Genomic DNA, 122,143 nt, shown 5'->3' on the forward strand with positions numbered 1-122,143 from the left:
CAACCAAATGATAGTATCTTATAAACCATAAAATTATTCCTTTAATTATAATTCTTAATTCTGACCAAGAATTACTTGTTTGGGAGGCAGTACAGCCTGCTGGTCAAGACTGTAGTCTTTGCAGTAGGCAGTGCCATTTAATTAACGGTGCAATCTTTGGCACTCTTAATTTCTGAGAGTTTGTTTCTTTATATGTAAAGCGACACTAATAATAGTACTTTACCTGATGAGGATGCTGTGAAGACCCAATGCGATGGTACATGAAAAACACCCAGAAGAGTGGCATATGGAAAGTGTTCAAGCAATTTGTGCTGTTATCGTAATGGACTCCCCCAAATCTATAAGATACGAACATCAACATCAATTAAAAACATAATAGAAGAATAATAAGGTCTAGCATTATCCTAAGGTGGTTGTCCTTGGAATGCATCTCACTGATGTAGGCAAACTGTTTTGAGGTATTTGTAAAAAAATCGTTGCGATTATATTGATGAACACTCTCTTCTTGACCAAACATTACACAGTCTTCTCAGAGCCCCAGTTTTGACAAGTCATCTTCCTTGGGCTCTTCCACCTGCCTAGCCCCGTTTAAGCAAGAATTCCCCCACCCTTTTTATCTGATCATCGTGGCCTGCTTTTGACGAGAATCCCATTACCCTTGATGTCTCCCTTTACTGATATTCTACCCATTAACCCCCTCGGTCTGTTCCTTTGCTATAAATCCCAAGCTGTCTTTGACATCTTCAGAGTTGAGCCCCATAGGTCTCCCATGGGGATAATCTTGATACATAATACAAAAGTCCTGAAGAAAAGTCTTTCTTACCCTTTTAACAAGTGTTAGGATAATTTTTTTCTTGGACAATATCAACACCTGTCAAGTATTTCTTCGTCTAATTGTTTAAATTCACATTCAATTCCAAGCAGTTCAGTGTTCTAACAAGTGGAAACTTACTTTGGCACTTGGTTCCTTGAGGCGGCATGTAAGTAGTGGAGATTAAGGGAAGTCTGATCTGTGAATTCACCTCAAGAAATGCAGAAAATCCAGTGGTTCAGTCTCCAAAGTTCTGTCTAAGGGTCCTTGCCACAGCAGTTGCATCCTCCTGGAGTGGCTCAATGCGTAGTTGGAAGTACAAGATTTTTATACACAAGTTTCTCTGGAATAATTCCAAATCCTCTTTTACTTTTCTCAAGGACAGAAACTGTAGCAACACTTTTGGAATTAACAAATTCTTTTAGAAACTGGGCATCCCAAAATGTTAGTTTTAAACCTGGGTACCATGATCAATTGTCATTAAAGTTAACAGACAAAAGTTTAAAGTATACAGTTTTTAATACATTCAATTCAATTTGTTAAGCCCTTTTACCCTTGTTTTGATATGAAATATTTTAAATTTATCTTTCCTGACCAATTAGCTTTTTAGAGAACATTTCCTTACTAACTTTAATATGCAATTACATACACACATATGCATCAAACATACATATAATTTACAATATTTAAAGTATGTCTTTAAATCCTTAACTTTGAAAAATATACAATCTTCAGGGATTCCTGAGTGGCTCAGTTGGTTAAGCATCCAACTCTTGATTTCGGCTCAGGTGAAATCATGATTTCAGGGTTGTGAGATCAAGCCCCTTGTAGAGCTCTGTGCTAGGAGGGGAGCCTGCTTAAGATCCTCTCCCTCTCTCTTTGCCCCTCCCCCACTCATGCTCTCTAAAAAACAAACAATTCAGTGGAAACATACCTCCTTGCTAATACTTGAATAGTATAGATTGGATAATGAATTCTTTTAGAAGTATTATACTTTATGTACTGTTACTTTATGTCTCAGTTTTAATTGAACACTAAGGGAATGTGGTACTTAGAGAGCGACAGAGAGAGTGTGAATGGGGGAGAGGGGGAGAGAGACACACAGAATCCGAAGCAGGCTCCAGGCTCTGAGCTGTCAGCACAGAGCCCAACGCGGGGCTCGAGCTCACAAACCACGAGATCATGACGTGAGCCCAAGTTGACTGTTCAACCGACTGGGCCACCCAGGTGCCCCAGGAATGCAGTATTTTAATTATAACTCTGTCAGTATCTTTATCTAGAGGACTGTTGCCATTTTTGTCCTTCATTTTTTGTCACCAAGCAGGATTACATTTTTTTTCCTTTCAGATGGAGTTGGTGTAGTGTGTTCTTGGTTATCAATATACTCATGGTTTGGGGACTTTGAAATGGTAAATATTCATGGTGTGTGAAAAAGCATGATACATAACTGTACAATCTTAATTACATGAAAATGTTTAGTTGTGTAGATACACACGGGACCTAGGAGTCAAACTGTGATTATGGATGACTTTGTTCTTTATTCCTTGTGTTTTTCAGTTTTCTTTCATGCACCTCTTAACTTTAAATAATTTTTTAACCACCCCCCCAAAAAAAACCCAGGAAATCATACTAATTTGAGATTGGTTGTTTCATCATTTCATTCTGAACTGAGGAAAAAGATCACACAAAACTCATGTAAAGGTTAGATAGTGGTGTTAAGTATCTATGTTTTGGGATTTTGTTTCAGTATCTTGGAATTACATTTACAGCGTATAGATCTAAATAATAATTCTGCCTGTTAGGATTAGCTAACTGTACTACCAGCTACTTTTTTTCATAGACCCTCAAGGAAACACCAAGCAGGACACCTGGTATTTAAATATGATTGTATGTGACTAGTAAAAAGAGACAAATAGAAGTTTTTTAAGTTAGGTCTAAAATTTTCTTGTAACTTTTTAACTTTGTAGCAAAAGCATACCTATTTTATTTACTTACTAGTGACAGTTTTTATCTTTTTAAAAGTAGTTTTGTGTTGAATTCCCAAGTCAATACAAGCAATGTTTCTGAATTTTAAATACATACTCAAACTTCTGCCTTTGCATTGATCAAATACCTTTTAGACACCTGGAATATAAAGGAATAGTTGGGCGCCTGCCTTCAAGATTCTGTTTAAACTGCTTAAACTGTTTAATTTTTTTAAAACTTTTTAATGTTTACTTATTTTTGAGAGAGAGAGAGGGAGACAGAATATGAGTGGGGAGGGGCAAAGAGAGAGGGAGACACAGAATCCGAAGCAGGCTCTAGGCTCTGAGCCATCAGCACAGAGCCTGACACAGGGCTTGAACTCACGAACCGTGAGATCATGACCTGAGCTGAAGTCAGATGCTCAACCGACTGAGCCACCCAGGCACCCCTTCTTAAACTGTTTAAAACTCTCATTTGGACTTAGGGATTTTGCAGGGAGCGTACTCCTCTGCTAAGATTTCTGTTAAGTGCTGTGTTGTTTCCTCATATCAATTCAGTAAGAACTTTCACTATTCCCCGAGCTTCAACTATACCTCTAAGATGTACTATCTTGTCTAGGATAAAAGTCCTCATTAGACAGAATGGTTTATCTAAAATATTGCTGGTATTTCAATTCTATTCTAAAGAATTTAGGAACTTTCTAACCAGCCTTAATATATGTGCATCAAAAATGCTAATATTCTCTCTTAAGCATTTCCCTAAAAACTATAGTACTTAAGTGCATGAGAGAAAAATACTCGTAGTCTTAGTTTTACCTGGGGGAATTTGATAACCTCAATTAACATGTGAGTGCTTTAGGCTCACAGAAGAGTTATTAACTTTAATAAAAGCAAGAGAATACATTCTCAGTCCTTAGGTTAAACCAGCCAGTCCTTAAGTTAAAACCATAAACAGAACCGTCACTCAGGTCTTTATAATAAAGGTCCAGGTCTGAGAGACACAGCCAAAGCTGGGTGAAAGATGCCCCTCTAGAATTCAAGTATTTTACTTCAGCTACTACATAGTTCTGGCTGTTGCTTCAGATGCTTTACACAGTCACAAATGGCATTCTTCAAATGATGTGGTTAGACAGAGTTAGATGTTGCATTCACCCAAGAGTAAATCTACTAATTTTAGCAACAAGAGAAAGTGGCACGGTCCTTGGCCTAAGACAGTCTGTCCCACTGTCCCTTTGTCAAATACAATCAATCCCAGCCATGGCAACAGTATAGTGAAAGAAGTTGGATTGCCCATCATTTCATTTTTTCCTGTGAGGGTCTTTACTGGTCCATACTATTACAATTATTGCAATTGATTTCAGATAATGGAGTCATGTTCTAGCCATCACAGCATTTTGTACTACATGGACAGAATAAAAAACTGTATTGCCTTTTTAGCCACAGAGAAGAGAAAAATAAATACACAGCTGTGGCTTGGGGCATGGGGGTTGGGGGCACAGGGAACAATTTTAAAGACAGCTTGTGTTGTTTGACCGAAGCAACACATGCTTGAAATCAGGCAACTACATTCATTGTTCTTTAAAACCTTAGTCTTCTATCCAGTAGACCTCCTCTAAACTTAGCCATTTTATTCAACATGAGTAAAAGTTAATGCCTTCAGATTTCCATCGAGCAAAAATCTATGTTTATGTTTGTTTATATATACTATCCCATTTAGTTTTTCACTTAATTAATCAGTATTGTTGAGACACCAGGTAAAGAACACATTCAAAAAAATAAAAATAGGGGTGCCCGTGTAGCTCAGTTGGTTAAGCATCTGACTCTAGATTTTAGCTCAGGCCATGATCTCATGGTTAGTTAAGTTCGAGCCCTTCATCAGGCTCTGCACTGACGGTGCAGAGCCTGCTTGGGATTCTCTCTCTCTCCCTCTCTCTGCCACTCCCCCATTTGTGCTGTCTCTCTCTCTCTCTCTTTCTCTCTCTCTCTCTCTCTCTCTCAAATAAATTTTAAAAAATGTTTTAAATAAGAATAAATAAAAAATCCTTTAATTATGTTTTCAACCCATGGTCAGTTAACCAGCTTTCAGAGATGAGTTCAAATGCCATTCACCTTTTCTATAACATTTTTTCACACCATCGTGTAGAACTTATGATATTTTAATATAGTCAGTGTGTGTCTCCCACATTAGATTCTGAGTTCTATAAAGGCAACACGGTATCTTTCTCTGTTTCGATTCTCTCAGCTTCTGGTATTGTATTTGCCACAAGTTAAAGGCTCAACATAACACATTCATTCAAAAACCACAGAAACTACATTTGCTTTATTAAATGGAAAAGGGGTATTTATTTAGATATATTAATTGGGCTTCTCGCAACTTAGGTCCATAAAATCTTGAAAAGCTGAGGAAGTTATGGACTATGTATTCTTGGGAAACTACAATTCTGAGAACATATACCTCTCACTGGTTACTATAGTTCAGTTGGCACCATTCTTGAAACTGAAGAACTCATCAAAATTTTCACCTAGACAGCAAAGAAATACATTTCAATTCCCATTCCAGCTCCAGTCAATAGGTGATGGCTACAGTACATGGAAGTACATGGAAGTCAATGATAATGATAAAAACACAGCCCAAAACCTCTGGAATGCTGCAAAGGCGGTCATAAGAGAAAAGTATGTAGCAATCCAGGCCTTCCTAAAGAAGGAAGAAAGGTCTCAGATACACAACCTAACCTTACACCTTAAAGAGCTGGAAAAAGAACAGTCAATAAAATCCAAAACCTGCAGAAGACATGAAATAATAAAGTTTAGAGCAGAAATTAATGCTATCAAAACCAAAAATAAAAACCAGAACAGATCAATGAAACCATAAGCTGGTTCTTCGAAAGAATTAACAAAATTGATACACCACTAGCCAGTTTGATCACAAAGAAAAAGGAAAGGACCCAAATAAATAAAATCAAGAGTGAAAGAGGAGAGATCACAACCAACACAGCAGAAATAAATACAATGATAAGAGAATATTATGAGCAATTATATGCCAATAAAATGGGCAATCTGGAAGAAACGGACAAATTCCTATAAACATACACACACTACCAAAACTGAAACAGGAAGAAATAGAAAATTTGAACAAACCCCCATAACCAGTAAAGAAGTAGAATTAGTAATCAAAAATCTCCCAAAAAACAAGAGTCCAGGATCAGTTGGCTTTCCAGGGGAATTCCACCCAACATTTAAGGAAGAGTTAACACCTATTCTCTTGAAGCTGTTCCAAAAAATAGAAATGGAAGGAAAACTTCCAAACTCTTTCTATGAAGCCAGCATTGCCTTGATTCCAAAACCAGACAAAGACCCCACTAAAAAGGAGAACTATAGACCAATTTCCCTCATGAACATGGATGCAAAAATCCTCAACAAGACTTTAGCCAACCGGATCCAACAGCACATTAAAAAAATTATTCACCATGACCAAGTGGGATTTATACCTGGAATGCAGGGTTAGTTCAATATCCACAAAACAATCAATGTGATTCATCACATCAATAAAAGAAAGGACAAGAACCATATGATCCTCTCAATAGATGCAAAGAAAGCATTTGACAAAATACAGCATCCTTTCTTGATAAAAACCCTCAAGAAAGTAGGGATAGAACAATCATACCTCGAGATCATAAAAGCCATATATGAAAGACCCAACGCTAATATCATCCTGGGGAAAACTGAGATCTTTCCTCCTAAGGTCAGGAACAAGACAGGGATGTCCACTCTCGCCACTGTTATTCAACATAGTATTGGAAGTCTTAGCCTCTGCAATCAGACAACACAAAGAAATAAAAGGCATCCAAATCGGCCAGGAGGAGGTCAAACTTTCACTCTTCGCAGATGGCATGATAGTCTATATGGAAAACCCAAAAGATTCCACCAAAAAACTGCTAGAATTGATTCATGAATTCAGCAAAGTTGCAGGATATAAAATCAATGCACAGAAATCGGTTGCATTCCTATTCACCAACAATGAAGCAACAGAAAGAGAAATCAAGGAATCGATCCCATTTACAATTGCACCAAAACCTATAAAATACCTAGGAATAAATCTAACCAAAGAGGTGAAAAACCTATACACTGAAAACTATAGAAAGCATATGAAAGAAATTGAAGAAGACACAAAAAAATGGAAAAAGATTCCATGGTCCCGGATAGGAAGAACAAATATTGCTAAAATGTCGATACTACCCAAAGCAATCTACATATTCAATGCAATACCTAGCAAAATAACACCAGCATTCTTTACAGAGCTATAACAAATAATCCTAACATTTGTATGGGACCAGAGAAGACCCCAAATAGCCAAACCAATCTTGAAAAAGAAAACCAAAGCAGGAGGCATCACAATCCCAGACTACAAACTGTATTACAAAGCTGTAATCATCAAGACAGTATGGTACTGGCACAAGAACAGACACTCAGATCAATGGAACAGAATAGAGAACCCAAAAATGGACCCACAAACGTATGGCAAACTAATCTTTGACAAAGCAGGAAAGAATATCCAGTGGAATAAAGACAGTCTCTTCAGCAAGTGGTGCTGGGAAAACCGGACAGCGACATGCAGAAGAATGAACCTGGACCACTTTTTTACACCATACACAAAAATAAACTCAAAATGGATGAAAGACCTCAATGTAAGACAGGAAGCCATCAAAATCCTCGAGGAGAAAGCAGGCAAAAACCTCTGTGATCTTGGCTGCAGCAACTTCTTACTCAAAACGTCTCCAGAGGCAAGGGAAACAAAAGCAAAAATGAACTACTGGGACCTCATGAAAACAAAAAGCTTCTGCAGAGCAAAGGAAACAATCAGCAAAACTAACAGGCAACCAAGAGAATGGGAGAAGATATTTGCAAACGACATATCAATTAAAGGGTTAGCATCCAAAATCTATAAAGAATTTATCAAACTCAACACCTAAAAAACAAATAATCCAGTGAAGAAATGGGCAAAAGACATGAATAGACACTTCTCCAAAGAAGACATTCAGATGGCCAACCAACACATGAAAAGATGCTCAACACCATTCATAATCAGGGAAATACAAATCAAAACCACAATGAGATACCACATCACACCTGTCAGAATGGCTAACATTAACAACTCAGGCAACAACAGATGTTGGTGAGCATGTGAAGAAATGGCAACATTTTTACACTGCTGGTGGGAATGCAAATTGGTGCAGCCACTCTGGAATAGGTTCTTCAAAAAATTAAAAATAATACTAACCTATGACCCAGCAATTGCACTACTAGGTATTTATCCAAGGGATACAAGTATACTGTTTTGAAGGGACACACGCACCCCAATGTTTATAGCAGCACTATCAACAATAGCCAAACTATGGAAAGAGCCCAAATGTCCAGATGGATGAATGGATAAAGAAGAGGTAGTATATATATACAATGGAGTATTACTCAGCAGTCAAAAAGAATGAAACCTTGCCATTTGCAACTACGTGGCTAGAACTAGAGGGTATTATGCCAAGCGAAATTAGTCAGAGAAAAGACAGATATCATATCACTTCACTAATATGAGGACTTTAAGACACAGAACAGATGAACATAAGGGAAGGGAAGCAAAAAATAAAAATAAAAACAGGGAGGGGGACAAAACATAAAAGACTCTTAAACATGAAGAACAAACAGAGGGTTACTGGAGGGGTTGTGGGATGGGCTAAATGGGTAAGGGGCATTAAGGAATCTACTCCTGAAATCATTGTTGCACTATATGCTATGCTAACTTGGATGTAGATTTAAAAAATTAAACAAACTTTTAAAAAAAACAGGTGATGGCTACATGAAGCTCTGATTTTGATGGGGCTTCATAGAATTAGAAATATATACCATAAGCAAGAGGAAGAAACTTATGGGGAAAAGGGCATGTATGACATAGAGACTGTCACCCCTGCTCTAAAGAAAACGTGGCATGGGTTCGGGCACAATGAACACTTGCGGAGTTCTTTGATAAATTTTCTTCAAGGATCAGAAGTACAACTTTGAGTTTACAACTATTTTGTTGGCTCCTACTGAGTACTTTAGATGGTATGTCTTTCTAGAAAATGAGACTACTTATTTTTTTAATCTGATGACCTCTGAGAACACTTGCTGAAATCAGGTTTCAGTTTTTTCCTTTAGAAAACAAAAGTACATTGTGCAGAAGCATTCTTAGAGAACATAAAATACAAATTACCATTTCATTAAGTGGCATACAATGAAACGAGTCTGTACATCCTTAACACTATTTTAATAACAAATGAGATTTCTAGTAAAGAGGTTTTAACGTGCCTACCAAATGCTGTCACATCCATATGATGCACTGAATAATGTAACAAAAATAGAAACCAAATCAAAGTTCGGAACTAAAAATGGAACAGGAATATTTTAACCACATGACGCTTAATACTGGTGCTAATTTTTACAATAAAAATAACGATTTAGAATTTGTAAAATGACAGCAAACAAGCACTTAATAAACCTCCTTACTGTATCTAATCTCATTAAAGTATTCAAAGGTAATTATTAAGCTGCCAGAAATATATCTAGTGAATATTGTATTTCAAATATTACTATGACTAACTAACATCTGAAAATAAAATCCCATACTTACTGCCCTAGGTTATTTTAACTAGTTGTTTCATTGTAGAACTACAAGGATTTTTAGACTAATTTAAATAATATAGAGCTTTTAAAAAATTCACACTGAAAACACTTTATATTTAAAAAGGTTTTCCACTCGAAAAAATTATGTATAAAAAAGGGGGCTCCTGGGTGGCTCAGTCGGTTAAGCATCCAACTCTTGACTTCGGCTCAGGTCAGATTCTCACGGTTCTGAGCTCAAGCCCCACGTTGGTCTCTGCACTGACAGCTTGGGATTCCCTTTCTCTCTCCCCAAAAAAATTAAAAAAAAAAAACAAAACATAAGAAGATAGGTTTTCTGTTTAATATTATTTTCAAGTCATCTGCTTTAAAAGAGATATTTAGCCTTTAAAAAAAACCCTCCTCTCTGCCATGTTGCAACTGCTGGCTAAGAAAAAATTCCACTTTAATCAGTCCATAAACTCAATCCTTGGCAGTTAGCTTTTTATTGGTTCCTGGTGAGGAAAATTATGCCCAACTGGAAAAAGAGCTTTGTGCTGTTGACACAAAATTTCACAATTGTAACCGTTCTGTCCATCAATGGATATAAAAGCAACAAACCAAAGATCAAGGAAGTAGGTATTTCTTCATCAAGCTTGCCAAGAGGAGGAGAGACTAGCAATTCAAACAGGGAGAATGTTAAGCACAAATAATGACATTTGCCTCAGGCTAGAGTATCTAGAGTTAGGAGCTAGGAGCTGGATAGGAAAAGGAAGTAGGCATGAACCTCACCTGAGTTCTTGCACTGCTCCACATCAGCTCAAAAAGCAGCATGAAACAGTTTAATTTCCCTCCATTAGGCACATTCCAGCTGCAGTCTGTAACTGCGGAACCAATTCCCACCTGAGGGGAATTATAACTGAATCATACAAAGAGATCTTAAGAAGACTTCCAACAGCATCAGTAGCACTCTGCTACTAACTTGATCTCCTGAAAGTACTACAAGATTTTATAACTTAAAAGCAAGAGCTGGGAAAAGGAGACAATAAATACTAATGTATTAATGCACAATTTAAACCTCTTAAAATCTCTCATTAAACTTGTGTTTCCATAAGTAAAAACAAAATTTCTTTCCTGAATAGGACGAAAAACTTCACTTGTACTGAATTTTTCTAGGATATCAGAATAAGCTAATGACTCTAACAATTTCACTTAACTTCAAAATTTCAGTTTTAGGAGCTCCTGGGCGGCTCAGTTGGTTAAATATCCGACTTCAGCTCAGGTCATGATCTCAGTTTGTGGGTTTGAGTGTCGCATCAGGCTCTGTGCTGACAGCTCAGAGCCTGGAGCCTACCTTTCACATTTGAATTCCATGCATCATGATAAAGTACAGAACTGGATTTTAAAAAATATTTATTTTGAGAGAGAGAGTGGGGGAGGGGCAGAGAGAAGGAGACCCAGAATCCGTTAACAGGCTTAAGTTGTCACTGTATTTCATTCCCACTAGGTTGTAAACTTTGAGAGCAGACATGTAGTTGAATAATCTCTCTATATCTCAAAAGATTAGACACTATGCCAGTAGGTATTCATTAAATATTATCTAGAATACCCTTATCAATAGTTCATTCTAACTCCACTTTGTTGATGTGAATATAAGTAACCCCTCTGAAAACAACAAATGGAAAAAAAACAACAACAAATGGAAATCAAAGCAGGAACTTGCACAGGTATTTGTACACCCATGTTCATTAGCAGTATTGTTCACAATAGTCAAAATGTGGAAGCAATCCAAGTGTCCGTTGACAGACAAACTGATATACATAATGTGGCACATTCATATAATGGAATACTATTCAGCCTTACAAAGGAAGGAATTTAATTCTGACACGTGCTACATGGATGAACCTAGAGGACACAATGCTGAGTGAAATAAGCCGGTCACAAAAGGTCAAATATTTTTAATTCCACATATATGAGGTACCCAGAGAAGTCAAATTCACAGAGACAGAAAGTAGAACAGTGGTTGCCAGGGGCTGGAGGGATAGGGAGTTATTGTTTAATGGGTAGAGTTTCACTTGGAGAAGACGAAAAAGTTCTAAAGATTAATGGTGGTGATGGCTGCACAACAGTGTTAATGGTCAATGTACTTAATGCAAAGTACACTTAAAACTGGTAAATTTTTTATGTGCTTTTTACCTCCATAAAAAAACAAAACAAAAAAACTCCCTGGATTTAACATCTTTTTACAAGCCCACTCCAGTAGTGCTTTTAACTGAGATGTTGGTTTTTAACTTGCATAATGTCATAATTTCACTATAGTTTGACACGTTATGCAAAACATGGATTTGGTGATCATGGAGCTGCTACACAACCTATCAGTGTTTCAGGCATCATCATGTAGCGGTTAAGAAGCACAGGCTCACTGGGGCACCGGGGTGGCTCAGTTGGTTGAGCGACAGACTTCAGCTCAGGTCATGATCTCACAGCTCGTGAGTTTGAGCCCCGCATCAGGCTCTGCGCTGATAGCTCAAAGCCTGGAGCCTGCTTCAGATTCTGGGTCTCCCTCTCTCTCTGCCCCTCCCCCACTCAGGCTCTGCCCCCCTCTGTCAAAAATAAACATTAAAAAAAATAATAATAAATAAATAAAACACAGGGCTCAGAGCCAATCTGGGAGCTGGAGGTGAGTCCCAGCTTCACCATTTGACCCATTCAGGGGCACACAGAATTGACAGTGTCTTAGTTTCCTCATATGTAGAAGTGGAATGAATAATCAGAGTAAAGGACGTATGAAGTGCTTACAATAGTTCCGGATGCATATTAAGTACCATACATGTGAACGAACATTATAATAGACTACCATTTGCTTCGAAGGGCGTTGTTTCTCAAAGTACAATCTACGAATGACACGCATCAAACAAAATCACCTGTGTACCTTGCTTAAAACGCAGACTTCTGAACCAGCATCTTTGGATATAGGTTCCACTGTGTAAAATGTCCCACTGCAAAGGTGGAAAACTGGAGTGGGGATGGGAAGCACCTGGATTCAGATAAAGTGACCAGAGGGCCTTCTAGGAATGGAGAACCAGGGACAGTGGTCAGAGGACAACATTTCCCAAACTTTCTAGACGCTAAGAATCACAGAATAATCTTAGTAGATATGTGCCCTTTATGAAAATGTCCCAAGTGAGTCTTATCACGGAAGTTTGGCAAATGCTGCCCTAGAGATTCCCACAGATTTTTAGCATATCCCAATCCGCTTTAAATGCAATATGTGGTGAAGGCCTGTGCTCCGGAAGTTCAAAGTACCAAATGAATCCGTTCACTCCAAACCACTTCAGCATTACTGGGCAGTAGGTCACAAAAGAGGAGGTGATCTTGTTCTCTCCCCATAAGGAACTTACTATAGGATGAGCTGTAAAACCCTTACTTTATTATCGCATTACCTGGAATTACAAATTGGGAAGTAAGTCATGGACTTCAAAGTTAGTCTGGAGTACTGGTTGTCAAAAATGTGGTCCCTAAACTCAGTGGCATCAGCATCAAATTGTTAAAAATATAAACCAGCAGGCCTTATCCCAGAAGCTCAGGGAGTGGGGCCCAGCAATCTGTAGTTTAACCGCCCTCCGGGTGATTCTGATGTTCGCTCCAGTTTGGGAAGCACAGGCCATGCAAAAGGGATCTCCTTCAGCGGTTGCTCGGCCAGAAAGTCACGGAATACTTCCAATCCCTTGCTTCCTTCCCAGTCCATTAATCTCTCCCCTCCCACGTCACATTCAATCAATCAGATTCACAGAAATTATCTACACATTTCAAAAACAACATAAAACTTTATTAAGAACATCTTATATTGTCATCAGATACAGCCAAAGAAAAAGGGGTAAACAGGGAAACTTCATCTTCCCATGTGCTACCGCCACCTCGGAACAGACTCACGTGCGGATGGCTGGAAGTACAGATGGCAACAAATGCTGTGTATAAATAAATTCAGTGTGTAACACAATGCTCCCTTTCTATACAGAGAAGAAATGGGTTTACACTTTAAAAAGCTTCAATATAGTGCAACAACTATGAAACAAGACTACATCTTTAGGAGCTATTTCTTAATAGAATACAAAGCAGTTTTGTAGCTTTATGTTATTTCATATAATACAAATTTGTAGAATGTAAAATTCAGAAAGGGCATTCTAACTTTCCCAATTAATTTGTACTTTTAAGTTTTTTCTTTCTAAAGATTTCTCAGAACCAGTTCAATGACTACACTTTAATAGATGAGCTGCTCATCTACCGTGACAACTGACAACCTAGTTTTGTTCTTTTAATTTTGCAAATCAAGACAACCAGGTCATCCCAACGTTTGCTGATTCTGAAGGAATTCTTATAGAAAAACCCTGATTCAGAGTGCATGTGAGAAGAGGTACCAAAATAGCTGCATCTGGACTGGTTTTCCTAGAGGGGGAGGGTGGCCTTTGAGCACAGCTGATTTTTCTCAGACTCCCGGGTTCCCCCATGTGGTTCTTTTACTTACTGTAGTGATGGAAGGAGCGGAGGGAACTCCAGGGAATCTGTTCAAATGGCCACTCCAGACAGCTCTCTGCACTGTTTGTGGAGAAAAGAGTGATGGTATCCATTCAAACCACAGTACCCCTGCGGCAAGTGTGGGGACATGCTTCTCTCTTGAGGGGCCGGGCCAAACTGCACTCAAAGATGCATGATTTGCCTCATGTTCATACACAGTGGAGAAAACACTCATGATTTCGAATGTGGTATTATAGTACCCCCATCTAACCCCATTTGTTGAGAAAATGTAAGTCTACCTTTTAGAAAAGAAGACCATTCACTGCTAAGGCTTACCATGTTAACATAAGGCTGAAAAGACAACTTCTAAACCAGACCGTATCATTTGTGTTTACAGTTAGTGAGTTAACCAACAGCTTAAAGGTTTGTGGAGGACTGGTCAAAGGGTGCGACTGGGGGCAGGATTCAGGTTGAGTACTATCACTTATCACAAATCGCATCGAGCTCTTTAAAAAAATAATGCCTTTTTATCATAAATATTTAGAACAGATACTGGCATTAAAATCAGTATCTAAGTCAGAAGTCTGTCTTAAATGGTGAAAATATTCCAACAAACTTCGAATAATTCAAATCTTCCCAGGAGTACATAGTTTATAAATTAGTTTTAAATGGAAAAAAATATATTTTGAATGGATAAACCACCACTTTAACAGATCATAAATAAGGTGAAGACATTGAAAATAAATTAATATACAAGTTTTTGCTTTCACTTTAACAAGAAAAACTAACTTACATGGTATACTTTTAGAACAGGTATAACTAGGTTTTTATAATTGTGCATTTGTTACCCCACCACCCCCATGCTGAATCTTCTTTTTATATAATCTACACCTAGGGACAGAGGTACACAAAACAGACAGACACCACAATGTGTGAATCTGGCTGCTGCACACCATTTCCTTAGTTAGAGTGATGTTACAAATGCTGATCAGGATCTATTAGTAATTGTCAACCACATTACAAGTTAAGTACATTCATGGTTAAGTGGATTAGGTTCCCTGGTGACCTTTGTGTGGTAGTGTTTATAGGGAACCTAACTACTACTATTCTTTCTGTGAGAAAATGTGCCCAGAATCCCAAAAGTTGACTAAAAGACTTTGGAATATAAGCCATATATGGATGGGGACTACTAATATGTGTCTATGTTCTGGAGAGAGGCCAAACTGTTAAAAGCACTGTTTCCAGAACTTTTGGCTACCGAAAATAAATATTCGCCTTCTTCGCATAGAAATTCATTTTAACTATAATTTCTAATATTGAGAAAAAAAGAGTGAAGCCATTCAGACTAGAGAGACATAATTGGCTTGTGGGATTTAAAAGATGTTTTATTGACTATCTAATTTGAATCTGCTTACAAGGAAAAGCAAAATGTCTAATATGTAATGAATAAAAAAAAATGTTTATCCTAAGTCATTATTGAGTACAAATCCACAGCTTAACAATGTGATTTTAAAAAGAAAGCAGGAGAGCATGCAACTGCTCTAACACACAGGGTTAGAAATAAAAGGTAAAAGTACATTTGTTTTGGTAATTCTAAATATACAAATATAATATTTGCCAGATCTACCCTGTAGTGTAGCACTGCTTAATTTCCAAATATACAGTCATTCAAAAACCTTAAGGAAACATTAAAAATGTTCCAGGCTATTTTACTGAACTTTAAGGAATATTGTGTTGAGATATCAGAGCTAAAAATGCTATTGTTTTTAAAGTTAAATGGCTAAGCGAATAATAAAAGTATTTTACGGTTCTTTTAATCCCATAGACGGCTTTATGTTAAAGGGATCAATTATGTTAAAAGGAGACTGATTTGAAAATAGCAATCAGTTCCAGAATCAAAGTTGTCATCTTGGTATAAGGTCAAATTTTACAACATTTCCAAAGCATTTTCATATTAACCTACTCAAATAATTCTAAATAGTTTAATCAAGGGGGTCCCTACTTAATACTCCTTTTATTCTACACTGGCAGCTGGAATGGAACCCCTACAGTACTATTGTGGAAAAGTTCTCTAAGCTTTGATCTGACCCTCAGTTTAGTGTTCAATTCCTGACCTCTGAGGAATAAGGAATCAAGGCATTAAGAGGCACAGAACTGCTATTTTGGTCAGGGAGAAGGGTGGAGTTTAAGTTGGAACATTTAGTCCCTTCTACAATCAAGTCCTAACTATACCATAATAAAGTCTCTACCAACTCCTGATTAGTTCTCACCCTTAGGAATTACATACTATACAGTGATTAGATACTGAAGAAAAAAAAAGGAAAAACACTTGAAAATACATGAAGAAATAGAAACATGGAATTTCTCACAAGGCCCTGGATCAAAAAAATTTACAAAAAGATCTTCTGAAAATAATCACTATTTGTGAGCTTATTAATACACAGAGATCATCACTTTGTTTAAACTAAGTCATGTTAACTTACCAATAAAATAGTAAACAAACCAACATTTTAAACAATTTTATAAATTACTTGTCACTTCTTTTGTTAGTCATTCTGTCAACCATATACAAAAATAACGCTACAGGACTGTCCACCTAACCTGTCTCCATCTCTTGCAAAGTCCTGGGCCCTGGAAAGAGACTGGTCATCAGTCTTCACTGTAGATGTCCCCTGCAAAGGGCAGGTGCATGTGGCTTCCAGTCACGTTGGGTAATCGGGATAAGTCTGGCAGGCTCTGGATCCGGGACCTGAGTTCTTTGCGCACCAGGGAAACTCTGGCTAACTTGCGCTTGTATTCCTATAACATCAAACCACTTTCATTAGCATTCTGGGAGTTGAGAGAAGAGCTATCTAGCTAATGGTCTGCATAAAATCTGGTATTACACTCAGTTAATGCTAAAAAAAAAAAAAAAAAAAAAAAAAAAAGGATAATTACCAAGTTAGCATTAAGATCAAAGGAGGGGCTTTGGAAATATACTACTAGATAAACTCTATTATTATGAAAAACCATCATCTTAAACAGTTGTCACACACCTGTGAAAAGAAGATTACCATGTCAATATAGTTAACCTCAACATGTAAGATCTTCAGGTGTCCTTGAGCTTGGATAAGAAAAACCACATACCTGTTTTCACAAACCTAAACTGAAATTTAGCACTGTTTTCAATTGTGAATTCTAGCAACAAATCACAGTATTATCAGTAACTGTGAATTTGTCTTCAATGGAAACAAGCTGCTATGATATTACATTACAGTTTTTTAAAGCTATCTTGAGCTGCTGACATTTATCATGACTTTGAAATTATGGTAATTCTCAGACCAAACATTAAATGTTATTTAATGTGTCAATAAAGAAGCATATATTATTGTACAAATATTATGTCAATAACTGTACTTTAATATAACTTGTTTCCTTTGTAATGCTAAGCAATTTATTTTCTACATTAAAATACTGAACTTGAGGTGCACCTGCTCAATCAGTTGAGCATTCGACTTCGGCTGAGGTCATGATCTCATGGTGCATGGGTTTGAGCCCTGCATTGGGCTCTTTGCTGACAGCTCAGAGCCTGGAGCCTGCTTCGGATTCTGTGTCTCCTTCTCTCTCTGCCCCTCCCCAACTTGCGCTCTGTCTCTCTCAAAAATGAATAAATGTTAAAACAAAATTTTTTTAAATATTAAACTTGAGAAGGGCCCAAAGCTTCACCAGACCACTAAAAGTTCCAGTGGCCCCCTAAAAGGTTAGGAAACCTTGCAAACAGTGGCCTAAAGACTCAGAAACTGGAAACCAATCAAGATCATGTTTGGTTTTGAGGGAAACAGTCCACTGTCTCTACTGGGAATATTTCCTTTTAATGGAAGTTTCCAGACTTCCACATGGAGAAACAGGATCCTTCTATACTCCATTACCTAGTAGAGGTGGGACAGGAAGGAGGTAATCTAGAATATGGGTATTCTTCCTTCCAGAAAAAATTAGAACATCCTCCTTCTAACCAAGGCTGATCTCACAAACAAGACAGAACAGGTGAGTGATAAGCTTTCATTCTGGGAAGAAGGCTGATCCACAAAGAGCTCTTCTTTAGTGTTCCTCAGCTCTATACATCAGAATCAGCTAAGAAATTCTTGAAGAAACAAATTTTTCAGGAGAAGCTCAGTCCTCCTACATATCAATTAAATGAGGATAATTTCTAGAAGTGGGTCCAGAGTTCATGGATTTTACACAAGTTCCCCAAAGGATGCTAATACACAGAGTTATGAGCCACTTTGTTAGTTTTTCTGCCTAAAATGAAATCAACTAGTGGGGTTTCTTTGAATGATTGAACCTCCTCCTTTAAAGAATAACCACACGAGGGGCACCTGGGTGGCTCAGCTGGTTAAGTGTCTAACTTCAGCTCAGGTCATGATCTCATGGTTCATGGATTCACGCACCACATCAGGCTCTGTGCTGACAGCTCCGAGCCTGGAGCCTGGAGCCTGCTTCAGATTCTGTGTCTCCCTCTCTCTGTCCCTCCCCCACTCGTGCTCTGTTTCTCCCTGTCTCAAAAATAAATAAACATAAAAAAAAATTAAAAAAAAAAAAAGCGCATGTGGGGAAAGGGATTTGTCAGACTTACTGAAACTCCACTATTCTAAAGGAAGGAGGAAAAGAGACCTTGGAAGCATGGGGGACTGGGCACAGTGGCAGGCAAAGCAGGTAAAGTTGAAGGCTGGAAAAGTTCAAGCATAGCTTCGGGCACCTAAGAGAGGTATCAATTCTTGCCATGTCTACCTGTCCCTGCAATTCTAATTGATCATGAAGATCAAGATGGAGTAAAAGAGAGTTTAATAGAAATCTGTAATCTCAAGGTATGATTTTCTTCTTCCCCATCCCCTTCACCAGTGATACACGCTGGAACACCAAGTAAGTTTTAGCACAGCAGCTCAGAGTGGCATACGAAAGATTAGCACCAGGATATTTCACATTCCAGAGGCCTACTTCTCAGTAGGCTCTCATAACACACGTCCACATTTAGCACGTTTCTTCCTCAAAACACACCGGTATGGGGACAAACACTTGTCTCCATCTGTCTCACTGTTCTTAGCTGAATCACTCTTGAATACATAATACATAAAGCACTCTGGGGTCAGCATGACACATTTAGATGTTGTTCAAACATGCTCAAAAGCAATCATTCTCTGCTAGAGACTTGAGAAATGTCATATGTGCTGTTAGTGGTCATTACTGCTCAGCCTAATTTTTAGTTTCTAGCATCCAGATAGGTTGTTCTTCAACTAAGATTTCATTCAAATGATACTGGCAACTAAAAGCCTTCAGCTTTTTTGGTATATACTGCAAACAAAATATTGGTAAATATAAACAAAAGCTACCATTTATTGAATGTCCATTATATGCCAGGCATTAAAATATGAACTCATTTAATCCTCTCAATAATCCCATGAGAAAAGTTATTATCCTTCATCAGCATGTGAAGTCATACTTTCCCAAAGCTTTCTGCTACTGTCACAGGCAGGATCTCCTACCCAGAAGATTTAAGGAACTGTGGCAAGCTGTCTGATGTGAGTCTGAAGAAGAACCTGGATTTCACCTTGTAACTACTCGATTACATGAACCAGGCCATAGTCCTAAAAGTTTTAAATTGCTAGACTAGGTGGTCTAGAAAGAGGCTCTAAGATTTCACAGGTTGGTTTCATATGGCAACAATGCTTTCACCAGGATGTGTGTATTACTTTGATTCTGAGGTACAATAACGTCAGTACTTCTCTCAGATCAGAATCTTCACAGCACCATGAATGTACTCGCCTCTTTCATGGCACGGCAGTCCTGCCATTTGGCAAGTGTATATTTATTGAGTACTGGAGATACAGCATTAAGCAAAACAGATGAGGTGTCCTGCCTCCACAAAACTAACCTATCAGGAGGAAGGAGACATAAAACATAATCTCAAGTATAAATACAATGAAGAAAATAAAGTTGGGCAAAAGGAGAATATGATGGAGCAATATTGGGGAGGGTTAAGAGAGGATTAAAGATTGAAAGTGTTAGCTTTCAGAGCCACTGACCTAGAGGAGGCTGACTTCCAGCATGATACAGCCAGGAGCTCAAAGGCCCCACTCCTTGGTGAGAACTATTTTTTTTTTATCTTTAAATTTATTTTTAACATTTATTCATTATTGAGAGACAGAGCATGAGCATGGGAGGGGCAGAAAGAGGAGGAGACACAGAATCGGAAGCAGGCTCCAGGATCTGAGCTGTCAGCACAGAGTCTGACGTGGGGCTCGAACTCACGAACTGCAAGATCATGACCTGAGCCAAAGTTGGACGCTTAACCGACTGAGCCACCCAGGCACCCCAGGTGAGAACTATTTTCAAAAACCCTACTGGCCATTTCAAGCCTTTGGAAATTATCCTAAAGGCAAAGGACCTATGAAGAAACATCTATTCCAGAAAATCCATTAAGAAAGGCAAGCGTCTGTGGTATGTAAACCAAGATATTCCATCCCTCCCTACTCCCAGCTCAGTAAGGCAGAGTCCCCTGAGACTGCCGCAGCTGAGAACCCAAGGATCACTCCCCAACAGACAGACTTTCCTCCTGAGAAGGCTAGGCCGTTAGCATGTAATCCTCCGCAAGCTACCTGTTGCTTACACTGTCTGCCTCAGGATAGTTTGGAAGGCATGGGGCTCGGTTCTACTCAGCCCCCACTGGTGACAAAAAGGCTCTACCTTGGATGTGGCAAGCTGAGAATGCTGGGGCACTCACAACCCTTGCCCCCGACTCAGGAGGTAATGTTCTAACCCAAAGGGAAAAGCTAAGATGAACACAGGCTGCCACCCACCTCTCATTTTCACTAAGAGCTCAGCTCCTACAGCAGGGGTAACCCTAAAGAAAAGTTTACTATGGTCCCCACCCCTAGTTACAGACCCCTGACACAAAAGATTTTTGCCTGACAGAAGAAACAGGCAATAAAACAGAACCTAATCTCTTCACAAAGGAACTGATTTTAGTTACAACAAAGCAAGAAGTTGTTCAAGCCTAAGGGTATCGCCAAGAACAGTGGAAGCTACAGTGAAAGGCAATTAGGAGATTCATTCATAACAGGGGCTAAACTGAAGACCAACTAGTTTGCAGGACAGAAACGCAGTAAGACAGTTGGAAGGTGCCGTCCTGGTGTCAGATATCTAACACTGGCCTCAGAAAGAAAATCAGTTATCTCGAAGAGGTAAGTGAACCCCCATGTTCACTGCAGCATTATTTACAACAGCCAAAATATGGAAACAACAAAGTTTCTATCAACAGATGAAGGGATAAAGATGATGTGGTGAATACACACACAGACACTCACACAATGGAATACTATTCAGCCATAAGAAAAAAGATAATTCTGGTATTTGCAACATGGACAAACCTAGAAGACATTATGTTAAGTGAAATCAGCCAGACAGAGGAGCATCTGGGTGGCTTAGTCAGTTAAGCATCAACTTTGGCTCAGGTCATGATCTCGTGGTTCATGGATTCAAGCCCTGTGTTGGGCTCTGTGTTGACCACTCAGAGCCTGGAGCCTCCTTTGGATTCTGTGTCTCCCTCTCTCTCTGCCCTTCCCCCACTTGCACTCTGTCTCTCTCAAAAATAAACATTAAAATTTTTTTTTAAAAACTAGCCAGAGAAAGATACATATTGTATCATTTATATGTGGAATCTTAAAAACAAACAAACAAACAAACAAATAAACAAACAAAACAAAGGTGAACTCCTAGAAACTGAGTAGAATGGTGGTTACCAAGAGCTGGGATGGCAGGGGGAAATGTTGACTACAGTTAATAATAAGGCTGTGTACTTGAAATTTGCTGAGAGATCTTAAGTGTTCTCACCACATATACACAAAACTATGTGAGATGATGGATATTAATTACCCCAATTATGGTAATCAGTTCAACAAAGTACACATACATCAAGTCATCACATTGTACAGTTTAAATATATAAAATTTTATCTGTCTGTTTTATCTCAATAAAGCTGGGAAAAAAGAAAGCTCTTCTTATTACATTAGTAAACCACCCACACCCCCCCCCCCAAAAAAAAACTAAAAAAGACCCACAAAAACCCCTAAGCATTGAAAGAGAAAACATACCTGTGGGCCCAGCGGCATACCTGTACTGTATCAGGTAAAGACAGGCGTGTGGAAGCCTAACCTGACAAGTAAACCAATAGGTAAAGGCCAATACTGGTTTATCAGTTATTTTCAGAACCTTCTCATCCTTTTCTAACTAAACCTGCATTTTGCAAAAACAGCTTTCAAAAAATTTATTTTGTGTTGGGGTGCCTGGGTGACCTTTTGGTTCAGGTCATGATTTCACAGTTCGTGAGTTCGAGCCCCAAGGAGGGCTTTGTGCTGGCAGTGTGGAGCCTGCTTGGGATTCCCTCCCTCTCCCTCTCCCTCTCTCCCTCTCTCTCTCTCTCCCTCCCCTGCTCACATTCTCTCTCTCTCTCTCTCAAAATAAATAAACATTTAAAAAAAATCTGTTTTGTGTATAAACTTTTTTTTCCAGAAGAACTTAATTGTGTTCCAGCACCAAAGGGAGGAACCCGAATTTTAAGATTTAAGATAAAAAATTTCTGGCACAAAAACAGACACATAGACCAATGGAATAGAATAGAAACCCCAGAACTAGACCCACAAACGTATGGCCAACTCATCTTTGACAAAGCAGGAAAGAACATCCAATGGAAAAAAGACAGTCTCTTTAACAAATGGTGCTGGGAGAACTGGACAGCAACATGCAGAAGGTTGAAACTAGACCACTTTCTCACACCATTCACAAAAATAAGCTCAAAATGGATAAAGGACCTGAATGTGAGACAGGAAACCATCAAAACCCTAGAGGAGAATGCAGGAAAAGACCTCTCTGACCTCAGCCGTAGCAATCTCTTACTCGACACATCCCCAAAGGGAAGGGAATTAAAAGCAAAAATGAATTACTGGGACCTTATGAAGATAAAAAGCTTCTGCACAGCAAAGGAAACAACCAACAAAACTAAAAGGCAACCAATGGAATGGGAAAAGATATTTGCAAATGACATATTGGACAAAGGGCTAGTATCCAAAATCTATAAAGAGCTCACCAAACTCCACACCCGAAAAACAAATAACCCAGTGAAGAAATGGGCAGAAAACATGAATAGACACTTCTCTAAAGAAGACATCCAGATGGCCAACAGGCACACGAAAAGATGCTCAACGTCGCTCCTTATCAGGGAAATACAAATCAAAACCACACTCAGATATCACCTCACGCCAGTCAGAGTGGCCAAAATGAACAAATCAGGAGACTATAGATGCTGGCGAGGATGTGGAGAAACGGGAACCCTCTTGCACTGTTGGTGGGAATGCAAATTGGTGCAGCCACTCTGGAAAACAGTGTGGAAGTTCCTCAGAAAATTAAAAATAGACCTACCCTATGACCCAGCAATAGCACTGCTAGGAATTTACCCAAGGGATACAGGAGTACTGATGCATAGGGGCACTTGTACCCCAATGTTTATAGCAGCACTCTCAACAATAGCCAAATTATGGAAAGAGCCTAAATGTCCATCACCTGATGAATGGATAAAGAAATTGTGGTTTATATACACAATGGAGTACTACATGGCAATGAGAAAGAACAAAATATGGCCCTTTGTAGCAACGTGGATGGAACTGGAGAGTGTGATGCTAAGTGAAATAAGCCATACAGAGAAAGACAGATACCATATGGTTTCACTCTTATGTGGATCCTGAGAAACTTAACAGAAACCCATGGAGGAGGGGAAGGAAAAAAAAAAAAGAGGTTAGAGTGGGAGAGAGCCAAAGCATAAGAGACTCTTAAAAACTGAGAACAAACTGAGGGTTGATGGGGGGTGGGAGGGAGGGGAGGGTGGGTGATGGGTATTGAGGAGGGCACCTTTTGGGATGAGCACTGGGTGTTGTATGGAAACCAATTTGACAATAAATTTCATATATTGAAAAAAAAAAATTTCCCCAGAGCAAAACCATTAAGAAATTAAGTTCTCTCCCTTAGCAATAAATAATGAGCTGATATATATGGCTTTTACTGCAAATGTATAGTATTCTGGCTACTCTGTGGGTATGAAAAACTTGTGATGCAAATCAAAACCACAATGATACCACTTCACAACTACAATTATGGCAATAGTCAAAAAAGATTTGACAATAACAAGTGCTGATAAACATCTAGAAGAAATGGAACCCACACACAGTGCTGATGGAAATGTAAAATGGTCTGGTAGTTCCTAAAAAATCAGAGTTACCATATAACCCGGCAATTCTGCTCCTAGGAATATATAAGAAGAGAAATGAAAATGTATGCCCACACAAAAATTTTAACATGAATGTTCATAGTTCACAATAGCTAAAAAGTAGGGGGAAAAAATCCAAATATCCCTCAATTGATAAGAGAAACAAAATATGATATAGTCCTACCATGTAATATTTGGCCATAAAAAGAAACAAAGTACTGACATATGTTACAACATGAAAGACCCTTGAAAACATGCTAAATTAAAGAAGCCAGTTAAACAGATCATATACTGTATGGTTCTATTTATATGAAATCTCCAGAACAGCCCAATTTATAGAGACAGCAAACCCGAGTTTGCTTAGGTTTGGGGTGGGATGAAGTGAAAATGGATAAGAGGTTTCCTTTACGGTAGACAAAAATGATCTAAAATTATACATTGTAGTGATGGCTACGAAATCCTGCAAATATATTTAAAACCTGTACACTGTAGGGGCACATGGCTGGTGCAGTTGTAGAGCATGCGACCCTTCATCTCAGGGTTGTAATACCAAAAAAAAAAAAAAAAAAAAAAAAAAGCCCCACATTGGATATAGAGATTACTTAAAAATAAAATCTTAAAAAAAAAAAAACCACAACACCCTGTACATTGAAAACACCAAGTTACATGGTACGTGAGTTACATCTCAATAAAAATGTTAAAGAGAGGGGGAAAAAAACTCTTTGTGAATTAGTCTGAGGACCTCAGTGCCACAAACAGTATTGCTTTTAATGGCAAATGGATTCCAAGTTTTGCTACTTTACAAAAAAATCCCCTTAAAAAAAAAGCATTAAGGATAGGGACGTCTGGGTGGCTCAGTTGGTAAAGCATCCAACTTGGGCTCAGATCATGATCTCACGGTTCGTAGGTTTGAGTCCCATGTCAAGCTCTGTTGACAGCTCAGAGCCTGGAGCCTGCTTCAGATTCTGTGTTTCCCTTTTTCTCTGCCCCCACCCCCTCCTCGTGCCCTGTCTCTCTCTGTCTCTCAAAAATGAATAAAAGTTCAGGGGCGCCTGGGTGGCTGAGTCAGTTGGCTGTCCAACTTCAGCCCAGGTCATGATCTCAGCACTGGGGAGTTCAAGCCCCACATCAAGCGTCGCCCTCTCTCTCTCTGCCCCTCATCTGTTCATGCTCTCTCTCTCTAAAAAATAAACTTAAAAAAATGAATGTTAAAACAATTTAAAAAGCTGTTCAAGGATAAATTAAAGGTGAGCTGGTTATTCTAGGTGCAGTAAATGCCAAGCTCATACAATACACTCTCCACCAAATTCCAACCTGACTTCTTGGAAAGACCAATCTGTTAATGCAAATATTACATAAAACCCAGTGATGAACATGAGTGATGGTCCAAAGGGTCAAACAAAAGGAATTCCATACAAAATAAACAGATATTGTTTATAATAACTGTTTGTATTATACATCACCTGCAACTTCTAACACCTACTGATTTATATACCAACAATTGAGCTGTCAGTGTGACAGTTTTCTGAGTTGAGATTCTAGCTCTTACTACATATTATTTGCAATTTTCAAACAAACGCATCATTCTGCTGTTTGATACTGAATTCGAAGGTCTCAAGTGATCTACTCCCTACTTCAGTTCCACTAACATTTCTTGAGCATCTACTATAGAAGGTGCCAGTCACTATCCTGGGAACACAAAGATGAATCATAACCCTTACCGAGAACATACAATTTAATAAGCATGCAAACAAATGAGTAATTACAATAAAGTATAAGATGTTCCATCAGAGGTGAAAACCGCTATGACATACGAGAACTGGAGGACGGAGGACTTTACCACAGTTCAGGGAGGGTTTTCAGAATTAAGGATAGGTGAAGAGAATACAACAGGATTACGGGAACAGCAAGATAACAGGCTAGAGAGGATAAATAGCATGACAGGAGCACGACAAGTCACTATTAGACAGTGCATGGTGCAAAGTGAAGAAATTAGTTCCATTACCAAATACAGTCACATTTAAGTCATGAGAGAACTGGTCTGGATATAGTATAGAAGAGGATGAACCTGAGGAAGAATCCCAATCAGGACTTGACAGCAAATGTCTAAGGAAGAAAGACTAGGGCCTGGACCAAGCCTGTCGCAGTACAGCACTGCACAAATCACACCGTTCGTCAAGTAGCAATGCACTTCACACACTACATTGGATGCACATAATACCTTAATTAAAAAGACAAAAACAATGTGTAGTAAGAAAACTCAGGGAGCGCCTGGGTGGCTCAGTTGGTTGAGCGTCCAAGTTTGGCTCAGGTCATGATCTCACGGTCTGTGAGTTCGAGCCCCGTGTCAGGCTCTGTGCTGACAGCTCAGAGCCTGGAGCCTGCTTTGGATTCTGTGTCTCCCTCTCTCTCTGCCCCTCCTCCGCTCCTGCTCTGTTTCTCTCTCTGTCAATAATAAATAAACATTAAAAAAAAAAAAAAAAAGAAAAAAGAAAACTCAGCAGCACTGGTTGTAGTTCTGATGTGAGGAATGAAGAAGTCTCAGGCTTGATCAGTGGCTAGATGGAGTGTTGTTACCTAAAATAGCAAAAATAGGGAGACACTCCTTTGGGGAAGATAAACAGTACAGTTTTCATCATGTGAAGTGTGAGTTATCCTTGAGGACTTCTGGTAGTAGGTACTTGAAAATAGAAATGTGGTTTCTAGCATTCTGAACTGGAAGTAAGATTTCAGCTTGGGCAGCAGCAAATAAAAGTCTATGGCCCATTAAGCCTACATGGGTGTATACAGAAATGTTTCTGAGTCATTTTAAGCCATTTTGCCTCACCCTAACACAACTCTATCTTCTGCATATCCACCATCAGCCAAGATTCTGTCAAACTCTGGTTTTTGTGGTTTCAGAACAAACAAATCTCTACAAACCTGATTTCCTGAATTATCTACCATACCACACTAAATCCTATGATTCTAATGTGCACCAAGAATATGGCTTGTCCCCTCCCATCCTTGGCTGGGAATCAGACATACAAGAAGAAAGAGAAGTAGGCTAACGACGGAAGAAATGTTCCCAGTATTAAAAAGAAATGAAGGGGCGCCTGGGTGGCTCAGTCGGTTAAGCATCCGACTTCAGCTCAGGTCACGATCTTACGGTCCGTGAGTTCGAGCCCCGCGTCGGGCTCTGGGCTGATGGCTCAGAGCCTGGAGCCTGATTCCGATTCTGTGTCTCCCTCTCTCTCTGCCCCTCCCCCATTCATGCTCTGTCTCTCTCTGTCTCAAAAATAAATAAACGTTAAAAAAAAAAAAAAAAGAAATGAAAAAAGCAGTCAAAGTTAATCAGGAAAGTATATACATGGAAAGGTTTGAACTTTTTTTTCTCAGGGAAATACTAATTTTCCCAACACATGCTTCGTGTACTGTGACTAGGACTATCCAACCCTCAGAAGAACAATATACCATTTATGTTCATCATCTGAAGAACTCAGCAATCATACTTAACCAACTCAAAATATCTGCTCTCCAAGTTCTTACGAGAATTCAATTCAAATTGGTTGTAATTTGAGATTTCAAAAAGATCCATTTAAAGCATTTCAAACTTGAAAAGTTTAATGGATTGCCACTGCTCAAGTGTGGGCTGCACACGGTGACTTATTTCTCAAGAGTAGAGTATGAAAAGAGAAAAAATCAACTAAGTTTACAATGAAGAAGCCTGACAAATACTGCCTCAGCCAGGTGATCAAGGGCACATCAACACTGATCAGTCATTTGAGAGTAAGTATCCCTGATAAAATGTGATGCAATTGACAATTTATGTCTGTGCTCTTCCTTTCCAAGATGCATGAACTCCAGTCTAATTTTAAGAAAAACAGCAGACAAATCCCAACAGAGGGACATGCTAAAAATCCCTGAGCAATATTCCCCCAAACTATGAAGGTCATCAAACACAAGGAAGGTCTAAAAAAGTGTCACAGCCAAGAGACTAAAGAGACATGACAATTAAATGTAATGTGATAACCCAAATGGGATTCTGGAATAGAAAAAGCATTAGGTAAAATTTGAAGAAAGTATGGAATTTAGTTAATAAAATAGATCTATACTGGTTCACCAACTGTGGCAAATGTACCATACTAATATAAAATATTAACAATAAGGGAGGGGCAGTCGGTGGCTCAGTTGGTTGAGTGTCCGACTTTGGCTCAGATCATTATCTCACAGTTCATGAGTTCGAGCCCTGCGATGGGCTCTGTGCTGACAGCTCAGAACCTGGAGCCTGCTTCAGATTCTGTGTCTCCCTCTCTTTCTGCCCCTCCTTCGTTCACACTGTATCTCTCTCTCTCAAAAAATAAACATTAAAAAATAAGGGAAAATGGATATAGGCTATATGAGAACTCTGTACTATCTTCATAGCTTTTCTGTGAACTTAAAATTGCCTAAAATAGTTTATTTAAAAAGAAGTCTAATGGACAAATTAAATATTTTCACAGATTACCAAAGCCACTTTGCATACATTCTTATCTTAAACTTCACAAAAATCCTGCAAGAGGTATCACTATCCTTGTTTTATGGATGAAAAAACTAAGAATTAGAAGACTAAGCATAAATTGCTCGAGTTATAAATGCCAGAAGCCAGCCATACAACACATTTTGTTTAATAACATTCATCAAAATTAATGAATAACAAACTAATAGATTAGTTATTCTTGGTCAAATGCTACAACAATCAGCACGCAAAAAGATGATATAATCAAAAATTTTTCAAGATGTTTTGTAGAATACCATTTGTATTATTCACATTCTGATGCAGATTTGCTAAGAATATCGCAAAACCAATTGTAATTTCAGATTCTGAATAACATATTAGAGCAATATACTAAATTTATTAATAAAAATATGAGGAACTGGATAATATTAAGCCTGATCTGGATACAAAATTTTTGTGAAGTCAAAAATGGTACATCTTTAGAATCTTTTGTCCAAATTATTCCTCTTTTACCTGTCCAGGATCCTCATCCCATTCTTATCCTTCAAGTGCCAGCTTAAACCCCAAGCCTACCAAACGATTTGTTTGAAAGTTTCAAAGTAATTCCCTGATTACTTCTCCCACACTGAACTTTCACTACTATTTGACCACTCAACAACATCCTGCTTTGACATGCTGCTAACTATTCCCTATACTACACATAGGATACACTTAAAAAGTTGATGAATGAGAACACCAAAACAATAGAAAAAAATTTGAATCATCTGAATGGCTAAAGCCCTTTCACACAAATATATATACACGTTTCTGAAGAAATGCAATATTCATAAGAAAATACAGATCTTTTCTTCATATAATGGTTGAGTTACATCCTCTAAAAAAGTTTTGAGAAGAGGATATAAATAAAAAAATTTACCTGAATGTTTTTCTACTAGGAACAAATAACATACTTAAATTAACCAGAGGCAAACTTTACATCTTTTTCCTCTACAAATTCTGCCCTCTTTTCCATCGTAACCACCTTTGTTTAGCCAACAGCTATTTATAATATTTTATTTAATTTTAAGAGACAGAGAGAGAGAGAGAAGAGAGAGATGGAGAGTGAGCAGGGGAAGGACAGAGAGAGAAGGAGACAGAGAATCACAAGTAGGCTCTGCAATGTCAACATGGAGCCCAATGTGGGACTCAAACTCACTGTGAGATTATGACCTGAACAGAACAAAAGTCAGATGCTTAACTGACTGAGCCACCCAGATACCCCCTACAATATTTTCAATGAGACACAACTTAAACCCAGAACTAGTTTTTAAAAGTAGTCTCTATGACCAGTGTGGGGCTTGAACTCATGACCCCAGGATCAAGAGTCACACACTCCACTGACTGAGCTAGTTGGGTGTCCCCATAAGTGTATTAAGTACACACTATACTCTTGCTAGTGTATATGTTATGTATCCCAAACTCTACATCAAAAGATAGATTTTTTTCAGAACCCCAGGCTTCCTCATACCTTCTTCCAACTTTTAATCAGCTTTGTTGGGCTACTTTGGATTTAACTCACTCACTGAAATAAACACAACTACTAGAATAAATGTTCTCAGGCAGCAGCATGGCATGAGTATCACCTTGGGAATGAATGCTTTACAACTCACTCCTGTCAACTTTATTTAAGTCATTTACATCTCCTTCATTACTTCCTTCATTTTAACAAGGCCCATATTTCTGTCTTTAATTTACTGCAACTATCTCTGTTTTTTCATTTACACACACCTGTCTCCATCCCAAGGACTGAAAACTATAGCACCAAGTACTTCAACATTAATGAATCAGGAGGTCTGATTTGCCTTGTGTACACTCAAAGTGAGTTAATCTGAACCTTAAGAAAACGCTTTCTTTACAGCTGAGTGTATATTGAGTGTCCAATCTTCCCCATTTTAAAAGACCTACTTTAACGCCAGACACTGCCACAGGAACGTTTTCTACTTTAGTCTCACACTAACTTCCTATGTTCTGCTACTATTAGAGTTATTTCTGAACTTAAATACTACTATAGGGTTTACTAGTGGAAACACACTTTGCATCCAGCAGAGCACTGGGTATGAACAGGTCCCAGTCAATATTTCTGGGCATGAGGTCAGAAGATCTGGGTGCAAGTACTGCTTCCTGAATTTACTACCAAACGATTTGTTTGCAAGACTTTATGCAAGACTCCCTAGTATTACCTAAGCCTCAAATGCTTTCTTTATAAAATAGGGGTACATATTTTATAGAGTTGTGAGGATTAAATAAGTTAATGCACAAGTTTTTAAATTATGAAGTGCAAAGAAAACAAATGTCCCAAAATTTGTTCTTATTCATTTTAGGGCTGACCCACATACAGTTGTTCCAATTGCTTTCAATGTTTTAACTATTTTTTTAATTTAAATATTTATATGGCTGCCTTTTTCTTGCATATGCTACTAATAATTCCTCTCTTGTGTCTTGACTGTGACTTTTTAAAAAAAAGACTTGGGATGTATGTAAGTGATGAATCACGGGAATCTACTCCTGAAGCCAAAAACTACACTGTATACACTGTATGTTAGCTAACTTGTCAATAAATTATTTAAAAATAAAATAAAATTAAAAAAGACTTGGGAGAATTTCAACTGCTTCCACATGCGGTCATTAAAAACCATGGTCAACAACTACAAGCATCATGCCTACCAGGTCACAGCCCCCTGTTCCCTATACACTTCCTGAGAGCCGCTGTAGCAGGAAGAATGCATCAAGCAAGGAAACCAAATCCCGATTCTAGTCAGCAAGTTGTGCAGTGTTTGTAGGATGCAAGTTTGAGCAGAGTCCAGTTTTCAGAATGCTCTGAAAACAGGGCTTTGAGAAGTCATTCTCTCACTTTTCATTTGTAAAATCAATCTTTAAAAAAATTTTTTTAATATTTATTTTTGAGAGAGAGAGAGACAGGGTGAGAGCAGGGGAGAGGCAGAGAGAGAGGGGGACACAGAATCTGAAGCAGGTTCCAGGCTATGAGCTGTCAGCACAGTGCCTGACGCAGGGCTTGAACTCACAAACCAAGGTGAAATTGGACAGGTGAAATTGGACACTTAATCAACTGAGCCACCCACACACCCCTGAAAAATCAATCTTCAGGATCCCTTTCAAGTAGAACAGTATGATGGGACTGGAAAGCACCCAATAAAAATAAAAAAGATATACTAGGATATTTTTTCAGCAAAGAAAACAGGAACATCTGAGCATGATGGTTAAAGACCACCCCACCCCAAAAGTATTTCTTAAAGATAGAGATAGGGTTGTAGTATTCTCATAACTCCTTATTTCCAACATATTCCAGAAGGCAAATATCTAAGCAATTTAATTTCTCCCTGTATATCTCAATATATGTATCATTAGACTGAAATATGATTTAGTTCTATTTAAAATTTATCTATTTTATCATTATTATTAGTCCTTATTATAACTAAATATTTGAGAATTAAGTGAATTCTTGGGTCACAAAAGAACTAATGTTGAACATAAGGCTAGTTATCTTCACTCAAAATAAATATCGAGACATAATCTTTATATTACAGAACCTCACTTTCACAATCGTGGTTCCTTTTGTTCTCTTGCAAACCCCTAAATGGTTTTGTTCTTTGACATGTATTTATGTCCTTTGCCTCTCTTAAAAAGTTAACACAAACATTTTTCTTAAGCCTCTCTCTTCAATTAAACTATAAGCTTTGATTCTCATTTTTCAGGATCCACTATAATTTATTTCATTTTGGTTCTCAGATTGGATCTCTTTCCTAGGATACAAAAAGTTAATAAAAACCCACAAAAGGGCAGTTTTTTTCTTTTAAGGCAAAAAAAATTCCATGATGTTGGGGACTTTCTGGAGACTGATTAGTCAAGTCGGTTGCCATCTCTAGGAGAAAGAGGGAAGATCTCAGTGGTTTGCTCTAACTTATCTTCTAAAAACAAATACCCAGGGGTACCTGGGTGGCTCAGTTGGTTCAGTGTCCAACTTCAGCTCAGGTCATGATCTCACGGTTTGGGAGTTCAAGTCCCAAATCACGCTCTGTGCTGACAGCACGCAGCCTGGAATCTGCTTCGGATTCTGTGTTTCCCTCTCTCTCTGCCCCTCCTTCACTCGTACTCACTCTCTCTCTCTCTCCTCAAAATAAATAAACATTAAAAAAAATTTTTAATAAATAAAAATACCCAAATTTAGCTTGGAATCCAATCCTGCTTTTGATAATTTTTTTAAAATATAAAACACAGGTATCAAATCCTCTCTCATTTCTTCTCACATCCCAGTCCTCTCTGATGGAGTTATTTTTCCCTGACAGTGTGCAGCTTTACCATTTAATGGGAAATACTCAGGGTAATGAATAACCTCTACACACCCTCTGACATCCTTTGAAGGCTTACTATCATTCTCTTAAATAAGTTTTCTAAAGGCAGATTTTACTTTAAAAATATCCTTGAAATGAGCAATTTCCACCTGTTAAGTTTCAATTCTATTACTGCAAAGGTTCATTAGCCTTCTAAATTGTTAGCAAACAAGTGGAAAAGACAGTTTACTCAGGGACTAATTTTTCTGCAAGGAACCCAATGCCCACCTGGCTAGCAACTGAGGTTTGGAAAATCAATGCTAACTTGTAATGAGAATAGATACTGTTATAATTAAGTTTATGTATTTCTAGATGTAATTTAGTATACTGTGACCCTAACTAAAATTTTGATATACTTACTAAATGTCAATCATTGTTCTAAGTGATCCATTTAGTCTTCATAAGTAGAATTATTAACCATGCGTTACATATAATGAAACTAGAGCACAATCAACCACTGATTAAGAAACTTCCTCAAAGTCAACAGATTAAGGAGCAAAAAGGAATTCAAACCTAGACAGTCTGGGTTCAGAGTCTTCATGCTTAACCATTAAGCTACCCTGCCTTTCATATCTTAGAATTATTAATGGGATGGGTATTCTGAAGTAGGTTATCCAACTGAAAGCTACTTAATACCAAATACAGGACCACCACAATGACAGGGCTAATTCATATCCATAAAACAAAATCCTGTAACTAAACGAATTGCGACTTGTATTAGGTAGTCTAATTCTGCCATTAAAACATCTCTGGAGGGGGCGCCTGGTGGCTCAGTCAGTTAAGCATCTGACTTCGGCTCAGAGTTCGATCTGCTGGCTCAGGAGTTCGAGCCCTGCCATGGGCTCTGTGTCAACAGCTCAGATTCTGCATCTCCCTCCCCCCCTCTCTCTCTCTCTGCCCCTCCCTCTTTCACACTCTGTCTCTCTGTCAAAAATAGAAATTAAAAAAAAAAATCTCTGGAATTCCCAATAGTGGCGAGTTGTCCTTTTCTTATGAATTATAGCACATGGGCCTATTAATGTTTTTAAACACAAGAGACCAATAAAAAACAGCAACACAAAGACACAAGGGAAAAGACACAAGGGGCTAGTCCAATTAGGAATGATGACAAATATTCCAGGAAAGCAGAACCTGCTGATAATGTTTTGACTTTGGTGGGGAAGAGGCTGTCCAGAAGCTAATAGCATATAACTTAGGCTGATTCTGTTTATTAAACAACTTAAAAATCAAGTAAGGAGGGTTGCCTGTGTGGCAGTCAGTTAAGTGTCAAACTCTTGATTTTGGCTCAGGTCATGATCTCACAGTTCATGCCATCAAGCTCTGCACTGACAATGCGGAGTCTGCTTGGGATTCTCCTCTCTCTGCCCCTTCCCTGCTCATGCTCTCAAAATAAATTTTAAAAACCAAGTGGGGAGAAGAAATTTAAGCAAATGAGCTGTAACAATCAAGGTGATTTTTTCTATTTGTACTAAAGTTTAAATGAGGAGGTAGACTTAGTCATGCTATCTTTATTCTCGTTTTCCTGTCAAGTTTTTAGCCTCACTCCCTTAGTATGTATTATCCACTTACTAAAGAATGACTCTATCTCAGGGTCATAAAGATCAGCTAATCTGGGGCTTCCCAAACTGGGTGTCTCATGGAACACTGCTGCACAAGGTTTTAACAGGCAGACCATAACTTAGAGATTTTGGGCTGTTTTGAAGCAAAAAATAAGTTTCTTAGCTACATCCCTGCTCCAACCCTTAATATGCTCATGTCCAGAGCAAAGCTCCAAGAGCAGAATCTGCTTTGTAAAATTCCTCAAAATCACTGAAACACATTTTTGATGAATACATCCTACCATCTCGCAGGGCTAATAGTTTATATATAGAATACAAACAAGAGACCCAACATTTCTCTTGTCCTGGTCATTCAACCTCTTCTTGACAACTTCCAACAGCAAATGCACTACTTTATTTAACCTTCATTCTTGAAGAATAGTTTAATTGGATATAGAATTTTAGGTTGGTGATGTTTTCTTTCAGCACTTTTCATTCCTCTTCCCTTCTTTCTTGAGTGGTTCAGCTGAGAAACCCGCTCTAATTTTCATCCTATAGGTAAGAGGTCTCCCTTGCCCCAGTTCTTTCAAGGTTTTATCTTGGTTTTCTACAGTTTGAATAAGATATGTCTAAGTGTAGACTGTGGGGGTTTTTTTGTTTCGTTTTTTTGTAATCCTGCCTCGTATTTGTTCTTGGAATTTCCTAATCAGTGGCTTGATGTCAGTCATTAATTTTGAAAATTCTTGGTCATTACTTCTTCAAATACTTCTACTTCAATTGTTCTCCTGGTGTTCCAAGAATATGCATGACATCTTTCCAAAATGATCCCATAATTCTTGAATCTTCTGTGTTGGGCTTTTTTTTTCCTTTTTGCATTTCAGTTTGGAAATTTCTATTGACCTATTACATAGCTGATAGGTCATTTCCCCAGCAATGTCCAATCTACCAAGGTGACCACCAAAGGCACTCATTTGTCAGTGTTTTTCATTTCTAGTATGGTACCTACTTTTCCATTAGAGTTATTAACATATTAATCAGTTACTTTAAACGCCTGGTCTGACATCTCCAAAAGTTGTGTCCTACATTAGTCTGTTTTGTCTCTTCAGACCGTTTCGTGACTTCTGACATGCCCTGTAATTTTTTCAAAAGCTGAACTTGATTATCAGGAACTGGGGTAAGTAGGCCTTTATTGTGAGGTTTTATCTTAATCTGGCCAGGAGTTGGGCTGTGTTTGCTGTAGATACAGACAGCAGAGGCTGAAACTCATTACTTTAATAGTTCTTTCATATTAATGTCATTTCAAACTAGCAGAATGGTCTTGTCACCTGTAACATACCCACTGGTCCTAGTTTTGCGCTCTTGCCTAAACCCAACTCATCTCTTCTGATAGTTTTCAAAGCATGTGAAGATAGGTAGCACAAGTCTGATCTCTGATATCCCCATTTCCTTCAACTGTTCTCCAAGGTATTTTGTTTCTATTTCTTTGCCATCCTGGCCCCTACCTCTGGATACGCTGTAGTTAATTCCATTAGCCAATGTGCAATCCAGAGTTGAATACAGAAACCCAGCTGTGACTGAACCAGCTTTCAAAGAAACAGAACTTACTTGGCATATTCTGAAAACTTGGTGTAGCTTAACACTGTTTATACCAGCTACGTCACAATGCTAACTGCTACATGACCAGTGCTTTCTCTCATGAAGTGATGCCAAGCCATGTCCTAACTGTATTGATGCAGTGAGTTTAGGAGGAAATAACTGGAAGTTTTTAAGCAGAAAAAGTAATGCAAGATTCCCACAGATCCCCATTAATTTTGCACTGGTTACGAACAAAGGTCATTAAACTGTGAATCACTGTTCGTCTCAGAGGTGGCCCTAATTCAACTGAAGTTGTAAGCAAATTTATGTGCATATGTGGATTTTTCAAAGATGCTGGCAACTCAGAAAAGGTTAACAACGTCTATGTTCTTCTCGTATTCTATAATCTTCCTGATTTTCATGAACACTCATTTTTTTTTTTAAATAAAAAAACCCTAAACACACTTAACCATATTCCCAAAAGTCAAACAGTAACTAGAATTTTATGAAGAATTAGAATACAAAACATATTAACTGCAGCATAATGTTACGTCTAGCATCTAGTAAGTCATCAAATTGATCAAGTTTACTGATAATGAGCTGCCTTAATATCTATGCATTTTGTTGTATGTGCATTGTTTTAAAATGTATTGTTAAATGAATGTATTGCTTATTAATCCTAAAAACCTCCCAGGAATATTACTTTATATTAGAGTCAGATGACTGGATGGATCTTAGAAAGATTCCAAGAAGAACAGGCTTTGCTCTGAAGCAGTTACTTTCTCCAAAAACTGATCTAAACATGACCAGATTCAGGAGATGCTTAAAAAAGAATTCTCGGGGCGCCTGGGTGGCTCGGTCGGTTAAGCATCCGACTTCGGCTCAGGTCATGATCTCACGGTCCGTGGGTTCGTGCCCCGCGTCGGGCTCTGTGCTGACAGCTCAGAGCCTGGAGCCTGTTTCAGATTCTGTGTCTCCCTCTCTCTGTGACCCTCCCCCATTCATGCTCTGTCTCTCTCTGTCTCAAAAATAAATAAACGTTAAAAAAAAAAATTAAAAAAAATAAATAAATAAATAAAAAAGAATTCTCATGTTAGGAAGTTAAGTCTGACAGAGCTCTAGGAGACTGTTAGTATAAATGATGCACAGTTCTCCTTAAACTTTTCATTTACTGAACTACGTGAGAGGTTCACATTTTACTTGAACAAGTCTGATGTGTGCAATGGTATTAAAATTATCAAGACTTAAGTTCTAGTTCTAACACAAATCTTACTTCAAAAGCAAGAAGTGGATAAATTAAATGGCATAGTTACAAGTAATACCACTACTCCCCTAATTACAATGGTGTGAAGGAATTAGACATAAAGAGGCAATGATTTTATTAAAATTTAAATATTCTTGATAGTACACATTCCTCCACAATTTTGTCACAGAGATCTAGTTCTTTAAATAGGTCCAACAGGTATAACTTAAAATTTAACTTAATATGGATAAATGGTCTTTTTCCCCCTTAAAGCTCCACTCCTATTTGAAATAAAGGAAACAAAAAAAAAATAAATGCTGGCCAGCAGCTGTCAATGTTTAGAAAATCACTTACACAATTTAAAAAAATGAAACTGAATATACACAACTACTTAAAAACAAAAGAGTGGAACAAGTACATCAAAATATTAATTAACAAATGTTTTCACTGGTTCATGTAAACCAGTGAATGTTTTTTTGTTATTTCTTTTTCAGTATTTTCTGGATTTTTTCTTCTCCTTTTAAGTAGGCTCCATGCCCAATGTGGGACTTGAACTCACAACCCTGAGATGAAGAGTCACATGCTCTACCGACTGAGCCAGCCAGGTGCCCCTACTTTCTATAATAAACATGTATTGTTTTTATGCTGGGAGACTACTGTATGAAGAAAATGGCATATTGCTTTTATAAGCTGAATTAAGATAAAGTACTTAGAAATTCCCAAGTATAACATAAGGAATGGGGGGAAAAGTCAAGAGCACTGAACTTTAGAACGTTAATAGACCTTATAATACATCTACATCCTAAGGTTGAGAAAAGAACAGGTTTGATACTATACAATTTCTTCAAGTTCATATAGTAAATTCTAGAACCCATAACCCTTAAGTTCTAGGTTCATTAGTCTAAATCCATACTCTATTCATTGAAGACTAAGATATCCAAGTAGAATGTAAATTTGTACATACAGTATGGCTATTAACTGTTTTTCAAGATAAAATCTTTTTGTTTACTTATTTTGAGTGAGAGACGGTGCGGGGGGGGGGGGGGGGGGGGGTAGCGGCAGAGAGAGGGAGAGACAGAATCCCAAGCAAGCTCCACACTGTCAGTACAGAGTCTGACATGGGGCTCAATCTCATGAAACCATGAGATCATGACCTGAGCCGAGAGCAAGAGTTGGGATGCTTAACTGACTGAGCCACCCAGGCACTCCCCGCCCCCATTTTTTATTATAGTTTACAATGTTTCAAATCTATGATTTTCATAAGACAAATGTATGAAAATGTTCTCAGGAGCTAAGTAGTTTTAATGTATTCATTTAAATGGATTTTTCAAATTTCCTTGGAATATATTAGTATTTCTGAGCCTCAGTGTTCATTTGTAAAACATGTGTAACTATAGTTATCTACCTCATAGAGCTACAAATAAAAACTGGACCAATACTTAGAAAAATTTTGTTCTAAAATGTAATTTACTTTTATTCACATTTTTAGGAATGCATTACATGGAAGGATGGAGCACTGACTTACTATATTAAGTTTAAACTTCATCAGTAGCTTTACTTTTTCAGAATCCCACAAAGTAGCTCACTTGTCCCACTGTTTCAGTCTTATACTCCCATTTTACAGCCATTATGACTTTAATGCTATTGCTTATAGTTTGCTTGCTTACTTGCCTAGAATTCCCAACCATTCCTTTGTTGATAAGAATAAAAAAAGTAGAGAGCTTTCCCTAACAGGACTATGAGGACACTCTATCTGCTGATGGCTACTCATTAGGGGCGGGCCGGGACCTCCAGGTGTTTAGGCATTTTCAGCACATCACAATGCTGGGTTTTCTTTTTTCTAAAGTTTGTTTATTTATTTTGAGGGAGACCGTGGCTGAGGGGAGTGTCAGGGGGAGAGGGAGAGAAAATCCCAAGCAGGCCACATGGTCAGCACAGTGCCTGACACAGGGCCTAATCCCATGAACCATGAGATCAAGACCTGAGTTGAAATCAAGAGTCGGACATTTAACTGACCGAGCCACCAGGCACATCCTTTTTTCCCCTCAAGTTTACTTACTTTGAGAGGGAGAGTGAGAGAGAGAGAGAAAAGGAGACAGGTTTCTATCAACTATTTCCTAGGGGAAATTTCTTCCCTCTGATTCTACTTACATATTGTCTTTCTGAAAATGCTTGGTGGTTCTGGTGATATCATCTTATGTAACTACAGACTGTAAGTACAACCTGCCTGGGTTGTCAGTAAAGTGGGCAAGATCCAACATGGATTACAGCAGTGAGTGGTTTTCCAGATACAGATGATCACCATCACTCCTGGGCCTCACCACGCAGAAGGAACACTGCTTTTCCTCTGCTCCAAGATCCCATACAGACAGGTTCCTCACCACTGCAATCTGGTCCAAGAAAGGAGATGCACAGGAGCTGACCCTCCTGGTAGTTTCCACTGGAGCACTCTTAGTTCCAACCTCCTGCTTCCAGGTGTTCAATGTGGGGCAAAGAACATTTATGTAAACGCTCCCACCTGAAGAAGAGTAAATGCCAAGATGTGGTTCCTCTCTTCAATTCCTGTTCCGTATCTGCCTTCTAAGAATACTGCCATAAGGGGCACCAAACTGCATTTCTTCTATTAGAGCAGAGCTATTACATATTTTATATATAGTAAATAAAATTTCTTCATTTCCCATATATCTATCTCTCCATTTTATCTATACCTATCTTTTAAGCAAGGCGGATCAATCATTACAAACAGAACTTTCTGTGACAATGAAAATGTTTTGTATCTACACTATCCAACAAAGTAGCCAAAAGCCACACGAGGCTATTGTGCATCTGAAATCTGGATAGTGCTGAGGATTTAAACTTTGTTTTATTTAATTTTAATTATTATTATTTTTTAGTTTATTTATTTTGAGAGAGCGAGCAGAGAGAGAATCCCAAGCAGGCTCCAGAGCATCAGAGCAGAGCCTGATGCAGGGCTCAAACCCACAAACTGAAATCATGACCTGAATCGAAATCAAGAGTCAAATGCTTAGCTGACTGAGCCACTCAGGCCCCTAATTTTAACTAATTTAAATAGCACAAACAGCAAAGGGCCTACTGAATAGTGCATGCAGCTATCTCTCTATATTTCACCTCAATTCCTTCATCTTGTCTTTCCATTTTATTTCTCTCCCCTCACTTACCCTCTTTTCATTAGATCTTTTTATTTTGCGTTTATGCAAATAAGATACGTAACATAATATATAAGGTATCTTTATATACATCTTTATTAGTTACACTAAGTTTTATATATTTATTCTAACATCTTAAAATAGAAGTCATGGGTAGAATGTCTGAACAACTATCCTGCTTTTGTTTTTTCTATGGAATAGAATGAAAATCTAAATCATCAAGGAAATCATGTGACACTTTGACTGCAAGTCTCTTAACGTAATCAACTACACTCCAGAACACTGGGGTGAAATATAGAAAACATTTTAGACTAACTTAATTTCTGAGACAATTACCTTCAAGAAATCATGAAAAATTACCAAAAGGGTGAATTGTACCTAATTTTGCAAATTATTACAGTATTGCAAATACCGTACCTAATTTTATTTATTTATTTGGTACCTAATTTTAAAGAGGTAGATTCCATAAACAGACAAGTAGGCCTTGATACAGATAAATCAGAATTTCAAAAAATGATTAAACATATTGTTTAAGAGTTTAGGAATCCAGGCACAATCCCTGAGATGCTAAGAATATAACTAGCAATATAAACATCTCCTTTTTTGAGAGGAACTATAGATACAGTAAGACAAGACACAGGCTGGCTAGAAAACCTCCACGTTTTCTTGTTTGGGCCGAAACTTCTGAGGTAGTTACTATAAGCTGGGCAGTTTTAAGCACCCAATTCATGTAAATCACATAACAAACATATAAAGCAGGTATAAGTATTATCCCTATTTTACAGACGAGGAAATTGATGTACAAAGAGGTCAAATGCTTTGCTGAATGTCAGTGAGCTAATAAGCGGTGAAGCCAGAATTTAAACTCCTATAATCGAGAGTCTTCACTCGTCATCACAAAGCTAAAGTGCTTCCTGAAGTGTTCACTGCTCTAAGGCCAAAGTCACCTAAGAAAAACTTCTAACCACAGACCTATGTCCTGGCCTTATATCTTTAACACACAAAAACATTTTAATCTTTAATTCAGAATAAATATATTCTTAAGAAATCTAAAAAGCAAGCCAAAATAAGAAATGACAAGTCAAGTTTTTAAGAAATCCCATAGGATGAAACACTAAGATAAGAAAGATATATTAGGAGCGCCTGGGTGGCGCAGTCGGTTAAGCGTCCGACTTCAGCCAGGTCACAATCTCGCGGTCCGTGGGTTCGAGCCCCGCGTCAGGCTCTGGGCTGATGGCTCGGAGCCTGGAGCCTGTTTCCGATTCTGTGTCTCCCTCTCTCTCTGCCCCTCCCCCGTTCATGCTCTGTCTCTCTCTGTCCCAAAAATAAATAAAAAAACGTTGAAAAAAAAATTAAAAAAAAAAAAAGAAAGATATTATTTTAAAAATTAATTTTATAAGAATCTGATGAACAACTTCCAAGAATGGCTGATGTTAAAAAAATAAAGAGGTTTAGGGGTGCCTAGGTGGCTCAGTCGGTTAAGCATCCCCAAACTTTTGATTTCAGCTTGTGTCATGACCTCACGGTTTGTGGGATGGAACCCTGTGTTAGACTCCGCACCAACAGCACAGAGCCTGCTTAGGATTCTCTCTCTCTCTCTCTCTCTCTCTCTCTCTCTCTCACTGCCCCTCCCCCCTTTCAAAATTAACAAACTTAAAAAAATAAAGTGATGAAGTAGTACCAAAATTAACATGATCAAAAATGCTGATGCTACATTGTCAAAAATATTACACCTCATAAAAAAAAATACTTCAGAGCTTAGAAGTAAAGCTTATACACAGCAGAAATAAATACCATAAATTATTCATGCTGTAGTAAAAAACTGTATTTACTGGACCTTACTTAAATACTCTTTATTTTAAAAATAAGAAATATAAAGACACATTATAGGTCTTACTGTAGTTACATGTTGTTTACTGAAATGATGCTTAGATTCTTTCTCAGAGCCCATTGCTTTCATCAGACATACACTTTCACATATTTACTTGCATAATTCCTAAACCCATGGATTAGAAAAAGTAATGTAAAACTAGGGAGAGCAAAAGCTTTAAGCACTCATTGCAGAAAAAAAAAAAAAAAGATAAACAAAAAAAACCACATTAAGGTTTATAAAACTTAGTGTCTAATTAAACAGTATTTTACATTTACATTAAATAGGTCCAAACACTGCTGCAGATTGTATCAAGCTTTTCGAGGTGTAACTAACTTGTTAGGAACATTTATACTTGATTCTCCTATGGGTCACTTCAACAGGGAACCTGTGCCTGCTGGGACTCCCAATACCATGATGATCCAGGGACTGCAATAACCAAATCAGTACTGAATGCTGCGGTTGGTGTGCTGGCAAAACAGAGGTAAGGTTCCAGCCAGATCTGGGCTGACTTGTCAAACTCACAAAACTCTGGCACTACCATCTCCTCTGACTGATTTCCTTCTGACTTGTCCCAGAATGGGAGGATCTGTGAGTTGTCCAAGTAAAAGCTGTAATAAATCCCTTTGTTTCAACAGAGTCCCATAAAAAGGTGAGAAAACAATCTCCACTCCCAACATCAGACAAGCAGGCTGTAAGGAAGAATATAACAAAAACAACAAACTCAAGGGAAGAGGCACCTGGGTGGCTCAGTCAGTTGAGTACCCAGTTTTTACATTGGCTCAGGTTGTGATTCTGGGGTCATGGGATCAAGCCCCATGTGAGGCTCTGCACTGAGTGTGGAGCCTGCTTAGGATTCTCTCTCTCTTCCTGTGCCCCTCTCCCACATACTCTAGTCAAAAAAAAAAAAAAAAAAAAGTTTGGAGCATCTGAGGGGCACAGTTGGTTAAGTGTCAGACTTTAACTATTTGTCTATTTGTGAGCTCGAGTCCCGCACAAGGCTCTGGGCTCTCTGTGCAGAGGCAGCTTCAGATCCTTTGTCCCTCTCTCTCTCTGCCCCTCCCCAGTTTGCACGCATGCTCTCGCTCTCAAAAATGAACATTTAAAAAAAATACAAGGGATGGGGCACCTGCATCCAACTTCGGCTCAGGTCTGATCTCCCTGTTTGAGTTCGAGCCTGTGTCAGGCTGTGTGCTGACAGCTCAGAGCCTAGAGCCTGCTTCAGATTCTGTGTATCCCTCTCTCTCTGACCCTACCCCACTCTTAACTCTCTCTCTCAAAAATAAACCCTAAAACATATATTTTTTAAACACTCTAGGGAAACTAAAGGAAGATTACAGACATGAGGAAAAATGAAAAAAGATAAACATGAAGTCAAGATTCAGAATACTCAATATACACATAAGTTAAAGAGAGGGGTGCCTGGGTGGCTCAGTCTTTTTGGCGTCTGACTTTGGCTCAGGTCATGATCTCACAGTCCATGGGTTCAAGCCCTATATTGGGCTCTGTGCTGACAGCTCAGAGCCTGGAGCTTGCTTCAGATCCTGTGTCTCCCTCTCTCTCTGCCCATCCCCCATCCCCTCTCTCTCAAAAATAAACATTAAAATTTTTTTAACTTAAAAAAAAAGGAGAAACCATAAAAAATCAGAAGCAAAAATAAAAGGCAACTTAGATCTTTGCAATTAAAGGGAACATCAACATCAAACAAAATTACTTTTTTAAATGTTGATTTATTTTTTAAGAGGGGAGGCAGAGAGAGAGGGAGACAGAGAATCCGAAGCAAAAGCCTGATGTGGGGCTCCAACTCGTGAACTGTGAGATCATGACCTGAGCCAAAGCAGGACACCCAACCAACTGAGCCATCCAGGCACCCCTCAAACATCAGGCAAAATTAAAAGACCAATATCCTATGTATGTGTAGGCAAAGTGTTAAATGTGCAAGAGAAAGCAAAAATACATTAACTAGGCCAAAAGAAAAAAAGAAAAGACATGATCCAAGAATTCTACATTCAGTGAAGCAGTCAGTGATGGGTGAGCAAAAAAGGAAGCTGTTCTCAGACATGCAAGGACTTTTTGTTACTTTTCATGACTGCTATATCCTGTCCTTTATTTTGACATAGTTGACAGAAATAGCTATTCACATAAATTTTTTCATGACAAATAATACATGAATGGCAATAACACAAAAAAAATAGGATTCTTTACACACCAATAAAAGGATCTAAGATCCTATAAACAAAATTGGGTCTATAGAAAGGAAGGGAAGAGAGTAAGGGGCTATTATTTCAAATTATGCATTTTCAGTATCAATAGCAGATTTTGGTTTTTATCTTCCATTCTGGATTTTTGGTATTTTCCATTTTCCCCAATGCACAAATGTGTATGTATGTATACACACACACACACACACACACACACACACAAATATATATATATATATTTGAGCAAATACATTTGTGAAAATGTTAAGATAAAAAAGTATATATGTTCTAGCAGTTTTCCAGAAAATGAAAAAGACTGCTCTCAAAACAGTGTGTTCCCTTTACATCAGAAACATTCAAGTAGAGAATGTGTTTTGGGAAATGTTCTAGAATAATTTCCAGCACTGGTGCATTAAATTATCTCCAAACTCTTTTTAATAACAAGTATCAACTTTAGACTATATCTATCTATCTATCTATCTATCTATCTATCATCCCTTTATAACAACGATGAAACAAACAGCCCATTTAAAAAATAGACAAAGGACTTGAACAGACATTTCTCCAAGATGATAAACAAATAGCCAATCAATTAGGATGGCTACTATCAACAAAAACCCAAATAAAAAGTGCTGTCAAGGATGTGAGGAAATAAGAACCCTGTGCATTTTTGGTAGTAACATAAAATGGTGCAATTGTTATGAATGGTATGCTATGGTACATCAGTTTCTCAAAAAATTTGAAAATAGAATTGTCATATGATCCAGCAATACCATTTCTGGGTATAAACCCAAAAGACCTGAAAGTAAGGACTCAAAATAGATACATGCTAAGACCCCATGTTCATAGCAGCATTATTCACAACAGCAATAAAGTGGAACCAACCCAAGTATCCAAAGACACATGGGAAAACAAAATGTGGTATATACATACCATGGAGTATTTCAGCCTTAAAAGGGAAGAAAGTTCTGGCACACGTTACAACACCAATAAACCTAGAGTACATTATGCTGAGTGAAGTAAGCCAATCACAAAAAGTGCATGATTCTACTTATATTAGGTACCTAGTCAAATTCAGAGACAGAAAGAATGGTGGTTGTCAGGGCTGGGGACAGTAGGGAATGAAGAGCTGCATAATGGGTATGAGTTTCAGTTTGCAAGATGAAAGAATTCTGGAGATACGCTGCCCAACAACGAGAATGTATTTAACACTACTGAAGCATACACTTAAAAATGGTTAAGACAGTCACGGCACCTGGATGGCTCAGTGGGTTAAACATCCTTGACCCTTGATTTTAGCTCAGGTCATGATCTCACAATCACGAGATCAAGCTCCACCATCAAGCTCCCTGGTGGGCATGGTGGCCTGCTTAAGATCCTTTCTCTCCCTCCCTCTACACACTCTCTTTCAAAAAATAAAACTTTAAAAAATGTTTTTAAATAGTTAAGATGGTCAATTTTACGTGTATTTTACCACATGTTTTTTAAGTTTTTAAATTTATTTTGAGAGAGAGAGAAAGTGTAGGAGGGGCAGAGACACAGGGAGACATTGTTAGAGTGGAGCTCAAATTCAGGAACCATGAGGTCATGACCCGAGCCAAAGAGTTGGATGCTTACCGACTGAGCCACCCCGGTGCCCCAACTACGGTTTTTTAAAATACAAAAGCAAAAAATGTACCATCACTTTAATGGCTCCCAGAATTTGCCCTACCAACTAGCTACTCTGAGAGCATTATGCAATTTAAATGACCTGGTAAAAGGAAAAGAGCAGAAAAAATCATTATGTAAAAATAAGGGTTTCTGATACTTATTATCAACTGTCTTCACACACGTTGTGTCATTATGAATTTATTATCAATTAATATGCACTTGAGACGTCTCCACTTCCACCTCCCTTTGTCACCAGACAGAATATCATTTTGTTTTCTTAAATTCTAGAAGACTGAGCATTAAAATTACCTTTGCCTCACTGCTTTCATTTTTTCCCCCTACATCTAGGACTTTATGAAAAAATGATCACAGTGTCTGGGTAGCTCAGTCGGTTAAGCGTCCAACTTCAGCTCAGGTCATGATCTCACGGTTCGTGGGCTCAAGTCCCATGTCGGGCTCTGTGCTGACAGCTCAGAGCTGGAGCCTGCTTAGATTCTGTATCTCCCTCTCTCTCTGCCCCTCCCCAAGCCGTGCTCTGTCTCTCAAAAATAAACAAACATTAAAAAAAAGAAAAAATTATCAAAAATAAGCAAGGATTTACCTAAAGTGCAATTCAAAACCATGTTTTTCTAATAACAAGAAACTGGAAAAAACAAACGCTAAACAGTAAATAGCTGGTTAAGGAAATACTTCATTTTAGATAATGAGAATATAATCATGAGAAAATGTTTACTGTAAATGTGTAAAAAAGACTACATAAAATAGCATACACTGGGATTCCATCTCTCAAATCTTATCAATGGTTCTTTAGGAGGTAATGAGATTTTAGGTGGCATCTGTGTGTGCTTATGAATGGTTTCTAAACTACGAGGAACATGTACTACTTTTACAACTAGAAAAACTCTGGTGTCAACTATATTTCAATTTTTTAAGAAAGCCAAAAAAAAAAAAAAACCCCTTTAATTCACTCATATGCCAGTTATCTCAATAAAGCTGGGAAAAAAATAAAAATAATATACCTCACTGCACAAAAATGAAAGTGAAAAAGTTAAAAAAATTTGACCTGCCTAAAACCAAATCATCCTCCTCAGCAAAACTAGTCCCTTATTTTAGTATCCTTTTAGTCAATGCCAGTTTCATTTGCCCCATGGTTTCCAAAATTTCATTTATCACTGATTCCTTCTACTCTCTATGCTCAGATGCAGTTAAATTATGATTCAATTGTTCCCATCCCGCCCACTCCTTTATTTTCTCAGTGCTATCACCAAGTAAGGTTCAGGCCTACATTATCCACAATATAAAACTTTCTAATTAAGCTCTGTTTCCCTATTGAAATTTGTCCCCATTGTAATCCACTCAGCAACTTCAATCAGGCTGTCAAACACTGCCACTGCCACCATTCCTCTCCATCCTTTGGACTGTTACAACCAGCAGCTCAAGCTGCTACATGAAGGTAAACACCTCCAGCAATAAAATTTTAATTTAAAATTTTCAGTCCTATTTAAAACATTATTTCCTATAGTAAGAGAGTTAATATTAGAAATTTCTAATCATTAAATATCTTAGGGAAAGCGCAGCTGGGTGGCTCAGTTGGTTAAGTGTCCAACTCTTGATTTTGGCTCAGCTCACGATCTCACATGAGTCTGAGCCCCACATTGGGCTCTGTGCTGACAACGCAGAGTCCTCTTGGGATTCTCCCTCTCTCAGCCCTTCCACCCACTTGCGCTGTTGCTGTCTCTCACAATAAATAAATTAAAAACAAACAAACAATAAATGTCTCAGGTAAAACAAAATTTTTCTTAAGCATTTAAAAAATGAAAATTAGGTTAAGCATCGGGGGGCTCAATCCCCCAAACCTTGAGATAACGACCTGAGCTAAAATCAAGAGTTGGACAATTGATCAACTGAGCCACCCAGGTGCCCGAGAAAATAAAGTTTTATGAAATTAAATACTTTTGAAAATCCAGGAAAATACCATCTAGCAGATAGAGGGGAAGGATAACAAGAGTAAACAGTACATTCAGAAACAGGTGAAAGGCCAAGTAAATTAAGAAACATCTACTTAGCAAAATGGCATGAGAAATATCAAGTATGAAAGCTATTAAATATGTATAAAGTGGAAAGAAAGTAAAAATTCATGTATACAATAATCATTATTTAAATTATAGATACAAACAATACCAAAAATAATACAAACAAAAATCTGCATAAGTAAAGGTGGGTAAGACAAATTGGCCAATAGAATAGAAAAGGGACTAACTACATTCCCATGTGTACACACACACACACACACACACACACACACGAATTAAGTATAACAGAAATGGCACTTCACAACATAATAAGAGACAGACTGAGTCATTGATTAATCATTAATACATGACAAGGGACATTCACTATCACTTTCAATTAGATCTCTATGTCACATCATAAACAAAAAAAAATCCTAATGGATAAAAATATTAGGGGAAAAAACAAAGAAAAATAGCAAAGTATTTTTACAGTAATGAATTAAGAAGACCACCTTAACTATATCCAGAAAGCCCAAAATCTACAAAAACAAAGACAAATATTAACATACAAACTTAGAACCAAAGAGAAAAGTAGTTAAAGGATATAGGAAATTTGAAATGGAAAAAAATGGCTAGATTTTTTTTTTTTTTTTTTTTTTTTTTTAAGTAGGCTTCATGCCTGACACTGCTTCATGCCCATCACAGGACCCAAACTCACGACCCTGAAATCAAGAGTCAGATGCTCAAGCAACTGAGCCACCCAGGCGCCGGGCAAGAAATATTTTTAAAAGATGACCAATCTGAGTGAACAAAAAAATAATTTTTAAAGTATCAGATATGCAAAAATTTAAAAGATCACCGATAGTAAGTGCTAGGTTACACAGGAAAAGATGTACTCCTACGATACGGAGTTTAAAAAGGCAGAACCTGGGGCACCTGGATAACTCAGCTGGTTAAGTGTCCGACTTCAGCTCAGAGCCTGGAGCCTGCTCCGGATTCTGTGTCTCCCTCTCTCTCTCTCCCTCCCCCGCTCACACTCTTGTCTTTCTCTCAGAAATAAACATTAAAAAAAAAAAAAAAAAAGGCAGAGCCTTTACACCTGAAACTAATATAACACTGCATCAACTATATTCACACATACATACATACATAAATAGATGCAGCACAAAAAAATTTAAAAAATTAAAACGGCAGAACGCTTTGGTGGGCTTGAGTATACGGTCAACACTTAAACATACATTCCCTTGGACCCAGATTATTTTATTCTGCTTCTAAGAATCAATCCCACAGATATACCTGCACAACTATACAGGCCTGATCACCAGGATGGGATGTTCTCTGCAGCACTATATATAATGCACAAAACTAATAAAAGCAACTCAGTGGCTGCAATCTAACACCATGAGAAGAGGGACAGACTTAAATAAACAACATTCATACAACTAATATTATGCCTCATTTTTAAAAATGAGCTAAATAAGAATATACTGATGTAAGACTGCAAAAGATAAACACAGTCCTCTATGAAGTCCATCCTGACTTCCAAACTTTAGAACTACAATTTAAGAGCCATCAATCGAATTGTGATTTCCAATTTTCTATGTAAAACTACTCCATAAACTAGACAATTTTCTATGGAATCCTAGCACACTGTCAGTGTACAATGACATGATAGGGATTTGATAAAAGCATGTTTTCTTATACTGACTGCATCATGAAAAAGAATCCAAAATTGAGCATCAAAGACATTACCTTACTGAATGTGAAAGAATTTCTGATCTCTGTATTTTTCCCTCTCCAACAGTATCAAAATCAAAATGTCACTTTACGTTTCCTATCCATGAATGCCTTCCAAAATAAGCTAGGTGAACAAAAGTTAATGCAATAATTTTAACTTCTAAATGGTGAAATATGATTTCTACAACAATCTATGACATGTATTTTATAAATACAAATTAGATTAATAGTGCATTTAGACAGTAATCTGCTTAATAACCAGCTAAAGTTCCAAAAATGATTCATAATACCCAAAATTTTTAAAAACACTTCATCTTTTCATTCATTACAAATGCTTTAACAGCAACCTCCTTAAAAAACATGAAATAGACAGTCCCTGAACTGATACTTTAAATTTTTGTTCCATTTAAAGAAAAAAAAAAACCAAAAAACGAAAAACCAATGAGTCATCAATACCTGGTCAATGACAGGTGATGCTCAAAGATGCAGATAACTGAAAACTGTTTGATGACATCACAGCTTACATGGGAAGCATAAATCTTGACCTCTCTGTCTCAACTTCAAAGTGATGCCACCTACTTGACACAAAAAATGTCTAAATATCTAAAATCATTTCCATAATCTTCTGAGAAAGAAATCAGTTATAAATGATAATTTACAGAGGTTCTGTGGAATGACTTCCTGATTTATCAGAGATCTAAATTTTTTTTTACTTGTAAAAACATGTTTAGCATAATTTAGGTCGTCTCTTTTTACTATGATAATATCCACGCTGAAAAACAAAAACGTTCCTAGAATACTTTAAGACAGTGATTTCTCTGAAGAGTAGATTCCTCTGAAGAGAGAGGAAGCAGAAAGAACTGGATAGGGTTTCAGTTTTTGCTTTGATCTTACATTTCTTTAAGTAAAACCTGGAAGCAAATGTGTCTTTTGGAGGCGGAGTCCCTGGGTTCTTAACAATTTACAATCTCTTTGTGACCTTGGGCAAGTTATGTAATTTCCCTGTGCCTCAGTTTCTTTACCTGTAAAGTGGGGATAAATCTTCCTGCTATGTAGGATTACATGAGCTGACAGATGTGACATGCTTACAATAGCACCTGACACATGGTAAATGTTACTGTTACTGTTATCATCAACCTCATCACCAGAACTATCAACTACACAATCTAGCTTAAAGGAACTGGGAAAAGAGGTAACTGGAGGGTGACATCTGATCTATTCCTACACTTACATTTCAAACATAAATTCTATTTTTGTAACCAGTAATAAATAACCAACTTAAGTGAAAAAGCATACAGTAGAAAAGCAAAGTTTCAGTCTTAAATCTTCAAAAACATGAGACGATACAGGCTTTGGAGTTTGATATTTATTTTTAGCAGGAAGAATATGCTAATGATGATGACATCGTTAGAAGATACGCCCATGTCCAATACCTGCAACAGAAGCTCAATAGAAGTTAAAGAAACCATACCAAAAGACTAAAGACAAGAATTGCACATTACTTACCCTTAATCTGCTAACAGTAAAACAAGTACAGTAGGTTTAAGACAAGTTGCATCACAAGATCAAAACTGGCAAGTTACGTATCACATGTATCTTTTTAAAACTGTTTACCTTTTCCTTTTTATGTACAATTGGGAAACCTTTCTAAAGGTGGAGCATGGTGCTAACAACTTTGCTCCACACTGAAAAGGGGTAATGCTAAACGAAGAGCTGAGAATTTGGGGTGGGAAAGCTCTTGATCAAACAGCAGGTCTCACAAGTAGAAGGGACAATCCTCTTTGGCATAGAGACTGCTAAAACAAGACCACTACTAAAAGCAACTTAATAAAGGCAGTATCCTAACAGACCTACAAATTTACAGAGGACGGTTTAAATAAAGGGATCCAGACAAGTTAGAAATTCTATTACATCGAATTACAATAGGAAATTGCTACAGCAATAAACAATTTAAACAAGAACTGGTCAAAAAAGATTCTTAAAAAAAACAAAAACAAAAACAAATCTGGCCCATCTACCCAACAACAGCTACTCTGCTCAAAGAAAATATGAGAATGTTTCTTTTTTCACCCTGCACCTCCAGATTCATCAACTGTAGCAATCACCATTTAATTTAAAGGAGCGACTTTCTACCTAAGGGTGTGTATGAGCCAGGAGTGAGGTGGCAATATGTTAAGCATCAGAATCAGGGATGGAACAAAAGAGTAACTTGAAGACTGACTTTGTGAACAAAACTGATGAATTGTTCAGGGACTGGGAGAGGGGACTAGCATACCCACAACAAATTCTATGCCAGAAAAACTCTTTTTATTTCTTAACTGTATACCTAAAAGCCTGCATGTACTCTAAACAGGAATTCAATAAATCCAACCATAATTTACTATAGATGACACCAGACTTCATACTAACTGCTATTTTCCCACTAGTTTTGTTCTTGAAGAGTTTAAACTCTTATGATGAATTACTATTACTGGGATTTCACATCAATAATTTTAAAAAGCAGCCCGTTTCTGTAATTCCACATTTCTAAGTTTACTTAGGTTGACTTGGTTCAAGTAGAAAGAAGCCCTTTCCTGCAAGGAGAAGCTTACCTGGGCCACTGTCTAAAAATATGCAAAACGTACAGGAACAGAAATATTTTGAAATTCCTACCAAAAAATAAATTAAGCAAATAAGCACTAAAGAAGGAAAAGGTTACGCACTTCCAATTTATGCTCTTTCTCTGCAAGGGCTTCCTTTTGACAACGAAGAAAATCTGCTAACATTCGAGTGAGTTGCTTCCTATCATCTATTTCAGCCGCCAATCTGCCATTGTAATCTGCCAGCAACATACAAGCATCCTCTACCATTTTAGAAAGCCTTTCTCCAGATTCTTTATCTAAGAAAAGCACAGAATAATAGAATTATTACACAACAAAAACAATGCCATATGCCGTTCCCTCACCCTGACTTCCAAAAAGTTCCAGATCACATTTTCTTTTCTTACCTGTTATTTTATCTAGTAGGGATACTTCTTGGACTTCAACAGGCAAAGACGCTATCCTCTGATGAACTGCTGCATCACCTGAAGCTGCATTCTCTAGATCTTGTAATGCTCTAACAAGATCTAGAGTCTAAAAAGTTACACAACTTTAGAACCAAAATAAATGAAGCTTAAACAAACACAAAAGACCTCAATTTTATTTCATATTCCTTTATCCTTACGGGCTATATACTTGTTTAAAGTTTCAAGTATAAACTGCTTTTAAAGATAGTCCATTTCTTTTATATATTAAGAAAAAGAAACTATACTATGTTAGGCATTGGAAATATATAAATTGGAAACTAAAATAAGACATGGCCCTCAGCTTTGAAGAAGTCATACTCAAGCAATGGAGACAGTGTAAAAATAATTACTGGGCTCTGAAAGTGACATGGTTGATTTATATGCCAAATACATACAGTGGTAGAAGGGAAAGCAGGCTATAACTTCAACCTAGACGTTACACGTTTTACATATGACATATTCATTATATTATTATACATGAGAATTTTTAATACTATATTAGATATTGAGGGAAGGAGGATACAAATCATGTTCTACTACAACACAGAAGGGTCTCACAAAGTCTATTTCTAAATGATGTACTTAAAGCACAAAAGCAATGTAGTTTTGGAATATGTTCAAATATGGTTATCTTCAACTATCCTACAGTTTGCTAATAAGATCATTAAGAGATCACAAAATTCCATATATCTGACGGCTAATACTTATATAACACTTAACCAATGTAAAAATTATTTTATCATTAGAATATTTACTTATACTGTTTTCATATAAGATATAATTAGGAAGAAAGGGCAAGTCTTTGCTGATAATTTCACAATTCATAATATTTATAAATTTACTCCAAAGAAAAACGAATATTTTATTTTTACTGGTTTCCATCCCCATCCACCTCCTTTTTTTTTTTTTTTTTAATCTCTAAGACTAGTTCCTGGAACAGTAGGAAATTATACACACACTTGAAAAATATAGGATATAACCAATTCTGTGAATACATTGAGATGACACTGATAGATAGTTACTGATTTTTCTTTAAGCTATTCTCTGACCAAAAAAAAAAAAATGCTATCACTGGGGTCTAGCACACAGTAGATGATCCAGCATGATAACAATGAATGACGCCTAATAAATATACTATCCCATGTATGCTTTTAATTCATTACTATGTTTTTAAAATTCTAATATTTTACAAAATAATTTTGTTATAAGATACATCCCCCCTACAAATGAAAGTGAGCTTCCCCCTACAAATGAAAGTGAGCTTAAGAGCAATGACGATTATCATGAAGCTTTTTTTCTCATGGGCCCCAATTAACTTTTATATTGTCATTTCTTAATCAGTCCTAGAAAGTTCTAAAGCTTTCTGAAGTTCTGAAAAGTCATCTGGCTTTATGGTCCCGATACGCATGCTTTCATCTCACATTCACATTCCCACATGAGTTAATTCTAAGTTTCTAGTGCTGGGTCAAAGATCAGACAAAAAAGCACAGTTGTCTGAAAACAACACTAGCCTACAACTTTCTAATAGAGGAGAATGAAATGAGTTCAAGCGGATCCTACGAAGAGAAATTTTAGTCATTCTTATAAAGAATGACACAAAATGGTAACTACAAAGCTGAACCACTGAAAATTAAGCAGTACAACTAATCTGAAAATAGTCATCATAAAATGAAAAGCAACAGTGTTTTATTTAAGTACTAGATACTCCTAAGAAGTACAACTGGAGTTAGTCTGTCATCAGGGAGAATAAAAAAGGATCAGACTCTGTATCTAAAACTCAGATAAAATACTGTTCATGGAATCATAAAAGGGCTTGTTGCACAAAGTGCTTTGTCTTAAATTATTACCAAATAGAAAAAAATATACACCTTAAGGTTTGGTTGTTTAAAACATTATGTTCTTATTACTTTTTTATTCAAGCTCTTGTCCCTGGTGATCATATGGGCTTCAGTACCTCCTATCAATGAGTGAACAGGTAGTTTGGTTCAGGTCCCAGCTGAGCACCTTGGTCAGATTCTTTCTGCCTCCCCAGTACTACTATGAATATACACACAAAGTTCTAGGCAGTGATTGGTTCTATCTTTCTTTCTAGCTCCTTTCACTGGGGAAAGAGTTTCAACCAGCCTCTGGTTGCATGCAGTGAATTCAGGTCCAGTCCTCCAACTCCCATGGAGCACTGTGAGTTCTTATTACCCTACAGGATACTTATTTCTGGAAATCCATGTCTGTTTCCTGACCAAAGCTCAGAAAAACCAGGCTCTGGCCCACATATTGAATTGTGCTTCTGTACCATTTCTAGTCCACAAAGATATTTACCTTGTTTTATGAGTATGGCTATGTCTTCATTTTCTCCTTTTAAATTTTATCTGTCCCTCCTATATGTTTGAAACATAGAAGGAGGAAGCTTTAACACTCAATGCCCACATAATTAAAAGTTAAAAATGTTTTTCTGGAATCATTTGATGGCTAAGGAATGCTATACTGTACCAACCTGGGAGGACATGGGGTATTAAGATAATAACTCTAATCTGTCTTATTTTACCATGGAACTATATGGTTCTATATAGTTACATAGAACTGTATGAGTACATGCTTGCTGCTATAACACTCATTTTTACATGTTTAAAAGCAAAAATACAGTAAAGGGCAGTTGTATATCTCTAAGAATGGCATTCTCAGTGTACTTAAATCATACAACAAAGGGTCTTATCATACAATGTTTTATTTATTTAAAAGGAAACTATTTAAGTGACAGATATCTCACCAGACCTAATCATACTTAGCAATCAGATAACCTCTTTCTATGTAAAATATAACTGCCTAATATAAAACATACAACATACTATAATAAACATAAGCAATCTGTTAATCAGAAGAGATATTCACAAGGCTTCTTTCTTGCACTCAGAATTATAATAAAAGTCCATTTATATTAGTAAAACCTCAAAATTAATAAAGCTTAGTGGCCACATGAAGTAATAGTAACACAACTCCCTTAACAGAGAAAAACTTCTACCTGTGGTGGTTCACTTGGAGATCCCAGAGAGGAACAGTTTTCATTTTCATCCACCTTTATCTGTTCATAAGTTCGCTTCCTAGGCTTCTTATCGCCATCTGAATTGAAAGAACATCAAAAGTTTTAATGAAAGGAAACATTTTAATGGAGAGATCACGATAAAAGATTACACACTTACACAGAGCTTGCTTAAGTTGTTCTAACACATCATTCTCATAAACAGACCTTTCTTCCCAAATAGATAATACCCTTCCAAGGTGCTTCTTACAACTTTCATCAGTTTCACTAAAGAAAAAATAAAAATATTAACAATTAACAGTGTTACTGAAAAGGCAATGGTGATTTAAAATACAGTCAGACATTCATTCTCTGAGAAAAAGCAGTCCAAATTTTTACTGAGCACGACTATGCGATCAGAAGTTCAGTGAAGTGATCAAGACAGACATACTCCCAGCTTCCTTTAAAAGTTTACAGACATTTTTGTTTAAGATTTTATTTTTAGGTAATCTCTACACCCAACATAGGGCTCAAACTTACAACCCTGAGATCAATAGTCACACGCTCTGTCAACTAAGCCAGCCAGGTGCTCCCAGACATCTTAATAAACAAAAAATTACCAAAAAAAGTGCTTGTACAAGCTACAGGTGTTTATAGAGAAGATGCCCTTAACTTAATGGCGGCTGATTATGAGGCCAAGAAGATTTCAAATAGGTGATTTTTAAATTTATTTAACAAATATTTATTGATCAAGGCACTATCTTTGACACTGGAGACACAAATGGAGCTTTAATGGCAGCTGTTATTTACAAGTGCCACAAAAAAGAACCAAGTATTAAAGAGAAGCATCATGCAGAGATCTGGCCCAGTTCAAGAGAGATTAGAAAAGGTATCTGAGCAAGCGGTATTTGAGATCTGAGGACTGGAACATCAAGGAAGTGGCAAACAGACTACTCCCAACCACGTCCTACTGCCTTCATCACTACCACTGCAGACTGAACTGCTATTACCTCTTGTCTGGATTTTTAAAGTCTTCTCATTGGTGTCCTCAGCTCTTACTCTTCACTCTATGCTCTACTATTGTAAATCAAATCATAATGCTCTTGAATCTGCTAAGAGCTATCAATCATACCAAAAATAAAACCAAAAAGCCTTATCCCAGACCATAAGGTAGATATGTTCTGCTTTCTGGCTACTTCTCAGTCCACATTCCCTTAATACCTTCTGCCATACAATTCTCCCTGCTGATGCTCAAACATGCCCAGCACACAACTGTCTCATTGTTTCTGCCAAGTATTCCCTCTACCTAGAATCCTTGTCTTTTAGATGCTCAAGTGTCTCATTTTATCCTTTCCTTCAAATGCCACCTCTCCAAAATAGTCACTCTTTATCTCATGAGATAAAGTTCTCATGAGCACTGTCATACTCTCTAGTTCTTCCTTACTTTGCATCTTCACATTACTTATCTACTGGCATAATATATATTCATCTGTCCACCTAGTTACTACTTTGGTCATCAACTGAAATGTAAGCTCCACTAGGACAGAACTTTATCTTATTCACTACTGTATCGTCAGGGCTAGCACACAGTAGGCAGTCAAGAAATATTTTATTGAATTCCTTGGGAGAGGCAACATATATAAAAGCCTTAAGGGAGAAAGAATTTAAAGAGGTTCAGTTAGCTTCAACTGTGGACTATAAAGCGTGTGTGTGTGTGGAAGGAACGTGAGACATGTGTCTGAAGATGTAGACAGGGCCATGAAGAAGCATCATCACCTTAAGTCCTGCTCAGGACTTCAGCCTTGATCTCTGGGATCAAGTTTTGAGAACTCAAAGGCAAGGGAGTGTTATGATCAGCTCTGCAACTGTGGCTAGTTTCCTAAATGGATTAAACAACACTAGAGGTTCTTGCAAATTATATAGAAATGACATTATGGAAAAAATCTAAACTGTGGGAACTATATATACTACATGGATAAGGGGAGTGAAAGAGAAAGGAGAATGTGATACACTATAAATTACACTATCAAAGAAAGTTTAAGATGACACCTAGTTTCTCATATGGGCATCCAGATAGACAGAGTTGCCATTCACTGGGTGAAACCTGAAGGAGGAGCAAGTCTGACAGGGCGCAGTGACGTGAATTCAATATGAGACAGAGTCCATCGGAGATGTCTGGAAGCATACAACTAGAAATTCCTTAGGCAATTAGACACACAGGTCTAAAAACACATCCAGTGGCCCCTGGATGGCTCAGTCAGTTAAGCGTCCAACTTCGGCTCCGGTCTTGATCTCACAGTTAATTGAGTTATTAGGGTGTGTAATAACTAAATATATGCAGTGTATGAAATCACCCAAAGGTCAAGCGAAGAATATGACCATAGGAAGAGGGACTAGGACTGAACTCTTAAAAAATGGCAACATCTGAAAAGATGGTAAGATAGTATCTAAATTGAAAGATAAATAATATTCATTTAAGAAAGTAACATATGGTAGTATTTCATACACTGTAATTTTTAAAAAATGCATCCACTATGACTGAAGTTTTTGGGCATGTGGTGAGCATATTTTCATCCTTAAATCATTCAACACAGATCTTCACTTACCACTGAATTCTGTAATTTAGACTGATTTAACAGTCTACCCCAATAATGTTTACCCAGAAATCTACCAAATATTTGCGTATGTTTGGAAATAAGCATTTAAAAAGAGCATAAGCCAAAGCACCAACTTTTACCCTTAGAACTTTTCTGTAGCAAAATTTTTCAACAGGCTTATAATTATTCTAAATAAATTCCTGTACTTCCAAAACACTTTGAAGTATTATCATATATACCCAAACACTAAAAAAACTTTCAAATTATATGCAAGTAAAGGGTACAACGTTTATCCAGAAATAATACCTGGAAAACAGACAGCTTTATAAGCACACAAATTTTCAATTCAATACTCATTCAATCTTAATGAAGTCCATTCCAAAATGGCAGTTGCTTTTTTTGGTCTCTTAAAGGAAAATTGTTAATTCAAGTACTCCAAAAGCCTACCACTTTGTGACAGTTCAAAAATTTTCCTTTACAGAAAGTATTTAACACATTTACAAATGCCATTTATAGTTAAGTCTTTTCAAATGAAAATTTCAAAGAAATACATTCTCTGTTTTTTGTTTGAATGGCTTACAGTAAATTTTAACAAAAGGACATATTATGCATTTAAAACATTACCAAGTACCCAAAACAATTATCATACCTTGAAACATGTTTAAAAGCCTCCACTATAACTGGCGCAAAATCTTTTGTAAACTCCGGCCCCTTCCTTTTGCTGTTCTGAATGACATCATTGGCTAGGTAGAGAAAAGTAAGCTTCCTGTTTGGTTTGGCTGAAAAATAAAAAAATTTAAAAATCTACTTAAAATATCCTCATTTAAGTTAGACAAACATTCTCAATATCTGAATGAAGCAGTTTGAGAACTACAACATGGCTACTAACCTTTATGTAATATATTCAACTCTAGCTTCTCATTCTACTACCAAAGTCACAATTCTTTACCTCACTAGGTTTCTATAATTTCTGGAGATGGATCATGTGAGGAAAAAAGAGGACTCAAGAGGCAGAGAAAATCAATAATTAATCTGCTTCCTTGCACTTTTACCAAACTGCCCAAAATACTTACCCTTGATTCCTAGTCTTATCACAATTCCCAAATTAATAGTTTTATACACTGAATCCTCATGTCTGTAAAACTGCATCTCTGTAACTCTATCTGTACTAAATTTTGCTAAAACTATTAAACACTACCTGAAATAAAGCTTATTTAAAGTAAGATGGGACGCCTGGGTGGCTCATTGGTTAAGCATCTGACTTTGGCTCAGAAGTCATGATCTCATGATGTGTGGGTTCAAGCCCTCCATCAGGCTCTGTGCTGACAGTTTGGAGCCTGGGGCCTGCTTCAGATTCTGTGTGTCCCTCTCTCTGACCCTCCCCCGCTCATGCTCTGTCTCCCTCTCCCTCAAGAATAAATAAACATTTTTTAAAAAATAAAATAAAGTAAGATGGCAACTGGTACCATTAAAATGGTACCCTAAATCTTGAATTTGAATGTTTTAATACCCACGTTGACTTTACAGTCGATCATTAAGTTACTGTGAAACAAGAGTACAAAACGTAAAATAGGTTGAAAGAAACATCACTTCAATAATTATGGATTTTTTGTTCATGAAATAAATATTTCCCAAGCTAACAGACTAAATGTTAGAGAGACCAAATGGGCAGTTTAGATTTTCTCCTGCTTTGAATTACATGACCTTAAATAACCGAATTCATCTTGACAAAAATATGTCCCTACTCACTATATTCTGTGGGAGTAGTCATCCTTCTAAAAAGAACAGAAAAGATTTCAACAATTATGGGCCAGAATACATTTTTACTGGTTACAAGGTTAAGTGGCTTATTATTAAGTATGACTCAAATAAGAGTCTTACAAATGGGTAAAATTTAGTTAGTTGAACATAATCTTTTGTACTATTTTCATAACGTAATTTTATTAGAATTAAATCTAAATTATTCAAAGTTGTACCATCATATTCAGAAACACTGTACTTTGTGGCATCCACATTCAATGATGGAGGAAACTTCTGGTCAGGAATGATAATCCAGTGCACCATTAATGTGGCCACTTACTGGTTTTAAGACAAAAACAGGCAGGCTATATTTGGTCCTCTAGATTTGAGTATTCAGTTTAAGTGTTCAATGAATTAAAAGCCATTTCTGAGTTCACATCTTTCTTGAGGGGAAACTAGTAACACGATCTTACAAGAAACTAAAATACTGAGTTAGAGATGACCAGACTTTACAAACCTATGCTATCCGCTGCAGAATCTTGTTTGCCTATCTAAAGATGTGGCCCCACACTTTTCATGTTTTTCAAAGTCTTGGAATAGAATAGAGATATGAAAGAGATGGCAATAACAAAGACCAACTTCTGATTTGTTTTTGGCTTGTCTGGTTAGATAAACTATACAGTGTAACCGGTGAAGATACTAGGACCTTTTCCCATGAAGATGACAATAATGTCAACTTTCCCAATATTCAACCCTATTTTTTTTTTTTTTTTTTACCTAACTCTGCCCAAAGAAAATCTTACCCAAAGGAAAGGTTAATATTACTTAATCCAAGTATTTGCCTTCTCAGCATCAAAATGATTTTAAAAATTCAAATTTGTGTTATTACCCAATTGGGAGCATCTGCAGTACTTTGAATGGGTACCTGAACCAATGGGCTCCTTTTCCTAAATAACAGTAACATTCAGCAAACTTTTACTATGTGTTACACACTACGCTAGGCACTTTACGTATAATTTACATTTAATACCTAATTTAATCCAAGGAATGTGAGGTACCATTATTACCTTCATTTGGCAGTTTAACAAATTGGCATCAAAAGGGTTAATTGCCCACAGTGAAATATCCAGGAAGGGATCAGCCAGGATTTGAATCCAAAGTCCAACACCCAAGCTTCCCTCTTAATAACTGGACTATGCCTCTCATGACTATGTTATAAATGAAAGAGAATGTTACCTTTGGAAAAGATCAAGGAGCAACTCAATCAAAGTATTTTAAAATGTTAGCAGCATTATTCACAACAGCAAAAGGTAGAAACAACCCAAGTATCCACGGACAGATAAATGAACAAAATGTGGTACATCAATACAAATGGAATATTATTCAGCCTTAAAAAGAAAGGATCCTGGGGCGCCTGGGTGGCTCAGTCAGTTAAGCAGCCGACTTCAGGTCATGATCTCGCGGTTCACGAGTTCAAGCCCCGCGTTGGGCCCTGTGCTGATAGCTCAGAGCCTGGAGCCTGCTTCAGATTCTGTGTCTCCCTCTCTCTCTCTGTCCCTCCCCTGCTCAAGCTGTGTCTCTGTGTCAAAAACAAATAAACATTAAAAAAAAATTTTTAAGAAAGAAAGAAAGAGAAAGAAAAAAGAAAGAAAGAGAAAGAAAGAAAGAAAAGAAAAAGAAAGAAAGAAGAAAGGACATCCTGACACAGGCTACAACATGAATGAACCTAGAGGATATTACGTTAAGTGAAACAAGTCAGTCACAAAAAGACAAATACTGTATGGTCCCGCTATATGAAGTACCTAGAATAGTTAAATTCAGAGACAGAGAGTACAATGGTTATTGCCAGGGGCTGGGGGAAGAAAGGCATAGAGAGTTACTGTTTAATAGGTATAGAGTTCCAGCTTGGTAAGATGAGAAGTTCCAGTTTTGGAAATGGATCGTGATGATGGTTTCATAACAGTGTGAATGTACTTAATACCAATAAACCAAACACTTAGAAATGGTTAAAATGGTAACTTCTGTTATGGGTACTTTACTATGCAAATTAAAAAATGTGTATTTGACAGTATTTTTTAAATCCATGGGCTACCATCTCTTAAAATTAATGCAGAAAAGTTACTACAATATACATTAAAGCAAAAATTCACAAGATTTCAAACTGCAGTTCCCAGTGTATTCCAAAAACAAACCATACCAGGAGCGTGGATTTGGTATGGGGTACAAATATCAAGACATTATTTTCATTTTGTTTCCCTTGTGGAATCCAGGCTAAAATATGAGACATACCTAGAAACTGCTGTAATGTATACTCTTTTCCAAGTTTTCAGTGAAAAAATTTACTTTCATTTAAAGCTAGGTGTACCTTTATGTAGAGCAAATTAAACTAAAGGAACTAATCAAAACAAGCAATTCCAGAAGAAAATTACAAAAATGACTTTCAAGTGAATTTTGATAATTTGAAAATAACAGGGCCATAAATTTTTATTAAGGCATACAAAATTAACAGCAAGAGCAACAAACCATTTCATAATTCCTTAAAGAAAAACTGTTGACAATAAGGCTTAAAACCAAGTCTGATCTAGTCACTTCCTTTATTTCTACTGTCACAGGGCTCCTTATTTTCCAAATCTTCCATTCAATTTAAATAGTGTCCCATGCTGGGCACAGATCAAAAATAACCTTTCCTATTCAATCAAGAGCTTGTAAGCTCTATATAAACTGGTACGTGATACGTCACATCACTAAAAATGTAAGTTCTCTTTCTTTATTCCTTCTCTCCGACAATGTATCACACAAACACTGGAAACAATCTTAAATACAATATTATGTCCCAGTGTATCTGTATGTGTCTGTACTGCTATATTTGCACCAATAAAGTATAAGCAATTAAAGACCGATCAATATTTATATTGTGAAGAACCATTTTCTTCTATCTCACCTGTCTGAACTGTGAATTTTAAGCTACTATGGGTATTAAGTATAGCCCCTTTTCCTCAGACCTTGTATGTAAATAGGTACATCAAAACAAACAAATAAAAATAATAAAATCTGGCCAATATGTGAGGACATAATATTACCTAAAATGTTAAGCATATCCCCTAAAGGGCAATACAAGTTCAGTTCGTCACACAAGTAAGAAAGAGTTACATAATTCACATAATTCAAATGAAAAAAAAGATCAACTACAAGGCTTCAAAAAGAAGAGTCTGGGCTATTAGATAAATATGAAACAAACTTAATTAGTCAAAGTACTACATAAATTTCACCTAGTTTCACTAATTCATAATCAGTTCAGAATTCAGTTTTACTTACTCATAATCAGGAACCAACAACATTACTTATTTTCTTACACTGTACAAACCATATACCTATTCATTTTGACATAATACAGAATATTATAATATAATTTAATCACCCATGTTTTTACAGGGACTGAAATTTAAAATCACAGATAATAATGCCAATAAATACAACAAATAGCTAAAATTTTACTGTGTTACCTATTAACACAAGAACACTTTACAGAGGAAGCCCTATTAATGGGAGAAGCAGCAAAAAAACTGAATAAATGGGTGTCTGGTGACTCAGTGGGTGGAGCATCAGACTTGGCTTCGCCTCAAGTCATTCGTGGGATCACGTGGGGCATTACACTGAGCATGAAGCCTGCTTAAGATTCTCTCTCCGTCTGTCCCTCCCCTGCTCTCATATTCTCTCTCTAAACAAAAAAATAACTGAATACACACACACACACACACACACACACACCAATGAGCATTACTATAGGTCTTACAGAAAGAAATTAGAAGAAAAGCCATTACCTTGAAATAAAATTCTATTAAAGACTTACTACTGACTGTTGGACAGCCTCATTTATTTCCCTGGTAAACTGATTATCACTACAGACTAGAAGACATGCTCATATAGATAAATAGTTGGTTATATGGCAGAAACTAATTTTCTTTGTCACAGAAACTGTATAATCCACAGGTGATTCCTGAATGGATTCTGTCCCAGACAGGACCAGCTGCAGCTGGCTGCTTAACAGCTGAGGTGGGTGAAAAACAAGGTGGATAAAGCCAGCGTATTCCTGCACCATTGCCACAGTGCCTCAGATTTTTGGCAGCCCACCCTTTGCTTTAAAATCCTTCAAAGATTTTCTATTATTCTCCAGATAATATTTTAAATCCTTAATATGAACCAAAGGCCCAAAAATGTCTGTCTCTGCCATCTATACTACTCTCTTCATGCCCAATACAATGCCTCCTCTAACTTCCCCAACTCCTACCCATCCTTTAGACCTCAGTTAATAAGTTCTTCTGGTTTCCCTTGACCACCTAGTACACACAGGTCAGGCAACTCTGATATGCTCTCGGAGCACCCCATACTTTACTTTGAACACTTAATCCCAAAGATATCATTTTTATTTAATCTAATGCTTCCCAACACAACTAAGTTCCATTGAAAGCAACAACTGTCACTCTCATCTACCAATCTATGGAATCAAGCCCAGCAGTCGATTCAAAATTTGTTCAGCTATTTACTAAATAACTTTTGGCCTAGACCTGTGCCTTTAATTATCTGTTCTACTAAGTTGGCTCCTGGTCTTTACCTTGCCCAACATAACAGAAGATGGGAACAAGGAAATAATTAAATCACACTGCTCTCATAAACCTCAACTTCAAATTCAGATTATGAAAGACAAACTTTCTTACAGATCTAGCTAATCTTGCTTATTTTCAATGTATTGAATTCAAATATTTTTATCTCCCCCTCCATTCTAGAGTTCTCACAAATCAATAACCTATAGAAAAATGGGCTAGTATGAATGGAAAGGTCAAAGAAACACAAATACTAAGCAATTAAAACCAACATCATTTTCCACCTATTAAAATGACCAAGATGGAAGTCTGACACTAAAGTTGGCAAAAGCATGAGTAAGATTATCACCTTTAGACAACTTCAGACATTGGTGGTTAATAAATAAATTACTGCAACCTCTCAGAAAAATCATTTGGCAGTATCGATGAAAAATGTAAACACACAATCCCCTGACCCTGCAAATTTCATGTCTAGGAATTTACCCTATGGATATATTCTCATAAATGCACACAGAAATAATTAAGGACACTCATGACAACAACAAGAAAAAGATAACTAAATAAATCATGCTATATCCATATAATCCAATATCCTACAACTGTTCAAAAATGAGATATTTACATACTGATATGCAAAATTATCTCAAACAGACATCTCAGACGTAGTGTTAAGTTATACATATTCACACAAACACAAACACACAACAGACAGACCTACTTTGAGGGAAGACCAAGAAGTAATTTGGGGAGGCGTGTGTGTCAAGAGTTACCAACAACTCATGTGTTGGTATATTAAACAATTAACTTGAACCTACATGCTGAAAACGCCTTTTGGGTAGTGCTGACTCAGTGCTCCTCCACCAATATGACTTTGTCCGGTAGGTGTATTTATCAATGGTCTCTCCTATTTCAATGTTTGGTAAAAACAAACAAACAAACAGGCACACCTCCACCTACACCCAAACAAATGGACATCTTTCCCAGTCTAATAGGTTAAAATCAATTCAAGTTCCTGAAGTAACTTTAAATTTTTTTATTTTGATATATGCAACAAATGAATTTTTTTAAATCTTAAAAAGAACAAACTTCATCCTGAACCATCAGACCACTATAAAGGACACTGTCAAATGGAAGAGTTCTGTTAGAATACACACTATATGGTTTGTTCACATTATGCCACTACAGTAGGATGGAGACTAAAAATTTTTTGCTCCTTTAAGAATAACGTTTTAAAAATAATATTGTGGAATTCTCACAGCCACTGTGGAAAACAATACGGGGGTATTTACCCAAAGAAAACAAAAGCACTAATTCAAAAAGATCTACGCACCCCTATGTTTATTGCAGCATTATTTACAATAGCCAAGATATGGGAGCAACCCAAGTGTTCACTGGTGGATGAGTGGATAAAGATGATGGATACACTATGGAGTATTATTCAGCCATAAAAAAAGGATAAAATCTTGCCATTCGCAACACAGATGGACCCAGAGAGTATACTCCTAAATTAAATAAGTCAGAGAAAGAAAAATACCATATGATTTCACTCATATATGGAATTTAAGAAACAAAGAAAAAAAGAGACAAACACAAAACCAAACTTATAAATACAGAGAACAAACTGATGATTGCCAAGGGGAAGAGAGTGGGTGGGTAGATGAAATAGATAAAAGGGATTAAGAGTACACTTATTTCGATGAGCACAGAGAAATATATAGAATTACTGAATCATCAGACTGTAAACCTGTAACACTGTATGTTAATTATATTTGTATTAAAAAATATATGCACTGACTATTTCCTTATAACTAGGCACTGAAATTTGGTATTTTCCATATTCAATGATTTTATAATTTTATTAGCCAAATCTATTTCCTACAAGACCTCTTGGACCTTATTTAGAAAATCTTTGCACAGTGCAAGACTAGAAATAACTATAAACATGTTTTCCTTACAGGATTCCACAGGTGATTTTTTTTTTCAGTGTTGTATCTTTAACTTTATATATGGTATCAAGTAGAAACCTAAGAATCATTTCATATTCTAGCCTTTTCCGCATGAATTTAAAGTGCTTACTTTACCAAATTAATGATTACCAAATTACTACATAAAATGGGTTTCCTCATAAATCTCTGGTCTGTTCCTTCCACATATATTTTTATTTCTGTTATCAACATCACACTCTTCTACCTTCAGTGCCTTCACAGTCTGTGCACAATACCTCCATTACTGTTTTCCCTTCAAAACTGTCAAAATTCACAAAACAAAAATTAAAAATTGCCTTGGCTGTTCCTCCACATTTACTTTTCCCAATGACCTCTAGATTTAGAGGTCTTTTTTTTTTTTTTTTTAAACCTTTTTATGTTTATTCATTTTTGAAAGACAGAGGGAGACAGAGCACAAGCAGGGGTGGGGTGGAGAGAGAGGGGGACACAGAATCTGAAGAAGGCTCCAGGCTCCAAGCTGTCAGCACAGAGCCCGGTACAGGGCTTGACCTCACGAATAGCAAGCTCATGACCTGAGCCGAAGTCAGATGCTCAACCAACTCAGCCACCCAGGTGCCCCTAGATTTAGAGGTCTTATAAAAGACCTTGCCTTGTAAAATGTCTTGTAAAAGAACACATTTCTTATAAACTGCCCTGAACTTATAAATTAATTTGGGGATAACTGGCCTCTTTGCAATACATTTTTACTTAGCAATTTACATACTACTGTGCTGTTTTAAATTTTACAAGTGTGTGTTTTAAAACAATAAAAAGTAGAACTGTTTAGCAGTTATATTAAAATAAGCTTATTAAAATACTAATACCAGATGCAAACCAGAAAGTATCTTATAATATCTCAGACAAGAAAATACTAGTAAAAATACCAGTAAAACTGATGTGTCCCAGTTCCAATATAAAGACCAGTTTTGTAGGGAACATCTGCTTCCAGGAAGATAAGAGCAGATGTAGTTTTCCCTATTTTTCTTGGAAAGTACAACTATAAATCCTGGGCATTATAACTAAAACAAATATAAGAAGAAAAAAGGCAGCAGACAGGCTAGGGACCTTGCAACCCAAAGAACAATACAAAATGAGCTCTCGGGGTTTTCTTTTTGCCTTTATCTCAAATTGGGAGTTGAAAAAGTCAGCAACCCAGAAATCCTAACAGGTGCAGACATAAAGAGTTCCAACACAAACTTTCTCATTCCAGCCAAAGGACCAAGAAAAGGACAGCCTAGAAAGACAGAAAACTTTCAGACAATAACCAATCTACTCCAGCCAAACATGACAGGGGAAAACCAAAAACACAAAACAGTGCCCCACTCACATCCATACCAGCAAAGGTTAAGTAGGAAACCAGGCTGTGATATAGAGACTAACACCTCTCAAGAGTGGTGTCAGAGAAGGCAAAGTTAGAAAGGCCTGGACTTCCACCCTTACCCAGGGGTAAGAAGGCACTCCCCCTGGGATGTGCCAGTGAAGAGTCAGGATTTTCACCATGGCCCAGCAATACTAACACCACACATTCCTAAACCCCTTACTCTGTGGTGTCAGCCAAACTCTCACTTGCACTCAGCAGTAACAAAGAGTACCTAACCTTCCCCTGATGGGTTAATGTCATAGAAATCCAGATAAAACAGGATTACATAAAGTCCAGAGTTTCAAAACATAATACATACAAAAAATTATGAATCGGGGCACCTGAGTGGCTCAGTCGGTTAAGTGTGTGACTCTTGATTTTGGCCTAGGTCATGATCTCACACTTGTGAGATCAAGCCCTGAGTTGGCTCCAAGTTGGGCATGGAGCCTGTTTGAGATTCTCCCTCTCTCCCTCCCTCTCCCCTTCCTCCACTCCTCCCATTTGCACAGGCACGCACCTTCTCTTAAAAAGAAAAGTATGAATCAATCAAATATCACTCATTATACCAAGAACCAGGGGGATGTGAAACTGAATGAAAAAGGACAATCAATAGATGCTAACGCCACAATGACAAAGGTATGAGAATTATTTTAAGGTATCCATCATAAGAACACTTCAATTAACATATGCAAATAAACTGAACAGACATCGTATCAAAATTTGTGGGATAAAGCTGAAGCAGGGCTGAGAAACTTTTAGCACTAAATGCATATAATGGAAAAAATGAACAAGTCCCAAATCACTAATCTAAACTCTCACCTCAAAAACACAGAATAATAAGAGCAAAATTAACCCAAGGAAACAGAATGGGGAAATAAAAGTAAAAGCAGAAATTAATGAAACTGAAAAGAAAACTAGAGGGAAAAAAAATCAGTGAAACAAAGAGCTATTTTCTCCACCAGTTTTATTGAGATTTAATTGACATACATCATTGTACATCAAGTTTAAGGTGTGTTGCACAATGGATGGACTTGTACTGTGAAATGCTTACTACAATAAGTTTTAACATCCATCATCACATACAGTTGCAAAAAAAATATTTTTTCTCCATAGGATGAGAACTCTTAGGACTTACTCTTAATAACTTTGATTTATATAACACAGCAAGGTTAATTACAGTCACCATGTTGTACATTATATCCCTAGTACTTATTTACCTTGTAACTGGAAGTTTGTACCTTTTGATCATCTCCTTACAATGCCCCTTCCCACATTCCCACCTGTGGTAACCACGCCCCGAATGATCTCTTTTTGCTGAATCTGGGTTTGTTTGTTAACATATAAATAAGATCATATAGTATTTGTCTTTCTCTGACTTATCTCACTTAGCATAAAGCCCTCCAGGTCCATCCATGTTACAAGAGGCAGCATTTCCTCATTTTTTATGGATGAATAATATTCTATTGTGTATATATAAAACAATTTGTTTATCCATTCATCTGATGATAAACACTTAGGTAGTTTCCTTGTCTTGGCGATTGTAAATAATGCTGATATTATTAACATGGGGGTGCAGACAGCTTTTCAAGTTGGCATTTTCATTTCCTTTGGATATATTCCAGAAGGGGAACTGATGTGTCATATGGCAGTTTTATTTTTTAAGTTTTAAATCTATTTTAATTCCAATTTTAATTTTCTTTCTTTCAAAAAAAATTTTTAACGTTTATTTTTGAGAAAAAGAAAGTGCGCGCAGGAGAGGGGCAGAGAGAGAGGGAGACACAGAACCTGAAGCAGACTCCAGGCTCTGAGCTGTCAGGACAAAGCCCGATGAGGGACTTGAACTCATGAGTGGTGAGATCATGACCTGAGCTGAAGTCAGATGCTTAACCAACTGAGCCACCCAGGCACCCCTCCAATTTTAATTATTTAATTTATTTTTAATTCCATAGTAACTGTACCAGATTATAATCCCACCAACAGGACACAAGGGTTCCCTTTCCTCCACATCCTCTCCATCATTTCTCTTTTTGATGATGGCCATTCTAACAAGTGTAAGGTGATATCTCATTGTGGTTTTGAGTTGCATTTTCCTAATGATTAGTAATGTTGAGCATCAAAGAGCTGCTTCCTTGAAAATATGAATTCAAATGATAAACTTCTACCAAGAATGACAAAGGAAAAAAGGGAAAACACAAATTTTCAATATGAGGATTACCACTGGTATTGAAAGGACAATTAGGATAGTAAGGGCAAACAATGAAAAACCCTGGACACATAAATTTGACACTTAGAAAAAATGGACTATAGTTCCTCAAGAAAAACACAAACCACTGCAAACTCACCAAATATATGAATATACAGAAAATATACAGAAAACCAAATATATGAATATACAGAAAATATATAGAAAACCTAAACAGCCCTGTAACAATTAATAAAATTGACTATGCAACTTTTTAACTCCCAAAAAAGAACTTTCCGGATCCAGATAGTTTCTGCCAAATAATTCTACCAAGCATTTAAAGAAGAATTTTAAAAATTCTACACCTCTTCCAGAAAATAGGGGAACAAACCTCAATTCATTTTATGAAGTTAGTGCTACTCTGATTTCAAAACAAGACACACATGTGCATGCGCGCGCGCGCACACGCACGCACACACACACACACACACACACACACTGTAGACCAACAGTCCTCCTGAATACAGATGTAAATACCCTTAACAAAATTAAGCAAACAGAATTCAGCTATATATATACGTAAAGAATTAACAACCACAAACAAGTGGGATCTATTGTAGGGATGCACAGCTGGTTCAAGATTTGAAAACTGATCAACATAATGCACCATATTAACAGGCTAAGGAAAATAAATCACTTGATCAAATTGATGCAAAAAAGGCTTTTGACAAATTTCACCAACATTTTATTTTAGTATCTCTCAAAAACCAGGAACAGAGAGGAAGTTCCTCAACTGGATACAGAATCTAAAAATAAAACTACAGCTAACACTATACGTAATGGTGAAAACACTGCTTACCCACTAAGGAAAAAGACAAGGATGTCCACTCATCATTCTTATTCAACACTGTGCCTGACATGCCAGCAAGTTCAATAAGGTAAGAAAAAGAAAAAACCACAGAGGTCAAAGATGAAAAAATAAAACCATACCCATTTGCAGATGACATGACTGTCTACACAGAAAATCCCAAGGAAACCTACCAAAAAAACTCCTACAGCTAATAAGTATGTTCAGCAAGGTCACACAAAACAAGATAAATACTTTTTTTAAAGCTTATTTATTTTTGGAAAAGAGAAAGAGTGCACACGCAAGTGGGGTAGGGTCAGAGAAATAGAGAATCCCAAGCAGGCTCTGCACAGATAGTAAAGAAAGGGGAAGATATGCCATGTTTATAGATTGGAAGACTCAGAGTAATAAAGGCCAATTCTCCCTACACTGATATACAAGATTAAAGAACCCTTATCAAAATCCCATCAAAATAATTTTTATTGATATAGACAAGAATATTTTAAAGTCTATACAGAAGAACAAAGGAACTAGAATAGCTATAATAATTTTGAAAAATATAGAATAAGTTTACTCAATTTCAAGATTTATTACATAGTTATAATAAAGACTATGTGTGATATTTATTGGTACAGGAAAAGACACACGGATCAATAGAATAGAGAACCCAGAAAAAGATGCATACAAATAAGCCCAAGTCAATTTTAACAAAGATGCAGAAGTAATTCAATGAAAGAAAGACAGCCTTTGAACAAACTGTACTGGAGATTCTGAACATCCACATACAAAAACTGAACCTTGACCTAAATTTCACCCCTTCCACAAAAATCGACTGAAAAGGCATCATGGACTTAAATGTAAAACTATATAAACATTTTAGAACAAAATGTAGAAGAAATCTTCAAAATACAGGGCCAAGCAAAGCTCTTAAACTTGATATCAAAAGCAAAATTCAGGGGCGTCTGGATGGCTCAGCTGGTTAAGCATCTGACTTGGTTTCAGTTCTGGTCATGATCTCATGGTTCGTGGGTTCAAGACCCACATGGGGCTCTGTGGTGACAGCGTGGAGCCTGCTTGAGATTTTCTGTCTCCCTCTCTCTGCCCCTTCCCTGCTGAGAAAAGGTCTAGGATGGATGATGATGCCAGTTGCAAAACAATGTGAAAATACACAGTGCCACTGAACTGCACATTTAAAAAATGGTTAAAATGGTAAGTGTATATTAATATAACCAAGAAAAAACATTAAAACATTAAATTTTATGTTACATATACTTTACCACAATAAAGAAATGTGCACGTGTGTGCACACACACAGAGTCATGCACTCAAGGGTCAAGATACAACAAAATTAGTAGTGTGCGCTGCTTTGATAAGCAGTCAGGAATGTGATACACTTTTCAGCTGTGAATGTCATGTGAAAGATACAATGAATTTCAGTAGAATGGTCCCTCTACCTTTATTAATATTTAGGCACTAACCGTTTTCACCCACACCTGCTTTTTACACTGACGTCAACACAGTAAAAAGGGGGAAAATATCTTAGAAGTATTACAAAAATAATTTTTACCTTGTGGACTCATACATTCCCTAAAAGGGTCTTGGTGATTCACTGACCACACTTTAAGAACCACTACCCTAAGAACTGATAAATATGGGAAAAGCAGAACAGTATGACAGACTGAAAATGGTGGAAATTTTCCAAGTTTTTCTCATTAAGGGAAATATTCATAACTGGAATTCATTATTTGTCTTAAAATGCTGGAAGTTCCTAAATCAGGCACTATCTTTAAAAGAAACTGTTTAAAAGCAAAACATTAATACTCCTTCCAAGCTCTAAAAATCTCAGATTCTACACACTTTCCAACATTCATTAACTCATCACGTATTTTACTTCATGCTAGATTCTGAGGCAACGAAGAAATAGGCTCAGTCCTCTAGCAATAGGAAACTCAACACAGAACCATTAAAATACAGTACAATTAGTAGTATAAGAATAGCAGTAGCAAGTACTTGATGTCAGAGTTGGGAGACCCAACAAATTTGAAAGAAGACCACTGAAATGGGAGTGTGGAGAACAGAAAGAAAAAGAATGAAGAAAAATGAACAGAACCTTAGGGTTCTGTGGCACACCATCAATACAACAAACACACACATTACAAGAATCCCAGAAGGGAGGAGGGTGCATAAAGAATATCTGAAGAAACAATGGCCAAAAATGTCCCCAAATCTAGGAAAGACATGAATCTACAAATCCAAGGATTTCAATGAACTCGAAGTAGGATAAACTCAAAGAGACCCACACTGAGACACAGAATCAAACTTTAAGGCAAAGAATTATGAAAACAGCAAGAAATGACTCACTTTCACGCACAAAAGAGACTCAATAAGACTGAGTAACAAGGACAGCCAACTTATCAGAAACTATGGAGGCCAAAAGATGCCAAAAAATACTGAAAGAAATCTGGCAAAACTATCTTTCAATACAAAGGAGAAAATAAGACATATTAACCTAAACAACAGCTGAGGGATTTTGTCACTAGCAGATCTGTCCTACAAGAAATGGTAAAAAGACTCCGGCAGCCTGAAATGAAAGGATGTTAGATAGTAACTAGAAGAATATAAATAAAGATCATCAGTAAAGGTAACTATATAATTAAATATAAAAGCCAGTATTAATTGATGTTTTAATCTGTAACCCTCTTTTTGTTTCCTATATGACTTAAAAGACAAATATATAGAACAGCAATTTTAAGTCTTTTAATGGGCACACAACTTACAAAGATGTAACTTGTGACAGTAATAACAAAGGGGGGGGGAGACAGCTCTATAGGAACAGTTTTTGTATGCTATTGAAGAAAAGTTAGTATCAATTCAAACTAGATCATTATAAATTTAGGATGTTAACTGGAATTTTTATTCCCAAAAAAGCATTAGGGACTATAAATGGACAATTAACTCTTCCTGGGGACTAGGGGAAGCTGCAGAGAGGAGTAGGTAGACACCAGAGCTTAGAGGCTAAGAGACAGAGTAGAAATAGAAACAGAGTATATAAAAGCACAGAGACACATAAAAGTGTAAGGTGTTTATAGGACTTTTTTTTTTTTAGGAAATTACATAACAAAATTAACCACATTAAAGTATCTAATTCAGCAGCAGTTAGTGCATTCATAAAGTTCCACAACCATCACCTATACAGTATTTAGTTCCAAAACATTTTTGTCATGCCCCCAGATGACCTCATACCCATTAAAGTCGTCCATTTTCCATTCCTCCCCTCCTCCCAGCTCCTGACAACCACTTTCTATCTCTGTGGATTTATCTCTTCTGAATATTTCATATGAATACAATCATAAAATGTTACCTTTTGTCTCTGGTTTCTTTCACTTCACATGTTTTTGAGGTTCATTCACAATGTGGCAGAATTAGCCCTTCATTCCTTTTTATTTACTGGCTGAATACTATCCTACTGCATGAATTCCACTGCACCATATAAATTCATTCATCCATTGATGGACATTCAGGTTGTTCCACCTTTTGGTACTCTGAATAGCACTGCTATAAGCAGTCTTGTAAAATATATGTTTGAATCCTTGAATATTTCAACTCTTTGAACATATACCTACAAGTGGAATTACTGGGTCATATGGTAATTCTATGCTAACACTGGTAAGGAGGACAAGCAGATGGCTGAAGAGACTAAACACAAGGAAATTAGATGGGAGGCTATTGCAAGGGTGTTAGTGAAAGATGAGGACTTGGGCAGTAGAGATAGTGCTAAAATAGCAACAAAATAGCTCAAGGTGAGGCACGTATGGAAAGGGGCCAAGCCAAACTTAAAGTTCTGAGCTTAGGCAACTGGTGGACAGTAATGTCTTTCACTGGAACAGGAAAGCCCCCCCCCAAAAAAAAACAAAACAAAACAAAACCAAAAAAACAGTGGGATGAGAGTGGGGAAAGATGACATAAAGGGTTGTTTTGTGCACGGTGAGTTTGTAGTGCTCAAGAAATACCATTCAGTAACATTGAAACAGGGGCTAAAAAAAGGGATCACTAAGTGTGATCAGCATATTGATGTTTCTACCATCACTTAACATCTAAAGCACCAAATTATAAACACATAAAATGAAATTATTTTTAGTCATGAAGAGTTTTCTATGTGCTATATGTTAGTTATAGCATATCAACTGCTTTTTAAAAATTCTCAAACAGGGACTTATTTGGATTAAATCCACAATTAATATAGTTGATTTACTAATGAAATCGTAGTAAATCCAGATAAAGCTGCTATGTTATGAGGGTCCTCCAGAGAAACATAACCAATAAAATATGTGTGTATATACATATAAAGAGATTATAATATTAAAAGGAAGTAGCTTATAAGATTATAGACGCTGACAAGTCCCAAGATCTGCAGCTAGGTCCCGTGGGTCCCGTCTGCAAGCAGCTCCAGACCCAGGAAGAGTCCATGTTTCAGTGTGAGTCCAAAGGCAAGAAAGAACAGTCAGGCAGGAAGAGTTCCCTCTTACTTACAGGAAGGTCAGCCTTTTTTAATTCAGGCCTCCAACTGACAGAGGTCAACTCACATTAAAGGAGGGCAATCTGCTTTACTCAGTCTATACATTCAAATGTTAAATTTCCAGAAATTACTTCACAAACATACTGTATGACCCAATATCTAGCTGCCTCGTGGCCCAGTCGGCATGACACATAAAATTAACCATCATTAAGTGCTGTTAAAGATAATAATTCATGATACTCTGCTAAGAAAACTGAATTTTCTGATAAGCAAAAATATGGTCCTTGACTACCCAAATAAATTTCAGTTATTTTAAAAAGTAATATATAAAACAGAATACAGTACACAGTACGATTTGTACAAATACTAATGAAACAAACACTGTTGAGTAGATGAGGATTTTAAGCCACGCTCTTGAAGCAGATTGATGTTCCCTGAGCTAGACCAAAGCATGCCATCACAAAAATCAACTAAGGCAAGCCATTTTCTCAATTTGCAAAAAATATTTTTTCAGTTTTAAGTCTTTCTGTGTAATGTGGCTTAATCCTTTGACACATCCTTCTGTTAGTCTGTACTAGAATTAAACAAGATACATTTAGCACAAAATTATTCTAAAGTTAAGGGTGCACTGCACAATAGTCTTTACAAACCTTTATAAATATCAAGAACTGATATATAAACAAGCTTGAGAACCACTTATTTAAAGAATTATAATAAATACATTTAGAGTAAGACAGCATGATTCTCAGCCTAAAATGATTTACCATTAAAAAGATGTGAATTCTCTTTAAGCTAATATATAAACTGAAAAGGTCATGATCTCACAGTTTGTGAGTTCGAGCCCCGCACCAGGCTCTGTGCTGACTTGTAGTCTGGAGCCTGCTTCAGATTGTCTCTCTCTCTGCCCTTCCTCCACTCATGCTCGCGCGCTCTCTCTCTCTCTCTCTCAAAAATAAATAAACATTAAAAAAAATGGTACAATACACTAAGGCCTAACCATTTCTATCATGGTCTCTCTTTTTTTTTTTTTAATGAAATTACTTTAAAAAAAATTTTTTTTTAACATTTATTCATATTTTGAGACACAGAGCATGGGGGGGGGGGGGGGGGGGTAGGGGCAGAGAGAGAGGGAGACAGAATCCAAAGAAGGCTCCAGGCTCTGAACTGACAGCACAGAGCCCGACCGCAGGGCTCGAACTCACAGACCGTGAGATCATGACCTGAGCCGAAGTCAGACGCTTAACTGACTGAGCCAACCAGGGGGCCCCTCTATTATGGTGTCTTAAGTCGGCTGAAACCATTAAGAAAAACACTAGAATATTTAGTAACAAAAATTAATATATAAATATTAATATTAAAAACAGACCCATCCTATATGTTCATCAATAAAGAAACAGTTATAAATTTTGATGCGTCCAAAAAACAGAATACAATGCAGTATTTTTTTTTTAATGAAGCAACACCATTTTTATCAATATGCAACAATCTGAAAGATATATTAAAAGGAAGCAAAGCAAAGCAAAGTCTACATGTTGGTCTATGTAATACTCTACCATTTGTCTAAACAAGAAAGAAAAAAATTACATATATGACTGTATATACATAGAAAATTCTGGAAAAATATATAAACTGTTAAATTGATTCTAGGTGGGGAAAATCTGTGGGTAAAGAAGAGAAGAATAATCGGAAGGAGTCTTACCCCTCTTTATAACCTTTTTTGGCTTTTGAATTTTACATTATGTGCATGTTGTTACTAAGATATATCTGTGTATTTTTTAATACACCTGGAAAGTCCAAGCATCTAATGTAAGCACAGTAAAATTTTTACTTAATTTCTCAGTTATTAAAGAAGGGACTAAGGAAAAATTATAAAAAGAAGATTCTAGGTACCTGAGAGCAGCCAAGAGTTATGCTACAGAACCAAAAATGACCAAATGACCTAGAAGCCAGCAAGGTAACTAAATAATTCATTATAATCCTCCTAACGCATTTTATAAACATAAAAATTTCAAATATCTTATGGGCACACGGGTGGCTCAGTCCGTTAAGTGTCCAACTCTTGATTGCAGCTCAGGTCATGATCTCACAATTTGTGCGATCAAGCCCCGAGTCCAGCTCCATACTGAGCATGGAGCCTGCTTGAGATTCTCTCTCTCTCAAAATAAATAAACATTAAAAAATATGTATCTTAGGGGTGCTTGGGTGGCTCAGTCGGTTAAGTGTCCAACTTCAGCTCAGGTCACGATCTCATGGTTTGTGACTTCTAGCCCCATGTCGGGCTCTGTGCTGACAGCTCAAAGCCTGGAGCCCACTTCAGATTCTGTGTCTCCCTCTGTTTGCCCCTCCACTGCTTGCACTTACTCTCTCACATTGTCTCAAAAATAAATAAACATTAAAAAAAAAAAAAAAAAAAAGAGATACAAAGATTTGCAAAAATGTAAATCACTCCAATCCTTAATATTTTTAGGAAATCGTTATCTTTTACTAAATGTTATTTTACATTAACATGAAATCAATTTGGGGCACCTGGGTGGCTCAGTCGGTTAGGTGTCCAACTTCAGCTCAGGTCATGATCTCACAGTTCATAAGTTCAAGCCCAGCCTGTGTCAGGCTCTGTGCTGACATCTCAGAGCCTAGAGCCTGCTTGGAATTCTCTGTGTGTGTGTCTCTCTCTGCCCTTCCCTTCCCCCCTTTCAAAAATAAAAAAACATTTTAAAAAAATGTAAAAATGGGCAAGAATCTGAACAAACATTTCTCCAAAGTCAACATACAAATAGCCTTAAGCACATGTAAATGTGCTCAATATCCTTAGCCATCAGGAAAATACATATGAAAACCACAATCATACTTTACAACCCAATAGGATGGCTACAAAAAAGACAGGTAATACAAGTGCTGACAAAGGTGTAGAAAAATTGGATCCTCATACACTGCTGGTAGGAGTATATGAAGCAGTCACTGTGGAAAAGTCTGGCAGTTCCTCAGAAGGTTAAACATAGAGTTTCTGTATGACCTAGCAATTCCACCCATAGGTATATATTCAAAAAAATGAAAAAACATTCACACAAAAACCTGTATGCAAACGTTCATAGCAATATTACTCATAATAGCAAAAAGCATAAATAACCAAATGTCTTATCAACTGATCAATGGATAAATCCATATAATGGATTATTATTTGGCCATGAAAAGGAATGAAAAATGCTACAACACAGATGAGCCTGGAAAACATTATACTAATCAAAGGAAATCAAGCACAAAGGATGACATGTTGTATACTTCCACTATGTGAAATGCTAAGAATAGGCAAATCTATAGACAACACAAACTAATGGATGCCTAAGGCTAGGGAAAGTGGAGGGGTTTGGGGGATAATGGCTAAAAGGCACAGGGTTTCTTTCTGGGTGATGAAAATGTTTTAAAATTGACTATGGTGGTGGTCTCACAACTTTACGATACACTAAAAACCACTGAACTATACACTTTAAATGAGTGATTGTATGATACGTTAATTATATCTCAATAAAGCAGTTAGAAAACAACAAAATCCTTACGTTTTTTGGTTACACTCTATCACATTTCTCAGGGAAAAATATGGCTACTTTATAGTCTTCATAAAGGCCTTGGGATATATACCTGCAAACAGAAATTCTTTTTTTGTCCCCACCCCAGAAATTCTTTAAAAGAGGCAAAAATAAGGAAGGTAGAACAAAAAAGGAAATCTTCATAACTGGATAATTACCATGTGTGACATTACCATTTTACCTGATTCTTACATTTTGAACAGTAATTTTTCCTACCCATGTCACATTTGTCTTCTTTAATCACTTCAAGAAACTAAAGAATGCCAAGCTTAATACAAAATGTTCTACTGATTTTACTTATTGATTTCTTTATTTCAAATTTGACCAATTCCTTTTATAAATATTTATTTTATAGAGATTATGTGAGGATTCACAATATCACAGTAAGATGGTAAGATAAAACAATGCTGATATTCAGTTAACCATTCGCCTTATCATTATGCTACAGGCCATGGAGGATCCTAAAGCTGATGAGGAGGGATGCTGCGGTGGCTCAGTCAGTTAAGAGTCCAACTTCGGCTCAGATCATGATTCCTCACTTCATCAGTTCGACCCCCACGTCAGGCTCTGTGCTAACAGCTCAGAGCCTGGAGACTATTTTGAAATCTGTGTGTGTGTGTCTCTCTCTCTCTCTCTCTGCCCCTCCCCAACTTGCGCGCATGCGTGCGCACACAAACTCTCTCTCTCTCTCTCTCTCCTCTCAAAAATAAACACTAAAAAAAAATAAAGTTGATGAGCAAAACACTGCAAAGGTGGGGGAACACAAAGGCTCTACCCTACAAAGGTACAGTCATGTCAAGGAAAGGAAACTTCTGGCAGATAATGCAAAACCAAACAAAACTGCAGCAGCAGCAGCATGATCATCATCACCATTACCACCATTACCATCATTACCATCATCACCATCATCACCCAACACCACTCTCCTCCTACAGTATCTATTTATATGCCTTCAATTTTTGTCTAATTATAAATCGTTTAAACATATGGAAATAACCCCAAGCCCAGTTAATAGCACATCTTATCACTTTCCCACAGGTATCAAATGATTTAAAAAAAATACGAAATGTAAGATACCACAGATCCATTTTCACTTCCTCTCTCCCTTATGGTAAGCACTATCTTGCAACGTGATGTTAATCATCACTATGCATGTTTTTCTAACTGTAACTACAGGTATCTGTGAACGAAGCAGAGTATTGTTCCTGCATGTTTTCAAACTTTACCAGATGGCATACTGGTCTGCACCTTGCTTTCTTAGCTCAACATTTTGCTTGTTTGTTGTTTTTTTAATTCAGTGATGTTGTTTCATGGAGCTCTAGTCTGTTCAGGAAAACTGCTGGTCCGTATTATATTCCATGAATGTTTCAATATATTCACCCACAGCTGTTTCTAATTTTGTTACTAAGAAGCTACAATAAACATAACTCCTTGAGGACATGTATTAGTTTCTAAGACACATTCCTAGAAGAACTGCTAGGTCAAAGGATATATACCTTCAACTTCATTAGGAAGTCATGGAGTTTATCTCCTTTTTACACTTCAACCAGTAGTGTAGGAGAGTTCCTGTTTCTCCCCATCTTCACCAATTCTTTTTTTTTTTTCATCTTCACCAATTCTTGCAAACTGAAGGGTATAAAGTGGTACCTCATTGGTTTATTCTTTCCTTATCAGTAAGATTAAGTATCATTCATTGGCCTTTCAGGTTTCTGCTCATGGGACACCTTTAATAGTACTGCCATTTTTCTATTGCTTTGTGGTAGTTCTTAAGATAGTCTGGGTACCAATCCTTTACTGATTATGTGTTTCTAATACTCTTCCCTAACCCCCAAAAAAGTATAAGCCTTTTGCTTATTTCGAAATCTAGTAAAGTATAGGAGCAAAGACAACTACTTCCTTCTCAGAGTTCAGCTATTTTCCAGATCTTTATATCTTATGTTTCTCAAACCTTTCTGGTCACTCACAGAAGATGAATTCCTCCCTGAGCACCAATACAGAGACACACATATGAACTGAAAAACCTCACTCCAAGGTCCATTTCTCTTAAGAGATTAACCACAAGCAAATACACAAGAAAAGGACAGTTTGTTTCCATTCCCTATAGCCAATGCCACATTTTAGCTCCCATGTTAATACATCACATGATACAGCTTTCATATAGGTCAGTAAACAAGCATCCATTTTGATTAATAATGGCTGTTAAAACCCCTAATTAATAAATAACCAGCATATCGATACATGAGAATGTCTGAAGCAATAACGAGAAGCGCACATTCTTTCGACGCAATGAATTAAGAATTACGGTTAAAACCCAGACTCTAAGCAAATGATTTAGTCTCACTGACAATCAGTTCTTACAGATAAAGTCGCTCTGCAGAAGTGAAATGATTCTGAGTATTTTAGCGAGAGCAGACTACTGCTCAAAAAAGTTAACTTCATTTACAGGACTGATGTTTTGCAAAACAAACATGCTGCCCTGAAAGTACATAATCATGGAGCAAGAAAAGACTTTAGGTGACTCAATGTAACTCCCTCATTTTCAGGTGAGGCAACCGCAATCCAGAAATTAATAATAAATTCACCGAATGCTAGTCCTCTAAAATCTACAAATTCAGGGCTCCTTCACTGCATCAGGCATGGATGCAATTTCACATTCCCCAATTCTAAAATTCCGATTCCTCTATTAATTTTTCAAGACTGAGTTGATGCGTTATAGAAATGATGGAATTAACTCCCATCCGCACGCCAATCTTTTCCTTTCCACTTCCCTTTTTTCACCCTTACCCTCCATTATAACCCACAGAATGAAAAAGATACCTGACTGCCTGAATTTCTGGCCCTAATTAGAGGCAGAGTCCTGAGTTCCTGGCTACGGCCTCTGTGTTAAATCAGAAGGAGTTGTGTTTTGTTTTGATCCTTCATTCCTTATGCAACAATACCTACTAACCGCAGGTTCTGCGGGAAGCGCAGTGCACGCCGCTCCTCCTAGCCGGCGGACCACCGACGCCAGGAAGCCGGGCACGCTGGGTAGGGCGGTGCCGGGCAGCGGGGAGCTGGGGTCGCTGGGGAAGTGGAGCTCGCGGGGAGGGGGGTCCCGGCGGCACCAGGGAACAGGCCGGGTGGCGGGGCGACTCACCTTTACGCAGCTCCCGCTCCCACACGGTGACGATGGGCCGGGAGTGCTTGCGGTGGTGGATGAGCCACAGGGACAAGGTCTGCACGCTCTGCTGCGAGTTGCTCAACTCCGACAGCTTCTTCTCCAGCGCCGCCTCAGAGAAGGCTGACATCCCTCCGACACCGCGTTCACGCCGTCCCACGCGGTGGGGCTGAGGGGAGGAGAGTTTCGCCGCCCGCGCCGCGGCCTCGCCCCCTCACCCCACCCTTCCCCACGCCCTCACCACTGCTGCCGCCACATCCAAGACCGGCCGCAAACCAGCAAGATGGCGTCCGGCCGGCAGTGACGTCACGGCCGACCCACGCCCCGCCCACGGAAGAGGCGAGGCCAAGCGGCCGGTCCTCTGAGCGGAAGGGCGGGGCCAAAACTGGCGCTAGGGAGGCATGTGGGGGCGTGCCGCTTGGGCCAGGCTGGGGCGGAGTGGGGTTTGCCCAGTCTGGAACCCTCGTGGGTTAAAACTGCCAAGAAAGGAGTGATTAAAAATATCTACATAGGCGTGAATTGGCATAGCCAATTTGGAAGACTATTTGGCGTGATAATTACATTTTAAAATTACAATTTCCCTGTGACCCTGCACTTTCGCTAATTGCCCTCAGTGCTAGGGAAATCGCATGCTTGCCCAAGGAGCTGTATGCTAGTTTCTTGTCAGGCTTACTAACCCTAAAGAGATGGGACATTCACAACAGATAGATGGCTAAAAATTGTAATACTGCATATTACAGAGTACATGCAGCAGTTCAAAAGATTAATAAATCCAGTGGTGAATTGGAGGGTTTTTTTTTTTTTTAAGTTCCTGGGGGAAAATACAGTATAACATTTGTTTTTTTAATATAAAAGTGTATATTTTATATGAATTCATAAGTATGTAAATGCAGGGCAAAAAGTCTGGAAGAATATACACTACATTAATAGTGGTGTCAAAGGGAGGATCAGAATCGGAGTCCTTAAGCTAGGTTTCTATTGTTTTCATTTTTTTACAAGAATGGTTTCACATATTCCTTGTATAATTAAAAACTAATTTCAGAAATCCCATAATTGGGGCGCCTGGGTGGCTCAGTTGGTTGAGTGCCCAACTGCGGCTCAGGTCATGATCTCACAGCTTGTGAGATCAAGCCCCTTGTCGGGTTCTGTGCTGACAGCTCAGAGCCTGGAGCCTGCTTCAGATTCTGTCTCCTCTCTCTGCCCCTCCCCACTTGTGCTCTGTCTCTCTGTCTCTCAAAAATAAATAAATGTAAAAAAATAAAAAAAAAAAGAAATCCCATAATTAATCTAGCATTTTGACATATGACAAATGACATGATGTGTGACAAATCCATACGTTTTGACATAGTACTACAATAGTTCACAAAAGAAACAGGTACTGTCACATTCTAAATATTAATACAAACTTCTAGAAAGATACATAAAAAAACACAGGAATTCTTATCTTTTGAGAAGCAGTGTTCAAGAATTTTGCACCAACTGGGCATCAAATACATTTTTTGTTTGTTTGATCGTAAGTATAGTTTATCTTTCCCATTAAAAAAAAATAGCATTTATTTTTGAGAGACAGAGACAGAGCACAAGTGGGGGAGGGGGAGAGAGAGAGACACACACAGAATATGAGGCAGGCTCCAGTCTCTGAGCTGTCAGCACAGAGCCCAACGCAGGGCTTAAACCCAGGAACTGTGAGATCATGACCTGAACCGAAGTCATATGCTCAACCGACTAAGCCACCCAAGTGCCCCCCCCCCCCCCCCCATTTTTAATGTTACTACAGCTTGAGGTTCTGCCATACCTCAAAAGGTGAGATGACTTCTTTCTCTTCCTCTCACTCCTAGGTCTATTCCTGTCTCTACACTCTTGTCTTTCCCTATTGTACATCCTTTGTTTTTCCAATCTACTTAGTCTAGTTTTTAGCCTTCACTTTGTTCAGGTTTAACTTACCTGTCTTCTGAGACCTCAGTGTATCTTCTACACTATTCTCGTTCAGCCACCAGAATTCCTACATATCATCTCCCAAATTATGTCTTTACCTAAAATTCTGATTCTTCCCACTCCCTCCTTCTCTACCTCAATTCTACCTGAAATTTAAAGACCATCTTAAATTCCACCTTCTTTTCCTTCCCAGCCAGTTCAATGCATGTAAAAAGTTCCTTTACTGATTTGAATGCCTTCTTTAGCACTTACACTACTAATCTATGTTATGTATGCTTATATAGTTTATCTGTTCTCTCTCCAGCGAGATTTTGCTCTCAGTGACCCAGTAAAAGCACCAACTCTTCCGTCTGCCTTAGTCCTTGGTCTGATTTGGCTGTTCCTGCTCTGAACTTCTACAGTATTCTGTACATGTATGTGACATGGCTTTCCACACTAAGCTGTTAGTTCTATATTTACTGACATTGGTACTTATTGCTGTGTTTTAAAAATATTGGCTGTAACTGCATATGCCCTTAGATAATTATAACTTGTTTTCATAATATACTCTGACTATACTTCTTTAAAAAAAAAACCTTCAAATTATGTCACTTTCTTTTTTTTTTAAGTTTATTTATGTATTTTGAGAGAGCTAGAGACAAGCAGGGGAGGGGCAGAGAGGAGGTGGTCAGAGGATCTGAAGCAGGCTCTGTGCTGGCAGCATAGAGCCCTATGTAGGGCTCAAACTCACAAGCAGAAAGATCATGACCTGAGCCAAAGTCATGCTTAACTGACTGAGCCACCCAGGCACCCCTCCTCTGACTATACTTCTTGATTTGCCTTTCCAAATACAGGCCTCAAATTCAGAATAATGTTGGGACACCTGGGCGGCTCAATGGTTAAACATCCAACTTGGGCTCAGGTCATGATCTCATGGTTTGTGAGTTGGAGCCCCACATGGGGCTCACTGCTCTCAGCGCAGAGCCGCTTCAGATCCCTCCCCTGTTTGCAGTCTCTCTCTCTCTCTCTCTCTCTCTCTCTCTCTCTCAAAATAAATTAAAAAAAAAATTTAAATCAGAATGATGCATTTTCCCCCCATAAATTATCTTTGGCTTGGGGCGCCTGTGTGGCTCTAACCATTAAGCATCCGACTTTGGCTCAGGTCATGATCTCCCAGTTTGTGAGTTCAAGCCCCACATCAGGCTCTGTGCTGACAGCTTCAGATTCTGTGTCTCCCTCTCTCTGCCCTTCCCACTCGTGCTCTGTCTCTCTCTTTCTCTCAAAAATGAATGAACTTAAAAAAAAAATTAAAGACAAAACTATCTTTGGCTTTCTTGGAATGGCCACTAAGTAACAAACAGATGCGCTCCTTCAACTTAAAAAAAAAAAGAAGATTGTTGCAAGGAGAGACTAGACCAATATCACTTATGAATATGGAAGCAAAAATCCTTAACAAAATACTACCAAACCCAATCCATCATCCTATTAAAAGGATTATACATCATGACCAAGTAGGATTTATTCCAAGAATGCAAGGGTAGTTCAAATACAAAATCCAATCAATATTATACATCATATTAAAAGAATGAAGGTAGGGAACCTGGGTGACTTACTCGGTTAAGCATTTGACTTTGGCTCAGGTCATGATCTTGCAGTTTGTGGGTTTGAGCCCCTTGTCAGGCTCTGTGCTAATAGCTCAGAGCCTGGAGCCTGCTTCAGATTCTGTGTCTCCCTCTCTCTCTGCCCCTCTCCAACCCCCCATCTCTCTCTCTCAAAAATAAATAAACATTAAAAATTTTTTTTAATTTAAAAGAATGAAGAAAAAAACACGTGATCATTTTAATTGGTGAAAAAACAAAAATTTTTGACAAAAATCCAGCATACTTTCATGATTAAAAAAAAAAACCTCATCAAAGCAGGAATAAAAGGGAACTCTCTGAACATAATATTATATAATAATAATACATATATAATGTTATATATATAGCATAATAAAATGTATGGGAAAGCCCACAGCTAACATTATACTCGATGAAAGACTGAAAGCTTTCCTCCTAAGATCAGGGACAAGACAAGTATATAAATTTTTGCCACCTTCTGTTCAACATTATACTGGAAGTTCTAGCCATAGCAATTAGGCAATAAAGAGAAATACAAGGTATCCAAATTGTAAAAGAAGAGATAAAATTATTTCTATTTACAGAGGACATGATCTTACACATAAGAAAATCCTAAAAAAAAAAAAAAAAAAAAAAAAACCTAAGGAATCCACCAAAGCACTGGAGCTAATAAATTAATTCATCAGGGGGCATCTGGGTGGCTCAGTAGGTTAAGCATCCAACTTCCACTCAGATGAAGATCTCATGGTTGGTGAGGTTGAGTCCTACATCGGGCTCCGTGTTGACAACGTGAAGTTGGGAGCCTGCCTTGGATTCTGTGTCTCCCTCTCTCTGTGCCCCTTCCCTGTTCATGCTCTGTCTCTCTTTCTCTCTCAAAAAGAAATAAACATTTTAAATAATTTTTAAATTAATTCAGCAAAAAAACAAGACTAAGGTGAATACACAAAAATCAGTTGTAGTTCTATGTTCTACATACTAGCAATAAACAATCTGAAAATGAAATTAGTAAAACAATCCCACTTACAATAACAAAAAATAATAAAACACAGGAATAAATTTAAACAAGGATATTTTCAGGTATACACTGAAAACTGCAAAAATATTTTTGAAAGAAAGCAAAGAAGACCTAAATAAGTGGATAGACATAACTTGTCCATGGATTAAAAGACATATGTTGTTAATATAACAATATTACATAAAACAATCTTCAAGTCCAATGCAATTCATGTTAAAACCCAGTGGCCTTTTGTGCAGAAATGGGAAAGCTGATTCTAAAATTCATGCGGAATTGCAAAGGAGACTGCATAACCAAAACAATCTTGAAAAAGCAAAGCAAAGTGAGTTTCAAAACTTACTACAAAGCTATAGAAATCAAAACAGCGTGGCATATTATTAAGTGGAAAAAAAGGAATGAAGCAGCAATAAATGCTAGAAGATAGATGAACTTTAAAAGCATTATGTTAAATGAAAGAACTCATACACAAAAGGCACATACTGTATGATTTCATTTATATGGAATGTCCAGAATAGGTACATCCAGAGCTAGAAAATGGTTGCCAGGGGCTGGGGGAGGGGGGAACAGGGAAGTGACTGTTTAACGGAGTTGTTTTTTGCAGTGATGAAAATGTTTTAGAACTAGATAGAAGTAATGGTTGCAGCGCGTTGTAGATGTACTAAAAGCCACTAAAGTTTACACTTTAAAACGGTTAATTCTGGGATGCCCGGCTGGCTCAGTTGGAAGAGCATGCGACCCCCTAATCTCAGGGTTGTGAGTTCAACCCCCATGTTGGGCATAGAGATTACTAAAAAATAATAAATAATAGGGGCCCCTGGGCGGCTCAGTTGGTTAAGTGTCAGACTCTTGATTTCAGCGCATGTCATGACCTCACAGTTCATAAGATAGAGCCCCACATGGGGCTCTGCACTAACAGCACGGAGCCTGCTTGGGATTTTCCCTCCTCTCTCTGCCCCTCCCCTGCTCATGTGCTCATGTGCGAGTTCTCTCTCTCTCTCTCTCTGAAAATAAATAAACTTAAAAAATAAAAAAATTTTAAAAACCTAAAAATGATTAATTCTATGTTATGTGCATTTCACTTCAGTACTAAAAAAAAAAGGGAAGTCTAATAGAAATAATTAGATTAATGGTTTATTTCATATTTCCCAAATTTTTTTTTATTTTAGAGACAGAAAGAGAAAGAGCTCACGAGCAGGAGGACAGGGACACAGGGAGAGAAAGAGAGAATCTTAAGCAGACTCCACACTCAGCACAGAGCCCAATGTGGGTTTTGATCCCACAACCATGGGATCATGGCCTGAGCTGAAATGAAGAGTCAGACACTCAAGCAACTGAACCACTCAGGCTCCCCCTTCCTTATGATTTTCTTGGTAACAATTTCTTTTCTCTAGCTTACTTTATTATAAGAATATGGTATAGAATACATCAAACACAAAATATGTGTTAATCATTTGTTTATGTTATTGGTAAAGCTTCCAATCAACAGTAAGCTATTAGTAGTTAAGTTTTAGTTATAGTCAAAAGCTATGTGTGGATTTTTGACTGTGCAGGGAGGTTGGCACCCCTAAACCTTGCCTTGTTTAAGGTCAACTGTACTTATATCCCTATAGACTTCTCTGAAATCATTAATATTACTAAAATGTTCCAGGAAACAAAGAAATTAGGAGATCGGGTACTTTGGCTGTTTTTCCCCGTACGTGTAAATACAGCCATGGTCACATCAGATGACTCAACAGCTCCTGTTCCAACAGAAGAAACATGATTACTGACTTCAGTGCAATAACAGATGATGTTCTCTAAGCAACCTTCCAATCAATGAAATCTTGACAATGGGTCTGAACATCACAGAATAGCACATCCTGCAGGCTGACTTCATCTGCCCTTGCTAACATGGGGAACTGAGAAAGGAAAAAGATAACCCTGGAAGCTGATAGCTGGGCTGTAGTGTTCCTAACAAAACATCAACTATCCTCATAGGATATAAAGAGTAACTGGACAAGGTCATTCTGTGACTGTTGTGGAACAAAACAGAGTCAAGGCCACCTTGAAACCACAAAAATCACTAACGTCTTCCTCTTATAACAAACATAAATGATTACAGCTCCTTTACCAATGATATCTCTAACCCCACCCACCTTAGTCCTTTGGCATTGTAGATACAAATTACCAAAGATCTACCCACTCACCAAATTCTCCCTGCTTCCTGACAGCATCCAATCCAGAACAGATCCCTCCTTTCCCTAAAATCTCCATAGAATCACCCAACTCAAGCTCAAATCTTATAAGCCCTTCCCAATTCTTTCCTAAAGACGCACCCACAGTGTCTCTGATGTGTGTTCTTCAGTTGCAGCAAGCTAAATCAACCGAACTTTAACTTGATGTGGTTCTTGTGGTCTTTCAGCTAGACAGCTTTAATATAAGATATACATCAAACTGTTAACTAGTGGTTAGCTCTCTGGGTAAGAAAACAGGTAATGTCTTCTTTACAATGTAGACATTTCAGTAAGGTTTGAGTTTTTGACCACAAGCATGCACTGAGAAAAATAATAAGTATATTTTGATTGGGGTAGGTGAGGGACCTCCATTGGCTCCCTTTGCTCTAAGAGAAAAACCACGTCCTTAGTCTGGCGTACAAGGTTCACATTAATTGAATTCTACTAGTCTTGGCAGCCCCATTGGTCACAACTCCCCTATGTTCTCGAGCCTCTAGCTGTGTCAGACTCCCCAATTATTTCCCAAATCCTATGCAATTCCATTTTCCACTGCTTTCGACCCATTTAAACATGCAAACAATATCCTTCCTGCACCTGCCTGTTCTCCCCCACAATGAGGAACTTCCTTTTGAAGTTTAAATTGGCTTGAAAATTGGTCTGAATCTTGGGGCGCCTGGGTGGATCAGTCGGTTAAGCATCCAACGCTTTATTTCAGCTCAGGTCTTGATCTCCCGGTTTGTAAGATCGAGCCTTACATTGGGCTCTGTGATGACAGCTCGGAGCCTGCTTGGGATTCTCTCTCTCTCTCTCTCTCTCTCTCTTTCTCTCTCTCTCTGACCCTGCCCCATGCGTGTCCCACTCCCCACTCAAAATAAATAAATAAATAGGGGTGCCTGGGTGGCTCATTTGGCTTGGCATCTGACTTTGGCTCAGGTCTGATCTCACTGTTTGTGAGTTGGAGCCCCGCATCAGGCTCTGTGTTGACAGCTCAGAGCCTGGAGCCCGCTTCAGAGTCTGTGTCTTCCTCTCTCTCTGACCCTCCCCCACTGGCACTCTGTGTCTCTCTGTCTCTTAAAAATAAATAAATATTTTTTAAAAATTTAAAAAAATTATAAATAAACTTAAACAATGGTTTGAATCAATAGAATGAATGTACAAACAAAATGCAATACATACATACAATGGGATATTGTTCAACAATAAAAAGAAATTAAATTCTGACACGTTACAACATAGGTGAACTTTGAAAACATTATGCTAAGTGAAATAAGCCAGACACAAAAGGACAAATATTGTATGATTCCACTGTATGATTACACCAGGAACCTAGAACAGGCAAATCCATAGAGACAAAAAGTAGAATAGAAGTGACCAGGGGCGCCTAGGTGACTCAGTTGGTTAAGTGTCTGACTTCCACTCAGGTCATGATCTCATGGTTCTTGAGTTCAAGCCCTACATCGGGCTCTGTGCTGACAGCTCAGAGCCTGGAGCCTGCTTCAGATTCTGTGTCTCCCTCTCTCTCTCCCCATCTCCTGCTCACGCTCTGTCTCTCTCTCTCTCTCTCTCAAAAAGAAATAAACATTAAAAAAAAAAAAGTGACCGCTACTGGGTGGCTCAGTAGGTTAAATGTCAGACTTCAGCTCAGGTCATGGTTTGTGAGTTCGAGCCCTGCATCGGGCTCTCTGCTGTCAGTGCAGAGCCCGCTTTAGATCCTTTGTCCCGCGCCCCCCTGCCTTTCCCCCACTCGTGCTCTCTCTCTCTCTAAAATAAATAATAATTTTATGGGAATGCAAGATGGTGCAGCCACTCTGGAAAATAGTATGGAGGTTCCTCAAAAAATTGAAAATAGAACTACCCTATGACCCAGCAATTGCACTACTAGGTATTTATCCAAGGGATACAGGTGTGTTGTTTCGAAGGGACACATGCGCCCCAGTGTTTCTAGCATCACTATCAACAATAGCCAAAGTATGGAAAGAGCCCAAATGTCCATCGATGGATGAATGGATAAAGAAGATGTGGTATATATCTATATATCTATCTATCTATATCTATATCTATATCTATATCTATATCTATATCTATCTATATCTATATCTATAGATATATATATCTATCTATATCTATATCTATATCTCTATATCTCTATATCTATAGATCTATAGATCTATAGATATAGAGATATAGAGATATAGATATGTGTGTGTATATATATAGATATAGATATATGTATATATATACATGTATATATATACATATCTCTATATCTATATCTATCTATCTCTCTCTCTATATATATATACACAATGGATTATTACTTGGAAATCAAAAAGAATGTGAAATCTTGCCATTTGCAACTACATGAATGGAACTGGAGGGGATTATGCTAAGGGAAATTAGCCAGTCAGAGAAAGACAAATATCATATGACTTCACTCATATGAGGACTTTAAGAGACAAAACAGATGGATATAAGGGAAGGGAAACAAAAGTAATATAAAAACAGGGAGAGGGACAAAGTATAAGAGACTCATAAATATGGAGAACAAACAGAGGGTTACTAGAAGGGGTGTGGGAGAGGGGATGGGCTAAATGGGTAAGGGGCACTAAAGAATCTACTCCTGAAATCATTTTTGCATTATATGCTAACTAATTTGGATGTAAATTTTTTAAAAAATTAAATAAAAAATTAAATTAAATTAAAATTTAAAAATAAAATAAATAATAATTTTAAAAAATTAATGACCAAGGGCTAGAGGGAGGAAGGAATGGGGAGTTATTGTATAATGGGTACAGAATTTATGTTTGGGATGATTAAAAATTTCAGGAAATAGTGGTGATAGTTGTACAACATTGTAAATATACATAATGCCACTGAATTATACCCTAAAAAATGATTAAAATGGAATTAAAAAAAATTTTAATGTTTATTTCTGAGAGAGAGAGAGAGAGAAAGAGAATGAGCAGGAGAGGGGTATAGAGAGAGATGGGGAGGGGTATAGAGAGAGATGAAGACACAGAATCAGAAGCAGACTCCAGGCACTGAGCTGTCAGCAGTTAGCCCAATGTGGGGCTTGAACCCACAAACCATAAGACCATGACCCGTACTGAAGTTGGACACTTAGCCAACTGAGCCACCCAGGTGCCCTTAAAATGGAAATTTTTTAATTAAAAAAAAATTAAAAATTTGTTTTCATGTTTATTTATTTATTTTGAGAGAAAGAGAGAGAGAGAGAGAGAACATAAGCAGGGGAGAGGCAGAGAGAGAGAGAGAGAGAGGGAGAGAGAAAATCCCAAGCCGGCTCCATGCTGTCAGCACAGAGCCCGATGGCTCAGCCTCACCAACTGTGAGTTTGTGACCTTAGCTGAAATCAAGAGCCAGACACTTAAGCAATTGAGCCACCCCAGTGCCCCTAAAAATTTTTTTTAAGTAGGCTTCATGCCCAACGTGGTACAGGGCTCAATGCAAGGCTTGAACTCAAGATGGTGAGATCAAGACCTAAGCTGAGATACAGAGTTAAATGCTTAACCAACTGAGCCACCCAGGCACCCCTTAAAATGATAAATTTTATGTAATGTATATTTTACCACAATAAGAAAAGAAAAAACTTGATTTGAATTTTTATTATACAAAATTTCAGGAATATACAAAAATTAAGAGAAAAATTTAATGAGCCTCCATGTACCCATCAACACTCAGAACAATTATCAATCCCTGGCCAAACTTCTACCCTTTCTCACACCCTCCCCTCACCATACATACACTGAATTATTTTGCAGCAAATCGTAGACATTATATCATTTCATCAATAAATATTTTAGATGCTCCCTCTAAAATAATGTCTTGGGGCACCTGGGTGGCTCAGTCAGTTAAGCATCTGACTTCAGCTCAGGTCATGATCTCTTGGTTCATGAGTTCAAGCCCCACATCAGGCTCTGTGCTGACAGCTTGGAGTCTGGAGCCTGCGTCAGATTCTGTGTTCCACCAACTGAGCCACGTAGGCAACCCATGGCTTCTACTTCTAGATACAAGTACCATCTCCCTCCCCTTTGTGACAACCAAAAGTGTTTCCAGATAATTGTCAAATGTCCCATGGGGAGGCAAAACTGCCCCCAGTGAGAACAACTTCTTCAGAACTACCCTTAAGAACAACACTGACTATCAAAAAATTAAAGGGGCGCCTCGGTGGCTCAGTCGGTTAAGCATCCGACTTCGGCTCAGGTCACGATCTCACGGTTTGTGAGTTCGAGCCCTGCATCAGGCTCTGTGCTGACAGCTCGGAGCCTGGAGCCTGCCTCAGATTCCTTGTCTTCCTCTCTCTCTGCCCCCACGCCCCCCCGCACACGCTCTGTGTCTCTCTGTCTCTCAATAATAAATAAACGTTAAAAAAATTGTTTAAAAAAATTAAAAATAGAACCACCCTATGACCCAGGAAATTGCACTACTAGGTATTTATCCAAGGGATACAGGTATGCTGTTTTGAAGGGGCACATGTACCCCAATGATTATAGCAGCACTATCAACAATAGCCAAAGTATGGAAAGAGCCCAAACGTCCATTGATGGATGAATGGATAAAGAAGATGTGGTATATATATACAATGGAGTATTACTCGGCAATCAAAAGGAATGAAATCTTGCCACTTGCAACTATGTGGATGGAACTAGAGGGTATTATGCTAAGTGAAATTGGTCAGAGAAAGACAGATATCATATGACTTCACTCATATGAAGACTTTAAGATACAAAACAGATGAAACATAAGGGAAGAGAAGCAGAAATAATACAAAAACAGGGAGGGGGGCAAAGCATAAGAGACTCTTAAATATGGAGAACAAACAGATGGTTACTGGAGGGGGTTGTGAGAGGGGGGACGGACTAAATAGGCAAGAGGCACTAAGGGAGACACTTGTTGGGATGAACACTGGGTGTTATACATAGGGGATGAATCACTGGAATCTACTCCTGAAATCACTGTTGCACTATATGCTAACTAACTTGGATGTAAATAATAATAATAAAAAAAATTATGGCTGAAAATAGTGATACATTTTGTTAACTGCCGATTGTGGCACAAATATTTCCACTTTTAACATCTGAGTTTGCCACCCCTCCCTGTGCACCAGCATTGAAACCAAAATGTAACAGGAACTCTCATGTTGATGACAACAGCAGAATAAAACAAAAAGGAAAAGAAAAAGAAGGTGGATACAGTATATAAGAGAATGTTGGAAGAAATACTTTAAATAATGACAGAATTGGTGGGAAGGCAAGCTGGTGCTGCCACTCTGGAAGAGTGTGGACGTTCCTCTAAAAATTAAAAATAAAACTACCCTATGAGCCAGCAATTGCACTACTAGGAATTTATCCAAAGGCTATAGGAGTGCTGATTCATAGGGGCACATGGACCCCAATGTTTATAGCAGCGCTTTCAACAATAGCCACATCATGGAAAGAGTCCAAATGTTCATCAACTGATGAATGGATAAAGAAGATGTGGTTTATATATACAATGGAATACTACTTGGCATTGAGAAAGAGTGAAATTATTCCACTAGCAACAACGTGGATTGAACTGGAGAAAGACAGATATCATACGTTTTCACCCATGCGTGGAACTGGAGAAACTTAACAGAAGACCACGGGGGAAGGGAAGGGAAAAAACAGTTTCAAACAGAGAGGGAGGCAAACCATAAAAGACTCTTAAATACAAAGAACAAACTGAGGGTTAATTAGGGTGGGGCTGAAGAGGAGGGAAGTGGGTGAGGGGCACTGAGGAGGGCACTTGTAAAAAAAAAAAAAAGAACTACACTGCCTATGTTTGTTTCATGTCTGTCTTCACTTCTAGACTGTGAAATCCTTAATGACATAGACAGTTTCTTCTTCATTTTAGCGTCACCAGTGTCTGATTCTTACTGGGATCTTCACAGGAAGAAAGCTGGGAGGCCAAGTGAGTTTTGGTAGATCTTTACGGAACTTCACAAAAATCTGAAGCTATTAGGTCTAGCCTTAGTTACTTCTACAATATCCTAGTCCACTATTCCTGCAGCTTCTCTCAAGAAGTCAAGTCATTGGGATTCATCTTCCTGCAGAGGGGCTCATTTTGTTAAAATTCTTAGGGTGAGTGGAAGCTTGCTCACTCTGTTACTTTATCCATTGTCTCAACTCCACCCTCTGAATTCTTATAAAATGAACTTGATTTCAGTCAGGTTCATACGGCAGCCCTTCAGGTATGTGAAGACCACCCTTATATTTATTCATTAAATCATTCAAACATATACCTACTTGAACAAGAAAAAAGCCTCTCTTCCTTGAAACCTACCCCAAATTACCTACCAAAAAGTCTGAATGCTTTAAGCCCTCTAAGTGAGCCGCTCCCTGGTTCCCTCTAGTGTACATTCTCCCTCATTACAACAGCTAAAAACCCAACTTGATCAACTACCCGTTGTATTCCTCATGGTCTTTGGCAGGAGGACATTGAGATATGAAACACCTAACATGAGCCGGGTGCTGCGGATACAGCAGTGAATAAAACAGACAAAAAAAACTCTGCCCCTCATAGAGCTTACTTGGAGGTAAATAATGAGCCATGTATGTAAGTGTAATACAAGGCATGGTGGAGTAAGGGCCATGAGCAAAAGTAAATAGGGGGGGAGGTAGCTTATGTTAGAATTTTATTTATTTATTTATTTATTTATTTATTTATCTATCTATCTATCTATCTATCTTGGGTGCAGAAGAGATCCTCTTTCTCTGCATCCTCGACAACTTGTGTTAGAATTTTTAACTTGCTTAGCCAGGGAAAGCCTTACTAAGATGATATTTTGAGATCTGAAGGACAGGGAGCAAGGGTCAAGCAACTATTTCAGAGTGTTCCCGGCAGAGGGAATGGCAACAGCAAAGGCCCTAGGACAGGAGTGTGCCTGTTGTGGCTCAAGAAATAGCAAGGAGAAGTCCTAGGGTTGGAGGGGGGTGATCAGAGAGTAAGAGGAGGCAGAGAGTAAGATGAAGTCCGGGGGCGGGGAAGAACGAGCATACAGCACCTACAGACCACTGCAGGGACTTCAGCTTTTACTCTGAGATGGAAAATTGTGGGAAAGTGTTGAACAGAAATGTAACGTGATCTTATTTACATTTTGTTTTATTTTTTTAAAAAATGCTTTTAGGGGCACCTGGGTGGCTCAGTCGGTTGAACATCAGACTTTGGCTCAGGTCATGATCTCGTGGTCCATGAGTTCGAGCCCCGCATCAGGCTCTGTGCTGACAGCTCAGAGCCTGGAGCCTGTTTCAGATTCTGTGTCTCCCTCTCTCTCTGACCCTCCCCCGTTCATGCTTTGTCTCTCTCTGTCTCAAAAATAAATAAGCATTAAAAAAAATTTTTTACTGTTTTTAAATGTTTATTTATTTTGAGAGAGAGAGAGACAGAGACAGAGCACGAGCAGGGGAGGGGCAGAGAGAGAGGGAGACAGAATCTGGGGCAGGGTCCAGGCTCTGAGCTGTCAGCACACAGCCTGATGCGGGGCTCAAACCCACTAGCTTTGAGATCATGACCTGAACTGAAGTTGGACTCTCAACCAACTGAGACACCCAGGCTCCCCATTTACATTGTAATGAAAAACAACAACAACAACACTCTAGCTGCTAGGTTGAGGAGTCACCAGGTGAGGGGTAGCATCAAGCGAGGAGACCAGGTACTTGTAATAACCCAGTGAGAGTTGATGGTGCTTTGGACCAGGTCAGAAACACAGGAGATGAAAAGCTGACAGATTCTAGATCTATTTGGAAAGTAGAACAGGCCAGATTTACTGGTAGGGGGTAGGAGTGAAAGAGAGAAGAGTTACAACTGGAAGGCAAGTAGTTACCATTGACTGAGGAAGGATAGTGGGACAGCAGGTTTTTTAGGAGGAAAGAATAGGAATTCACATAACATTTGCAATTACCAGTGGAGATGTTGGGCAGGCAACCGAATAGCCCAGAATCCAGAAGAGAGATCTGGGTTGGAGTTATAACATCTGAGTTTGGTGATGGACAGTATTTAAAGTCCTGAGACTGCATGAGGGCAGCCAGCTGGGAATGCAGGGTAACAGAGAAGGTCAGGGATTGAACTCAGGGCACTCCAGTATTTAGACGTTGGGGAAAGGCAAAGAAATAAGCTAAACTTATCCAAAGGAATTGCCACTGAGATAAGAAACTAGCAATGTGGAATCCTAGAAACCCGAAGAACGCATTTGAAAGGGAATGATCAAGTGTCAAATGTTGCTAATAGACCAAGATAAGGATGAGAGTTGACTATTAGGTTTAGCACTATCTTCCTTGGGACTTTTCTTTTCAGGAGAATATTTTATTCCATTATCCACCCCCCCCTTTCTTTGTAAAATATCATTTTTTTAAAAAAAGTAAGCTCAGTGCCCCACATGGGGCTCACACTCATGACCCCAAGATCAAGTCACATGCTCCACCAACTAAGCCAGCCGGATGCCCCCAAATATCACTTTCTAATACACTACGTAAGTTGCTTATTTATCTTCTTGTCTGTCTATTCTTGCTAGAATAATAAAATAAATACTAGGGCAGGAATTTTTATCTATTTTGCTAAATAACAAAATACTGCATAGAGCAGCATCTGGTCATAGTAGGAGCTCAATAAATATTTGTTGAATGAATGGTTTTCAGATCCATCATTATGTTGGTCTGACATTTATGAACACGCTTGTTTGGCAATGTTTGAAGCTATTAGAATATGTTCTAGATAAGTCTTAAAATACTAAGGTGGTTCTCCTTTGTTTATAGCCTCGAATTTTATGGCAAGCTCAGCCTGTCTGGCAGACAATCGTCTTGCGACTTCATGCCTCCCTATCTGGCACCGTGTACTTCTACTGACCTGAAGAAAAACAAATCCATAGCCAGCCAACCCCACAGAGCTCAGGGTATGTTCCTCATCTCTAATAATGGAATCACATGTTTCAGAGGAAATGGAGAAAAAAAGACATTGGACATCAGATGGGGAAATCTCTTTTAAGACAAGGGTGCCCAACCTGAACTCCCAAATTTTTCAGCTTTTGAGGCTAATGGGAATTTAAGCCTCTTCTGTGGCATCACGTGGCATTGAGACTTTCGTCAAACCAATGAATCTAACCGAACTTCATTTTCTTCATCTGCGACTTGTAACTGATCAGGTCTACACAGCAGCGTTGTCATAAAGATTGAGAGGATTATGTATAAGCCTACAAGAGACTTTAATAAACGCTATCATTTTTACTTCATAACCCCTTCCCATTTGCCAAGTGTCTTCAGCCATGATAAAGTGGAAGCAGAGAGCTTTTTTTTTTCCCAGTAACATCATACAATAAAAAAGCACAAATACGGTATGTGTCCTTTTGTGTCTGGTGTATTTCACTTCGCATAATGTTCTCATCATGGTTCATCCATACTGTAGACAGTGAAATTTTTGAGTTGTATTTTTTCTCATGAGTGAGAAATTTTGTAATATGTCATTTTTTATACAATGAAGAGCGATTTGAATCTTTGCCCGTGACCCCACAATTCATGTCATATGTGACTTCCTCCTAGCCAAGAACAGGAAATACCTTTACGTTTATTCAAATATTTGTGTCCATTAGCAGCATTTTATCTTCCCATAGATCTTGCAAAGATACATTAAGTAAAACTGGTTCTTTAAATTTAACACAGGAGAAAAACCTAATAGTTGAACACAGAGAGCATGATCTATAAATTCTAGTCATCCTCTCAATTTGTACAATTTAAGTTGCAGTAAAATTCCACAAGGCGGCAGACTGGTTCCATTAAATTGGCCTCAATGCACTGATTTTTAAATACATTCTAGATATTCCCAATATTGGCATCCCCAAGTATAAAACAAATTTTTAAGCCAACAAAGGGAATCTATGAAGATATTTTCTCCCAGAAACAACTTTACAAATCTAGTTGACAAGTTTTACCATTAAATTAGTTGTAATAGAATCATAGAACTTTGCATTTAAACCACGAGAACATGACCTGAACCCAAACCAAGAGCTGGACACTTAACTGAACCTCAGGTGTCCCGAAAACTTGATATTTTAAATTGCGTAACTAGTTTAAGAGACAAAAATCTACCTCATCCTTGTTTTGGAAAAAAAAGTTTGAGGCACCTGGCTGGTTCAGTCAGTGGAGCGTGTGAATCTAGATTTTGGGATTGTAGGCTTGAGCCCCACACTGAGTGCAGAGATTACTGAAAAATAAAATCTTTTTTTAAAAAGTTCTGTTGTGTTTTGTTCTGTTTTTTAAGTTTATTTATTTTGAGAAAGAGAAAGAGAGAGCGGGGGAGGGCAGAGAGAGAGAGAGAGAGAGAGGGAGAGACAGAGTCCCAAGCAGGCTCTGGTGTCAGCATAGAGCCTGACTCGGGCTTCATCTCACAGTGAGATCGTGACCTGAGTTGAAATCAAGAGTCAGACGCTTAAAGGACTGAGCCACCCAGGCACTGCCCACCCTCTCCACAGCCCCCCACTCCCCACCAAAAAAGTTTAACATACAGGACAATTTACTTTAAAAATTTTCAGTATGGTTCTATTCATTCTAATACAATATAGATTTGTGTAACTGCCACAAGAATCAGAATACAGAATGGTCTGTCACTTCAAAAAACTCTTTGTGTTACCACTTCATGGTCATACCTTCCCTCTGAACGCTAACCTTGGGAAACTACTCATGTATTCTCCCTATCTTACTATTTTTTCCAGAATGTTATGTAAATGGCAACATCCGATAGGTAACCTTCTGTATCTGTCTTTTTCTGCTTAGCGTAATGCCTTTCACATTCATGGAAGTTGTTGCCTGTATCAATGGTTCGTTCTTTCCATTACCGAGCAGTATTGCATTGAACAAATACACCAGTGTTGGCTATTCATTCAACACTTGAGGGACATTTGGGTGGTTTCCAGTTTCTTGCAGTTATGAATAGAACTGCTATGCAGCTTTTTGTGAAAATGTGTTTCAATTACTCTAGGGTAAATACACAGGAGAGGGATTGCTGGGTCATGATGTGGGTGCATGTTTACTTTCATAAGAAATTGCCAAAAGGTTTTCCATAGTGGCGCATACCATTTTGCATACCCACCAGCAATGTATGAAAGTTCCAGTTGTGCTATATCCTTGCCAGTAATTGCTATTTATTTATTTATTCATTTATTTATTGTGAACTTGATACCACACGTGGGGCTCGAACTCACGACCCTGTGATCAAGAGTCAACTCAGCCAGCCAGGTGTCCTGCTAATACTTTTTATTTTGGCCATTCTAGTAGGTGAGTAGTGATATCATGGTTTTTAAAAATCATTTTTTGTTTTTAATTTTTTGATGTTTATTTATTTTTGTGTGTGTGTGAGAGAGAGAGAGAGAGAGAGAGAGAGAGAGAGAGGGACAAAAAGTGCAAGCGGGGGAGGGGCAGAGATAGAGGGAGACACGGAATCTGAAGCAAGGTCCAGGCTCCGAGCTGTCAGCACAGAGCCTGGTGTGCAGCTTGAGTTCATGAATCATGATATAATGACCTGAGCTGAAATCGGATGCTCAACTGACCAAGCCACCCAGGCCCCCCTTAAAAATCATTTTTAAAAGTTGTGTTCTATGGATCTTTAAAGGGAATATTTTGATAAGAAATAATTTTTCTTGGCGTGCTTGGCGTGCTCATTTGGTTAAGCATCTGACTCTTGGTTTCTGCTCAGGTCATGATCTCGCGGTTTCATCTCATGGTTTCCTGAGTTCGAGCCCCACATTGGGCTCTGTGCTGGCAGTGTGGGGCCTGCTTGGGATTCTCTGTCTCCCTCTTTCTCTGCCCCTCCTCCGCTTGTGCTCTGTCTCTCAAAAATAAACAAAGGTAAACAAAAGCTTTGTAAATAAAAAAGACACAATACAAATTCTACACAAACTGTTCCAGAAAACTGCAGAGGAGGAAATATTTCTAAAAGGCTAGCATTACTCTTTCAATTAGTATACAGCATTTATGGTTGTATTTCTAGTTTTTTCTAGATATAAGCACTTGGCATTTCTTAAGCCTTGCCACTAGAAATATGCTACTAGTTTCAGAACTCAGTAAGAACTTCGTCCAAAACAGCCAATAACATTTCAAAAACATTGTTCTACCCCTGACATGATTTACTAATTTGTATAGGATACTTCCATAGTTGGGAGATATTCAAACATCTTTTTTTGCTACCACTCGTGATAGAGGATTTTCATGTGTGGGACACTCTCTCAAGTAGTAACAGAGACATGAGTAAGATAGACTATGGCTTTTAATCTTTCTCAGTACTCTATGTACATAAATTACTAAATGTAATTTCATAATGTTATAGGATTGACTATGAATCTACTCCCAATTTATTTTTGAAAAGTAAGTTACTGGGGCACCTGGGTCGCTCCGTCGGTTGGGCATCCGACTTCAGCTCAGGTCATGATCTCACAATTCGTGAGTTCAAGCCCCACATTGGGGCTGACAGCTCAGAGCCTGGAGCCTGCTTCAGATTCTGTGTCTCCCTCTCTCTCTGCCCCTCCCCCGCTCACACTCTGTCTCTGTCTCTCTCAAAAGTAAATAAAACGTTAAAAAAAATTTTTTTGAGGGGCGCCTGGGTGGCTCAGTCCATTAAGCGGCCGACTTTGGCTCAGGTTATGATCTCGCGGTCTGTGAGTTCGAGCCCCCTTCGGGCTCTGTGCTGACAGCTCAGAGCCTGGAGCCTGTTTCAGATTCTGTGTCTCCCTCTCTCTGACCCTCCCCTGTTCATGCTCTGTCTCTCTCTGTCTCAAAAATAAATAAAAACCATTAAAAAAAAAATAAATTTTTTTTGAAAAGTAAGTTACTTCCAGATTGTATTATTTTTAACCATCATTGGAAACATGTTGCTTGCAGAAAGGCTCTTAACTAATAGTAACAATGTGACATATTACTGTTGGACTATTAGAGAACCACTACTCTATACTATTTGCTTATTTTATGTAAATTGTCTAATTTATCGCCATATTTTGCTTATAACATCTTCTTATCCTTTTGACTTCCATAGGATCTATCTTTTCTTTAATTTATAGCATTGGGAATTTCTGTCATATCTTTTTCCTTGATCAATTTGGCTAGGAAGCTTATCAATTTTACTGATCTTTGCAAAGAAAGATCTTTTGGGCGCTTGGGTGGCTCAGTTGGTTGAGCACCTGACTCTTGATTTCAGTCCAGGTCATGGTCCCAGGGTCATGGGATGGAGCCCTGAGTTGGGCTCTGTACTGAGTGTGGAGCCTGCTTGAGATTCTCTCTCTCTCTCTCTCTCTCTCTCTCTCTCTCTCTCTCTCTCCACCCCTCTGTCCCCCCCCACCCCACTCACACTCACTTTCTCTAAAATAAAAAATTAAAAAAAAAAACACAGCTTTTGGTTTTATTGATTTTATCTATTATTGGTCTATTTTATCTGTCACTGGTTTTTACTTATGGTTTTAGTTTGTATTTTCCTAATGATTATTTATGTTCAACATCTTTTCATGCCCTTATTTGCCACCATACATCCTCTTTGGTGAAATATCTGTTTGAGTCTTCTATCCACTTTAAAAATTTTTGCTTTTTTCCCCCTTTGTGTTATGAGAGCTCCTTACACACTCTAAATTCAAGTAACTTTTTGAACATGTGATTTGCAAATATTTTTCTCCCAGTCTCTCTTTTGCATTCTCACAAAATATTTCAATATTTATGAAGTTCAAATTATGTTTTTTAAAAATCTATCTATGTGTGTATCTATCTATCCATCTATTTATCTATCTATCTATCTAGTGCTTTGGTGTCATGTCTAAGAACACTGCCTAACCTCAGGTATTGAAGATTTTCTTCTATAAGTTTCATTGGTTTATGTCTATGACCCATTTCAGATAAATTTTTGTACAAGCTGTGAGGTTTAGGTAGATATTTATTTTTGCTCCAAATGTTCAATTTGTTGGAAAGACTATTCTCCATTAAACTGTCTTCTCACTTTTGTAAATAGCAAGTGGCCATCTTTGTATGGGTCTATTTCTGGACCCTCTATTCTATTGCATTAATTTATGTGTTCATCCATTGGCCAATACCAGAGTACTGATTATAGTAGGCTTATAGTAAGTCATAAAGTCAGATGGTATGATTCCATCAACTTTACTCTTCAAAATTGTTTTGGTTATTCTAGTTCCTTTGCCTTTCTATAGACATTTTATTTTTTAATGTTTATTTATTTTGAGAGAGAGAGAGAGCACGCACCCATAGGTGGGGGAGGGGTGTATAGAGACTCCTAAGCAGGCTCTGCTCTGTCAGTGCAGAGCCTGACACAGGGCATGCCCTCATGAACCGCGAGATCACGACCTGAGCCCAAATCAAGAGTTGGATGCTTAAAGCGACTGAGCTATCCAGGTGGCCTGTATATAAATTTTGGAATCAGCTTGTCTACCTTAAAAGATCCTGCTGGAATTTTGACTGAAATGGACTTACTTTTATGTCCAGCTTTCCAATCTATGAACATGGTATGTTTCTTAGTTTTTTTTTTTTTTCTTTTTTTAAAGCATTTTCTAGTTTTCAGCATATTTTGTTAAGATTTGTAACTAGGGTTGCATTTTGAGGGGAGCCATTGTAAGTGGAATTTTATTTTTAAATTTGTTTCCAATTGTTCATTGCCAAAAATAGATATGATTAACTTTTGTTTGTTGACACTGTATACAGTAACCTTGCTGAAACTGCTTATTAGTTCTTGGAAACATTTTTGTAGATTTCTTGGAATTTTCTATGTAGATAATTATGTCATCTGTGGCGAGGAAAAATTTTTATCTCTTATTTTCCAATTCATATGCACTTTAATTTTTTTCTTGCCTTATTGTACTGGTTAGGAGTTCCAGCAAGATGTTGAAAATGAGTGCTGACAGTGGACATCCTTGCCTAATATCCAATTTTAGGGGAAAAGCATTCATTCTTTGACTAATAGGTATGATGTAAGCTATCATTTTATTGTTTTTTCTTAATCATAAATGGTTGTTAACCTTTGTCAAATATCTTTTCTGCATCAATTGATATGATCATTTCTTTCTTGTAGTTTTCTTGGTTTCAGTATCAGAGTAATGTTGGCTTCATAAAATGAGTTGGGAAGTGTTCCCTCCTATTTTCTAAGAGAGATCATTTACTGTTGGCATTATTCTTTTTTTAAATATTTGGGAGAATTCACCACTGAAATGATCTCAGCATGGAATATTTGTTTTCAGAAGGTTTTTTTGTTTATTTGTTTTTCGTTTCGTTTTGTTTTCAGAAGGTTTTAACCACAAATTCAATTTCTTTAACAGTTATGGTACTATTTAGGTTGCTTATTCGTCTTGGATGAATTTTGGTTATTTGTAGTTTTTTAGGAATTGGTTTATTTGCTCTAAGTTGCCAAATTTTTGTGAATATAGTTTTCCTTGACCCTTTATTTTGAACTAAAAATGAAAATGCAACATATTAAAATGTGTAGGTTGTAGCTAAGGCAGTATTTAGAGATAAATTTATGATATTAAATGAAGATAAGTAGAAGTGTTTCAAATCGATAATCTAAGCTTCCACTTAAATAAATTAGGAAACAACAAAATAAACCCAAAACTTATTTTAAAAAGTGCCAAAATTAATGCAATTGAAAACAGATAAACAATAGAGACAATCAATGAAACCAAAAAGTGTATTCTTTGTGAAAATCACAAAAATTGGTTGATAAACCTGTAGTCAGACTGATCAAGAAAAAAGAAAAGAGACACGTTATCAATAATAGCAATGGTATCACTACTAACTTACTGCTGTTATTAGGAGGATAAGTGAATACTTTGAACAACTCTGTGCCTATAAATTTGCAACTTAGATGAAAGGGATTAATCCCTTGAAAGACACACAGTACCAAAACTCACTCAAGATGAAATATCTGAATATTCTTGTTATCTATTAAATAAATTGAATACAGAGATTAAAAACTCCAGGGTCAGATTGTTTTAGGAGTGAATTCTAACAAATATTTTAAGGAAGAAATATCAATACCATTTCTACACAAACACTTCCCGAAAATAAAAGAGGAGAAAACACTTTCCTACTCATTTTATGCAGCCAGCATTATTCTAACACTGACACCAGACAAGGAAAGTGCAAGAAAACTACAGACCAATATCCATCATGAACAAATACAGAATAAAAATACTCAATATCTGCACACTGAACTCAGCAATACACAAAAAAGATAACATATCATCTACAATGGGATTTATTTTAAGAATGCAAGGCTGGTTCATTTAAAAATTAATTAACCTACCATATTAAAATTACATTATCATATCAATTGATACCAAAAAAGCATTAAAATTTTTTTTAATGTTTATTTTTGAGAGAGACAGAGTGTGAGTGGGGGAAGATCAGAGATAGAGGGAGATACAGAATCCACGGCAGGTTCCAGGCTCTGAGCTGACAGCACAGAACTGATATGGGGCTTGAACTCACGAATCGGGAGATCATGACCCGAGCTGAAGTTGGACGCCTAACCGACTGAGCCACCTAGGTGCCCCACCCCCCTTTAAAAAAATTTTTTTTTTTTTTATCAAAAAAGCATTTGACAAGATTCAACATTCATTCATAAAAATTCTTAGCAAACTAGAAGCAGAAAGAATTTCCTCAATTTAATAAAGGACATCTACAAAAAATTATAGCTAACACTTTATCTAATGGAGAAATACTGAATGCCCCTCTAAGATCAGAACAAAGCAAAGATGTCCATTTGCACCATTCCTATTCAACATCATACAGGAAGTCCTAGTATAATGTAGTGTAATAAAGGAAAAGAAATAAAAAGCATACAATTGGAAAGAGAGGCATATAATAAGCTCTTCTCATAGATGACATTACTACATAGACAATCAAAAACTATCTACAAAAATCTTAGAATGGGGTCTGTGGGTGCCTTGGTCAGTGTAGCATGTGACTCTTGATCTCAGGGTTGTGAGTTTGAGCCCCATGTTGGGTGTAGCTAAGTGTGGAGATTACTGAAAAATAAAAAAATCTTTAAAAATCTCTCAGAATAAATGAGTATAGCAAGGTTGCAGGATATAAGGTGAATACACAGAAATCAATTTTATTTCTGTATACTAGAAAATAAATTGGAAATTGAAATAAAAACCAGAATGATTTATTAATGGTACCCAAAACATGAAATACTTAGGTATAAATCTAACAAAATGTGTGGAGGATTATGCATGCTAAACACTATACATCAATGAAAAAAAGATTTTAAAGACCTAAATAAATGGATAAACATGGTTGTTCATTGATTAGAAGACTCAATATTATTAACTTGTCAATTCTTCCCAAATTTACCTATAGTTTTAACGTGATCCTAGTCAAAATCCAAGCACAATATTTTTGGACATTGAAAAAGTGATTCTAAAATCTTTATTGGAAAATGAAGACTAGAATATCCTAAACACTTTTTTTATCCTAAACATTTTTGAAAAAAGTAAACAAAATTTGATATGTCATGATTTCAAGACTTGATTTCAAACTTGTGAAAATTTAGGGGCACCTGGTTGGCTCAGTCAGAAGAGCACATGACTGGTGATCTCAGGGTCATGTGTTTGAGCCCCACATGGGGTGTAGAGATTACTTAAATATATAAACTTAAAAACAATTCAGGGGATGTCTGGGTTGCTCAGTTGGTTGAATGTCCAACTCTTGATTTCATCTTGGGTCATGATCCTAGGGTCATGGGATTAAGCCCCTGCACTGGGCTCTGTGCTAAGCGTGGAGCCTCCTTGAGATTCCCTCTCTCTCCTCCTCTGCTCTTCCCTGCTCTTGTGTGCTGTTTAAAACATTTTTAAAAATTAAAAAAATTCAGTAATCAAGACAGAATAGAAACTTCAGTAACAGATTCAAATAGCCAGAAAGTTATAATAGGCAAAACAGTGTGGCACTGCATAAAGACAGATAAACAGACCAGTGGAATGGAATTGAGATTTTGTATATATGGTCAAATTATTCTCAACAAAGGTAAAGACTATTCAACAGAGACAGGACAGTCTTTTCAACAAATGGTGCTAGGGAAACTGGATATCCACACCCAAAAGAATGAAGTTGTGCCCTTACCTAATATGATATATAAAAACTAATTCAAATTGGATCAAAGAAGTAAGAGCTAAAACTATAAAACTCTTAGAAGAAAGCACAGAGGAAAAGCCTTGTGACATTGGATCTGGCACTGGTTTCTTAGATATGATATCAAAGGTACAGACAACAACAACAAAAATAAACAAATTGGACTTAATCAAAATTGAATACTTTTGTGCACTGTAGGACAATTTAACAGAGTAAAAATCCCCTAGAGTGGGGGAAAATATTTGGAAATTACATATCTGATAAGGAGTTAATATCCAGAATATGTGAGGAACTCCTACAAGTCAACATGAGCACGAAACAAACAGCCCAATTAAAACACAGGAGAAGAACTTGAACAGACAATTCTCCAAAGATACAGCAATGGCCAACAAGCACATGAGAAGATGCTTACGGTTAGTCATTAGGGAAATGCAAATCAAATCCACAATGAGACACCACTTCTCATCCAGTAGGATGGCTATTACCAGAAACTAACCTACAAACAAACCAGAAAACAAATGTTGGTGAGGATGTGGAGAAATTGGAACCCTTGTGCACCGATAGCGGGAATGTGAAAATTGTGCAGTCACTGTGGAAAATGGTATGGTAGTTCCTCAGAAAATGAAAGCTAGAATTCCCATACAATTCCACTTCTGGTTATATACTCCCAAAGAACTGAAAGTAGGGAAACAAGATATTTGTACCCCTGTTCCTAGCAACATATTTACAATAGCTAAAAGGTAGAAACAACTCAACTGTCCATCAATGGATAAATGGACTAACAAAATGCAGTATATACATATAATGAAGTAATATTCAGCCTTAAAAAGGAAGGAAATTCTGGCGCGTGCTACAACAGGGATGATACTTGAAGACACACTAAGTGAAATAAGCTAGACTCAAAAGGGCAAATTGTAGGATTTCACTTATATGGTATACGTAAATAGATACATAGAGACCAAAAAAAAAAAAAAAAAGTTGGACAGTGGTTACCAGGGGCTGGAGAGGAGAATGGAGAATTACTGTTTAAAAGTTACAGAGATGCAGTACAGGGTGATGAAAAAGCTCTGGAGATGGATGGTGGTAATGGTTGCACAACACATGAAGATAGGTGATGCTATTGAACTGTACCTTTAAAAATGGTTAAAATAGTAAATATTATGTTTATTTTACCAGAATTTTTTTAAAGGAAAAATCCTTTCTAGTTATCAGTAACATAGTGTTTATGATGACAGCTATGAAATTGTGGTACTCTGCTACCTCCTTTCTCATTATACTTTGTATACTTTAATGGGAAGTTCAAGCTCTGATGTTTTTGGACTTGTAGTTTCTCTCTTTTTGGTCTACATTAGTTCCTCCTTCTCTGCACAGTTCCCTTCCCCCTTTTTTTTTTGTTTTTACAAAAATATTTTGAGAGAGAGCATGTGTGTGTGCACACGAGTGGGGGAGTAGGGGAAGAGAGAGAGGAAAGAATCCCAAGCAGGCTCTGTGCTGACAGCCTGACGTGGGGCTTACGAACTGAACCTTAAAATCATGACCTAAGCCTAAATCAAGTCAGATGCTTAACGAACTGAGCCACCCAGGCACCCCTCTCCTGTTCTTTCTCAAGCCCTTGACTTCATAGGATGGGGACACCAAAAAGGAGCTAAGTTTTTAAAAAGGCGAAAGATTTATACAATTTGAAGAGAAACCAGAGTATATAAAGGAGACAAGTTTTTAAAAGACTTCCTGAATTCCAAAACATTTCTTGTACTCTTAATATGCTAAAATGTTTTCCTTTAATCCTGAAATATTAAACTTTAAAAAAAATTGTTTTAATGTTTATTTTTGAGAGAGAATGCGAGTAGGGGAGGGGCAGAGAGAGGGAGAATACAGGAGAATACAGAATACAGAATCTGAAGTAGGTTCTAGGCTCTGGGCTGTCAACACAGAGCCTGATGTCAGGCTTGACTTCACGAACCGTGAGATCATGACCTGAGCTCAAGTTGGATGCTTAACTGACTGAGCCACCCAGGTGCCCCCTGAATTATTTAATTTCTGATCCAGTTACGATTGTGTTTTTCTCTCTTTAACATAGATTACAGCAACAGGGTTTCTGATGAACAATGCCTACATTCCTAGGATCACCTTACCTGATGATATTATAAACAGAGTGAGCTATTTAGGATTCTTGTACCTAATGACTCTAAACCCATATCTTCCTATAATAACACTGAATGTAAATGGACTAAATGCTCTAACCAAAAGACATAGGGTATCAGAATGGATAAAAAAACAAGACCCATCTATTTGCTGTCTACAAGAGACTCATTTTAGACCTGAGGACACCTTCAGATTGAGTGTGAGGGGGTGGAGAACTATCTATCATGCTACTGGAAGTCAAAAGAAAGCTGGAGTACCTGTACTTATATCAGACAAACTAGACTTTAAAGTAAAGGCTTTAACAAGAGATGAAGAAGGCATTATATAATAATTACAGGGTCTATTCATCAGGAAGAGCTAACAATTATAAATGTCTATGTGCCGAATACGGGAGCTCCCAAATATATAAAACAATCAAAAACATAAGCAACCTTATCAATAAGAATGTGGTAATTGCAGGGGACTTTAATATTCCACTTACAACAATGGACAGATCATCTAGACACAGGATCAATAAAGAAACAAGGGCCCTGAATGACACATTGGATCAGATGGATTTGACAGATATATTTAGAGCTCTGCATCTCAAAGCAACAGAATATACTTTCTTCTCCAGTACACATGGAACATTCTCCAAGATAGATCACATACTGGGTCACAAAACAGCCCTTCATAAGTACAAAAGAATTGACATCATACCGTGCACACTTTCAGACCACAATGCTATGAAACTTGAAATCAACCACAGGAAAAAGTCTGTAAAACCTTCAAAAGCATGGAGGTTAAAGAACTCCCTACTAAAGAATGAGTGGGTCAACCAGGCAATTAGAGAAGAAATTAAAAAATATATGGAAACAAATGAAGATGAAAATACAACAATCTAAACGCTTTAGGATGCAGTGAAGGCAGTCCTGAGAGGAAAATACATTACAATCCAGGCCTATCTCAAGACACAAGAAAAATCCCAAATACAAAATCTAACAGCACACCTAAAGGAAATAGAAGCAGAACAGCAAAGACACCCCAAACCCAGCAGAAGATGAGAAATAATAAAGATCAGAGCAGAAATAAACAATATAGAATCTAAAAACATTGTAGAGCAGATAAATGAAACCAAGAGATGTTTTTTTGAAAAAATAAACAAAATTGATAAACCTCTAGCCAGGCTTCTCAAAAAGAAAAGGGAGATGACCCAAATAGATAAAATCATGAATGAAAATGGAATTATTACAACCAATCCCTCAGAAATACAAGCAATTACAGGGAGTACTATGAAAGATTATATGCCAACAAACTGGACAACCTGGAAGAAATGGACAAATTCCTAAACACCCACACACTTCCAAAACTCAAACAGGAAGAAATAGAAAACTTGAACAGACCCATAACCAGCAAAGAAATTGAATCACTTATCAAAAATCTCCCAACAAATAGGAGTCCAGGACCAGATGGCTTTCCTGGGGGAATTCTATGAAACATTTAAAGCAGAGTTAATACTTATCCTTCTCAAGCTGTTCCAAAAATAGAAAGGGAAGGAAAACTTCCAGACTCATTCTATGAAGCCAGCATTACTTTGATTCCTAAACCAGACAGAGATCCAGCAAAAAAGAGAACTATAGGCCAATATCCCTGATGAATATGGATGTAAAAATTCTCAATAAGATACTAGCAAATCGAATTCAACAGCATATAAAAAGAATTATTCACCATGATCAAGTGGGATTCATTCCTGGGCTGCAGGGCTGGTCCAACATTCACAAATCAATGTGATACATCACATTAATAAAAGAAAAGATAAGAACCATATGATCCTGTCAATCGATGCAGAAAAAGCATTTGACAAAATTGAGCATCCTTTCGTAATAAAAACCCTTGAGAAAGTCGGGATAGAAGGAACGTACTTAAACATTATAAAAGCCATCTATGAAAAACCCACAGCTAATATCATTCTCAATAGGGAAAAACTGAGAGCTTTCCCCCTGAGATCAGGAACATGACAGGGATGTCCACTCTCACCGCTGTTGTTTAACATAGTGCTGGAAGTGCTAGCATCAGCAATCAGACAACAAAAGGAAATCAAAGGCATCAAAATTGGCAAAGATGAAGTCAAGCTTTCGCTTTTTGCAGATGACATGATATTAGACATGGAAAACCCGACAGACTCCACCAAAAATCTGCTAGAACTGGTACATGAATTCAGCAAAGTTGCAGGATACAAAATCAATGTACAGCAATCAGTTGCATTCTTATACACTAATAATGAGGCAACAGAAAGACAAATAAAGAAACTGATCCCATTCACAATTGCACCAAGAATCATAAAATACCTAGGAATAAACCTAACCAAAGATGTAAAAGATCTGTATGCTGAAAACTATAGAAAACTTATGAAGGAAATTGAAGAAGATATAAAGAAATGGAAAAACATTCTGTGCTCACGGATTGGAAGAATAAATATTGTTAAAATGTCAATACTACCCAAAACTATTTATACATTCAATGCAATCCCAATCAAAATTGCACTAGCATTCCTCTCAAAGCTAGAACAAGCAATCCTAAAATTTGTATGGAACCACAAAAAACCCTGAATAGCCAAAGTAATTTTGAAGAAGAAGACCAAAGCGGGAGGCATCACAATCCTAGACTTTAGCCTCTACTACAAAGCTGTAATCATCAAGACAGCATGGTATTGGCACAAAAACAGACACATAGACCAATGGAATAGAGACTCCAGAATTGGACCCACAAAAGTATGGCCAACATAATCTTTGACAAAGCAGGAAAGAATATCCAATGGAAAAAAGACAGTCTCTTTAACAAATGGTGCTGGGAGAACTGGACAGCAACATGCATAAGATTGAAACTAGACCACTTTCTTACACCATTCACAAAAATAAACTCAAAATGGATAAAGGACCTGAATGTGAGACAGGAAACCATCAAAACCCTAGAGGAGAAAGCAGGAAAAAAACCTCCCTGACCTCAGCTGCAGCAATTTCTCACTTGACACATCCCCAAAGGCAAGGGAATTAAAAGCAAAAATGAACTATTGGGACCTCATTAAGATAAAAATCTTCTGCACTGCAAAGGAACAATCAACAAAACTAAAAGGCAACCAACGGAATGGGAAAAGATATTTGCAAATGACATATCGGACAAAGGGCTAGTATCCAAAATCTATAAAGAACTCTCCAAACTCCACACCTGAAAAACAAATAATCCAGTAAAGAAATGGACAGAAAACATGAATAGACACTTCTCTAAAGAAGACATCCAGGTGGCCAACAGGCACAGAAAAGATGCTCAATGTCTCTTATCAGGGAAATACAAATCAAAACCACACTCAGATACCATCTCACACCAGAGTGGCTAAAATGAACAAATCAGGAGACTATAGATGCTTGAGAGGATGTGGAGAAACGGCAACCCTCTTGCACTGTTGGTGGGAATGCAAACTGGTGCAGCTGCTCTGGAAAACCGTGTGGAGGTTCCTCAAAAAATTAAAAAATAGATCTACCCTATGACCCAGCAATAGCACTGCTAGAAATTTACCCAAGGGATACAGGAGTGCTGATGCATAGGGGCCCTTGTACCCCAATGTTTATAGCAGCACTTTCAACAACAGCCAAATTATGGAAAGAGCCTAAATGTCCATCAACTGATGAACGAATAAAGAAATTGTGGTTTATATACACAATGGAGTACTACGTGGCAATGAGAAAGAATGAAATATGGCCTTTTGTAGCAACATGGATGGAACTGGAGAGTGTTATGCTAAGTGAAATAAGTCATACAGAGAAAGATACCATATATTTTCACTCCTATGTGGGTCCTGAGAAACTTACCAGAAGACCATGGGGGAGGGGAAGGAAAAAAAGAAAAGGTTAGAGAGGGAGGGAGCCAAAACATAAGAGACTCTTAAAAACTGAAAACAAACTGAGAGTTGATGGGGTGTGGGAGGGAGAGGAGAGTGGGCGATGGGTATTGAGGAGGGCACATGTTGGGATGAGCGCTGGGTGCTGTATGGAAGCCAATTTGACAATAAATTTCATATAAAAAAAAAAGGATTCTTGTACCTATATCCATTTTTTTCTTTCTCTACACAATCCTATAGTTTTGTGAGGGCCTGAGATTTTATCCAATTTAGGAGCTGCAAGCAAGCCTGAGATATTTCAGGGATAATGGCTGAAGACATGAGACTTCCGGGACACAAAGGATTTGACTGCTCACAGCACAGCAAGCATTTGCATCGGTACTTCTTGACCCCAAATCCTACAGTAGCAAAGTGAAAGGTCTCCAATGGATGTTGTACATGGTATAAATCTGTGTAGCAGCTGAACCTGGGGAATTCACCTCATATACAAGCCTGATCTTTGTCTCTGACCTCATCCTTCAATGTTGTTCACTGAGAAATGACCCAAGCAAAGAGTGGTCAGGGTCCTCCATTCTTGACCTAGCTAGCAAGAATGTAGGGAGTCTTAGGGTACCAGGTAGACTGCCTTTCCCAGCACGGTTTTATTTCAAGCTTACACTACCCTCAATTAACATGGTGAACATTCTTTTTTTCTAATCCCAGAAGCTATTTAAATAAATAACCTAGGGATTTATGTGCTGCTTGAAGTTTTGGTAAAATTCACAGCAAACAATGCCTTGTCTGGGAGGAGGAAGGCGGGAGTTTTGACAGGATTATTTTAACAGTAATTGACTTTCTATTTTTTTCTTGAGTGGCCATTTTCCAGAAAATTAATCCATAAAGTTTTCAAGTATACATGATCTACTCTATGCATTTTTCATTCAAGGTATTACTTGTGCCTTTTTCTATCAGTCTTTTAAGTTTTCCCTACCCTTCCCCCACTCCCTGCCTGATCAGCTTGTTTCATATTCTACAGCGCCTACATTTTTTTTTTTTTTTAACATTTATTCATTATTGAGAGACAGAGGGAGATAGAGCATGAGCATGGGAGAGGCAGAGAGAGGGGAGACAGAATCCAAAGCAGGCTCTATGAGCTGTCAGCACACAGCCCGGCGTGAGGCTCAAACTCACAAACCGTGAGATCATTGCCTGGGCTCAAGTTGGACACTCAACCGACTGAGCCACCCAGGCGCCCCCCTACATTTTCTTCTCATCTCCATTCTCCCCCATATGGAGCCATGGAAACTACTTAAATCTTCCACATATCTACTAAGGAGTTTAACCTGGAGTAGGAATTATTTCCAGTTCATTGTTTTGTGGGCTGGTCCTGCACACCTTCCACCTTCAGAGTCTATGAAGTCTGTGTTCCCCAAACTCAAGGAACATTTTCAGCTCTTCCAGAACTTCCTCATCTTGCAGTGATTTAGTAGTAGCAGTAAGGTAGGTCTGTGGGCAGAAGTCTGAAGCACAGTAATCATTGAACTAGAGGAGACACCTCATGTCATGCTTTGAGGCACCCTAAATCCAAGTCATTCTCTGGTTACCCATATCCATCCCTGTCACTTGGTTTGGGGAATAGAAATGATAGCCCAATTGACTCTCAGTAGGCCATTGGGTTTTGTCCAATTTTCTTCTGATTCTCTAGAACGTAGGGTATCAATGCTTCTCGGGCTTAAGGCCCTGGTTGTTATAAAAGAAAAACTAGGGGCAGCTTGGAACAGATTGTGGATCATTGTCTTTGTGGAAAAGATTTTCAAACGGAGTTAAGGCCACCTAATAATATAAATGAGTTGATAAGTATACTATAATCTGGATTGTACTTAAAATTAGACATCTCAAATTCATAGAGATGAAAGTAAAATGGTGGTTACCAGGGGCTGCGAAAGGAAGAAATGAGTTGTTATTTAATGGGTGTAGAGATCCAGTTCTGCAAGATGAAAAAGCTCTGGAGACCCACTGCACAGCAGGGTGAATATACTTTAATGAACTGTATACTTACAAATGGTTACGACGGTAAAAGAGAGAAAAGAAAATCAGGTATCTGATACCAAGCCGACATGGGGGATTTATTTTGTAGAAAAGCAACATCTAGAGAATGCCACAGACAGCCCTAGTATGTCTAAAGTACTACATATACACATGATAATTGCTCAAAGTGACAACACTGAAGCACTGAAAGATACCAAAGTACTTTCTGAATCCAAGAAGTCAAATTACACTCAGAATGGTTTTCAGGTCTTTACCTATCTCAAAGTTCTAATATACTGACATCTGGCAAACCAGATAACCAGAACACTCAACAGCCAAGTTTTCTGACCATACATGAACTTACTCGTACTCATCCGGTATATCTCCATACAAATATTTTAAGATTCCAATTTCTTGGTTAAGCTATATATGCTTGGGCTCATTAAATATACTTAGACTTCTCTATTATACAAAGTTAAATGTACAACTAAATTAGTAAAAAGTGCTCACTGTGGTTTATTTTACTCTGACAAAAATGTTTATGCATGTGTACTCTCTACTAATACTGCTTTTTTTTAATTCAAAATTTTCCTGCTCTTTTATAACTAGTTTTGTGACTTTTTGGGGTAAGACATCTGTGTCTTCTTTATTCTTACAGATTCTTCTTTTTATTTCTTAGCTTAAATTCAGTACAAGCTTTATTGGTATCTTAGGCTTTGTGTGCGTCCTTGTTCCTCAACACCAGCAGTTCTTCAGAGGCCTGACATCCAGCACGGGGCTTGCTGTGTTAGATTAGTTCTAGAAAAAGGATTCAAGACATTTTTCCTGAAATATACAGAATATGTCATGCCAAATCTCTTGTTTATACAATAAACTGGTAAAACTGGTAAATTGCACATACAGCTCATATTCCCAAAATAGAATAACTTAAATATTAAAACGTACCTTTATGTTACCACCAAAACTGACCTTATAAAGCACAACAAATGGAAATATTCAATTAAAAAAAACACACAAAATTCACTAACCGTAAAGTCTGCGTATCACAGCGTAAGAACTCTCATTTCCTTATGACCTATTCAAACTACAGACAGCTATATTTTTTAAGCTACTCTAGAATTTACACCCTAATTAGAAATTTATACGAAACACAATTTTATGTTCAAATATGGAAATAAGCAACATAATTCCAAAACCCAGAAGTATTCCAGCATTCTGTAAAAAGAAATATCCCCAGCGGCTACATCCATGGTCACTAGCATCATTGTGCAGCATCTCAGGTACCTTAAAGAAAAAAAAAAAAAAAGGGCAACATTTAAGTTTTCAGAACCACAAATTTGTTTTTATTACAGAACAGTATATAGTATATAGTATACGGTAATATTAGTTGTATATGTAGCTGGATATACTGAGTCAACTCCTTAAAACAGGATCTTAAAACAGGACACGTTGACTCTAGCTAATACTGCCACACAGCATTTCCCAGCAGTTTATCTTTTTTTATGCTTGTTCATTTGAGAGAGAGTGCGTGCATTCGGAGCGCGTGCACCGTCAGCGCAGAACCCAATGTAGGGCTTGATCTCACGAACCACGAGATCATGATCTGAGCCGAAATCAAGAGTCAGACACTTAATCAACTGAGCCACCCACGCACCCCTCCCAGCAGTTTAATTAATAATGATTATTCACAGTATGCTCAACAAGCCACAATCTTTATTGGTCCAGTTTGCTCCGCTATAAGATTAAGAGCTATACTGATTATGCTGCTTCAGTTACTGTGTATAGCTGAACTGAACATGACATATAGCTCACCTAAGTTCAGAGATCTGGAACTCTTACATTATATAGAAGTTCGGCAATCAGATTAGCTGGGACTATTGTGTGGATTTTGGTGACAAAAAAAAAAAAGTAACTCCTTTGTCCATTAGTAAGAAACTTATGAACAGTTTCAAGTATACACAGCATGCCAACAAAATGTGACATGTGCTGGGTTTCCTACAAATCTATACACAATTCAATACCTGATTACTGAGATTCTACCTTCAAGAAGACACATCAGAAAGGGGTAGATATTTCTGTGTATCCTGATACACATTAGGATAAATGTGCTTGTGATCAATAATCCAAAAGGATAAACTCTAAAGAGCCTGTATTTTCTGTTACCTTACGAAAGTATAGACTCCCTTATCACTACTGCATTTAATATAAAGCCTTTTTATTATTTATTTATTTAAAAAGTTAGCTCTATCCCCAATGTGGGGCTTGAACTCACAACCCTGAGATCAAGAGTCACATGCTCTACTCAGCCAGCCAGATGCCCCTTAATCTAAAGCCTTTATAAAAATAAGGTTTCACTGAGCATTTTCTCTATTTTATCATTAATCAACACTATAATTAAACTTCTTAAAAACTTACCATATCAACCAGAGCAACATACATGAATAAGCCAGCAGTAAGTGCAAATATCCACATAGAAACATTTTCAGCATAATGACCAATGAAGATTCCTGTTGCCATTCCAAGATATGCCAGCATGGCTGACAGAGCATTATAAAGAACAGCCTGCTTAACAGTCATGCCAGCCTTTAGTAAAACAGCAAAGTCACCTTTCATAGAAAACAAAAAGGGACAAAGTAATGAAAAATCACTTTTAAGACACAAACCCAACAGATTTCCCAATTTACAAAATTCTCTAATTTTTTTGAGGGGAAAAGAAAAGGCAGCAAACTTGAGAATTACCCAGGGATAACAGTGTTAGTGTAAATCACCTAACAGCTCTATAAATTAAGATTTTGGTTTTTAAGTTTGTGATTGTTTGTTTGCTTGTTTATTTATTTATTTATTTTGAGAGACAGAGAGAGAGGGCAGAGAGGGAAAGAGAGAGAATCCCAAGCAGGCTCCACACTATCAGCACAGAGCCTGATGTGGGGCTCAAATTCACAAACTGAGATCATGACCTGAGCTGAAATCAAGTGTCAGATGCTCAACCAACTAGGCCACCCAGGACCCCTAAATTATTTTTTTCCGGTTTTTGTTATGGCTTTCACTTTGTCGATGAATGATAAATACCACAAACCTACTATTTGTGGTCTTGCACTGTCTTCAACAAGCTTGTAACTGGCCATCAAGAAGAGGAGAGTGGAGAACAGAGGAAATGATTAGCATATGATAAAGGCAATTTATAATTAAGAGCTAAAGAGTCTAATGTTCTAGTTATAAAAGGAGAAAAAGAGACAAATTAAGATAGGAATAGCTGAGAGAGGCTTAATGAAGCATGAAGGATCTAGAATGTGGAACATAAACCAGATGTTGAGGATCATAAACATTGAGTAGGCAGATGGGAGGCCTTGTGAATGGCAGAACACATGCCAAGGAGCAAAAGTGAAAATGGCATCACAGGTGTGTGCACATATGTGTCTGTAAAAAGAAAAACAAGGACATGAACTGGGATCCAGAACAACTCTGGGAAGGTTTTAAGTCCTGGTGACAGAAGAGAAAAATATTCAAAACATAATTCATCAACTTCCCTTTTCTTCAGCTGTAACAAGTCTCTTTGCCAACTTATCTCTGTTAACAGAAGATGACTCTTATTCCTGTGGTCTTATTCATATTGTACGTATGAAGATAATGATCACTGATGTCACCAGCATGCTGGTGTAAGAAGATATGTGGTAGGGAAAGAGGACAAGGGAGGAGACCCAGGTTTCTCTCTGGCAACCCCACATGGACAATTGTGTAATTATACTTATAGGGTCAGAGTTCTGGCTGGAAACAAACTTGTACTCAGTAAGAAAAGAAAGCTAGACAGGTTAGCAGACTTCTAAGAAGGCATGAAAGTTACAAAGAAGTTTGCTGGAACTCTCAATAGCAAAACCCAGCAATACTAGGATACTTCATAACCCTGGAAAATGCCATTTATGTGGTTCTCTTACCTAATTCATGTGGCAACTCGTGACAAAACACAGCAACAGAAGTACTTAAACCACTTGATAAACCTTCAGTAAAAGCAGCCCCTGGGTAAAAATCAGAGAAAGTTTGGCCACATTATATTGTGGGTGTTTTTAAAAACAACTTACCAGCTTACAAAACAAGGTAAAAGATGTGAACCATATTCTGGTCGTAAATAAACAGAACTTTCCCAGCTGCACTCCGTATCTCCTTTATAAGTAATGTTAGATTACATTCCATTAGGTTTACATTTCCCAGTGGAGCATAAGCAGGTACGAGAGAGAAGGGAAAGTTCCACTATGCCTCAGAGTGATTAGAGGATCTTCCCACAGACCCGGGAAGTAACTGCAACCACATAAAACATTTATGTAAAAAATAAACTGATTTAAAAGAAAACACAGCAGTCAGGAGTACAAATATGTTTCGCTGGCCTCAGAAGAATTCACTATGTAATTAGACTTGTTTACATTCATTCTTTCATTGTCTACCAAGGACAGTCTAGGACAAATGGCTCCCCCCATTTTAAAAGCTAACACCATATATAACTGACTGCTTATACAGGGTGACTGAGCACCTGCACGTCCTCCTTTGCTGCTCATGCTGTGCACAGTACATACCGGAGGGAGAGCACCAGGCTTCCAGGGGGCCAAGGCCTGGGCGCATCTGCCCGGCTGCACAACAGCACTACCTCCTGGGGCAGGTGGTTCGCTTTGCCAGGCCTCAGCTGCCTAACCGGTAATTATTTCCATTGCTCCTTCCAGCATCAAGTTACTAAAACTCATAAGTATTCTATTATCTCTTGATTGTGATACAACAATTTAACAGCAAAAACTAGTTTTTTGGATAGAGATTCGTAACTGAACTTATCAGATATGCCAAGATGATTTTGGTATAAAAGATGATGAAAATTCTCTTCCCTTAATACTATTTTATAGACAAGGGAACTTAAATGTAAACAAAAACAAAAACAAAACACATGCTCTGTACACATTAGATCTTGATCTTAAGACTGCAAATTAAAACAACTGTTGATAGTTACAAGTTAGGTAATGGGCTAGGCACTTGTAGCACTTAACCTTACCTAATATTTATTGAGAACTTCGTTGTCGAAGTAGCTACAGAAGAAATAACATTTTGATAATCTTAGAAGTTAATAGCCTTATCAAAATCAACCTATTCTTTGTTAAAATTGGACTGGTAGTTTAATGTGACATTTTCAGAGTCAAACAACAAGCAACTATGTAGATGTATACCAATTGCCAGGCCATCGCTGAAATTGTGCAGGCCGTCGCCCATTATCACCATCCAGGCCAATGTGGCGATGCCGGCGTCTTTCAGCTCCTCCCGAGAGTAGCGCTGACTGTGGCTGTGGGGGTGGTGGTTTTGGTGGTGGTGGTGGTGGAGGATATGATGATAGTCATGATGGTGGTGAATGAGATCGTCTGATTGGCCGAGGGTATCATGGAAATGCGAATGGCATTTATTCTTGCACCCTCGGGGTACATATTCATTATAGACTTCTTGCGGATGAGCATGAGCTATCATGACCTCTTCTTCTTCCAAGATTGCTGGCTGTTGAGAATCAAAGTGGGAAGGCTCCTGTGAGTCTGCTCGTAAATAGCCTTCAGGTCCTAGGTATAAACACAAAGGACATTGGGAAAGAGTCAGAAAACTTCGTTAATGTGCCTGGATACATTTCAAACAGTCCCACTGACAAAGTCCAAAAAGATCTTAGAGCATGGCAAGTACTAAACAGAGTGATGCTTATGAAAAACATCATCAGGCTTCACAGCGACATGCAGAAGAATGAGCCTGGACCACTTTCTTACCCCATACACAAAAATAAACTCAAAATGGATGAAGGACCTAAACGTAAGACAGGAAGCCATCAAAATCCTCGAGGAGGAAGCAGGCAGAAACCTCTTTGACCTTGGCTGCAGCAACTTCTTACTCAACACATCTCCAGAGGCAAGGGAAACAAAAGCAAAAAGTAACTATTGGGACCTTATCAAGATAAAAACTTCTGCACAGCCAGTGAAGGAAACAAACAACAAAACTAAAAGGCAACCTAAGGAATGGGAGAAAATATTTGCAAATAACATATCAGATGAAAGGTTAGTATCCACAATCTATAGAGAACTTATCAAACTCAACAGCCAAAAAACAATCCAGTGAAGAAATGGGCAAAAGACATAAATAGACACTTTTCCAAAGAAGACATCCAGATGCCTAACTGACACATGAAAAGAGCCTCAACATCACTCATCATCAGGGAAATACAAATCAAAACCACACTGAGATACCACCTTACACCTGTCAGAATAGCTAACATTAACAACTCAGGCAACAACAGATGTTGGCGAGGATGCAGAGAAAGAGGATCTCTTTTGCACTGTAGGTGGGAATGCAAACTGGTGCAGCCACTCTGGAAACCAGTATGGAGGTTCCTCAAAAAATTAAAAATAGAACTACCCTACAACCCAGCAATTGCACTACTAGGTATTTATCCAAACAATACAGGTGTGCTGTTTTCAAGGGGCACATGCACCCCAATGTTTATAGCAGCACTATCAACAA

General features: G+C 37.7%; 2 protein-coding genes across 10 annotated transcripts in view; both read right to left on the reverse strand.

The window, feature by feature from the left end:
* Window positions 1-13,209: 13,209 nt before the first annotated feature.
* RPRD1A (regulation of nuclear pre-mRNA domain containing 1A) lies at window positions 13,210-82,989 on the reverse strand. Of its 7 annotated transcripts, none has more exons than XR_006195034.1 (9): window positions 82,674-82,989; window positions 59,372-59,501; window positions 56,307-56,413; window positions 56,129-56,226; window positions 53,053-53,179; window positions 52,769-52,944; window positions 16,519-16,716; window positions 13,928-13,998; window positions 13,210-13,345 (listed from the first exon to the last, which is right to left on the reverse strand). XR_006195034.1 is itself a non-coding variant. In XM_042909574.1 (8 exons), exons 1-7 carry the CDS (start codon window positions 82,822-82,824, stop codon window positions 16,567-16,569), a joined length of 939 nt encoding a protein of 312 aa, XP_042765508.1. In that variant the 5' UTR covers window positions 82,825-82,989; the 3' UTR covers window positions 13,210-13,998; window positions 16,519-16,566. The 7 variants fall into 7 exon arrangements, 3 of the variants coding, with proteins under 3 accessions (XP_042765508.1, XP_042765507.1, XP_042765509.1); XR_006195033.1 differs by having other exon boundaries at window positions 13,210-13,370; XR_006195032.1 differs by having other exon boundaries at window positions 13,928-16,716.
* Window positions 82,990-115,690: 32,701 nt separating this feature from the next.
* SLC39A6 (solute carrier family 39 member 6) overlaps window positions 115,691-122,143 on the reverse strand; it is a 22,990-nt gene continuing 16,537 nt past the window's right edge. For 2 of the 3 annotated variants that reach the window (XM_042909851.1, XM_042909850.1), the window contains 4 exons: window positions 120,820-121,197; window positions 119,551-119,631; window positions 118,034-118,224; window positions 115,691-116,902 (listed from right to left, as the gene is read on the reverse strand). In XM_042909851.1, coding sequence (XP_042765785.1) covers window positions 116,750-116,902; window positions 118,034-118,224; window positions 119,551-119,631; window positions 120,820-121,197 — 803 coding nt within the window. In that variant the 3' untranslated portion in view covers window positions 115,691-116,749. Of the gene's footprint in view, window positions 116,903-118,021; window positions 118,225-119,550; window positions 119,632-120,819; window positions 121,198-122,143 lie in introns of those variants that run through there. The other variant, XM_042909852.1, reaches the window with a different exon arrangement.

The sequence above is a fragment of the Panthera leo genome, chromosome D3, assembly GCF_018350215.1.
Source record: "Panthera leo isolate Ple1 chromosome D3, P.leo_Ple1_pat1.1, whole genome shotgun sequence".
Taxonomy (NCBI): domain Eukaryota; kingdom Metazoa; phylum Chordata; class Mammalia; order Carnivora; family Felidae; genus Panthera; species Panthera leo.

Bases quoted from the DNA above. Each gene is read 5' to 3' on its own strand.
- RPRD1A (XM_042909574.1), bottom strand. From the start codon at position 82,824: ATGTCAGCCTTCTCTGAGGCGGCGCTGGAGAAGAAGCTGTCGGAGTTG. The intron at 56,414-59,371 runs GTATGATAATTG...TTTTTTCTTTAG, and splicing joins GCTTTTAAACATGTTTCAAG to TGAAACTGATGAAAGTTGTA. The intron at 16,717-52,768 runs GTGCGTAACCTT...TTGATGTTATAG, and splicing joins AGAAAGAGCATAAATTGGAA to GAATACAAGCGCAAGTTAGC.